Source organism: Phoenix dactylifera, chromosome 4 (genome assembly GCF_051530095.1).
Source record: "Phoenix dactylifera cultivar Ajwa chromosome 4, Ajwa_hap1_PhDact_Kaust_v1.1, whole genome shotgun sequence".
Taxonomy (NCBI): Eukaryota; Viridiplantae; Streptophyta; class Magnoliopsida; order Arecales; family Arecaceae; genus Phoenix; species Phoenix dactylifera.
The window spans coordinates 1209978-1352767 of record NC_143193.1 but is presented as its reverse complement, the minus strand read 5'-3'; the positions used below and the strand labels follow the sequence as shown (position 1 = coordinate 1352767).

General features: G+C 40.3%; 9 protein-coding genes across 25 annotated transcripts; 5 read left to right on the top strand and 4 right to left on the bottom strand.

Moving 5' to 3' along the window:
• Window positions 1-9404: 9404 nt before the first annotated feature.
• On the top strand, window positions 9405-13434 carry LOC103708062 (serine carboxypeptidase-like 45). 2 transcript variants are annotated; one of them, XM_088719479.1, is made up of 11 exons: window positions 9405-9784; window positions 10009-10454; window positions 10641-10742; window positions 10855-10950; window positions 11529-11621; window positions 11714-11793; window positions 11904-12185; window positions 12291-12415; window positions 12625-12717; window positions 12852-12969; window positions 13057-13434. In XM_088719479.1, exons 2-11 carry the CDS (start codon window positions 10202-10204, stop codon window positions 13204-13206), a joined length of 1392 nt encoding a protein of 463 aa, XP_088575605.1. In that variant the 5' UTR covers window positions 9405-9784; window positions 10009-10201; the 3' UTR covers window positions 13207-13434. The 2 variants fall into 2 exon arrangements, with proteins under 2 accessions (XP_088575605.1, XP_008791047.3); XM_008792825.5 differs by lacking the exon at window positions 9405-9784 and having other exon boundaries at window positions 9999-10454; window positions 13057-13227; window positions 13308-13434.
• A 1393-nt stretch (window positions 13435-14827) lies between these two features.
• Window positions 14828-24799, bottom strand: CLPC1 (CLPC homolog 1). The gene is made up of 10 exons (XM_008792823.5): window positions 24592-24799; window positions 22617-23229; window positions 20293-20408; window positions 20056-20178; window positions 19786-19971; window positions 19287-19502; window positions 18803-19020; window positions 16673-16748; window positions 16505-16594; window positions 14828-16277 (listed from the first exon to the last, which is right to left on the bottom strand). The coding sequence occupies exons 2-10, from the start codon at window positions 23179-23181 to the stop codon at window positions 15105-15107; spliced, it is 2763 nt and encodes a 920-aa protein (XP_008791045.1). The 5' UTR covers window positions 23182-23229; window positions 24592-24799; the 3' UTR covers window positions 14828-15104.
• A 24790-nt stretch (window positions 24800-49589) lies between these two features.
• On the bottom strand, window positions 49590-54807 carry LOC103708060 (uncharacterized). The gene is made up of 3 exons (XM_039133435.2): window positions 54676-54807; window positions 54335-54412; window positions 49590-50949 (listed from the first exon to the last, which is right to left on the bottom strand). Exon 3 carries the CDS (start codon window positions 50941-50943, stop codon window positions 49864-49866), a length of 1080 nt encoding a protein of 359 aa, XP_038989363.2. The 5' UTR covers window positions 50944-50949; window positions 54335-54412; window positions 54676-54807; the 3' UTR covers window positions 49590-49863.
• Window positions 54808-72003: 17196 nt separating this feature from the next.
• ICE1 (basic helix-loop-helix (bHLH) DNA-binding superfamily protein) lies at window positions 72004-75786 on the top strand. Its single transcript, XM_039133436.3, has 4 exons — window positions 72004-73359; window positions 74566-74796; window positions 75021-75191; window positions 75353-75786. Exons 1-4 carry the CDS (start codon window positions 72157-72159, stop codon window positions 75434-75436), a joined length of 1689 nt encoding a protein of 562 aa, XP_038989364.2. The 5' UTR covers window positions 72004-72156; the 3' UTR covers window positions 75437-75786.
• A 3329-nt stretch (window positions 75787-79115) lies between these two features.
• On the bottom strand, window positions 79116-86822 carry LOC103708057 (auxin response factor 23-like). 7 transcript variants are annotated; one of them, XR_015976953.1, is made up of 16 exons: window positions 86296-86822; window positions 86084-86196; window positions 85792-85887; window positions 85653-85706; window positions 85379-85534; window positions 85179-85263; window positions 84496-84586; window positions 84247-84411; window positions 83947-84066; window positions 83755-83830; window positions 83510-83678; window positions 82472-83424; window positions 81353-81543; window positions 81061-81257; window positions 80542-80630; window positions 79116-79369 (listed from the first exon to the last, which is right to left on the bottom strand). XR_015976953.1 is itself a non-coding variant. In XM_008792817.5 (15 exons), the coding sequence occupies exons 1-14, from the start codon at window positions 86435-86437 to the stop codon at window positions 81077-81079; spliced, it is 2592 nt and encodes an 863-aa protein (XP_008791039.2). In that variant the 5' UTR covers window positions 86438-86822; the 3' UTR covers window positions 80300-80630; window positions 81061-81076. The 7 variants fall into 7 exon arrangements, 5 of the variants coding, with proteins under 5 accessions (XP_008791039.2, XP_008791040.2, XP_088575604.1 ...); XR_015976952.1 differs by having other exon boundaries at window positions 84247-84586; window positions 86296-86809; XM_008792817.5 differs by lacking the exon at window positions 79116-79369 and having other exon boundaries at window positions 80300-80630.
• Window positions 86823-99508: 12686 nt separating this feature from the next.
• On the bottom strand, window positions 99509-100920 carry LOC103708055 (light-regulated protein, chloroplastic). The gene is made up of 3 exons (XM_008792816.6): window positions 100695-100920; window positions 99841-99999; window positions 99509-99755 (listed from the first exon to the last, which is right to left on the bottom strand). Exons 1-3 carry the CDS (start codon window positions 100856-100858, stop codon window positions 99662-99664), a joined length of 417 nt encoding a protein of 138 aa, XP_008791038.3. The 5' UTR covers window positions 100859-100920; the 3' UTR covers window positions 99509-99661.
• A 1128-nt stretch (window positions 100921-102048) lies between these two features.
• On the top strand, window positions 102049-109884 carry CRL (crumpled leaf). Of its 10 annotated transcripts, XR_015976950.1 has the most exons (11): window positions 102049-102576; window positions 102692-102741; window positions 103512-103572; window positions 103674-103709; window positions 106378-106428; window positions 106684-106776; window positions 108761-108910; window positions 108989-109081; window positions 109215-109401; window positions 109493-109536; window positions 109638-109884. XR_015976950.1 is itself a non-coding variant. In XM_088719472.1 (10 exons), exons 1-9 carry the CDS (start codon window positions 102412-102414, stop codon window positions 109356-109358), a joined length of 843 nt encoding a protein of 280 aa, XP_088575598.1. In that variant the 5' UTR covers window positions 102049-102411; the 3' UTR covers window positions 109359-109401; window positions 109493-109884. The 10 variants fall into 10 exon arrangements, 7 of the variants coding, with proteins under 7 accessions (XP_088575598.1, XP_008791036.3, XP_017698548.3 ...); XR_015976951.1 differs by having other exon boundaries at window positions 108761-108865; window positions 109215-109536; XR_001879508.4 differs by having other exon boundaries at window positions 109215-109536.
• Window positions 109885-113131: 3247 nt separating this feature from the next.
• LOC103708119 (obtusifoliol 14-alpha demethylase-like) lies at window positions 113132-119768 on the top strand. The gene is made up of 4 exons (XM_008792899.5): window positions 113132-113418; window positions 113520-113586; window positions 114265-114768; window positions 118547-119768. Exons 3-4 carry the CDS (start codon window positions 114298-114300, stop codon window positions 119546-119548), a joined length of 1473 nt encoding a protein of 490 aa, XP_008791121.2. The 5' UTR covers window positions 113132-113418; window positions 113520-113586; window positions 114265-114297; the 3' UTR covers window positions 119549-119768.
• A 3163-nt stretch (window positions 119769-122931) lies between these two features.
• On the top strand, window positions 122932-142540 carry LOC103708053 (Glycosyl hydrolase family 38 protein). Its single transcript, XM_008792813.5, has 29 exons — window positions 122932-123340; window positions 123426-123509; window positions 123615-123703; window positions 123963-124137; window positions 125155-125274; window positions 125453-125539; window positions 125617-125688; window positions 127115-127228; window positions 127829-127929; window positions 128018-128111; window positions 128239-128406; window positions 128504-128593; window positions 129380-129445; window positions 129535-129591; window positions 130715-130934; window positions 131028-131161; window positions 131508-131576; window positions 131676-131735; window positions 138577-138648; window positions 138752-138799; window positions 138979-139098; window positions 139346-139411; window positions 139636-139748; window positions 139874-139958; window positions 140418-140528; window positions 140607-140699; window positions 141881-141928; window positions 142073-142141; window positions 142208-142540. The coding sequence occupies exons 1-29, from the start codon at window positions 123116-123118 to the stop codon at window positions 142430-142432; spliced, it is 3075 nt and encodes a 1024-aa protein (XP_008791035.3). The 5' UTR covers window positions 122932-123115; the 3' UTR covers window positions 142433-142540.
• Window positions 142541-142790: the final 250 nt, after the last annotated feature.

The window sequence follows — 142790 nt, the reverse complement described above, 5'->3', positions numbered from 1 at the left end:
CGACTAAAGCAACTAATTATTGCGCTCTCTGGTATTATTGTGTTTGTCGTTATGGTGCTTAGGGCTAGCCGGTTATCGGCGGCAATAGACTCAAATTGAGAAATAATAATAAAACAAAAGTTAGTGAGAGAGTGGGGAAAATTCCAACAGAAGCAAGCTGCCTCTTTAGCCTTTATTCATGGAACAATGGAAGGTGGGCACTGGCTGTTTGTGAGCCAGAGACGACACACTGACACGGGCTGCCCATTAACTGCAGCACTGTGGACCTGACCATTGGTGTCTTGTGCACACTTTGGGCTTCGTGTTCTATTATTTGCCTTTTAAATTATTAACCTGGCGTTAAATGCTGGTGTCCTTGTAACTGGCTTCATATAGCTTGGTGGAATGTCCACATTTCATTCTTCTTGGGAGGAATCATATGGAACATTTAAAAAGAATCCAAACAAGAAAATAAAGAGCACAAAAAGTTTACTCTAAGACTGTCCCTTTAATTGCAAACTTGGTTGTCTCTCAATATTATTAGTCCTAGATGAAGAAGATAATTGTGATTTCTTAAAGAACAAACAAAAGGAAATATTTGACTCATAGTAGCCATAATTGGACTAGTGAAAGCACTCTCCCTTTACCACAAAATTAAGCCTAGAGGAAGAAGATAATTAATCATGATAGATGTTGTCTCATATTACCCATAACTGCAATAGTGATAGTTTTCCTCTTGGAGTCCTTGAGTAAGCTGTATCATCTAAAGCAAAGAAGAGGAAGTAGGAGAAGAAGAAATTCTATTTGCAGATCAAGATTAGAACATCACTAGTAGAAGAATACCAGAACATAAGGGACAAAGCACACCCTAATAGACCTTGGCTGCTCCATCTTATTAACAGATTTAAATGGTGCCTTACACTGTACACCAATTTATCAAATAAATTAAGTTTTAAATAACCTGATCCATCCTGTGTGGAGCAATGGATTAACATTTATATTAACTTCACATTTCTCATGCAACTATAATATCGTTAGAGAGTTCAGCTTCTTTTTTTTTTGCCCCTGCCTTTTTTATAGGACCACAAGGAATATGGGCATGGTTATAAGGCAAACAAGGCACTGTATGACCCTCTCTTTTTCTGTCCTCTGGACTAGTTTCTCATCATGTCTCTGTATAAAAATCAGAAGAAAAAAAATCAGAAAAGAGATCAAGGAGCCTGTATTATCTCATGCATAAATATCATACCACAATTAATAATAATAATATAATATTATAGTGATAAGTATATTGTGAGTGAGCAATGTGACTTTATATATATTACTTTTATAAATTATAAGCAGAACTTCATAGTTAAAAAAAAATGGTGCCCTTTTTGCTCCATAAAATAATAGATTACTGAGAGAGTGAGACTCCCACCAGACTACACATGTATACCGGAAGGCGAACGATGCAGCAGACTGGATGGCTTCCTTTGCAGCTCACCAACTTGGAGGCTTTACCTAAGCAGACTACGGGTCTGTGCCCGAGCTCTTATATGGTATTTTGTTTTTTGACTTTGTTGGCCGTATTCATATCTGTCATGTGTGATCCGTCGATGTAAAAATAAAAATAAAAAAAAAAGAACAGCAGCAGACGCAGGCCCATAGGGATCATTGGAGGCCCAAGGTTTGTTACATCAGATTGTGGGTAGATTGATGGCTTGGTGAGCCCAGACTTCTGTGGGCCCACCCGGAAGGGACTGTGGGGTCCACTGAAAAGTGAGTCCAAGCGAAAAGTCCACGGCGCCAGGGTTTGCCACGTCGTCAAGTCCATGTTCCCGCACGCCTTGTCCAACTTTTTTTTTTTCACCCCGGGACCCCTCCTCTAGAAATCATTACCGGCCTGACAAAATTATCAGAGGGTCCAAAAAGTAAAAAGGAGGCTGAGAGAAGAAAAAAATAACCCACACCTTATCTTCTCCTCACATGCTTTTGCCTCTCATCATAGGAAAATGTGAGATGTTTAACCTTGTCACAGAATAATATTCATTAACATTCCAATATGATGATGATCTTCCAACTATGTTGTGCGATCTTAAAATTGGCACCAATTCACCGTTAACCCTGCCCGAAATCTTTTTATTTAGTTAAACATCTTAATTTCTTGGAGTCGCCCTAGGGTTAGCTTTGTTGATGCAAAAGGGTATTATTCTAGTGTAGCTGTAGAATCGCTTTGATTGAACTAGATGCTTGAATTTTTTTTTTTCTATTTGAATTGAAAGAAAATGGAAGAACAGATTTGGTTTGTATCCGAACAAGATATCCCATTTTAATAAAGTTTAATATAGAATTTATCTTGTTTACTAATTAAAGGTGGTAGACCGACAACTTCATCATTTTGTAGAATATGAAATATATATATATATATATATATATATATATATATATATATAAAAGACCTGCTTCAGAAAATGATTAAAACAAGTTTAAAAAGCAAGCTAGGGTTTTGATCTTTGAAAATAAAGATAAAGTGCCTATTATTGCATTAGATAAATATTTTTATATTTGTCAATATAATGGCCTCTAATAGAAAAAATATCTTCAAACATTAACTATTGCATGAGAGGTATATATATATATATATATATATATATATATATATATATATATATATATATATATATATATATATATATATATATATATATATATATATATATATATATATGAAACTTTTGTTCAAATAATGATTTCAATTTTTTCCCTATTTGATCTCTTCTACATTATGATTAAATTCTTTATCTTGATTATTAAGTTTCACTGTTATTTATTTATCATAATAAAACCGTGAATGCTTGTATATTTTTAATGATAAGTGGCCAAGGCTAAAAGTCCACAAGCTCCACTACCAGCATCACGAATCCAAAAGCTACAAAAAGCGACATCCATACAAAGACTAAAGAAAGATTTAGCCACGCCTATTTGATTCCATCATATAAGAGCCACAAATAAAGATCTCAACCAACCAATTCAAATCATACAAGTGACTCAAAGATACTTTTGATCAAATTACCACTACAATAGAGAAGATCTATAGAGCTAAAAGGTGTACTAATGGTTGGTGTACTATAAGTAATAGGTGGCATCGTTAAAAGTTATTTTTGTAGTTTAGACGGTCATGGATATATGTAACTCTATTATGGCTGTCCTAAGCTATCCTATAGTAATAATTTCAATTGTTGGTATAGCTTATTGCAACAGTCACCATTGTCACTATATTAAAGTGTCATAGTAATGAACATTTTTTCTGGTAATGATTAGATAATTGCAAGTATTGTGGTTATATAGTGATAGCTACAACTTTGCTACAAATTTATTTTTCATGACAATTGTGACTGTTGCTATAAACAATTTATAAACTATAAGTAAACAAAATTCATTTTCAAGACTAATAGCTGCAAATAACTACTATTGCCATTGTATCATGATATTCACAACCACCACTACAACTTATAGCAATGATTTTAACCATTGCTATAAGTTCTGAATATATCGTCGAACACAATTTATGCTATAATGATGGTTAGAAACCGCTAGTATTACTTTTATATAGTAATCGTTAGAATTCGCATTATAACTTTAACTTGTTGCAAACGATATTTTGATTGCCACTGTGAGTAATGGAGTGTCGCTAAATAATATTCACATTGTACAGTAATGATCGGGGAAAGCCATCGCTAATTGAACTTAGTCCAACATCCTTGACCGCAAGTACATGTATTTTACTTGCATCATCGAACATTGCTAACTTATAAATAAATACATATCCACCATTAAGAGTTAAAAATCGATGCATCAACAAGGTCATGCCCATATATGGATAGCAATTTTTTACAATGTTGAATTATTGATCAGGTGATCTGCAAAACACTCAAGCATTGGCACATTGTAGTGTCACTAAAATAATCCCTCTTCATCAACCAATGCACCATAAAGGGTTAGAAGCAGTAGCCAAGGCCCATTCTGGTTGTTTATGGGGACAAGGGGGGCAATTGTCAGAATAAAAACTATGGTGGATGTCACTAAATAATATAAAAGCTAATGAGCTTTTTCTTATCTAACAAAAATAATACCATGGAGACTCGCACCCAGAAAAGCAGTAGGGAGGCAAAGGGGAAAAGCGACGCAAAAGCTTTCTTCTTTGCTTTCCCCACAAGGCTCCAAAGAAGAAGAGCACGAGAGCATTCCAACGTCCACGCCGGCTACTTTCACATAAATAACTAGTAGCTTGGGCCTATGCTTGCTTGGCTAAATATCATATGATATTGTAAAGGGTGGAGTGGTTGATATAGATAAGAGTGGGCACATATGGGGTCATACTTGAGCTTGCAATTCCCAAGGTTACAGAAGGGTAAAGAAATATATCAGGTCGAGGATGCTGTAAACCAGTGGTCTCGCTGTTTTGTTGTCTTCATTACCCTCTCCCATTTGCCTCTCTTTTACTCTAAATCATAAACTAAAATCTGTGGATTTGGAAGACTGTCCATGGGAATGGATGGATGCCATAGTCACTGAATTGACAGATATATATAAAGGCAGTGAATGGACAAAGAAAATGAAATTGAAGGCTTCAAGGGTCAGGGATGTGGATGTGGTCCGAATTTATGCTTGGTCAAGGAGAATGTGTGATTAGGTAGAATTGTAGGCTTTTCTTTAATTCATGAGCTGAATGCCATGCATTGTTGATTGATGTACTCCATGTCTAATTTGACTGTTGCAAACCACATAACTCAATGTTAGATAAATTGCCATTAATTGGCAATTTATACCATGACCATCTTCATAATTGTTGATTTTTTTTTTTTTTTTGCTAAAAATATCTTCTTAGTTGTTCCTGCTTTTTCCATATATATATCAAGAACTAGATCTTATCGCCTACAAAGAAAAAATTATTGTTTGGACCAAGTCTACCAACTCATCAACAGTGGATTAGTCCAACCAGAACCTATACGCATGTCTATATCGACCTGTTTTCTCTTCTCTTTTTTTTTTCTTGGTTTGTGTGTTGGTTTATTGTTGGACTAGTTCACTGCTAAGCTGATAGATCTGGTCCAACTTTTTTTTTTTTATTAAGGACTAACCTAGAGATTGATGCAATTGTTAGATTGTTGTATTGAACTCTATGAATCTTTTATTTTCAATAATAATAATAATAATAATAATAATAAACCTATAGTTCATGCATCGATCACCTACTAGTTTTTGTTGAGGAAGATCCATGTTAATATATATCTCTATTAATTCAGCTGCAAATATGTTCGATTTAGTGCATAGAAGACAAATTAGATTCACATATACAACGGGCCCTCTCTCTCTCTCTCTCTCTCTCTCTCTCTCTCTGGGCTGTTTTTTTTTGTTTTGAGCTTCCCTCAACTGCGTGCAGAATACTATTCACATGCAAGGATTGGATTTACTTCTCAAACACTTCTCATTTGCTCAAGATGCCTTTGGACTCGAGCATGGTGCTGCAAACAATCTAAAGAAACGACGCCTTCAACTGCGTGCATAGTACTATTCACATGCAAGGATTGGATTTACTCCTCAAACACTTCTCATTTCGTCAAGATGCCTCTGGACTTGAGCACGGTGCTACAAACAATCTAAAGAAACGATCACTTTCATGAGAAGCATAGCATTGTTCATTAACATAAACCCTTTAAACTTTGAGCTACAACTCTCCATAGTCTATGTGCTTCCACTATTATATTTTCCGATAAAATGGAATGGAAATCATGATCAATCCTTGACAGGGACAAGCCAAGCAATGGTGCCATACGTAGAGCAAGCATGGATTCAGCGTACAACGCAGCAAGAAAGCGAAGGGTCATCGAAGAAACTGCTGCACGTACACTGCACGTACAACGCAGCTTGGGTGATTCTGAGAAGCTACATGGGATTACTGTGCATCACTTCACGTGAGCTGTGAAAGATCCCGGGGACACTGCATGCAATGCCGGAGATATTCCTCCCTGCCCAAGGAGTTGTCTCTTTCCCTCAGAAGCAGCTGGCCTTTGCCTAGGGTGGCAGCGGAGCAACATCCATACAAACGATTTGGAGTAACTGAGCTCTCTAGTCCTGTTCCCATCCACAGTCCCTCGACGACAGTGCACATTAGCACTATTCTCTCCTTTCTCTCTCTCCCTCTCTTAGCCTGAAATATTAATGGCTTTTCATTGACTACCTCATGTCAATTCGAAAAAAAAAAAAAGTAAAGTGTAAACAGTGATATACTCGGATGATAATGCTATTTCACTGTACCTGGCTATCTATTGCTGCTTGCAACAATGGTGCCTAAAAATGAGTTCTGTTCTAACGGTCATTATATTATGTTCAAAAAATTGAGTCCAGAATTGAGATATTGGTGTTACTGAAGCATATGGATGTCTCTTCTCCCTTTCGTATGAGATAAATAATTTCGATAATAGTTTTGTCACTCTAGTATTGGCATGATATAGATTGGTATGTCCAAGCCTCGTTTCGTGTTTGCAATTTTCATGGGAAGTTTTGGAAACTTTGCGTTTCGATTGAAGTACTAACCAGTGATCGACAAATATAATCTTGGCTGTAAAAATTAATGTTTATATCGGTGTTATTAGAGCATAAAATGCAAGGGGATCATAGGATTGTGCAAATAGACTAATGGAGTGTGAGGACCCATGCGATACATTTAGTCCCTTATCGATTATTTGCTGGATAGATCTTAGATATTTATATAAGATCGAAGAACCCAAATAATATATTCTGACTAGCTATTTTGGATGAGGTCCTGATTTATTACGTATGGCATTTTAGTAATGAGAGTAAAGACAACCATATGGATATCCTGATCAATAGATTGTAGATCACATTCAAAGGTTTGAATGCCTTGGGCAATCATTGTTTTTTCGAAAAAGAATACAAATTATTAAGAGTGGTTGGCATTTACAAAGCATTATATTCATTTTAGCAAATACATAGCATTACATTACCACCTTAAAAATATGCTGAAGCATTATTCACAAGAGATTTTTTTTTAAAAAAGAAAAAAACACTGAAGTGGGATCCTTTACTAGTAGAAAAACAAATTTGAAAGTTTAATTGAATCTATATTTGAATGTGCACATCCCCACATAACAATGATAACCCAAATACCAAACTCCCAGTAAATCTAAGAAGTATCATTATAGCAGAAGTTATGGGTCTTGTTCAACCAATGAACCATAGACTGAATTTTTCTTGAAATAAAGTTATGGACGACGGTCGATAATGGCTATGATCACAGCTATTATAATGAAAGAATTTTTCCTATTTAACATTTGCGTAGGCTAAGGGTCTCACTTACAAAGTTCACAAGCCAAATTGAAACATGGGAGGAACATATGATAAAGGCTATATATGCCCCTCACCCTCTTTGAGGATTTCTTTTAATCCCTGTATTCTTTTTCTATTTTATTAAGTTTTGGGAACAACAACAATGTCATTCTAATCATTCAGACACTGCAGTCTATAGACCTGTGAGCTTCCCTATAAGAAACGGCTAAAGACTACTACCATATGAGCTCAAACTAAAGGCATCTTCCCCTCCTCACAGTCTCAGCAGGACCCAGATGAGATTAGGACCAGATGGCTTGGAATTCCCAAAGCCCAATGTTTCACATGTGTGCATGGCCCTTGTCAGGATTCCTAGGGGGGGAGGGGGTGTGGGGAGAGCCAAAAAAAACTTTTCCCAAATGCCTTGTGCTACCACCTTTGCAGGCCATTTCCCATCTTCAGAGAAAAGGAGAAGAAGGGAACACAGGTGGGAGGAGGAGGAGAAAAAAAAAAAAAAAAAAGAAAAGGAGAAGAAGGGAACAGAGGTGAGAGGAGAAGGAATGGGAGGGTGGAGGGAATGGTGATCACTCCCTGATGGCATTTCCAAGCAAAAACAAAACAAGTGCCACAGAAATCCTTGCTCCAGTCCTGTCCATAGATATGCTGAAAGGATAGGTGATTGTAGCCCCCACCAAAATAAAAGATGATGAGGATTTTTCTGCCTTTTTTTTTGTCACCTCTCAGGAACTTGGAATCTTTGCAGCTAAAACTTTGGACTATTTAGTACCATGACAGTGACAAATTTCAGCCATCAAAAAAAAATCACAAAATATGAGTATTTCTTTTCTTTCTTTATTAAAAAAACATGATATAGCAGCTCATTAGTCCTAAAAATAAAATTTGATCCTCATAAATTTACCACTCCTTCTAAACTAGAGAGAGAGAGAAGGGCGAGGGGATACATGTCTTGACAATACTACTTTGAGGCACTTATAAAGTATACACAAAAAATTTATTAGGTTCGCAATTGCCGGTTTGGCAACTCTATAATCAACTAAGGCTGCAAATGAATGACACATGACCCGATCCAATCCGATCCATTTTGGAGAACCCGTGGGGCTGGATTGGATCCTAAAATTAGACTCATTTAATTTTTTAGGTTGGATATGGATTTACTGAATTTAGACCAGATCCGATCCGATCCGACTCATTTAAAATTTGGATAATTTTGGTTTTTCAATCCTACGTCGGATCCAACCCCATCCAAATCTCTAAAATTATTTGGATCCGCCGGCTGCAGCCCGCGGAGGTGCAAACACAAGTTCTGAAGCCATTGATGGGTTGACCTGAACTAGATCTGACCCGGACCCGAATTGAATTCGAATTTTTTGGGTTGGGTCCAGATTATACATGGACCTAACCCAATCCGAATGACCCGTTGGGTCAAAAATTATAGCGGTAGAACCGATCCAACCCGATTTTCTATCGGGTTGGGTCTGTATCTAAAATTAGATCCAAACAAAAAATCGAATTGGATCGGGATCACTCTTGATCCGATCCGACTCATTTGCACCCCTATAGACCCACTGGTGCACCAATTCCTCCTTGCCACTTGGAAGGAGGTCACTCTGCGTGTACGCATTCCTCCTTGCCACTTGGAAGGAGGTCATTCTTCATGTACGCATTACTCCTAAATTATGTCACCCTGAATATAGTTGATACGATATCCTTCAAGAGCACAACTTTAAGCATCTTCCCAAACCTAGGGGTCCCAGGCTATAAATCAATGTTTGAAATGCTTAGTTATCAACTCATCTCCTTGATATTTCCAATAAGCTGGTTAAAAACAGCAGTAGGATGGAGGAATTTAAATTAGAACATGGTTGTTCTTGGGGGACACCGTATCTTCTATTCTCTTTGGGGGCAAGGCACAATGGTGGCATCTTTTTAGATTACCTTTCGTAGACTTTCATAAGAAAAAGGGGCCTTCTTTCTTGGAAGGTATTATCAACAATAGTTACAAGCTCTTGTATTGGAAAGGGAATGGATGGATACACATATATACTCATTCCATCTGATAGAAGCATCCCTTTGCCTCTCTTTTTACATCATTACCTACAGAGAAAAAGAACAAAAGAAGAATGCATAAAAAATAAAATATTATACCTGTGAATCTCTTTGGAGATTGGATAATAAGAGAATTTCTTGATATTTGGATGATCATAATTCTCTCCAATCTTAGAATAGGCTTAGAATAGGCTTGGCACTCTCATCAGCCATCAATCAGTCAATAGCTCTAAATTTTTTGGGTGCTAGACAAGACCCATATGAGGGGAAGGGTTTATTCCTGACAACTGCCTCTTGCCTTGGGTTATTTGCCTGCAAATCTGCACTGGTGCATGCTCCACCCATTCTCTGAACAACTGGAGAAAAGGAAACAGATGCAGGAAAGCCAACTTTCCAATTAGACAAGGTTTTCTCCTTCTATACAATCATGTGACCCTGAAGTTATTTATTTATTTATTTTTGTATACTTGTTAAATGGTTTTCCTACTTTATAAGAATTGGACCATCAGATCAGATACAACAAAACTTGTGACTGCTACTCTCCCAAGCTCCCATTAGAGTACCTTTATTTTTATTTTTTCATTTTTTCTATACCATCCACATTATTACTCAACTTAGGCAGAAGCACAGGTGCACAGCCTCCAGTCTTTCATTCAGCCCAAGGGCTGGTCCAGAAAGAAAAGAGGACTAAAATACAGAGCCAAAGGCACCAAGTAAATTAAAGAAAAAAGATCCCACAAGAGCTCTTGCTATTTAATGCCTCCCTTGGCCTCAAGTTAGCACCAATCTCTCTGGCTCTCTGGCTCTCTCTAGCTCTGGAAACATGCACACTCTGGCATGGAAGGCCATGGTAATGGCTGCAACTCTCCTCCAGCTATGCTCCTCTAAGGAGTTAGAAACCAATCTCTCCCTCCAAGATAAGATCACCAAGCTCCCTGGCCAACCACAGGTCAGCTTCCAGCAGTTCTCAGGCTACATCACAGTGGATGACAGGAAGCAAAGGGCGCTCTTCTACTACTTTGCTGAAGCTGAGTTAGATCCATCCACAAAGCCTCTGGTCCTCTGGTTGAATGGAGGTAATGCTAACTGCAAGCTCACTTTGGCTTTCATGATATCCAAATTTCAGTTTTTGGCTGAGCAAAGGAAGGAAAGAAATTTCCTCTTGGTTTCTGAATGTGACCGGTATAAAAGCAAAAGAGAGATGGGAAAAAGTTCAAAGTTCCTTCTTTTCAGCTACTTGTGTTTTTGTGTTCTCTTTACAGGTCCTGGTTGTTCTTCTGTTGGGGTTGGGGCATTCTCTGAGAATGGTCCTTTTAGGCCAAGTGGGCAGTTGCTGGTGAGAAATGAGTATAGCTGGAACAAAGGTATCAAACTGTAACATCATGGTCTTTCTTATTTCTTGTAATTACTTGAGTATGTTTTGGGTGCGGTTCAAGGACTGGGGAGTAAAGGAAGAACTCTTACTGTGATTTGCAGAGGCCAATATGTTGTATTTGGAGACCCCAGCAGGAGTTGGCTTCTCTTATGCCACTGATTCTTCCTACTATGAGGGTGTGAATGATAAGATGACAGGTTTGTTTGTTTTTACTCATCTATGACCCCTACCATTTCATTTTTCTCAATATATATCTCTATCTGCTTAGCTTTGAACAAAATGTAGCTATGGATCCATAGAGAAAAACTCTATGCAGGTAAAATAGAGATATGAACAAACTCTATCCTACTTTTTGAGAAAAACTAGAAAAACAATGCCAATTAGATTACCAATATGGCACTCGCTACACCATACGGCATTAACTGCGAACATATGGAGCAGCTTCTGCAGAATTGAAGAGCATCAGAGGCTTTTTTTTTTTGGCTTTTTAAGTTACTGTGATGTTTATAATTTTTGCTGGTTCATTCATAATAGATGTTGCTCTTTTTTTTTCGATCCTCCACAAATAACTCTTTCTTTGTAGCCTAATGAAAAGAAGGTAGATGCGTCTGCCCCATCGTTTACTGATAAAAGAAAAAAAAAAGGTTTAGTAATTTAGCTTTCAGCTCACAGATCTGTGAAGCAGAGTCCTGAATTGGTCTTTTATCTATAGTGTGACAGAAAGAATTGAAGAGCATGGGATCTCTGAAACTATTGCTTGTTTTGGTTCCTGAAGCCAGGGATAATCTAGTGTTCCTGCTGCGCTGGTTCACCAAGTTCCCACAGTACAAGGACAGGGATCTCTACATCACAGGAGAAAGCTATGCAGGTAAAATAACATCATAAGTCTCTGCTCTCTCCCTTGTGATGGCTTTTGGTAATCTTGATAAAGCCATAACTCCATATGCTATTATTCATCAGGTCATTATGTTCCTCAACTCGCGGAGCTCATGGTTCTATTCAACAAGAAGAATAATGTCTTCAATCTCAAAGGAATTGCTGTAAGGGCAGTTGATTCATTTGTTTCAGAAAAGATAACTGAATGCCCTTCTATATCATTTGCTATGCTTTAAAATGAAACCAACTCTCATTTTCTCACTGTATTTGGCAGCTGGGCAATCCAGTTCTCGAGTTCGCCACTGACTTTAATTCAAGAGCAGAATTCTTCTGGTCCCATGGATTGATATCAGACTCAACATATAGAATCTTCACATCTGCTTGTAACTACTCTCGGTATGTAAGCGAGTACTACAGAGGCTCATTGAGCCCAGTTTGTGCAAGAGTGATGGGCCAAGTGACCAGAGAAACAAGTAGATTTGTTGACAAATATGATGTCACCCTTGATGTCTGTATATCATCAGTTCTGTCACAATCCAAGGTTCTAAGTCCTCAAGTAAGTTCAAAACCTCGTGCACACCGATAAGATCAGTGCAAGTCATGGTTTCTCATCTTTGTCACTTGTTCTTTGCTCAAGCTGCCTTTTGTAAATCTAATGCAGCAAGTTGCCGAGCGTATCGATGTTTGTGTGGAGGATGAAACAGTGAACTATCTCAACCGAAAAGATGTTCAAGATGCCCTGCATGCTCGCCTTACTGGGGTTCCAAAATGGACAGTTTGCAGCAGGTACTGATGGCTAAATCTTTCACCTTCCCTAAGAATTCTATCTAGATGAGCTAACTTAATCTGCAATATATTTGAGTTAATTAGGTTATTACCAGATGTAGTGCTGATCGTATCATTCCATCTGTGTGAAGTGATGCAATTCATTACCTTGCTTAATTCATGTCTTTACAGAATATTAGTTCTTAATGATGCTTTTGGTGCTTTTTCAGTGTTCTTGAGTATGAGCTGCTTAACTTGGAAAACCCCACAATTTCAGTTGTAGGCTCACTTGTCAGCTCTGGAATCCCAGTATTGGTTTACAGGTAACTAATAAAATGCCCAAATACATAAAAAGTGAACATGGATTATGAGCTACAACCTCTTCTTCTTCTTCTTCTTCGAAGATTTAGGCTTTCAACGAGGTAGAAATCTTACGCTATGTTTCTTTCCATTACAGCGGAGATCAAGATTCTGTCATTCCTTTGACGGGGAGTCGAACACTTGTGCAAAGATTGGCGAATGAACTAAAACTGAAAACAACGGTTCCTTACAGAGTTTGGTTTGAGGGGAAACAGGTGCACACAAACTATCTATAGTTGTTTCTCAAGAGAAATCAGATTCCTAAGATTTCACATTCTGAAATTTTTGGATGCCTCCGGCAGGTTGGTGGATGGACTCAAGTGTATGGGGATATCCTGGCCTTTGCAACCATCAGAGGAGCTTCTCATGAAGCTCCATTCTCTCAGCCTGAGAGGTCTCTTGTGCTGTTCAGAGCTTTTCTACAACGCAGACCGCTACCAGAGACATTCTGACATACCTCTCTCCCTCACCAGGTTTTTTTCAGTAGTTTAAACAGTGTTTGTGTGCATGCAAGTGAGATTAACATTCATTCCTGGTTTGTCGAATGTGTCAGAGCTGGGAGTTGGAGGAGATTGTGTAAGGAACACCACGCAAAATGTGTGTTTTTGTTCAGCTACCAGCTTCAAATGCATAGCAGTAATGCCTCGATGAAAATCCGATAATCCATTCATGGCTACCAATTTAGAATCAAAATTATCCTTCTGAATCTGATTCTTTGAAGACACATGAGTGGCGAACTCCAATTACAGTGAGAAGTTTTCATCATTAATTGATGTTTTGTGAGGTCATCCAAGTTAGGAAGCTCATTTTCCTTTGCAGGTGTAACTGCATTGGAGGTTAGCAAATCATGAATGTTACAAAGATATATCCAACTTTGAGACAATTTTCTAACCAATGCCTCTAACGAAAGGAAAACATCCAACTTGGACAATAGAATCAACTTGGGACAGATCTCTTGCAGCTTTCACCATGCTTATGAGTGCAGAAAATCTTAACTTGCTACTGCAACTTGCCAGCAGAATAAATCAATACACATAAATAAATATCAACAAAATAGTGTGTGTCTGTGTGTGTTTTTGTTTAGTAGATTGGTTTATTTCAAAGGAACAGGCCGCTGCTGATGGGGCAACAAAACTTTTCCAATTCCAGCATGTTATTCCCATCTTGTTAGCTTGCGTAGGCAACAAGGATTTATCATCAAAGACAGATTTATAAGAGAAGAATGATGGCGAACAAGTCACTTCTCATCATTCTAGGGAAAGAAGCACTACACCAACAAATACGAAAACTTTGTTATATATTTTTCTTTTTCTTATTGGTATCGGTACTAATGAGAATGATTGGAACAACAAACATTCATCTCGTTCGTACTCCAAATTTGCTTAGAGGGTTGCCGCATCAACTTGGACTTCAAATTTTCCGGTCTTCATCTTTGGTCTATTAATTGTTTTACTGTGCATAGCCTGAATTATTTCATGAATCCTCATTTCTGGAGAAAAACCCCAATATAAGCAGATGCGAGGATCTTCACAAGCAAGGAGCCTAGACCTGTTAGGCAAAATGATGTCTTTCAAGCAACAGGAAACTAACTGGTTAGCCAAAATAAAAAAAAGAGGAGGAAAAAAAGGACAGCCGCTGACTAAAATTTTTTTAGAGACAAGGAGTTCGGTAATGCAGTGTAATGGACCGATACTGACAAATTTCTCTTGTAGCAGAAAGCAGTACTGGTTTTTCACAGTATACTGGCACCAAACCATGACACTGTGCATAGCTGGAGTGAGTGAAAAGAGCCTGTTAGTCTAAAGAGTTTAAACTAAGGGCCAAGGGTATGGGATGGGCTCCAGCCCTCACACAGCCCTAAACCCCATAATAATGGAAGAATGATTGGCTGTGTAGTTCAAATAGAAATGTCCCACACTCAAGACACCATAGGTTGGGCATCCCTCCTAAGATTTCAAGTGATCAAGGACAAATTTCACTAGTGACACGTATAGGCAATTGATTCACATCTAGTCTGCATAAAATCCAGCCAGTTTGTACAGAGAATCAAAAGAGCAGGAAAACAATACCCAATTTTGATATAGAACGTGGAAATACCTCGATTTCATTCTGCCATTCTTGACTTACATGAGTAGAACTAGTTGCTCTTCTTGGTACACATTAACCTCACTGTCATTACTCAAGACTGTATTCATGGAACTGTATGTTTTAAGTTGTTAACAAACTTAGAAGGGCAGCAAATAAGATGATTGGGCGGCTGCTGCTGCTGCTGCATCGTCGAAGCCTTTAGAAAGACTGAATATTAACATCAAACTGCTCAACATTTAAACGGCACATTGATTATTACACTTTACACAGGAATAGCTGGGGGCTCTGGTACACCAGTTGCACCACTAAGAACTGTAACATTCCCATCAGAATCGATATCCACGATGGCTGAGTCTCCCTCTTTGATCTCTCCAGCAAGCATCTTCTCCGCCAAGCTGTCCTCCAAGAGCCTCATTATTGCCCTCCTCAAAGGCCTTGCCCCATAGCTTGGGCTATAACCTTCCTCCACCACCCTGTCTCTAAATCTCTCTGTAACTTGAAGCTCTATGTCCTTAGCCTTCAGCCTCTCAAAGACCTCTTTCAGCATTATGTCAGCAATTTCCTTCACCTCAAGCTTTGTCAGCTGCCGGAACACGATCATTTCATCTAACCTATTCAAGAACTCAGGCCTGAAATACTGCTTCAACTCCTCTGTAACCAGACTCTTGATTCGGTTATAGCTGCTGTCCTTCTCATCGTAATCGAGATCAAATCCAATTCTACGCCCTCCCTTTTCGATCACACTACTGCCAACATTGGACGTCATAATTAGCAGGGTGTTCTTGAAATCCACAGTTCGTCCCTTGCTGTCTGTCAACCTCCCATCCTCCAAAATTTGAAGCATCATGTTGAAGACATCAGGATGAGCCTTCTCTATCTCATCAAAGAGGACAACGGTGTACGGGCGACGGCGAACTGCTTCAGTTAGCTGACCACCCTCAGTGTAACCAACATAACCAGGAGGTGAGCCGATGAGTTTGGAGACTGTATGTCTCTCCATGAACTCACTCATGTCCAGTCTGATCATAGCTTCCTCGGAGCCAAAGTAGTAGGCAGCCAGTGCCTTTGCCAGCTCTGATTTTCCCACACCAGTTGGACCAGAAAATATGAAGCTGGCAATTGGCCGGTTGGGATTCTTGAGCCCAACACGGGCTCGGCGGATGGCACGACTTATGGCTTTGACAGCCTCATCCTGGCCAATAACACGCTTGTGAAGGGTCTCTTCCATCTTAAGGAGGCGATCTGACTCATCGCTTGAGACTTTCTCCACTGGGATTCCAGTCCAAGAAGACACAATGTGTTGTATGTCTGCTTCTGTGACAAGTGGGCCCGAATCACCTGCCTCACTCTCTGCTTTGCTCCTTTCTTTACCCTTGTCAACTAGGGCTGATATCTGTGCCTTCAGTTCCATCTCCCTATCACGCAGCTCCCCAGCCTGTCAAAACAAATATTTTAATCCAACAATATTAGATGTATATTAGGTGGGATAAGGCTGGCTGATTAAGGTGAAACAACTGTATAGCCTAAAAAAGAAGTCAGTTCAAACAAACATTGTTTGAAAAGCAGCATCTATCTCACAAGTTCATTGTCAGCTGCCAAAATGTTTGATGTTAATAATTAAACTTGATGTGATAATTAAAAAATTGATAGTTAATCAAGTACCTTCTCAAAATCTTGGCTACGGACAGCTTCATTTTTCTCCTTGGTAATCTGCCTGAGCTCTTTGTCAAGTTCTCTGGCCTCCTCAGGAAGCTGCCAAGGACAGGTCTTGCTTATACACAGTAACTGCAAAGAAACATGCTCTTTAAATGGGAAAACAGAAGACCATACCTGTGCATGGCGCAGCCTAACACGAGAACCAGCTTCATCAATCAAGTCAATTGCTTTATCAGGAAGGAAGCGGTCACTGAAGGAACACAAAAATGTATAAGAAAAAATTCAATAGAAAGCAAGGGGAAAAAATAAATTGAGCATTGAAAATCTGCTGTGCACAGAGACCTGATTTTATGTTAGAAAAACCCTTTTAAAGGAATATTTTCAAGCCATTATGTAAACTAGGGGGAAAAAACACTCCATGGTTGTCAGTTATTAGTCCAAGATGAAAAGGAATCCAACATACTAAAAAGTTGATCTCTTAGGGCCTGTTTGGAAAATCCAGCAGGACTGGGTTGGATTTCCCATTGGATCATGAATTACACAGTTTATTTAAATAAAGCCCATATCAACGCAACCCCTCGCCAGTCCAAATCCTATGGGTGAAAAAAAAAGGCACAAGTCCTTTTTTTTTTCATCATGCAGTCCAACAGGCCCATAGATGGGATTTAAGCCAAGCCTAGGATGGGCCTTTAGAGAAAAAAAGGGCTGAGCAGGCTAACAGGCCCGATTCCTATAGAAAATTCAGCCCAATCCTGCTGAATTTCCGAACAGGCCCTTAATAGTAGAATGAACCTGGGGGTCAAAAGTGTGCCCCTTAAGCCTCTTTTTGGTTGCACGAAGAGAGAATTATTAAACAAGAGGCTGAGTTAATGTAAGTCATCCTTAGTAGCTTTCCCCCATGTTTTATGTGCACCTTTCACTTTCTACAGAGGTCAGATGAACCAAATTTGTAGTTTGTTTTACAAGGAAAGCTCATAAAATACTAACTATTTAGGTAATTGTTTAACTGTCGCATGATTTGCCATAAAAACTTCCTAAAATCTGCACCTACAAATTGTAAATGAAACATAGGGCACATATTATCCTATCCTGCAACTCTTGGGATGTAAGCTTTTGCAAGTGGAAATGCAAAAGATGTCATTCGTCATCCCATTCTACATCCTATGAAAACAGAGGATCAGTACCACATACCCAGAACAATGTGCTAATTTACTAATATACCATTTATATTTGAAAAAAAAAAAAGTTGAAGCCTTTCAAAGGAATATCTGCCCTCTTAACTCCATATTTGAAGTAGAAAATACAGGAAAGTGACAGCAAATGCAACTTCTTGAAAAGAAAATTTAGAATTTCGTTTCTGTAATAGAAATTTGAGTAAATTACAAAAACCCTCCTAAGATTAGAGATAAATAACACCAAGGACCACCCTCTTTATATGATACAGCAAAGCTTCCTAACTTGGACAGCATTTTTCAGGTTTTTGCAATGTCGACAATTTCAACCACCATTTATCATAGGTTTTGTTACTTGGACTTTGAAGTGTCCTGCTTGTGTCAGCAACAAGCATCTAATACTAGGTTTTTTTTCTTTTTTCTTTTTTTGGTCATGAAGAAGACTCTTTGTTTCTACTATTTGACTCTTAAAGCTACGTGCAATTAACAACATCTATAATACAAAGTAGTAACTAATTATTAACTTAAGTACCTTTAAACAACTTAATTAACCTTAAATTTAACAAAGAAATAACTTAAACAACTTAAAATCATCAACTAGAATACAACTAAGGACTCCCTAATATTATGAATATTTATATACACATACATATGTATATATAAATTTCTGTATGTCTGTCTCCACACTATGTCTGTGTTTACATACCACACTATGTACGTACATGCCCATGTATATAGACAAATATAAATGTACTTGTGTATTTAGATACATGTAAAAAATATACATATAATCTAGGAGACACTTGGCACCTATGCCAAGTGTCCAAGTAACGCTGCCATATAGCCTCACCTATGAGCCTCAAGAAGTTTTTTGGCGAGCCCCACCTTAAAGTGGGGGGGCAAAATGAGCTTTAAGCACGTGTTTTTATACAATATTAGGTAATATTTTACTAGTGAAGAAAAAAAGGCACACATCAAACCTGCCACCACCACTTACAGTTCACCCAAGATTGGTAACAGCATATAACAAATGACAGCATTTATGAGGAACCTATGCCCTGATTCTGCTTATTAAAAGAAAAGATTAACATACAAAACCTTATGCATTGAAACTGGGTTTTGTGTCACAAACCTAATGTATTGGTATGATAATTGAGCAGCAGCAACTAAAGCTTCATCTGTATAACGAAGTTTGTGGTGAATCTCATAGCGTTCACGAAGCCCTTTGAGAATCTGTATTGTTTCATCAACTGTTGGCTCTGGTACTCTTACTGGTTGAAATCGTCTTTCCAAAGCAGGATCCTTCTCAATGTGCTTCCTATACTCATCGAGTGTTGTGGCTCCAATACACTGAACAAAATGAACAGAACTTGGCTTACTGTGGCCAGTTACTAGCATCTTGGAACTCCAATTACAATTTATGAAGCAGAAACTAATGTGAAATTGTAATGTTTCAAAAAAAATCAAAGGCTTAATTAAATGCTTTTCCAGTGTTAAAGAGAGCAAGAAGAAAGAGCACTCCAAAACTTCAATGAAAATAACCAACCTAAAATATAGAAACGACGACAATTATGGGCAGAAGGTAAAGAAAAAATTTACATGAAATCTATTAATACCTGTAGTTCACCTCTTGCAAGAGCTGGTTTTAAGATATTAGCAGCATCTATTGCACCCTCTGCTGCTCCTGCTCCAATTAATGTGTGTACCTCATCAATAAAGAGTATTATCTCATCACTTTGCTTTATTTCATCCATCAACTTTTTTAATCTTTCTTCAAACTCTCCACGATATTTTGTACCAGCAACAAGGAGTCCCATATCAAGGGTAATGACCTGGATTTTTCAAAAGAAAAAAAGATAATAGATAAGTCACAAATTAGCATAGTCAAAAGTCAATTATTATAATTGTGAACCAAAAAGAGTGATAAGAAGGAATCAAAAAATCAGAAAGAGCCCCAACATTGTCAGATGTTGCACCCAAAAAATCAAAAACAAAGTTCAAATACATGAGTGACTGACATCAGGCAAAAGACAAGTAAATCCAAAAATTACTAAAGAAACAGAAGCAACTGAAACCAGTATATGATAATTAATTGAATACAATAGTCAAACAAACCTTCTTTCCTTCAATTGTTTCTGGAACATCCCCATTTGATATGCGTTGAGCAAGTCCTTCTGCAATGGCTGTCTTCCCAACACCAGGCTCTCCAATCAGGCAGGGATTGTTCTTTGTTCGCCTTCCCAGAATTTGAGTGACACGCTCTATTTGGTCCTGCCTGCCAACAACTGGATCTAGTTTGCCCTGTAACATCATGTGGTTAGATCTCGATGTTTCAATGACAAGTACTAGCATGCACTGTAAAGGAGCAAAATATGAGAAAATTACCTCCTCTGCTAACTTTGTCAAATTAGTTCCATACTCCTCGAGCGTGGGCATCTTATTGCCACTGCTTCCACCTCCAACCCCAGCACCAACTGCTTCCGTGCTTTCACCAACCATCCTAATAACCTACTTAAACACCAGAAGCTTATAGTCCTCATAATCATTAAGCTTATAGTCCTCATAATCATTAGAAGTGCCAAACAATATATATCACAATCCGGATTAAAATTTAAAACATGCCTGCGTACGGATGTTGCTTGGATCAGCTCCGAGACTCTCAAGCACACGAGCAGCCACACCCTCACCCTCACGCAACAAACCAAGAAGCAAGTGCTCAGATCCTATATAGTTATGACCTGAATAATAAACAAGTTCACACTTAAGAACTTAAAGATAAACAAACAAATATATGCATGCACATGAGCGCGATATGAGGCCAGTCCCCCATTCCATTGCATTTGGTCCCCATTCTTTCTCCCCATTCTGTTAAACATGCTCATTGATTTGAGATTCAGCAAATCGTAAATATAAATAGAAGCTTTGAGAGAAACAAAACTAGACCACTGATTAGGTAGATTCCATAGATCCCATCATCCTTTTTTTGATGGGGGTGGGGGGGATCAATCCAAGTGATCCCATTTTCTTTCTCAATTTAGTCACCTAAGAAAGATCAATAAATTGAAAGAAACATATTTAATTTTTTCCCATTTAGGTTAATAAAGAACATCTATGCCATTGACTATAATCATACGGAAACAATTTTGGTTATAATAACTTTTTATGAAAGAGAGAACTTTTATATTGCTTTTTGGGAAGGAAAAAAGGAAAAAAAGCTAAATATATACTTAAAAAACTTCGGAACCTGTACCATGAAACAGTGAAGGTATATTTCTTCTTCTCTATATACATGTTTCATTCTTTTCACACCTCTTTTAAGATTTTATATTTCCAACCTTTTTTAGATCCATTAAACTTTGATATACACACATCAAGTGTTCTACTTTCTAACTACGAGTTGTTAGAATTTTGTTGCATATGCATATGAATAAGATCTTTGAAACAAACCATACCGGGCATACCATACCATACCGAAACCGAACTAGTATGCAATATAGGGATATACTTAGTATCAGTATGCCGAACTGATTTCATACTGAGCATACTGATATTGTAACAAGATGGTACCGGTACAGGATCTGGTACCGATATTGCAAACCTTGCTTGTTGCTTTATATCCTTGGGCCTCTTTATATGCGATATTGTAAATTTGTAGTTTGCCCTTACATATCCATTTTGTGTTTCCCCTACTGAAGGGATCTATTTCTTTTGCTAGTGAATGAAGCATGGTAGCCAACAACCATTAACTAAGTTGGTAAGGGCTTGCCCTTAGGGGGTCCAGGGTTAGAATCCTAGATATTGATCAAAAAAAAAAAAGAGAACAAAGGATGGTAGAATATTCCAATTCCTTTATTCCTCACAATTTTTTTTAGAAAAATCAAGTTATAAGGATAGCAATTTTTAATGAAGAATACATCCAGATTAATTTCTATAGCTCCTTTAAAAAAATATTCCAAGCAACTTTAATATACATATGTATGTAATAAAAAAAACTTTATTGGTAAACTTTGGTAACTTTAAAACTCTATATTGGCTCCCCCAATATGGCTGGAAAAGACAACAACAATCCATGAGATACCACAAAGCACCCTTAAAAAAGCCAGACAAGTTTTATAGATCCATGAGGTTCAAGACTCCTAACACAACAAAAGACTAACACCAAAATATCTCTGCCAGCACATGCATGGGCTAGATGTGATGCTAAGGTCATACTATCCTTGTATAGCATGTCAAGAGATTAAACACTTCACACATACACGAAAATATTGTACAATATCACAATACATTACATCAATATAATAAGTTGACAAAATAATGTGCACTATTCAAGTAGAAAAAACTTTAAGATCCCTAAATTTCTGTGCTAAATGCTTAAACTAACCATACCACATGCACTTTCCTCGCATACATAACTTTGTTTACACATGCACGATACATTCATACAAGTGAGGATAATTCCAATAATTCCAAGTTTGCACTAGCTCTAAACATTATTTAAAGAAACTTAAGACAGAAAAATCTCACTTGATTTTATAAGATACTCTGTTACAGAAACACACAAGCTACATATTTAGAAGTAACAGCACAATCACTAGTAAAAACAAGCGGACAAAAGGGACAGCAGCAAACTGCATGAAATGTCAAATAACAGAAAACCAAAGATAAGAATCAAATATGTTTTATAGTGGTGATATTTAAATTTCACCACATAATTCAATCTGACAAGCATGACTTAAAATGTTATGTATGTATTGGAAACAGGACAATAACTAGTAAGAACAAACAGAGAGAAGGGACAACAGCAAACTGGAAGAAATGTCAAATAACTGTAAACTAAAGATTGCAATCAAACATTGTCAACAGAATGATATTTACATTTCATAACATACAAAGCTTGCAAAGTTATGCAAGGATTGGCAGATTTTATCTAAAGAACAGGTTAGTACCAAGTTGGCGGGCTTCCTCTAGCGAGAGTTCCAAAACACGCTTTGCACGCGGTGTAAATGGTATTTCAACAGCGACAAAACCACTGCCCCTTCCAATAATCTTTTCCACTTCCACACGGGCATCTTTAAGATTTATACCCATTGATTTTAAAACTTTTGCAGCGATACCAGTCCCTTCACCAATAAGACCCAACAATATTTGTTCAGTCCCAACAAAATTGTGGCCTAGCCGCCTTGCTTCTTCTTGTGCAAGCATGATAACTTTGATTGCCTTCTCTGTGAAGCGTTCAAACATGGCTACAGGGACTCCTCGACAAGCCTTGGCCTGTGGAGCAGAGATATAAGCTGATACCACAGAATGAAAATCCCGTCTAGACCTGGACAGCAAATCCAAATTATTTGACCCCCTCAAGCCTGCAAAGCCTTGCAATCTGAGAGGGTGCAATCGCATGTTACACATCATTTTGGCAGCTTCCCTAGCCTTCCCAGAGCCTTTCAGCTGTCCACGGTTTCTGCTCAAAACTTGAGCAGGAAGAATAGCTGACTGAAACAAAGCACCAGCCATATCTTCTTCTAATAAGAAACAGCTGTATGGGATGTATATTAACAAAACCTGCAGGAAGAAGCAATCAAACATAGCCATTAGCTTATATATTCCCATATATTACTAATTTTGAACAGAAGATATTTCTTTGAGTGAGTCAGAAATGATTAATTACTTGATCACATAAAACCTATCAGAGTGGACGAGCAATTTGTATAGGAATAAAAGGTACAAGAAGTCAAACAGAGTGAGCAAACATATAACAATAAAAGTCACAATGATCTCTATTGCAATATAGCTAACAATGTATCCGACTAATGCAACATCCAACTCGACCCACCTGCCTTGTTCTCCACAACAGTTCAAGAAAAATGGGAAGAAAATCCAAACTATGGAATGAACGGCAAGTAGCACAAGAAGAACTGGATAGTAATGATATTAACAAGGGCGAACGGTAGCATCTTAAGAGATTTCTTTTGCCTCATATTATCATTTAAAAAAAAAGGAAAATATTTGCATGCAACAAGGATGACGACCGAGAGATTCATACATACAGGCAAATATTAAAAGGAGCCCAACTACTGACAAACTCACATTCCTGATAAGGATATTTACTTCTTTTGTAACTAGAAATGAACAACAGAAGCAGACAGAAGAAACCCTGACCCTTAGCTAATTCACAGCTCAAGAGAACTAATCCTTCTAAACTTTGATAGCAACAAATTCACACAAGTAAGTTTCAAAGATTCACCACCAAAATAACCTACATAAGACAATCAGAAACCAGATCACAAAAAAGTAACCAATCTTAGAATTCTAACCCATCCCGCAAACCAAAAAATCAGCAACAATTTCGAGGACGAATAACAACTTAACCAGTATATAATTCTCAAAAAGTCAACTGCAAATCAACAAAAAAAAGCAAAGAAAGAAGCCATTCCGAATTTATAACTCAACAAAACCTAATCTTTCAAACCCCTTCTATAATCAAAGAATCAAACAAAGAAGTCTCAAGAGTTCACCGCCACATTTAACTATAGAACAGAAACAGAAACCAAAATTCCAAATTCCAGCCCACAAAGACCTAACTTTTCACACTTTCCGCAAAAATCCAAAAAAAAAAAAAAAAAGTTTGACCCAACCTCATAAACTCCCACACCCATCAACAAAGAAATAAGAACACGCTAGAGTATCAGTAAAAGCCCTAAAAAAAGGGCAATCACCAAGGATTATGCGCAGAACGTGCCAATCCGAAGAACAGACGGAGATCCCCCAAACTTAAACCAAATCCAAAGCTCACGGAGCCAAAATAGTTCGAAAACTTCCACAAAAACACTATCCCAGGTAAGAAATTTCATCATTTATGGACAAAATCGTGCGGGGAAAGAAGCAGCAAAAACCCCAAAAAGAGGAACGGGCAGTATCGCGTACCTTGAGCTGAATCTAGGGCAACAGGCCGAGCCCTAGATTGGAGGAGGGGAGAGGAGGGGTGCGGAGGGCGGAGAGAAGAAGCGCTCGCATCGCCTTTTATATTAAGATGGTGTCCGGCGAGAGGATATTGGGGCCACGTGGACGACGATGAGCCATGATGGGGTTGTCTGCTTCCCAACGCCACCCCGATTTTTATTCCTAATCAGGCAGGGGTTTCAGATGATCACCGTCCAAATTTATTTTTATATTTAAATTTATTTTTATATTTAAATTTATTTTCATTTAAATATAAATAAAAATTTAAGCATCTGATTAATATATTTATTAAAAATAAATAAATATAAATCCACACTTATCTAACCTATATTTGAATATTTAATTTTATTTATAGTTGTTTTTAATTTTATATAACATTCACCAAAAAAAATATCTATATTAACAATTATTAACTTAATTTACCATCCACTTAATAATACCTTTAATTCTATGATCATAAATTTTAATCATCTAATTTGCATCCGCGTATATATATATATATATATATATATATATATATATATATATATATATATATATATATATATATATATATATATATATATATATTCAGTATCTAATTTATATTCATACATGTATAAAATAAATATAGATATAAATTTTTTGCCTCCGACTAAAATCTATATTTATATCTATATTCGTTAAATAAAATAAATATGGATATAATCCGATCCGATTTTAGCCATAGAACTAGGAGGAGGTGAGCCAGATCATATCGATAAATAGTGGAGACCCGAACTGGATTCTCGACTTATTAGATTAACAATTATCCCTTGCCTCTTACTTACAAATTTTCCAATAATGGATCCTATTAGCTATTCTGATTTCTTTCATTTTCTTTTCACCATATATTTTTCGTATGACACTTCAATGTACAGTAAAATAATCACATTGCATCAATGTTGTCCATTACTTTTCATCATTTTAATAGCTTATGATAAATATTACCATTCAAAGGTTGGATTATTGGAAAATTATAGTCATTATTTCCAATACCAGCATGAAAATGGTATCTAAGAAGTGTCTTATGATTTCGAACCCATACATATTTTTGTAGGTTTTACTGTAACAGATTTGTATCCTTAATGAAATCAGAGCAGACCACCAGCAAACACGTCGATTATTTGATATGGCCATACATATTACCATCTACAGATTTCTATTTTCGAATTACACTAATGATCTAGGACACTAAATAAATCTAGATCAAAATTAATAAATCTAAATATTGACACAAGAAAAGACTTCGATTCATTTGACCTATACTATTTTCATCCATGTTTTTTGGGTATTGCCCACCTTATTTTTATTATCCTTCAACCCATGCTAAAGACTTTTTCTAATAAGTGAGGCTTATGTCTTGCTTAGAAATCATCAAACCATCTGTATCTTTTCTCTAGCACTTACTTTTCCCCCATGATGCCACTTCCAGCGAGTAATGTTTTCTCTAATTCACTTGGTTGTAGGATGAGGCTCTACAGTATGGTGGCCACACTTCTAATCTTATGAACTTTCATGGTTTTACCTGTCTTGATATCCTGGTTTTTATAATGAAGTTGCCTTTCGACACAAGTTCGGTTTAAGTGTTAATTGTTTTCGCACATTTCACCCCAGAGATGCATCTCTATTTCATCCACTGGCCTTAATTTTATTAATGATGCTTCTAGTTTACATTTATATTTGATTATCAAATGCTTACAGAGTCGTCAGCCACCATTGCATCCTTGAATCCTATCCATTACCTGTGCTAGCTTTGCTTGCTTGTAACCCTCAAATGAAGCTGAGTACTTCACTAATTTGACTAGTGGCTTTGATCAGGCCGTCAATGGTGGTCTTAGGGTTGGAAAAGTGAACGAGAAGAAGAATTAGAGATCAATACCTCAGCTTCGGTGATAGATCAATGGTGGCACAATGAAGTTTTCTAGCAAAAAAATGAATGGAACATGTGAAGAAAACTCGAAATAAGCGGCAATGGAGGATAGATTTGATAGTGGGATGTCTAAGGTGAAAAGGGTTACTTGTTCTTACAGAGGAGCCCTAGGGCTCCACTCAAATCAAGCAGCCCTAAGGTTCCCTACACTCATAGGAAAGGGGGAAGAAGAAGACTCCTATTGGGAGTCTTCCTCCCCGCCGTACATGCAAGGCACATAGGGTGGCCCAATGATCGATCCAGACCAACCTAGGTCGAACGAGGCCCAAAATAAAAAATATGAGTTCTCGCATGGTTATGTCACGTGATCGACCTAGGTGATAGGTTCGGGGTGCGACACTAATGCACCTTAAGATGGATCAATCTCATATGCAAGGTGAAATTGGTTCAGGAATCTGATAATAAGTTCAAAAGAAAACTAGTGTTTGCTCAACTAGTTGGCACCCTGCTCTCTAAATGAGATGGCTGAGTGGTGCCCAAGCAATATTATAATTCAATCATTGCAGTGATCATTGTAGCAGACTTCAGGTGTTCCTTCAGATGGACTTTTGAACCTTTAATGCATGCATTCCATTAAAAAACTTTACCACCAACCTAAAAGCTTACCTGCAGTGCAAATCACCAAGGGCATAAACAAGCAGTGCGGTTATATCAACCAAAGACCAAGAAAACAATATAATCTAAAAAGTTACTTTAATTCACAGTATTTTGATGGTCCTGGATCAGATTGATCCAAATGTACTTTACAGTTAATGAGAGTGCTGCAGAAAAAAGGTTTATAAAGGCAGAATGAAAGATGTGAGAACATTATAAAATACTACAATAAAACATGGAAATTTGAGGGATACAGTATATTCCAGATACTCAACTTCCAACTAAGAATAAAGTATCGCTCGACTCATCCAATTTAAGGGCACAAAGAATGCATTGCAATTGGAAACTTAGGTCATCAGGAGGAAGTTTTTGCATGGCTTTTTTTCTCCTAAATGTTAAAGAAAAATATTCCAGCAGCTAGGCACAGCGATGGAGGTATTACTTCAACCCAACATGCCATGGGACTCCTGGAAGGATAGAGAACACAAATACTGGATCAGCCTCCTATGGCACAGCCTCCTACAGCACCATGAGTTATACTGTATCTCAAACGTCATCTGTTAGATTGATAAGAATGATGCACAACTAAGAGTCATAAGCACTATGTATGCACATATGGTATCTGAAAATTTTCAGCAAAAGAACCATGAATTAAAGCACCAAATCATGCTCTAATTAAACATCGAAGAGGAAGTTAAAACAGGTTATGTGACATATAAGTGCATAAAAATAAATTAATATAAAATATAAGGAAAGAAAGGCCTATTCAGATGCTGATTGAGATGAAAACCCTATATATTGTCGTTCTACCACCGGCTATTGTTTCTTGCTTGGTTCCTCTCTTATCTCTTGAAAAAGCAAGAAACATACGGTAGTCTCTTGTTTTAGTACGAAGGCTAAGTATCGTGCACTGGCAAATACTATCCCTGAGCTTTTATGGCTTCGATGACTACTACATGACATGGGTATTCATTTGACTAGCAGTTCCTCTCTTCATTGTGATAATATAAATGCCATACAAATTGCTCATAATGATGTGTTTCATGAGCGAACGAAGCATATTGAGATAGATTGTCATTTTATTTGGCATCATATCAGACAAGGCACTATTCAATTGATACATATTCCTTATGCGGATCAGCTTGCGGATATTTTTGCGAAGGCCCATCCACCAGGGCGTCATCGTGAGTTGGTAAGCAAGCTCAAGTTAGCATTTTCGCTATCATCTTGACTTTGAGGAAGGATAGTGGCGTATAGGAACCATCAATTGACACAGTCAACTGATTATTTACCATTCTTGTATGGCCACCGTCAATTAACACCATCAATTATAAATAGGTGGGCTCTCTTGTACTTGTTGAAATATACATAAATATTCCCAAAAATTCTTCTCTCCTTCCTCTCTACGTTTTTACAAATTTGATCAAATAGAAACTTCAGTTATCATGTAAACCTGCATTACCATCTGTGTATGATGTATCTATCTCTTGATGCAACACAAACTTCCTTTACGTTATTATTGTCAGACCCTTCTCTTCCAAATGAAGGTTTCATCTGATTCTATCAGGCAGAAAGGCCCCTTCGCACACTGCTCACCACACTCGAGGGATGGCAATGTTTTTTTCCTGAAGATAAGGGACTCGAATGAAATGTGTCGCAAAAACAGGGACTCCTTGTTAATTTTTCACGTGCAAGTCCCTATATAGTTCAAATATTTTTACTCGTAAATTAAATACAGGCCTCTGCTTTAAGTAACATTTAATCTCAGATCCTAGTTTCTTTCAACTGGTCCCTTTTGATTTCTCCGTACGTCACGTTGGAACTAGTTCCGGCAATCCAATGACCGGGACTGGTTGAAATATTGTCTGCTACGTATTATTTAACAACACTTAGACACAGGTTATTGATTTTTTTTTTTAAATTTTTCCTGACATCTGCTCCTTTGACTACTGAGAACTTAACTCTAGACCAGTTACGCAAAAAAAGAAAAAAAAAATCACATTTACTTGAACTTACGAATATTAATAATTTTTACTTTTAGTAACTCATAATTTTATGATTTCCAAGCGAAATTGAGCCATGAACTAGCTAAAGCAGCCAACCTCACTTAAACTTAATTGATGGCTAGTGAGACAAACTTGAGCCTAGCGAGCTAGCAAGGGCATGAGAAACTAAAGCCAACTCTCAACTCTCATTGCAACTATTCAGAGATCATGAAATCCTCCAAATGCTTGTAGGCTAATTTAATTATCAATGATCCATAACTTATAGTTATTTTTGTGTAAAATTTCTACTTGCTTTAGTTATTGCTCATGGATTTGCAATTGTGTTCCATAAAAAATTGGGCCTAGGAATTCCATTATCATACCCAGCACACTACATCAAAGTAGAACCTACCCACTTGATTGAAATCTTTGCAATCCAGACATCTGATCAAAGCTAACCTGATGGCCTCAAGCATAATTCCAAATACTTCCAGGTATTTTTGGAGTTCTGTGGCCATGTCAGGAAAGAGGTGATACATAGAAAATGTGACGAAAAGACTGCCCACTGACGCTGTTGCCGAGGAGGAGAAGCTTTTTCCGAGAAGTTTGCAGAGCAGCAAGTGGCTTTACAGTCAGGACGGCAGCAAGCAGAACTCAGCATGCAGGCATGAAAACCGCATCATGTTGAGCCCACAGATTTTAAAAGCAAGATGTCATGATGGTTTTCAGATTCTGTTTCCTTGTGGAAAATCTGCATCCTAAAAAATCCATTTGATGTACAAGAGGAAGAAGAAGGAACTCCAACGAAACTATAGTTTGCAACATGAACAAATCCCTGCTCTTGGAGTTGGTCACTGAGCATTGGTTAACACAATTTTGCCAACCATAATCCCTGAAAGTCGCCAAATTCTAGTTTTGGATTTTTAAATGCCAACACTATGAAGCACCAGAACACATTAACAAACAAAGCACAAAAATGGTGGACAAAACGAAAGCAGACAGTAATTGTTTCTTAATCCATTAGTAAGAAAATAAGTAGCCATCAGCAAAGCAAGGTGAGCAACATAAGGTTCTTTAAAAGTACCCAACCACAAGGGCGTAGATGATAACAGAGATGCAATTCTGCCAGCACCCACTCATAAGCCATGCAATTTGGTCGTACGTGGAGAAAAATAGAACTGTGATGGAGTTTCCTTGTAATAAACCTGGATAAGGACCGCATTTTGTGAAGGTAGAAAGGAAAAAGAAAAGTAGTAGTAAGGGGGAAAAAAAAAATCTCAATGATGAGAACCAGTATGTTGCCCCGTTTCTTAATTAAGAGATGCTGAAACTAAATTTCATATTGGACGAGGGACTGCAAAGGGGATTAGTTTCATTTTCTTCAATGACAGAAAAATTTGTACAAGATTTTAACACCTTCATGGTAAATATGAGATGCAGGAAACCGAGGTGCAGAACCACCATTTCAGTCGTTATTTATTGCTTGGTACTTAAACTGTGGTGCTCTTTTGATATTATATACCTTATATAATATAGATCAGAATTTTAGAGTTTAGAGGTTATTTTACACTCAGCAAGTACATCAACTTCGAGATAAACGAATCACCATGACATATTCTAATAGTAATAAATTTTTGAAACTAATTTGTGTACGTGTGTGAGTGAGTAGTGCGTGTGTGCGTGCGTGTGTGTGTGTGTGTGTGTGTGTGTGTGTGTGAGAGAGAGAGAGAGAGAGAGAGAGAGACCATTACAAGGAATAAAGAACCATCCTGAACTCAGAACTTGATGTGTTCGATGTTCATAGCAAGCTGGAATCTGAAGGTATAATATGAACACACAGCAGTTAAGTTTAGCTCTCACACAAGAAGGTTATGTTGCTAAGAAATATGACATCGACCATAGTTTGAGCATTTAGCATCCATTATCACTTCATTCAGACAACAACCAAACAGCACAAGTTGGAAAATGGCTGCAAGATTCTACATTAAATAAGAGTATTTTAGGTGCCAGAAGTGAATTCATTGTTAGAACCTAAAAGGAGTGATGAGTTTCATAGGAAAGGACATTTTAGATATAAGATACATAAAACTTGTTAGCATAATTTTAGATATCACGTAATAACCTGCATCACCCATAATATTTTTTTTTATTAACGTGATTCTATATCAATCTATATTATTTTTTTTTAGTAGCATAATTTTGTTAGAGTGATTTTAGAAATCATATAATAACTTGTATCGGTCAGTAATATTTTTTATTGTTAGTATGATCATGACGTATATTATTTTTCTTATATGGAGTCTGTATACGAGTACATATCTAATGAGACATATCGGATACGACTGAACAAAAAAATAGAATTATTTTTTTCTTTTTTCTCTTGTTTTTTTTAAATATTTTAACAAAACTAAATAATTTTCACAGAGAATAAAAGAGCAAATGACACTACAATTTTTTGATAACTGCCATTATTTTGTCGCCCCCTCTTTTTCTTAATGAAGCTTCTGAATATTTTTGGTTTTTGCCATTAGGAGATTATTCTTTTTAAAAATAAAGCATCCGGCTAGAATTACAGCAAGCTAACATGCGAGAGGAAAAGTTTAATATATGTATATATATATATTGTTGGGGGAAAAACCCCAAGTCATCGCCACGGAGGCGCTCGGCTAGGGAGCGCCGACCGGAAAGGCGCTCGGCCAAAGAGCGCCGACCGGAAAGGCGCTCGGCCAAAGAGCGCCGACCAGAGAAAGCGCCAAGAGGCGCCCAACCGAAATAACCAAGTAGGGATGCTCGGCTAGAAAGAGCCGACCAGCGGGCGCCGACCAAAGAAGCGCTCAAGTAGAAAGCGCTGACCAGAGACAGCGCCAAGTAGAGGCGCTCGGCTAGGAGGTGCTCGCCCAGAAGGCGCCGACCAGGAGTACTCAAGCAACCCCGCCACAGGGTGCCCCATGGGGCGACCAGCTCGGCTCGGCACCCTTGCCGAGCCGATGCCTTTACCAAATAATTCAACTCTCGCTTGACCTTCTAAGGGACCTGACAACTCCACTATAACCTGCCGCTATCTTCAAGCCATCAAGGCATAAGATCTCCGCAGGTATTCAGCACGACCTGCCATTAATGCACGAGGCTCCCTCAAGTCTCCGATGCACTTAGTCATTTAATGAACACGGCCCAAGACGATCTCCAGATCACTGAACCATCAGAGCGTATGGCTCTCCCTGACCGCCGGTTCATTCGGTAATAAATGCACTTACCATTCACGGACCCCAGGCCCACCACGGCCGGCGGTTCAACCACTTCAACAGGTCCGATCGACCGTGACAACTCCCTGATTCCGGTCTGATCCGGTCCCGTTCTCCATCACGCCATTAATGGGCCAAATCGTGCCCAATTATTACAGAACGGGACAAACCTACTGTCACCTCCCAGGTAACCGAATCCTCCTATAAAAGGAAACCTGGGGGGAAGGGGACTGGGGGGGGGACTGGACTCTGAGGACTCTCAGGACCCTTGGGACTGAACCCTCTTGGACAGCACAGATACAATGGATGACATCATCTTCTTCATCTTCTTGATCTAATCAAAATATTCTGGCTGTCTTCTCCACATACGGGCTTCCCTGCTCTCTCCACATATTGGCCCCCTCTGACTTAGGCATCGGAGGGCCGGCGCCGGGGAGCCCGGCCACCGGTTCTTCCTGCAGGACTCGCACCCCACAGTGGAGGACGCCACCAGTCGGCGCACCGTCGACCACCCTCCCAGCGGCGGAGCTCAGCCCCTCCAGGAGGACGCCACCAGCCGGCGCACCGTCGACCACCCTTCCAGCGGCGGAGCTCTGCCCCTCCAGGAGGACGCCACCAGCCGGCGCACCGTCGACCACCCTCCCGGCGGCGGAGCTCAGCCCCTCCAGGAGGACGCCACCAGTCGGCACGCCGTCGATCGCCGCCCCTGCGGCGGAAGCCCCTCCTTCCCCGGCTTCGCGGCGGCCCCCGGGTCCAATTTCCAGCAACAGTTGGCGCTAGAGGAAGGGCCCGAGTTCGCTGCCATGAAGCTAAGAAGCAAAGGGGCTTCCAATGCCTCTCGACGTCCTCCACCTAGCCCGGAGCGTTCCGTCCGAAACCCATCACCTCCGACCGAGTCAGTTCATCAAGTTCGGCCGGAGCAGTTCGATGCCCTGGTACAACAGGTGCAGGCCCTGGCTACCGCTGTCAAAAGCCTGCAGCCCAGGGGCATCCCAACGGCACCGCCTCCTCCGGCTCCAGTTCAACCGGAGCCTCCCACAAGCGGACTTCACCTTCGAGGTCAGGACTCCCAAGTCCAGGCCTCCCTTTGGAGAGAGCACCCAGCCGGAGGCCACGGAGGCTGGCCACAGCCTTCAGAAGCTGAATCGGTTCCAGGGCAACCTGCGCTCGAACGAACCGCTGCAGCGATCCTCCAGAACGATGAACTCGACCGGAAGGTCGAGAGGCTGGAACGTCAAATCCAGGCACTCCACGGGAGGAAGTCAGGACATAACGGCGACTTCGAGTTCAATACGAAGTCGCCCTTCTCCCAGAAAATTGAAGATGAACCGGTCCCGTTACGGTTCAAGATGCCCCAGGTGGAGCCCTACAACGGCAAGGCTGATCCCCTGGACCACCTGGAAAGCTACCGGGTCTTAATGGCCCTACAAGGAGCTTCGGAGGCCATGATGTGCAAAGCTTTCCCGGTGACACTCCGAGGACCAGCCCGGCTGTGGTTTACCGGGCTAAAGCCGAGTACTGTCTCCTCCTTTGAGCAGCTCGGCAGACAGTTTGCTGGCAATTTCGCCGCCAGCCAGCCCCAGCGGCGGACATCCGACTCCCTCCTTGATATCAAACAAAAGGAGGGAGAATCCCTCAAGGAGTATTTGGACCGGTTCACCGCCGCAACATGGGAGGTCCGGGAGCTTGACCAGTCAATCGCCATGTCAGCGCTGAAGACTGGAGCCCGGTCCTACAGATTTCTCTTCTCAATTGAGAAGAATTTTTCCGCGGACCTCACCGAGATGTTCGCTCGGGCGCGGAAGTACGCCAAGGCCGAAGAAGCCGTGGCCGTCAGGCGGGGCGGGACCGAGCAGAACCTCAAGAAAAGACGCCGCGAGGAGCGTGGCCAGCCCAGAGGCCCGTCTCCGCGACGAGCCAAGAATCCGCCCCGCCCGAAGAGTCCACCCCGGCTGAGGGGACCGCCACAGCAGAGGTCACCACTCCGCCCGAGGTTCCCACTGCAAGCCCCTGCACCCGAAGGGAGGTATGAAAGATATACTCCCCTCAACGCTCCTCGGGCTGAAATCCTCATGGAGATCGAGAGTCGGGATCGCATCCGGCTCCCACCTCCGAAGCCAGACACCCGAACCCGGCGTGACAACCGGAAGTATTGCCGTTTCCATCGGGATAAAGGCCATGATACCGAGGAGTGTTACCAGCTCCGAAATGAGATCGAAGCACTCATCCGCCGAGGGGTGCTCGATCGGTTTGTGCAAGGCCGGCGTGAAGAAAAGCAGCCAGCCGAAAGAGCCGCGCAGCCTGAAGGTTCAAATGCCAACAGGCCCATCGCTGGCATCATCAACACCATTTGAGGCGGAGCCTCGGCAGGAGGAGCTTCAGGGGAAGAAACCTCCCCGAAACGCTTGCGCGCCTCCGAAGCTATCTCCTTTTCAGACGATGATCTAGAGGGGGTCGAAACCCCCCATGATGATGCCGTGGTCATCTCCATGATCATAAATAGATTTGATGTAAAACGCATCTTAGTTGATAATGGAAGCTCGGCGAATGTTTTGTACTTTGATGCATATTGTAAAATGGGGATGACCAAAGAACAGCTGCGGAGGATGAATGCTCCGTTGGTTGGGTTCACTGGGGATTCAGTCCCAGTAGAGGGCGAGATCGACCTTTTGGTCACAGCCGGGCTCGCCCCCCGTGAAAGTACCGTGGGGATGAACTTCCTCGTGATACGCCTTCCCTCGGTCTATAATGCCATCCTCGGAAGGCCAGGCCTCAACGCCCTCCGAGCGGTGGTCTCCACTCATCACCTGCTCATGCGATTCCCCACCAGCCAGGGGGTCGGCGAAGTCCGAGGGGACCAAATGGTGGCAAGGAGATGCTACCTGGCGACCCACGAGGCAAAGCGACCCGCCGAGGTGCCTGCCCCAGCAACTGACCAGCCCTCAACTGAGGTCATGGAGGCACGGGTCGACCCTCAGAAAGAGCGGGTACAGCCTGGTGAGTTACTAATCCAAGTTCCCTTATGAGAGAGCTTTCCTGAGCTAACCGTGCAGGTCGGCTCTGGCCTCGATGAGCATGAGAGGAGTCGTCTCGTCAATTTCCTGCGAGACAACATGGATGTCTTCGCATGGTCGCCTGCAGACATGCCGGGGATAGATCCAGAGGTCATGGTCCACCGGCTCCAAGTAAAGCCAACCAGCAAGCCTGTGCGGCAGAAGAAGCGAGGTGCCGCCCCTGAGCGCCAGCGAGCAGCAGCCGAGGAGGTCAGTAAGCTCCTTGGAGCTGGCTTCATCCGGGAGATAGCCTACCCGGAGTGGCACGCCAATGTGGTCCTCGTCAAGAAGGCCAACGGGAAGTGGCGTATGTGTGTGGACTACACCGACCTGAATAAAGCCTGCCCAAAGGACAGCTTTCCACTCCCCAGCATCGATCAGCTCGTAGACTCCACCTCGGGTCACGAGCTGCTGGCATTCATGGACGCCTTCTCCGGATACAACCAGATCCGCATGACGCCGGAAGACGAGGAAAAGACCGCCTTCATCACCGACGGAGGAACTTACTGCTACAAGGTGATGCCATTCAGCTTGAAAAATGCCGGGGCAACTTATCAAAGGCTGGTCAGCCGGATCTTCAAAGACCAGATAGGCCGGAATATGGAGGTCTATGTGGACGATATGCTGGTAAAAAGCAAGGTGGCACAAGATCATGTAGCCGACCTCGATGAAGCATTCTCCACGCTCCGAAAATACCAGATGAAGCTCAATCCAGCCAAATGTGCATTCGGGGTCACCTCCGGCAAATTCCTCGGCTTCATCATTACACAACGAGGAATTGAGGCCAATCCAGAGAAGATCCGGGCTCTCCAAGAGATGACGCCTCCCAGGACGGTCAAGGAGGTACAACGGCTCACAGGCCGAGTTGCAGCTCTCGGGAGATTCATCTCCCGCTCGGCTGAGCGCTGCCTTCCATTCTTCGCAGCCCTCAAGAAGCCGAAGAATTTTTTGTGGTCGGACAAGTGCCAGCAATCTTTTGAAGAGCTCAAGCACCTCCTGGCTTCCCCTCCCCTGCTCACAAAGCCTCACCAGGGCGAGCTTCTCTACCTGTATCTGGCCGTCTCCCCTGTGACAGTAAGCTCGGTCCTGGTCCGAGAGGAGGGCAAACTTCAGAAGCCAGTATATTACACCAGCCGGGTCTTGAGGGACGCCGAGACCCGATACACCAAGCTTGAGAAGACTGCCTATGCCCTGGTCATCTCAGCTCGGAGGCTCCGACCCTACTTCCAAGCCCACACAGTGGCTGTGCTGACCGACCAGCCGGTCAAGCAGATCCTGCAGAAATCAGATCGCGCGGGACGGATCGCCAAATGGGCCATCGAGCTCGGGGAATTCGACATCGAGTACCGATCCAGACCGGCGATCAAAGCACAAGCGCTCGCAGACTTTATTGTCGAGTGCACTATACTGGATGAGATCGAGCCCGAACCTGAACCACCAGTGGAGCAGACCCCGAGTTTGACATGGACTCTGCATGTCGATGGCTCTTCAAACTCGGGGGGTAGCGGAGCAGGGCTCATCCTCACCAGCCCAGAAGGGGTGGTCGCCGAGCAAGCCTTGCGCCTCGAGTTCCCTGCTTCCAATAATATGGCGGAGTACGAAGCGCTCGTCGTCGGGCTCAAGCTAGCCAAAGAGCTAGGAGTGAAGGACTTGAAGGCCTTCAGTGATTCTCAGCTCGTCGTCAACCAAATTGTGGGCGACTTCGAAGCCAGAGACCCGACCATGCAGAAGTATCTTCAGAAGGTACGGGATCTCGCCTCGACCCTGGACTCTTTTCACATTCAACATGTTGCCAGGTCGGAGAACCTCAGGGCCGACCAGCTATCAAAGCTGGCGTCCTCTCGCATGAGCGAGCTTCCCAAGGAGGCAGTACTGGAGTATCTCCAAAAGCCTAGTACAGATGAGCCCGAGCAGACCCTCTGCACTGAGTTCGAGCCAAGCTGGATGGACGAACTCATCGGCTACCTGCAAGACGAAGTCCTCCCCACCGACGAACAAGAGGCTCGCCGGATCAAACGCCTCGCTACCCGGTACATATTGTACGAGGGAAAGCTCTATCGGAGATCCTTCACCTCTCCCCTCCTCAGATGCCTCCGCCCAACGGAGGCTGATTATGCCCTACGTGAAGTCCACGAAGGGATTTGCGGGAACCATTTGGGAGGGCGAGCATTGGCCCATAAAATTCTGCGCCAAGGATATTATTGGCCGACACTCCAGAAGGATGCTATGGACTTCGTCCAAAGATGTGACCGGTGCCAAAGGAACGCCAATGTTCAGCGCCGGCCTTCGGCCCCTTTGACTTCTATCAGCTCCCCTTGGCCCTTTGCCTAGTGGGGAATTGACATCCTAGGGCCATTTCCACTGGCCACCGGGCAAAGAAAATTGCTGGTCGTCTCCATCGACTACTTCACCAAGTGGGTGGAAGCCGAGCCTCTTGCCCGGATCACCGAGCAGAAGATGCGGGATTTTGTTTGGAAGTCCATTATCTGCAGATTCGGGCTTCCCCGCATCCTCATCTCTGACAACGGTCGCCAATTCGACAACATTCACTTCAGAGAGTTCTGCTCCGAGCTTGGCATTGACCACCGCTTCACCTCGGTCGCGCATCCTCAAACGAATGGAGAAACCGAGGTAACAAATCGTACTATTTTGCAGGGTCTCAAAGCCAGGCTCGACAAATCCAAAGGACAATGGGTCGAAGACCTATATAATGTCCTGTGGGCTTACCGGACCACGTTCCGTGTCCCCACCGGTGAGACTCCCTTCAACCTAACATATGGAATGGAGGCCGTCATCCCACTGGAAGTTGGGCTTCCCTCTCCAAGAGTCGAGCATCATGATGCCGGCTCCAACTCTTCGCAGCTCAGAAGCAACCTCGACTTGATCGAGGAAACAAGGGAGGCCGCCCGAGTTCGTATGGCGAGGTACCAGCAAAAGACAGCTCAGTACTACAACGCCAGGGTCAAAATCAAATCTTTCAGACCAGGAGACCTTGTCCTCAGGAGAGCTGAAGTCTTCCGACCAACTGAGCAAGGGAAGCTGGCCCCAAACTGGGAAGGACCATACCGAGTCACGCGCATCCGCCGACCCGGGACTTATCAGCTAGAGTCTCTAGATGGGACTCTCATTCCGCGGAGCTAGAGCTCTGAAAATCTCCGCGTGTACCATCAGTAGAACCCTAAGGGGTTCCCCATTATTCAATTATTGAATTTCATTTTATGAATTCCATTTCATAACAAACTTATGATCCGCATACTCATTTTGAGCTCACCGATTCTCCTGATTATCTCATGGTGTCAGGTTTATTTCTCCTACCCTGACCACGGTCGGGATGCCCTGCCACAACGGGATGCCCCGATCCGTCGGGATGGCCCGAGACGCCGGGATATGAGTTAGCGGTCCTCTCTGACCGGACGAGCTCGGCTCGTGCTCCATCGGCTATGAGTTAGCGGTCCTCTCTGACCGGACGAGCTCGGCTCGTGCTCCTACCCTGAGACGTCAGGATGCCCCAATATATTGGGATGCCCTGCCACAACGGGATGCCCCGATCCGTCGGGATGGCCCGAGACGTCGGGATATGAGTTAGCGGTCCTCTCTGACCGGACGAGCTCGGCTCGTGCTCCATCGGCTATGAGTTAGCGGTCCTCTCTGACCGGACGAGCTCGGCTCGTGCTCCTACCCTGACCATGGTCAGGATGCCCCGAGACGTCGGGATGCCCCGGCTATAGGGACGCCCGAGACGTCGGGATATGAGTTAGCGGTCCTCTCTGACCGGACGAGCTCGGCTCGTGCTCCATCGGCTATGAGTTAGCGGTCCTCTCTGACCGGACGAGCTCGGCTCGTGCTCCATCGGCTATGAGTTAGCGGTCCTCTCTGACCGGACGAGCTCGGCTCGTGCTCCATCGGCTATAAGTTAGCGGTCCTCTCTGACCGAACGAGCTCGGCTCGTGCTCCTACCCTGACCACGGTCAGGATGCCCCGAGACGTCGGGATGCCCCGGCTATAGGGATGCTCGAGACATCGAGATGAGTAGCAGTCCTCTCTGACCGGACGAGCTCGGCTCGTGCTCCATCGTCTTCAGCCAACGAGCTCAGCCCGCTCTTCTATTTTTGGATTTCTCTGCCGACGTCCCCAAAGAACGGAGTCCGAGCAGAAAAGCGTCTTCAGTCGCCTCGGCGCAAGGACGCACACGGTACAAGGTACCCATTTACTTAATGTTTCTACATTAATCTCTATATTGTCTATTCTATTTTTGGATTTCTCTGCCGACGTCCCCAAAGAACGGAGTCCGAGCAGAGAAGCGTCTTCAGTCGCCTCGGCGCAAGGACGCACACGGTACAAGGTACCCATTTATTTAATGTTTCTACATTATCTATTCTGTTCTCGGATTTCTCCCTGTCGATGTCCTCCAAGAATGGACACCGAGCAGAAGAGCGCCTTCGATCGCCTCGGCGAAGAAGTGCTCATGACACCAGCACAATATTATGCTAAGTCCGGCGAATCCCCGTCACGAGCTGATGGGCATTCGACCCATTCGTTGGAAACGAATCTGGTCCGCCCCGGCAACGCGAGGATCGAAACTCGCTAACTTCGCTGAAGTTCAAGTCCTGGTGACCGCCTTAGGGCTCGGTCGAGTCCTGGACTAGGCTCGGAAAAACTCTCCGAGCCCAAATCCTTGGTATAAGCACAAGCGTTGCTATACCACTGATTGAAGGACCAAGCAATGGAGCTCGGCAAGCTAAACTTAAACTCAAACCCTGTGGCGGGAAAAGCTGAGGCCCTAGAGCCCATATCCTCGGAACCTAAAGCGAATCCGAGTAGGAAAACTAGAACTACGACAGACGAGTTTCCAAAAAAGAAATGTATATTCATTTCAAAAAGGCCCGTAGGCTAAGTACAAAATTCGGGTTTGGCCCTTACAAGTACGGGAGGCCATCCCGACTTTACAAAACGAAACAAAAATTACACTAAGGCCCGCTCCCGACCACTTCGGCTTCGGCAGTGTCGGGAGCGGCGGGCTCAGCAGTCGGGACCTCCTCGGCCTCGGCAGCAATGGGAGTAGCCTCGGGGGCGGCTTCGGTCGCCTCGGCCTCCGGAGTCTCTGCCTCCGCATCCGGCCTTTCGACCCCTGCTCCCGGTTGGAGCAGGTTCACATCAAAATCCGGGAGAAGCCGCCGCAACTGGTTACGGAAGTCCCGGAAGCCTTGGATTAGCCCGTTCACGCCCTCCTCTTCTAGGAGGTCGCGGAACTCCGCCGATTCGCGAAAGAGCGCCACCGCGCTCTGAGCTTGCTCCCGAGCCTCGAGCTCCCGAGCCTCGTGGTAGGTGGCCTTCTTCTCGAGGGTTTTTATTTTCCGCTCAAGCTCCGAATGTCGGAGGCGGGCATTCTCCACCTCCTGCTCGCGGGAGGCCAGCGCTTGCTCGACTTCGGCCAATCGAGCCTCAGCGGCGCGCAGCTCGGACCTCACCAACGCATGCGCGCCCTTTTCCTCATCGAGCTCGGCGGTAAGAGCTCGAATCCTTCCCTCAGATGCTCCGACCTTTTCTTGGAGCACCTGTCGTTCGGCCTCAGAGGCCTGGTACTTCGCTTCGGAGGCCTGGTACTTCGCCTCGGCGGCCGTGTACCTCGTCTGGGCCTCGTCGTACCCGCGCTGGCACCTCTGGGCCTTCTCCCGGTATTCTTGAACAAGGTGCATCAGCATCTCCGTCTCGTGCAAATGCTGTAAAAGAGACGAAAAGAAAAACATAAGACACCACAAATAAAAAATCTATACAGATTACACAGGTGGGAAATTTTACTTACCCGGACGGCGTTGCAGCGGGTATAGTCCATGAAAGCATTATAGCTCATGGACCGTATCATTGCCCGGTCGGCTGGGAGCAGCGCGACCCGGAATATCTCCAGCGCTGCTCGAGGGTTCTCGAGGGCTGAATCATCCTCGAACACCGACCAGGTGGGTGCAAGGGGCACCCGTCCTTCCGAGCCCGATGGGCCCGGAAGGCCAGCATCGGCTGGCCTAGGTAGAGCCGACCCCGAGGCTCCCTGACGGCTCCCCGGTTCGGAGCTAGGGGGCTGGGGTCGGACGAGCGGCCGGTCTGACCGCCGCACAACTATAGCGGGGCGTGCAAGCACGGGACCCGCTGAACTCCTCCCCTGGTCGGCAACTGGAGCGTCCTGCCGACCAGGAATCTGCGCCAAGGGCGCCGGACATAGGGGCGCCATCGAGGCTCCTCTGGAGCCCGAGCCCCCGGAATCCGCGCCCTCCCTCCGACCAGCTTCGGGGCGCGCGGGCTGAGAAGGACCCGCCTCGGAGCGAGCGGGGCGAGAAGGACCCGCCTCGGAGTGAGCGGGCCGGGAAGGACCCTCCTCGGTCACTGCTGTCGCTGGGGCCTTGGAGGTCGCCGAGACCTTTTGCTTTTTTCTCGGCTCGGTCGGCTCGCCCGAGAGCTCGGCTGCCCTCTTTTGGAAGCGGGCATAGAGGACTTCACTTTTCGTCACCATCTTTGCGATATCTGCAAAGGCAAAAAGGATTAGAACATTAGAACAATAAGGAAATAAATACACCTTGAAATTACCCTTACCATGGGGACGCGTCGAGCTCAAGCCCACGTTTACCAAAGCGTCCTCGCATATGAGGCCGTTCAGTAAGATGCCGTTCCCGAGGCTGCGGACGGCGTCGAAGATCCCCTGCTCACGCTGAGAAAGTCTGGGGGGTTTGTTGATGGCCTTGAGCTGAGCCGGTCCCCACCTGGGGTCAAACCCCCAGGACTGTGCAGAACCAAGGAAGAAGAATTTCTCCTTCCAGCCATGAATGGATGAGGGGGCGCCATGACAAAGTGGCCGACCCACCCGAAGGGCGATGTACAGCCACTCTCCGTCTCCCGGATTCGACTTAAAGATAAAAAGTCGCCGGAAGACGCTGACGGAGGTCGGAATCCCCTGCAGTAAACACAGGGACAGAAAACCGACCACCGTCCTCCAGGCGTTCGGAGTAAGCTGCGCCGGGACCAACTGGCACGTCGTTAGCAGCTCATTCACAAAGCCGTGAAGAGGAAATCGGAGGCCGGCCCAGAGCGACTCCAGATGCACTCCGATCCGGCCTACCGGAGGATCGGTTATCCGATCCCTCCGCCTGGCGGGCTCCAAACGGAACCCGTGAAGAGGGAAGAACCACTCTTCGGTCATCTCGACCTCCAGGACACTCATGGTGGACTCAACTTCGTTAGGGACAGAACCCATTGCAAGAGAAAAAGAAATCAAAAGAGGAGGGGAACCTGGGGAAGACGCCGGAGAAAAGGGACTTCGGTCTGAGGAAGACTGGAAGAATAAAAAGCTGGAAGCAGAAGGCAATAGAAAGAGGATAGAGGGCCAGGGGAGAGTTTAAATAGACCTCCCCAACGGCCCGGATCAGCGAGAAAAATGCTGCATCCGGTTTAGATGGCGACGCGTGTCGGTCCAAAAGACAAAGCGACGCATCTAATTAGGGCTAGCGCTTCGGACGCCGAAACGCCCCATCGGATCGTGCGACCCCATCATGAGCCCACGACGCGAGGACGCTTCGCAAGAAGTGTCCCAATAATGAGACTCCTCGGGTAAGGAGAGACGCCGCCTATTAAAGGCATCTCGAAGCGCTCGATAATTCAAAACGCGCGACAAATTAAAATTTTCGGAATCCGTAATGCCCCAACTAAAGCTACTTCCCGCGCTCCAGCTGGTAGCCAACTGGAACTCGGAAGTCGGGGGTAGTGTTGGGGGAAAAACCCCAAGTCATCGCCACGGAGGCGCTCGGCTAGGGAGCGCCGACCGGAAAGGCGCTCGGCCAAAGAGCGCCGACCAGAGAAAGCGCCAAGAGGCGCCCAACCGAAATAACCAAGTAGGGATGCTCGGCTAGAAAGAGCCGACCAGCGGGCGCCGACCAAAGAAACGCTCAAGTAGAAAGCGCTGACCAGAGACAGCGCCAAGTAGAGGCGCTCGGCTAGGAGGTGCTCGCCCAGAAGGCGCCGACCAGGAGTACTCAAGCAACCCCGCCACAGGGTGCCCCATGGGGCGACCAGCTCGGCTCGGCACCCTTGCCGAGCCGATGCCTTTACCAAATAATTCAACTCTCGCTTGACCCTCTAAGGGACCTGACAACTCCACTATAACCTGCCGCTATCTTCAAGCCATCAAGGCATAAGATCTCCGCAGGTATTCAGCACGACCTGCCATTAATGCACGAGGCTCCCTCAAGTCTCCGATGCACTCAGTCATTTAATGAACACGGCCCAAGACGATCTCCGGATCACTGAACCATCAAAGCGTATGGCTCTCCCTGACCGCCGGTTCATTCGGTAATAAATGCACTTACCATCCACGGACCCCAGGCCCACCACGGCCGGCGGTTCAACCACTTCAACAGGTCCGATCGACCGTGACAACTCCCTGATTCCGGTCTGATCCGGTCCCGTTCTCCATCACGCCATTAATGGGCCAAATCGTGCCCAATTATTACAGAATGGGACAAACCTACTGTCACCTCCCAGGTAACCGAATCCTCCTATAAAAGGGAACCTGGGGGGAAGGGGACGGGGGGGGGGGGGACTGGACTCTGAGGACTCTCAGGACCCTTGGGACTGAACCCTCTTGGACAGCACAGATACAATGGATGACATCATCTTCTTCATCTTCTTGATCTAATCAAAATATTCTGGCTGTCTTCTCCACATACGGGCTTCCCTGCTCTCTCCACATATTGGCCCCCTCTGACTTAGGCATCGGAGGGCCGGCGCCGGGGAGCCCGGCCACCGGTTCTTCCTGCAGGACTCGCACTCCACAGTGGAGGACGCCACCAGTCGGCGCACCGTCGACCACCCTCCCCGCGGCGGAGTTCAGCCCCTCCAGGAGGACGCCACCAGCCGGCGCACCGTCGACCACCCTTCCAGCGGCGGAGCTCTGCCCCTCCAGGAGGACGCCACCAGCCGGCGCACCGTCGACCACCCTCCCGGCGGCGGAGCTCTGCCCCTCTAGGAGGACGCCACCAGCCGGCGCACCGTCGACCACCCTCCCAGCGGCGGAGCTCAGCCCCTCCAGGAGGACGCCACCAGTCGGCACGCCGTCGATCGCCGCCCCTGCGGCGGAAACCCCTCCTTCCCCGGCTTCGCGGCGGCCCCCGGGTCCAATTTCCAGCAACATATATATATATATATATATGTGTGTGTGTGTGTGTGTGTGTGTGTGTGTCTATATAGTACGATAGCTACTCACATACGACGGGTATGAGTTCCACGCATAAGAAGCCACTTTAATATATTTTGACTAGCTTATGCTATATACATGTAGAACATGACATCATAAGTGATTTTGATTTTTTTTGACTACTAATAATAATTCTAACTCATGGTTTATAAGGATTTATTAGATGAGCTCGAGGAAGAAAAAATGATTACAATATAATGTTATAATAAATATAAATATTTACAATCTATCCTTTATTTTTTTTCATTTGAGAAAACTTATATGCCTGTTGTTATTTTGTTTTTATGTTCTCTTGAACAACATTGATATCGCATCCACACGAGTTGGATTTAAAAAAGAGCAAAAAGAGATGGATTTTTTTGCATAAACACTCTTTTAAATATCGAATTTTGCATGAATATTCTTTCAAAATTAATATTTGCGTGTATAGCTTGTAAAATACTTATTTTGCTATTCTACCTTTTTTATCCTTATTTTTATATATGTATCCACGTCATCTAATACTGTTAAAAAATTAACAATTTCAAATTAAAATAACTAATTTTTTTTAAATGGGTAGATATGTAAAAGAAAATATTTATAACACAATTGCGATGAAAGACAAAAAATTAATTTCAAATTTTTATTTTATTTTTAATAAAATAACAAGAACCGTTATATTAGGAGGCATTGGTGCAAAACAGCATTTTATGAGGATATAGAAATAAATATAAAATTTAAACAAATATTCAGACAAATTTAAATTTTTAAAAGAATATTCATGCAAAAAAAAACCCAGAAGAGACCTTTAGACACGTTGGAAAAAAGAAAGGTGAGGAGAGTGAGAGAGCCTGTGATTTTTTTTTTCATTGGAATTTTGTAATTTTACATATTTTTAGTCGAGAGAATATTTTTTAAAAAATATCTCTGAACCAAGTTCTAGTTCTTGAAAACAAATTTTCTAACTGCATCTTTCTTTACCAACCCCCTGTCCATCCTCCTTCATTCCTCGCTCCTGACTTGGCCACCATCATGGATTGCTAACCCCATCCTTCTGCTCTTCGTAGTGGTGGCTGATTTCGTTGGTGCTGCAGCTCTTAGAAATAATTGATATCGAATGAAACAATAATTCTAAAAATTAATAATAAGATAAATATTAAAAATAAATAAAATAGATGTGTAGTTGGACTGAGGATACTATTTTAAGAATAAATTTTATTTCTTTATGTAGTTCACAGCACAATCATCCCTAAGGTACAACAAAGCAAGCTCAGCTCGAAGCCTCCTACCATGAGGATGATCGCATGGAGGCCTGTCCATCCTTTAAGTTACCCAATAAGAGGAACATGAAGGCTTAGAGAAATCTAAAAAAAAATAGAGCAAAAAATCAAAGCAAGAGAGGCTAATGAAGCTGCGGAATGGGTGGCTACCTATGTAGCCAATCACTCCGGAGGCACCATGTGGGCTAGAGAGGGAGAATTGCCCCGGGCACTCTGCGACCTTTTGTTTTTTGACGTTATTAGGTGTATTCGTACTCATAATGTATGAAATGCATGTTTTAGCAAAAAAAAAAAAAATCAAAGCAAGAACGGAAAGCTATTTTCCTTGGAGTGGTAGCAAAAAGCTTGTTAAGTCAGTTGTGTTGTACTCAAGACCCAAGACGTGGAGCTATTTTATAGGCTCGATCCAGATGACCGTCGGAGAGGCCCATAAAGATCTCAACAACTCTCTCTCAATAAAGACCTTAATGGCTTACTAGCGCTGTGTCGCATGATAGCCGGACAGCATGTGTGCAAAAGATCCACAACATATACATTACGATGCACAGGTTAGCCGAGAGCCAGCCATTTTAAATTTCCAATTCAAATTTAAAATTAAATCAATTCATAACACTTACTATACGATTGCGAAGTCAAATACAAATTAAATTTTGATCTATATCACTTGCATTACAAATTGTAATCAAATTTCAGTTCCAAATCAAATTTAAACCGAATGGATGCATGACGTGCTCTGGCCAAGTTGGGCCGACCAATCGGGTGCAGTCACTAACCCACTATTGCTAAAGCCCAACTATGTTGGAAAAAACCGAATAGCAATAAATGCAAGTGCACTTAAATTTAAGAATCTAACGTAGGACTATTAAGAATGAGATTTATAGATTTGAACCTCATCTAGTATTGATTATATTTATATGAGAGAACCGTAGTAGATTAAATCATGAACTAGATCTTTTATCTTAGAATACTTTTTTATATTATATACAGTACAGATCAATAGAATCTCTATACGGTCAGCACATATCAAAGATTTTGTGCTTAGTACTTTAATTTTTTATTAGAAATATCCAGGTTAACCTAAAATCCTAATCGTGGCCTATACAACGATTCTCATATTAGTGACTCCTCCAAGGTTTTTTTCTGTGCATGACATATTTCAAAAAAATTATACTGATCTTTTTGCGTTGCCTTATGTATTTGTAACAAAGTCAGATATGCTGATTTTTTTTATTGGTACTCTTTTCATCTGTTAGTTCTGTTGCAGCTTTATTGCCGTAATGAATTGATATGGCCAGATATATACTTTTTAATCCACTCTGCCTCTACATAAATAGTATCCATTGCAATCAACTCTGCAAGATCCACAAGCTATGGCAGCACCACCGAGAAAACATATAATCGATGGTTAGTTTAAAACCTAAAGAATTAGTAATCTAATTTGCATTACTATAACACCCAACCACCTCAAGGTTCCAATGTATAGCAGAGAAGGATTAAGGGTATTCCTAAAAAATCGGAATACTTTTTCTAGGGCAGTCCAATGAGATTGGTTAGGATTTGATTTTATCTATTTATAATGCAGGCAATAACAGATCTTGTTTTGTTTGCCACATATAGGAAAGATCCAATAATCTGAGAGCATCTAGTTTGATCAAGAGGTTCACTTGAGTTCTTTTTAAAACGAAAACTAGGACCATATGCAGTGGATACATGTTTTTGATCAGATAAAAAATTTCTCAATCATTTTTTCAATGGAGTGAGTAAGAGAGAGCTGTTTCACTCAGAAATACATCAGCTTCACCAAGATCATTCATCTTAAAGTTGCTTGACAAAAATGATTTGATTTTGGATATAATCTCAAGAGATGTTCTAAATATTAAAATATCATCAATATAAAAGCAAAAGATTATGCAATCATCATCATGGAATTTTGAATAGTCATATCTATCGTAATCATTGATTATGAAACCAAAGGATAGGATAGTTTTACCAAACTTTTCATGCCGTTATTTAAAAGCTTGCTTTAGGCCACATAAAGACTTGACAAGTTTGCATATCTTGTTTGTTTCTCTCTTTACAACAAAGCCTCAAGGCTGCTCCATGTAAATCTCTTCTTCTATAGCAAGAAGGGTTCTAAGGACTGTGATTCTAGCTACCAGTAAAAATGTAACAAAAAAATCCTCTCTTTTTTTTTTGTAATTTTAACCCTTAGCTATTAGTCTAGCCTTATATTTTTCTATGGATCTATCAGATCTAAGTTTTTTTTTTTTCCGAATATCCACTTACAACCTAATGACTTACTACCTTGAGTTAGTTGTTCGCTGATAATTTGTTAAGGTTCCCACAGTTTTATCAGCCATAATCCAAAGTCATCAAATTCTAGTTTTAGATTTTTAATATCCCCACTATGAAGCATCAGAATACATTTACAAACAAATTAGAATTGCCAACAAGACCTAAAAAGCACAATAATGGCGAGCAAGACAAAAGCAGTCAGAAAATATTTCTTCATCCATAAATAGAAGATAATTAACCATAGCAAAGCAAAATAAGCAACACAGGTAATCGTGAGTACTCACCCTAGCGCAATGCATGATACCAGAGATGCGATTCTATCAAACATCCGTTCAAAAGCCATTCAATTTGCTCGTGCATGGAGAAAAATAGAACTATGATTGAGTAATAAATTTTGATAATGACGGCATAATGTGACACAGAATGGAAAAAGAAAACTTAAGAAAGGAAAAAATAACAAGGACAAAAAAAAATTCCCGTGTCTCGTAAGAGATGCTGAAAATAGATTTCAAATTGGATGAAAGGATTAGTTTCAATTTCTTCAATGACAGAAAATTTCGTAAAAAATTTCAACACCTTCATGGAAAATATGAGACGTAGGAAACCAAATTGCAGAACCTCCATTTCGGTCTTCATCCATTGCTTCGTACTTACAGATGTGATGACTTTTGTGATACTATATACCCTACTATAAATCACAATTTTAGAGTCAGCAAGTCCATCAACATTGAGAAAACAATCCACAATGAGAGAATTGAGTAAAACAATCCTGAAGTCGAATACTAAACAAAGGAACGATATGAACAGAGTCACACAGAGCAGCTTAAGTTCAGTTCTCGCACAGGAAGGTTATGTTTCTAAGAAATGTGACACAGACAAATTAGAGCATTTAACATGCATCATCACCTCATTACAACAGTAATCAAACAGCACAAGTTGGAAAATTGTTGCAAGATTCGACATTAAATAAGAGAATTCTATGTTTCAGTGGTGAATTCTTTGCTGCATTGCTCCTCCCATTGTGAGAATCCGAAAGCAGTGGCAAGTTCCATGGAAAAGAACAATTTAAATGCAGGATACGTTGGAACTAAACAACTTTTCACAGGGAAAACTACAGGATGCCTGCATCAGCCAAAAGATTAGGCCAATAATAAAATCTGTAGATGATCATGATGGTCATGAATAAGGAAGACAACTTACAGAGAGAAATTTCTTCACTAAAACTATATCAGTTTCAGTATATGAGGGTTTCAAGTAACATACCATCACAAGGGAAGATATGAATCATGTCAAGTAGCATATGCACAGCAAAAACTGTAAGCAATGAAAGCATTAGAGCAATTACAGATGAATGCAACAACATGGAAAAACTACACTAGCTTCAGTCTGACTATCCAAGAGTACAAATATGCCTTAACTTATCCAACAACATGAACAAACATATGGCAATGGGTGTTTCAGAAAAACCTGATAACAAAGTTTAAGCCAGCTGCAAGTCAAATTGCAATCAAAACTCCTAACTCAAGCTAAATGTCACAAGATTACCTATATCCCCAAATTTTTCCTTTTTTTTTTTTTGGTGGAATCTAACCAGGTGATTCTCTGGATACGATGGCCGGATTTTAGCAGATGACATTCCAACGACCGCTACGGCCGCCGTCAATCTCATCTTCGGTCTCCTTGCAGGCCACAGCTTGATGGGAGAACCTCAAAAGCTCCTTCCTTGACAACGTTTTGACGAGCTCAAAGCCTTCCACGACCTGTCTCTGGAACACGGCGTCCGATCCTTCCACCCAGCTCAAAGCAGCCACCGTGACCCCTTCGTCCACGGTGAATCCCGAGACGACCTCCACCAGCCTAAACACGAGATTCTTCTTCCCCTTGTCCCACCGCTGGTACACCGCCCAAACCTCGCCCTTGCGGGGGAAAATCTTGTAGAACTTGTCCGAGCTGCCAGGTTCCCCCGAGGATTCTTCCTCCTCGACGACCATCCTGTGAGAGAAGGCGGCGAGCGCCACCAAGATCGACGACTTGCCCGGCCGGAACATCCCGCAGGCCGCCGGCACGCCCTCCTCGACCCAACGCCTCTCGTCGTCCGAGACGGGGTGGGGCACCAGCAGCGTCACCTCCGCCGTCCCCTTGTCGGCGTCGATCTTTTCGACCCTCGCGTAAACGCGGGGGTGGCCGTCGGATTCGTCGGGGAGGGCCCAGATCTGGCCCGGCTCCGGGGTCTCAGGCGCGGGATTAAGCAGCTCCTGGGAGGAAGTCTCCCCGTTTCCGACGGCTTCCTTCTCGACGGGGGCCGAAACCCTAATCTTAGGGCTCTTCCTCTCCTTCTTGGCGGTGGCGGAGGAGGAGGAGGAGGAGGGCTTGGATGCCCTAGCCCCAGCCCCAGCGCGAGGGGTCTTCTTCTCCTTCTTAACCCTAACCCCGGAGGAGGGTTTGGAGGCACGGTTGCGGTCGAGGGTAGCGAGGTAGAGGATCTGATGCTTGCGGCAGTAGCGATGGTCGCGGAGGCGGCGTTCGAAGCACCGCCACCGCTTCCCGTCGGTTCTGGTGCAGCGCTCTTCGTCGGCGGGGGGCTCGCGGCGGCGCTTCGCCATGGATTCCGGCGCGCGGAGGGCTTTCAGTTCCCGCCAAAACAAGTGGCGAGAGAAGGCGAGGAAGGGCGAGGTGGAGGGAGGCGCTGAGCTGGGGTCCATTTTTATCTGTGGGGACAACGCCGTCAGTGTTCCGTTACAAATGCCTTTTCGTTCGTTCCGTTTTTGTTTTTTTTGACAACTGCCGTTATTTGTCCGTTCCCAGCTTTCTTTCTTTCTTTCTTTCTTTCTTTTTGGGAATAAAACATTTCGGAATATTTAGGTAAAAATATTTTTGGCCTTTTGCCATTACCATTGGAGATTATTTTTTTAAAAAAAATAAAGCATATGCTTAGAATTGCAGCAAACTAGCCTGTGCGTGGAGAAGTTTTAGTATATTTTGACAAACTTATAATGTATAAGTAATTTTGATTTTTTGACTGCTAATCACCATTCTTACTCATGCTTTATATGAATTTTTTGGATGACATAGAGAAAAAACATGATTACAATTTAATATTATAAATGAATATGAATATCCGACAAAGTAGATTTAAGGTAAATAAGATGATGTATATTTATTTTTGTTGGTATATGTTGCTGCTGGAAATCGATTTGACCTAACCACCAAACAGACAGAGGATGTTGGAGGACTCAATGAGGAGTTGCTCGGGTTGTACAAAGCTGCAATCTGTTTGGAGTCTCCTTGAAAAACTATAATTGCGTCTGAGATTCTAGTTCGTAACGGTGCTCTAATTTGAAATAACAAAAACGAAAAAAAATTTATCGGAGAGCGCCTAGACTCTCCGGTATCAGAACGATACTTAGAAGAAATTTTTTAGAAGTGACAGTATATATTTTATTCTTTTATTTTTTTATAGAAAAAAATATCTACTTCAAGAATCATGTATGAAGGATGGATGCTAGCCTAGCATGCCACGTAGATGATGCATAGACTTGAGATTTTGTGACTTAAATGTTTTGCTACAGCATTACCAATGTCAAGGCCATTGCTGCTTAAGAGCAATATGAGCAAATTGGCCACCACAATTAATATAAAAAGAGTGAGAAAAATATGACTACCTATAAGCACTTGTATATTTTATATTTTTATTTTTGGGAAAAAGAAAAGTTCATGCGTTTGGGCGTGGGGTTCGAATCTAGTATGCAAGTTGGTGCAAGTACACAATAGGAAACTGTTGCTGCTATGTATTTCTATGCAAAAGACTATATCTCTTAAGATTTTGTCTTAAGATTCATGAACCTCAATTTAGTATTTTTAAATAAGATTTTAATATGGTTCTTGAATTCCATAAAAAGAGAACCAAACGGACCACATCCAAAAAGATTAACAATGAATTCATGAACCTCAATTCATTATTCTTAAATAGGATCTTAACTTTTGGTCCTACAAGGGCCAATCTCTCTTAATCTTGAACGGTTCTTATCCAAATGAGGCCAGTAAAATGGAAAGTTTCCTCCAATCTTAGCACCACCCTAAGACTTGCAACATAGAGCAATAGAAATTCACCTAATGAATTGATAAAAACTTTTATGTTTGATGCGAAACATTATGATCTTTAGTCACTCTTCTTGAATTGGAACAAGTAAACACAAGTTGTTCCCTCAGATTTGTATGGTACAAAGATATGCATTTGACACCCTCATGGCCAAATCTCAAACATATTACACTAAACCACTTCAGCAGGCATAGGTAAGTTAAGGTGCTTGAAGGTAGTGAACCCTCCATCAACCACCAGATTGTGGCCTGTAACATACTTGGCATCATCTGATGCTAGATAGACGGCCGCCTTGGCGACATCGATCTCCTCGCATTTAGCTCCCTTGAGCACCCCTAAACTATCAATTATCTCTATGATCCTTTCCCTTTCTAGTCCTTTGTATATCTCTGAGAATTGATGCACAACTAATGGTGTAGGAATTGCAAAGGGTGAGATGCAGTTCAGCCGGATTCCGCGGCGGCACAATTCGCTGGCCGCCGACTTCACAATTCCGACGACCGAGAACTTAGAGATAGCGTATGGGTGCGTGCCAAGCCCACCCATGAGACCACTTATGCTTGCGGTGCAAATGATTGAGCCCGAGCCAACCGGACCCATGACACGGGCGGCATGCTTGATTCCGGCTAGGGTTCCGCGGACATTAACATTCATGACCCTGTCAAACTGGTCTAGATCGAGCTGGGAAATATCAGACTTATCCAATGGCCCGACGATGCCGGCGCTGCTGTACATTATGTCGAGCCGGCCATGGCAGGTCACAGTGAAGTCCACTGCATCAGCCACCGCTTGCTCGATGGTCACATCGCATGGGACAAATTGGGCTTGTGGGCCGAGCTCTTCAGCTGCTTGGGGGCCCAATCGTGAGTCTATGTCGGCAAGAATGACGGCGGCCCCCTCTTTAATGTATTCATGGGCCGTGGCTTTTCCCAGCCCACTTGCTCCACCAGTTATCAGAGCAATCCTTCCCTGTAGCCTGCCACAAAAACATCTAAAATTATATGAATAGCAATGATCAAATTAGTCAATTGCATGCTGCTTGCTTGTTCATGAGCCTCGAATTAGTCAATTGCCATGAAGTTGTCGATCGGCATTTTCTGTATCATTCCAGTTTCATCAGAACTCTCCAAGGAGATCATGAAACCTAGAATCGAAGAAGTCATTCTTCAAAGTCTGAAGTTAGCATCAAATGCTCAGCACCAAAACCAAGGTGACCAATCTAAAAATAAAAATTATACATGCGTATCCTTCGCAAGTCTAAATGTTTAGTCCCATATTGATTATTTGCTGGATACATCTTGGATACTTATACATGATCAAAAAACTCAAATAATAACTTCTAGCTAGTTTTTTTGGATGAGATTCTGAATTGTTACAAATGGCATCAGAGCGAAACCAGCTCATAACTTATGTAGACTGGAAAACACTGAAGCACGGATCTACTGAGGCTGACCATGGGTCGATCGTAGTACTTGTGATTAGATTTCAATAGATTTAAATTCTTAACCTGACGAGAACGTCAAGGTTTAAATAATACTTATACAGGATCAAAAAAACCAAATAATACCTTAATCTGCCACATTGCCATTTTTTCCATCTATGCGACACATATATTAAGGAATGGGTTAGGTGCAACTTAAAAAGAAGCAACATGATGCTGGATGCATGCTATTTGACACTATTCACCTACTGTGGCCCAGGCCTACCTTATATCAAGATAATCATATCAAGATATATAACAATTATATCAGGATCATTCTAGGAACTCTAAAATTGCTAAACTCTTATATTTTACATCGAAATAAAAATGTAATTCAGAGATATTATTATTAATAGCAAATATTTCACTGTTAAATTAGTGGTGGCAATCTCAACAAAATATATATATTCCACAAAATATTTCGGAAAGTTATATGAAGTGGCTTTGCGCTTTATATATATGCTGACGAGTATCCCGTCACCCCAAGAAACCAAATAAGGAGACGGAGACTCACCTCCCCCTCCACGACGCCGTCGACGAGAATCCGACCCGTCCCTCCCGGCAGCCACCGGCTCTTGCTGTCACCACCCTCCTGCTCCCACCATTCAGTAAAAACCATAATAATTCAACCAAAAAAACCCGTAATAAAGAGAAAATATTAAAGAAAGACTTGGATACATATGTTTCACTCAATAATCCCATCAATTACACCCATTTCATACTCCTTGCCGTGACATCAGGAGGAGAAGTGAGAACTTATCCTCCGAAGGCCAAGGATCATTCATGATGCTTGGAAGCGTAAGAAACAGCGGGTGAAAATATCACAAGATAAAGGAAAGAGAAGCCTTCCGATACCTGGCGATGAGTCGAAGCATCGTCCGCAACCGGCGAGGGGAGGAGACAGAGGCAGAGGCGGAGTCCCAGATCCCGGAGGCGGAGGCGGAGTCCCAGATCCCGGAGGCGGAGGAGCCGATACGTGGGGCGCCTCTATCGGCAGGCCGCCATTATATATAAAAACGGCCGCGCTCGCATCTCCATATAATATTTTATCCGATAATTTTATTTACATAAATACCCTTCTAACATTAAATTTTGCATAAATATATTTTTCATAAATACCATTTCAAAATTAATATTTACATACATATCCTCATAAATAATTGTTTTACTATTTTATTATTATTATTGTTTTGCATATGCACCCACGATATTAAATTAAAATAAGTAAAATATCTTTAATGGATCAATGTATAAATATATACATATATTTTATAAAGCGATTTCGATAGAAAGCAAAGAAGTAATTTCAAAATTTTATCTTATTTTTAATTAAATAAATATAATTTTTATTAATAGTATTAGAAGAACCGTTACAGGTATTCGTGTAAAAAATAGTATTTTTATGGGGATACATATATAAATATAAATTTTAGAAGATATTCATACAAATTTCAATTTTTAAAAGAGTATTGGTTAAAAAAATCTTATTTTATTTTAACATAAAAACAATACAATGTAAGTTTAATAATAAAAATAATATAATAATTAGAGCTAATGGACATGGAAATTGGAAAAAATAAAGGGTTTTCGATACTCCATATGCACGCAAGCTCGGTGTCAGACCAGCCGGTCTTTCCTTTTTATATGATAAATGTGCTGTAGGAGAGCGAGTTGTGAGCCAATAACTTTCCGCCACGTATCTTCGGACCGCGACTTTTATAGCGCGGCCTCAGGCGGCTAGGTCAAAACCGGACTTCCCGGATGGGTGGGGTACAAGTGGGTCTCATCGCTAGGTCCGAGTGCAAGATAAGTCTTGCAAAGGGTTTCTTTATGCACCAGTTGCACTGAAAAAGACGTGCCCCTACTTCAAAGGACAGATGTCGAGCGGGCGATATGCAGTGTAATGTGTCGTGATGCAAGTATTCGTGGAGGGGATCCGGAGGGGAGGTGTATATCGTGTGGAACACGCATGACAGAGCATGGAGGGTTGTCGTGGGCGGGGTTTCTGGGTGTGAGTCCATCACACGCAAGAGATCTGTGTGTGCAGTCACGACTGGTCTCAATCGGCCAGACCTGACGTAACGTTAACAGGGGGCTTTGATACAAAGTTTGATAGGTGTGGTGGCGTTTTTGTCGCAGTTGCTGCTTTGGGAAAAAGGAGGTGGGACTTTTCAAAAAAAAAAAAAAAAAAGAGGTGGGACTGTGCATGGGAGGTGATGGGTAGGAAATCATACTCCGTTTGCCAGAATTTACTAAATTTTAAGCAATGCATGTAGGAACCCGTGCGAGCGTGTATTTAGTCCCATATCGGTTATTCGCTAGGTAGATCTTGGATACTTATATATGATCAAGGAACCCAAATAATACCTTCCGGCTAGCTATTTTGGGTGAGGTCCTGGGTTGTTACAAAATGGTATCAGAGCGGACGTGTGTTTAGTTCCACATCGGTTATTCGCTGGGTAGATCTTGGGTCCTTATACAGGATCAAGAAGCTCAAATAATACCTTCCGGCTAGCTATTTTGGATGAGGTCTTGGGTTGTTACAATGCAGGCAAAAGCCATGGAGCCAAAGATATAGCCTTGTGAATAAGTGTACCTTCTACCAGATCATTCATGTTTACATAGAGGTAAACAGTATTGTGAATTGGGTGGCAGCCTATGCGGCTCGATATTCTAAAAAATTTATTTAAGAGAACTACGTGTCTATTCCGTCTTCCTTACATTATTTTTTTTTATTTTATAGATTATACTTATATCCGTTGTGTGTAAGTCGTCGATGTATAAAATAATAATAATAATAATAATAAAACATGCACATTCTATGGCACAATGGGTTCTTTTTTTGTTTCTAGTTTAGTTAGATGCATACCGTCCCCATAAAGCATTTGAAATTCTTCCCTAGGCTGCTTGTTTCTTTCTGTAAGTGTTCTATTGGATGTTCCCATGAGTAATTATGGTTTAATTTCAAAGGTAGACTTATTTATATCATTTTTTGCACGAATTAATCATTGGAACGCCATGCTATCATTCATCCAACTGCATAGATCTTGAAGTGATCGATGATCCAATAATGGATTTGTGCAAAAGAAGATGAATCTCTCTTTCGCGTGAAAAGAACACCCTCGGCCCATTTGTGCATGCCATCCTAGTGCAAGCAATGTATCGGTATTCTCTTTGATTTTTCTCTAAATTTTGTTGAGTTTCACCCTAAAAAGAGATGAACTAAATATTTTATCTTTTTCGATGATGATTAGGCCCAAGACGCATGCATTTTCAGAAGTAAACTATTTTTTCAAATAAAATTCTTGTTATTTGTTTAATTGGATGACCAGGTTATTTATGATGATTATTATCTTGATTTCTAGCTTTTTAATTAATTAGTAATTTTATGCTTATAAGGTTTGCAAGAATTTAAAACACAAATTTAAGGTTTTGTTACTATGTGAAAAAAATTAAATCAATCTTTTTTTTTAAAAAAAAGGCAGGCTCACTAAAAGAGCTGCATAAATTCTCCAACATGATATATCTTCTATTATTGAGGTTTGGTGGGCAACAAGGGCTATGTGAGCCCTCAACTGGTAGGAAAGTTGAGATGAAGTGATTATTTTATCCTATGATAAAATTTTCCATCAAAAATATCAATTGGTCTCTTAAAATGAAAAATTAGATTTTTTTTCTTTCTCAATCTATATTTTTTGGGAATTAATTATGCTTTTAACTCAAGCTGATTTTTTTTTCCTTGAGTTTGCATGGGGTGGAGTACTGACCAAAGAAATTCTCTAACTTGAATACTATGGTGTCTACAACACAATTTGTATTTCAATTGCCCTCATCATGAATGCAAGAATGTCTTGCTAGGGGAATCTTGAGTAGGTTGCTTAGGTCCAATAGAGGAAGAATAGCTGTAATGAAGCTATTAATTGTGTGAAAGAACTGCCAACGGTTCAGGTTCAGTGCATTTTATGAGTTAAATTTTTGAGCTGGCAATGAGCTGCTTTCATTTCAATGCACCTCTACTATTCTGTTCTTGTTTATTGTAGAGAAAAGAGAGAATTCTACAAGAATTGACATCAGTTAGTCACATATCAATTTATGATATTTGTTATATAAACCATAAACTAGTGATTCCAATCACATACAAATACCTAATATTTGTTAGTGAACACCCCTTAAGGCAATTTCTCTTTATGAATAGAAGGAGCAATAGAAAACAATCTTGGCAAAGAGAGAAAGGCTACATTGATGTATAAAGAAATCTATATAAGACTAACAGGATCCATGAGGAGGATCCTGTTGCTGCTGGAGAAATTATACACTATACTGCATGCACCATGCCAACCACGATCATCTTGTCTTATTTTTATGGACCGTATTTATCATATGCTCGTCATGCAGATCGGCTCAATAGGAAAGAGGCATGCACATTGGCGCGGTACAAAGCCACATTGATGTAGCTATGCACATATAACATGCCTATACTAAATTCTAAGTTACAAGCCCATCTTCTTACTTCTAATCTTTTTTTATACTCCTTTGTAATCATTGATGGAGTTCTCATGTCGTCTTCACTCTTAGAGTTCGAGGGGACACCCTAGGGATAGCTTTGGTGTCCCCAAGCTGGCATCCCTGTAGAACTAGCTAGGTCTATCTTAAGATTATATTAGTAGGTATGGTTTTATTTAATAGCGCACGTTTCTTTGCTTCAATGATCATGGTCTTGCCGAGCAATGATTAGGGTAAGCTGGAGTCGCACGATATCGATCGGATGGTTGGGGTCGGAACATTGCACTTGTTTTGGCTTGTACTTTGTTTAGTTAGAACTTAGAAGTATGCATCATTGCCGGCCCTAATAAACTACTTAGCTTCCATGTTTAAACCAAGGTTTTGGTTGAACCATATTAGAAGTTGGAAACTATGAGCTAATATATTCCTAGTAGCTCATGTGGGTGATTGAGTGGAAGGTGAATTGGCTCCACAAGAAAGAAAAAATGAAGGTTAAAAAGGAGCACTTCGGATTGAAATAATGCAATCTAGAAGTACAAAAATGAAATAAAAATTCTTAGAAGTACAAGCTAGCCTAGGAATAAGTGCACAACGTCCAGTTAACTACGACAAAATTTGGGTTTAGCTACAAGTTCATGCCTCGTGGAAATTTCGTTTTGAAAAATGACACGTGGGCATCCACCCAATAGGCCGGCTAATGGAAGACAACGGTACCCTGCACCAAATTTTTTTTATCTTCGATGGGGCCCTTTCGTGGTTGCCTCTCACAGCTCTTGCTTCCTTTCCTTGCTTTATGGTAATTAAAGAAGAACTTCATTTGTTTAATTCATGCTATGCCAATTATGAATCTGTAATAATTCGGAACCTTCCCCAAAAAGGCTAGCCGAAAAAAGTTATTTGGATTCCTTGGTCTTGTATATGTATCAAATATCTACCCAGTACATAGTTGATGTGGGACTAAATGCATGCCCGTATGAATTCTCACATACTCTTTCTAGTTAAGCCATAGCATCCTTGCCAGGTTAAGTATTCAAATTCATATAAATTCAATCATAAATATCACAATTGGCCCATGGTCGGCCCTAACAGACTCATGCTGCAATGTCCCCTAGACTACAAGGGTTGCAGACCAAATCCGCTCTAATATCTCTTTTTTGTAACCGCCTAGGACCTCGCCGAAAAAAGCAAGTTGAAATGTATTATTTGGGTTTTTTTTACTTCTGTATAAATATCCAAGATCTACTTAGTGCATAGCCGAGTAGGACTAAACACACGTCCGTACGGGTCCTCACATAAAAAAGGATCTTTTCTTGGTCGATTTTGGTCAATTTGTCAGTGAAATCTGGCGAGCAAAAAATCCTATCACTAAATAAAAAGAAGAGAAAGGGGAATCGGAGCTTACCTTGGGTTTTCGCATTGTTTATCGCTCGATTTTCCAGCGGGCATGGAAATAGAAAATGGCGAACTCAAGAGGGAAGAAGAAGTGATGCCCATGGTAGAGGGCTACAGAGCAAGGGAAGGGCATTTTATAGAGCTTCCTAAAGTTTCTGTCCGAGTTCGCCAACCCTAGGAGTTCACTTTCTTTCCAGACTCATCAGAGAAAATGACTCCATGTTCCCCTTTTTCTAGGTCTTTTTCTTCTTGTTTTCTCATCGGCCGGTCATCATCACCGACAATCCACTGCCTCTGGCTGTCGACCATTCCTTCTAGCAAGACCTTTGATGATCTCGATCTCTCCTTTCTCTTCTCTCTCTTCTCCCTCTTTCTCTCTAAACAGACTCATAAACCCCAGTGAAGGGTTTTGTCTTTCTTTGCTACGAATCCAAGTTGACCCAGTGAGGAGACCCTGAACGACCATATTACCCAGGCGACATACCGACCCATTACCTCAGCCCTTGCCGAGTATCTCTAGAAATCAATTGCCAGTGACTTTTAATGAGTAACCTAAATCATAGCTGATCTTGATCGGTTGAGTTCATCTTGTTCGAATCAACCTGGGCAATCGAGCACTGCCGCCTAGTTGACCTTGTCCTTCCTAGTTCGGGTATAAAGCCATACACCCCGCAATATTCAAAATTAGATCGTTTGGCCTATTTTAATTCGTTCTTAGTTTTCTTGAGTTTCGAAGTTGTTGATGATGGATTTTAATGGCTTTGAATAGATTCGGGTGATTCACATAGTTAAACTTTGAAGGTTTCAAAGTGGGAAAAAATAAGTAAACCCGACACTCCTTACTAATTTTTGAATGATTTGTTATTTTCTATGTTTAAGACTTTATAAAAATATAAAAGAATATTTGATATTGATGACTCTGTGTTGTTTAAAAAAATTAAGGATTGAGCATATAATATTATACAAATCCTATATTGCCATAAAAAGTATAGTTTCATAAATATTTTAATGTTACTAGCTTGTTTATTAATTATGAACTTCATATTTATAAAATCTATATTTTTATTATGAAAAGATCGTTTATATGATTGTTTTTCTATTAATGATTTATTTATAGACTATGAACTCTATAAAAGCCATTTAATATTTTTTAAAATTATTTATTTATTTTTAATATAAGAATATATGCTTTAAGAAAATATAATATGACTAAAAGCTCTCAGATAGCTATGTATGTTCCTTGCCAGCGGGTTACTATTCTTGCTGTGATCCAGACACTATTTACAATACAAGGGGACATTGAAATTTATAGTAGTTGAGCCCCAGTATCTAACCTACATTATTTGGTAGATACAAGCTGAAGCAGTGACTGTTCTTGCTATGATCCAGACACTATTTACAATACAAGGGGATGTTGAAATTTATAGTAGTTGAGCCCCAGTATCCAACCTACATTATTTGGTAGATAAAAGCTGAAGCAGTGACTGTTCTTGCTATGATCCAGATACTATTTACAACACAAGGGGATGTTGGTTGCTTAATCGTGCCTGAGACCCTCTTCTAAGCTGATTTTTTTTCTGCTAGAAGAAGCTGATGTCGATCGCCAGCATGATTAAGCAATCGATGTTTACAACAATAATCTTTTAACCTTGAGAGCATGTGAATATTATATGAAAGGCTCTTAGGCCATGCTCTTGACTTGTTTATTAATCCAGCCTTGGTCATTTAGAGAGAAAGAATGAAATTCTAGTACCTGCTGTTAAATTTATTTTATGGTTTCCTTGGGTCACAATCCATTAGGTTACCTAAGAAGGGCCCTGCTTAGGTCCACCATGCAGCAAATACTTTATTAATTTGACTTCAAAGATGAGTGCAACTAATGCAGAGTCTTTCTGAGACTCATACTGGATTGGAAACATGCTTTACTAAATTTCTCACAATAAAAATGATCATACTCTACACCCATCAAAATGTTATCAAATATTGGCTGTTTTAGTCTTTGACCTTCTGCAGATTCGCAACTAAGATCACCTACTAATTAGAAAGATCACAGAGTGGATAACACATTCAACTTTCGACCGATTTTATCATGAGGCTTATGCTTTGCAACAATGTGATTTCATCTATTGTGACAAGACTTTGTCAAAAGGATGAAATTAGGAGCCCCATTGTTTATAGCAATCACAAAACATTCATCAACCACACAGGCAGATTGCATGTTCCAAACCTATGATCATCGAACTAGATCCGATGAGAGAAGGTAGGTGGCATAGGAAGAGAGAGGGATTAGGGAGATGGTGTTTAGAGAGGGGTGAAGTGGAGAGAGATGGTTTAGGGACTTGGGAGGGCATGGAAGAGAGGGATTATTTCCCTCTCTAAGTCCAAAGATTACATATCCATCATATTATATTAACAAATTCTTCTGGCAATCAAGGGCCCAAGTCCGCAAAATGTACTCCCGATCTCTGTGATTCTCATGGTTCACCGTCTCGGTACCAAACACTGGTATCCTCCAGGAACAGTGTCGGTGTGCTTAGTATAGGGATTGGTTTTGGCATACCGATACTCAGTATACCTATGTACAGCATCTCGGTTCGATACCGACCTATATACCATGCCATCACTGTTACCATCTCAATTTGTAAATATCATTGTTCTGTTGAATGATACATAGTGGCAACCAGGAGAAGTATCGAAACAGTTGTCAAAAGGTCAGGAAAATTTTGTCATGTCATACTTTTCCACTGAACCAGTCAAGATAAGCAATCACCTCGCAAATAAGAAACAGTTGAGGCATGAGATGTTCAGCAGTTGGAGAGGAAACAGCTGAACAAAGAAAATGAGGTTGATTTCAACCCGAAATGTCCGCAAAGTAGAAGGAAGAATCACCTTTTTCTGTCTTCTCTGATTCTAACCAAAGAATGCTTATCATTCTCCACAGTGGGAGAAAAAAAAAAACCATATTGTGTGTTTAGAAAGAAAAGAAACACCATTCAATCTCATCCCTTGCATGATGAGAACTAAATACTAAAGTAAACCCAAGACATAAATATTTATTGCTTCATAGGCCATCCTATTACTAAAATAATAATATGAGGAACTTCTAAGTAAGAAATTATGAGAATCTTAGTAGATATTACCAGTTAGCTTGTGGGGTGCTAAATCTCCCAAATTTTCTCATGCAAAATGTGTTGAACATGGAGCTCAAATAGCTCTGCAATCAGATCCTTTGCATGGAAAATTTATCCTCAAATTTTTAAAGCATAAGTTGCATCCAGAATCACCTTTAGCTAACTCAAATTTGAAGACCAATCCAATAACTATTCTTGCTGTACAATGCTACTTAGAATATTACCTTCGACTTGATTAACTTGATGATGTTTTACTGACGGTGGATTTCTGTTAGCCTATGCATATTTTCTGCTCAGGTGAAGGAAAAGTGGATTTGATGGATAATGATTCATCCGTATCCTCATAGAAGAAACTACTTTGTAATCATAATAGCTTCCATATGGATGGCAATATAATGAAGGACAGCAATATAATGAATAAGTTAAATGCATGAGTCAACCTTTTTTTGATAGAAATGCATGAATTAACCTTACAGTAATCCATATTTTTCACAGGTTCGAGAGTTGGCGGCTTGGCGTATATCTGATTCACTTCTTAAATGATACGAAAAATATTCTGATTTATGCATGTTTATGTAAACATTTCCAACAAAAAAAATCCATAAAGGGCAGGAAAATGTCAAGAATTAACTGAAACAACATGAAGTAAGAGAAATAAGGATCTCTCAAATAAGATTACAGTAAGGCATAAGAAGAAAAGATGCACCACTTGAGTGCAATGCAATTATTTCATATAATCAGGACTTGCAGAAATAGTCATGGCTGTGGCGCGATGTGAATTGCACATGAGCATGCATGAGAAATTGAGTATAGCTAAGGTTACAATATATCAATTGATAGGTAAACATATACTAACAAAGTTTTTTAAAAAAAAGGTGCTAAAGCCTGAATGTACAAAAGATGAAGTTAGGAACATCACATTGTGGCCAAATAATGCTCTTAATAAGAAGAGTGTGTGAGGACTCGTGTATGCGTGTGTTTAGTCCTATATTAGTTATTCGCCGAGAAGATATTGGGTACTTATATAGGACTAAGAAACTCGAAAAAATATCTTCTGGCTAGCATTTTTAAGTGAGATCTTGGGTTGTGACAAATGATATCAAAAGCGAACTTGGTCCATAGCCTATGTGGACTATGGGACATTGCAGCACGAGTTCATGAAGGCTGATCACAGGCCGATTATGGTGCTTGTAATTAGATTTGAATGGATTTGAATCTTTAACCCGACGAGAACGTCAAGGCTTGAACGGAGGAAGTATGTGAGGACTCGTGCAAGCATGTACTTAGTCCATACCGGTAATTCACCGAGAAGATCTTGAGTACTTATATAGGACTAAAAAAAACTCAAAAAATATCTTCCGACCGCCTTTTTGAGTGAGGTCCTAAGTTGTGACAGAGTGGTCTTTAGGCTGAAGGGTCTCAAAAGATAGAAACATAAAAATGTTTGATATTGTAGCAGTAAAAAGGGATGTTAAAACACTTTCCAGCCTTGATCCTGGATAAAAGCCTAATGGTACAATATTCCATGAGCTGACTCCAAATCGATAACAAGACTTGTTAATGTTTTTGTCTATGCACCATGAACGGCTTGCATTGCAGAAATAAAACACATCTCAATAAACATCCAGCTACCGATAATAGATAAATATTCCAAACTTCAGAAATAAAATGGTATAAGATTATTAGAGATACGAAATACCTTTGTCATGATTATACATAATACATAATACATCTAGTTCATTAATTTGTAGAATCTGAAACTATAATTATATATGTAATTAAGTGCAGTGGAGAGAGAGCATATGAGGGTCATTATATATTTTTAGGAAGAAAAAAAATCTAGTCCCATTTACTGCGATATTATGATGCCTCATCACTCTTGTTATTTTTTTAAAAAAAATGGAAAATAAATATTTTCCAATCAATGTTCCTCTCAATCCTTTATCCCAGCATCTCTATCGTTCCAATTATTCGATGGAGCTAGTACGCATGTTATGTCCTCTAGCATACTTTTTTTTGTTTCATCAGTGTCTTATTGGTGATTGGAATGTCTTTAAAAATATTCATTTTTAAAAAAAAAACTTTATGGCTGGTGGTTATAAAGATAAACATGAGGTAAAGAAATTAAGAAATAAGGAACCATCATGAGATTAAATTAAGATGGCCGGGTAGTATAAAGCATCAATAAAAATAAAATAGTTCAATATTTACTTCACATGATTATTAGAATTTTATACCTTCGAATTTTTCAAAAGTAAATTGAAAGAAAACAAAATATTTTTTCTTGAAAAAAAATGAAAGAAAATAAAGTTCTCCAAAACTTTTGATGATATATTAGAAGAAAAGAAAATATTTTTCTTAAATTTAATTGAAAGTATTATTTGAGACTCGATAAGCTTACGCAATCGTGTATTATTTATTTTTCTCAATGCAATACATTATGTATTGACCTTATTATTTCTTTTATCTTTTGGAGTCAATTTATGATAAATTTCCTTCCATTCGAAAATAAAGTTCCATACTCCAAATCCTATGATCTTCTTTCAACCCATGTTGGAGTTAAAATGAATTAATATTATAGCTTTGTATTTTATCTATAGGATCAAGGCCACTACTAAGCTACTTTTGTTCTTTTAATAGTTTTTATATTCACTAGGAATACTTATATGCTCCAAGAGTTTTGGTTTCACTCAATATTTCTCAAAAAATCTAATGCTACTACAAAGTATAATTTAAAAGCAAGTCATTCATTAAAAAAATAAGGAAGATTTATGGAAAGGTAATTGTTGTAAGATCTAAATATTTGATGTTATATTACAAGAATATGGTGATTAGTAAATTTTATTACTTTATAAAAATAGAAAGGTCAATGCAAAAACTATTAGAGGAATCATGCTAGTGAAATCATATATATGGAGCAATAAAGCACATTACTTTTGCACGAGTATTTTGTAAACACAAAGTTGGACAATGACATATTTTTATGTGTTTTACACAAAAGAACATCATTTATGAAATGAAATGATGACCCTTCTCCATTGAGATAGAGAGTTTTTACCGTCACCGATAATTCTTGGCTCATACTTTGCAAGGCATTTCTTAATCATCTCCTTCACAAAGTGCATGGTGGCATGGCCGATCGATCTCCTTTTGTTTCGCTAGCATATTGATTTCGTTACTAGCTGTGGTCATCGCCACCTTCAGCAATCTTATTAATGTTGGTTGTTCTTGTGCCATTTAGAATGATGATATAAGTAGTCTTGATATACTTTTCTATGGTAAACATGTTGATTAGATTTCTCTTGTGTGGATGTCACTGTTTATGGTCATGCTTTCCCTTTTAGTTTTGTCAGGGAGGAGGGTGGTGAAGGGGAGATGCCTTTTGTTCTCTTGGTGGGCGAGGGGATACTTTGATGTTTTTTTTTTTTGCTTGCTTTTTTCCCCTTTCTTTTGGTCTTGTATCATTTCATCTTTAATAAAACTGATGGTTATATGTTATCACCTTTTCTCAAAAAAATAATTTGTCAATATTGATTTTCTTAGAACGGTATATAGCTCATGTGGGATCAGTAACATAATACATAAGATTTGGTTGAATATTAAGTTGCCATCTGAAAGAATTTTTTATGTGCATCAAACTTGGACTCTCCAAATCATTTTTCTCTCAAATCACCAAAATCAGCGCCACAGAAAAAGTTGAGCCAGCTTTATCTGTTTCTAATAGCAGGCTCATTCAAACTTACCATGTTAGAAAAATCAACGCAATCTCAAATAACCTAAAACTAAGGATGGCGACCGGGTCGGATGAGATCAGATATGGATCAGATTGAAAACAGGATAGATAAAAAATCTGTCAATTTGAATTTAATCTATTTATTAATGGATCAAAAATGGATATCGGTGGCTACATGCGAAGAAAAGGCGAATTATTCTTTCACATGAAAGATACAACTCTTACTCATCAAAAACTTAATCCAAATCTCAATCTACAGTAGGTTGAAACAAGTTGGATAGATTAAATGATTAGTATCAGCATCCATATATACCAAAAACTCAATTTAGCTCACATTTATGCTGATAAACTGAAATGAAGCAGTAGAATCCCACATGAGAAACAAATCTCATCTACATGCAACGAATCAACAATAAATACTGCCCCTAGTTGCTGTCGGGTGCTTCACACATTTTGAAGCTCCATCGTACAAAACTGAGCATGCTTACAAGCAATCTGAAACTCTGATATGAAAGAAAGATATGCAGAAAACTTCAAAAGGAAAAAAAAAAAAAAAAAAAGAACGCAGGGCGGAGACATCCGGGTTTGGACGTAACTCTCAGCGGGGGGCCGGCGTGAGGGAAGAACAGAAACCATCGTCCTCTAAATCAAAAAGTTTAGAGGTGTGTGGAATCGCCTTTAGGTGCGGTGAGCAGAGAAATCACGGGATGCTTGGGTTTCCTCTCTCTCTCTCTCTCTCTCTCTCTCTCTCTCTCGCTTTCTCTCTCCAATTTATTCTCACCACTCTCTCTCTTTCCCTCTCTATCCTTCGTCTTCTATCTCCGCTGCCATAAATAAGGCTTGCTTATGACCTCATCCAGTAGCAAAAAAAAAAGAAAAAAGGAAGGACCTCTCTCTTTCTCTTTCCTTCCGTAATCTTCTTAAGTGACTGCCCCATTGAACCGGGAGAACCGCAGCAGTACGTTGCTTTCTTTCCTTTTGGAATAACGGATACGGGCTTGCATGAAGACATCATTGCCCTCCGCTCCCTCAAAGTCTCTTCCTCTCCCGTTTCCTACGTTTTTTCTTTTTCTTCAGATATACTTCTCTTTTTATTTACGTTGCATGGAGGGGACCTTAAAATTTGGATTGTTGCGAGGCTGTGCAAATGGACAGAGATCGAGGAGGACGAGGTTTTCTTGTGTCTCAGTTGAATCATATGGAATCAGCTTACATGTTCTGGTGGTCAGACTACAAGCCAAAAAGAAGACGCCAAATTCTGCCTTGTGTCTGGCAATATTAACCAACATCCTACTTTGGCAAAGCTATGGTTTGATCTACTAATATCTTTTTAGGCTGGATTAGCTGTAGGATAACTTGGGGATAAGTGATGGAATAAAAAGCTATTCATGAGCCAAAGAGCTTAACTTTTTTACCATATGAATTTATTCAGGTTAACAAGGGTTAAACCTCTTTAATCTGATACAACTTTATATACCTAGGATCAAGTAATTTATCCCATGAAAATAAGAAAAAACAATAGATTATTTCTTCTATTTAATAATTTATTCTTTTTTAACCATTCATTCCAGCTAAATAACATCTCTGGATGCTCTGCAATATTTGCATGATTGGTATACTCCAATCAAATAACATTTAAATTTAACCTATAAGTAGCAGCACTTAGAAAGAGATGTTGGGAAATAGAAATAGAGCCATTCCGCCTTTCCTTATTATAAAACTAAATGCAATCGAGGGGTGGTAATTTATTATCTGATCTCCCAATCTGACCCGCAACAAATCCGCTTTAAATAATTTAGGAATGATATAAATAAATTCTGATTATAATTAGTTTTTCACTGCATATAATTGGTGCAATTTTTGAAAAACCTAAATCACCCTTCTGCTTAGGTTGCTTCACTAGGCAACAAGACTTACTTAACCCAGTTAAATTGATTTGACCAATTTATTGAATGGGTTATGTTGATCAGATTGGGTTATCTGTTTATAAAAAGATTGGATTTAGGTTTGGAATTTTAACTTATTTAATAAACAGATCCAATTTGGGTTAATATTTTATTTTTAAAATAAACCTCGTATCCAATCTGACCTAACTCAATTGCCACATCTAATGCAACCTTAGCTTCAACCACTAACAAACTTTACAAAAGAAGCTAGATAACATTTCCAACACTTCGACTAGAATTTGAGAGCAGCCAAGCATCCATTTTCGTGAGTTCATAAGCTAGGAGTTTTAGCCTATATAGTTGCTCTTAATTCATGGGTTAAATAGTTTCAAATTTTTTCATCAATTTAAGCATAAAACCAAGTTAAATCAACGGAGATGATACACCATGATAAAGAATTAGATCATGTCATTCAAGATAGTAAGATTGTACATGGAAAACTTACATTTGTTAACTAGAGCTTGATTTTATAAATATCAGTTTACACTAAAGGTTTGTTTGGTTAAAGTATATCAGATTATGGAGTAATCTGATGATTCTTGAAAATCATTTATCTAAAAAAATGACTGCAGAGAAAAGTAAATTTTACCATGTTTGGTTGGTGGAAGAATTACTCAAAAAAATAGCATTGGAAAAAAATCACTAGATTTAGTTGGAGGTAATCTTATATAAAAATATTACCAAATTTCCAACAATGCTCTTAAATAAACAATTCATATAATAATATTTTTTTTCTCAGTCCATTTGTTGGCATTGTCAATAGTGGCTATTTCGAAAACTGAAATATATTTACATTAGTTAATAAATATTTTTAAATTAATTATACATATATTAGAAAATATATTTCTTATTAGAATAAATTTTAGTATATTTTGGTATATAAATAAATATATTAACTATTAGTAAATCCTATATTAGAGTTATTGATAATTAATAAATAAATGCCAATTATTTATTAATAATTACTATTTATTAATAAATGTATTAATATATTATTAATTGATATATTCATAATATATTAATAAAATACTAATATAATATACATTAATATATCTGTTATTAATTATATTAACATAATTAATATAATATTAATACAATATAAGTGAGGTTATTTTTGTCAAGAAATGATATTTTTATATTACCGCCACTCGATAAATCAGCATGAGAAAATAAATATCATCTTCTGGTGGTATTTGTTTTATCTTCTCTTTCAGAAAAAAATAAATATAAAGCCTATCATTTATTTTACCATCATTTCATCCACTTTTCGTACCAAATATAGAATCTGATATGGGATTTATCTTCCTATACCAACCAAAACAGACCTTTGAATTTGAAAACACATTTAGAATTTTAAGAAGAAAAATCCAAAGGATGATGGTTTTTAATGAAACTTTTAAAATAATGGTATTTCCTATAAAATTGGTGTCTATCATTGACTTAGGACATCCATTTCCCAACACTACACATGCAAGGGGCTTCTATCTTTAAACTTTCCAACCTAGTTGCTGGTTCATCTTATGTTCCCTTGACTCCACATACCACACACGACGAAAAAAATCCTACATACTCCTCCACATGATCATGACTCAGCTATATTAATTACCTTTCTATAGTATGGACCACTCCCCAATCTGGAACTAGCTATCTTCTCACTCTATGGATCTTTATTTTCTCATCTATCTTCTTGCACTCCTTTGAATGGAATAATAGCTATCTTATCTACTCCTATGGCTTGAGTTCATGAGCTCCCAAAATAAAAATACCATATTGACCACAATGAGAGTACACTTGTAGAAGGGATGGAAGTGCAGTAAATTTACCAAAGTTCATTCATAGCATGACAGCAACTTAAAAGAGAGAAGCTGATAATAATAAACTAATCAACGTGCAGTGCATGTTCATGCAAAGGAGAGGCAACAAGTACAATAAAAATAAAAGATCAACTGTCTACATTTATGTTTAATTTTATTATCCTTCTTTACTCTCCAGTTCTTGGCACTGCTTCAGATCTGTATACACTGAAATATATCTAATCCTGAATTTATGAAGAATTAAAAGAGAATCTCTTCTCTCACGCAGAAAGCCCATGCTCTTTTTTATCTGATGACTGGTGCCAAAGCAGGTTAACTGCCCCATGATGACACAGTAAAAAGTACTCAGAGCTCACGCTTTCTCTTATGCCTCCTTTTCTCCTCCTTCAGGCCGTTACTCGAGTTCCCAAGAGTTAATTCCCGAAGAACCATAGCAGAGCGCAGCAGACTATATATAAACCCACATATTCTCTGCAGTAGACCAAATACTGAGTGCAAACCGTGAGCAGAAAAGATATAGCCTCCATGTTTCTAAGTTTTTTACAAAGATGTTATCTAAAGATGAAAAAAACGTAGCAAAATGTTATAATCCACAGAAATAGCCATTATTACAATTAACCAAGCTAACAAGAACAAGAAAAAATAGGAAATGTTAGAGACTGTAAATGAGCAAGCTCTTCGATATATCTGCAGCTTGATCTCTAGGCTGCTTATATACATCAGGTTCGAATATTGGCTTGCTCGCCGAAATGAATTAGCTCGGTTTCAGAATTAGTTTATTTATGTGTGCCATCATTCGAGCTTATATGACTAAGATGAGTCTGAATAATCCAAAGATTGATTTAGGTTAGGTCGCAAAGAGTTTAGGTGATTAGCTGGTATAAATCTCTATAACATAACAAGTGATAGAAATATAGGATGCTTTATATCACTGGTATTATATTAATCTTCATTCACACTATACTTATGAAATAGGTGTGAAAGTGGATCGGATAATATCCATCCAGATCCATTTTCGTATTCGAAACCATCCGGATATGACTGAAAATTTGAGCATCCAACTAATATTCATATCTACATTCATATCCGTCAAAGAAAAATAGATATGAATATGAATAGATGGCCATCCAATCTGTATCTAAATTTTTGATTCTATTTGTAACCCTATTTAATTTTATATATCATTCAGAAACTTTTAAAAAAAATAAAGAACAATGTAAACATATTATTAATTTAATTTATCATCAACTTAGTAATATCTTTGATTATGTGGTCCGATTTATATCCGTATTTATATCTATATTTTTTATATCTAATTTATATCTGTATCTATTTAAAATTACCATAGATATAAATTTTTATATTCGACTAATATTTGTATCTACGTTTGTATTCATCAAATAAAATAGTATAGATATAAATATATTAGTATTCCATTTATATCCTATTCATTTTAGCATGTAAAAAATATTAAAAGAGTCAAATTTTAAATAATTATCAGTATAAATAATTAATTAGGGGAAAAAAGTTACCAGTGTAAATTCTACAGGGTCATTTTGGGACTTTCCATGGTGCAATAATAACTAGTGACAGAAGGCAGTGTAGATAGACAGCCACACGTCTACCTCCACAGCAGGACGTTCAAAACGCCCTTTCCTTCCTATTCTCTCTCTTTCTCTCTCTTATTGCCTTCCCTCTGCTTCTTCTTCTTCTTTCTCTCTCTTATTGCCTTCCCTCTGCTTCTTCTTCTTCTTCTTCTTCTTCTTCTTCTCTCGTGAGCTCTCCTCCTTAGAAACAGGGGTAGAACAGAGCACAAGATGCTCTCCCGGGTTAACGGCATCGTCTGGATGGAGGACGGCGTCGGCGCAGGAGGCGACGACGAGGACGCCGCCTCCTGGCCGCGGCCCAACCCCGGTCGAGCCGACGGCGCCGCCGAGAACAAGGACGAGGTGGGCCTCGCCGGCTTCAAGTCCTTGCTCGACGACGACTGGTACATCGGCGGCGGGGCCGCCAGCACCGACCCCGGCCCATCCACCCATGAGGGCTTCGATGGCCTCCCGACCCATCATGACCTCAAAGGCGTCGCCTTTTCTTCGAACGCCTCGCCGGCGGAGGCTCTGCTTCTCCCTCCCGTGGAATCCTCCTCCTGTTCCCCCTCCTCTGTCTTCCACCTCGACCCCTCCCTGCCCTTCTTCCCGCCAAAGTCCGCCCTCTCCTCTCTTCTCAGCTCGGTTTGCTCGAATCCTTTGGACGCCGCGTTTGATCTTGGCAGCGACGCGCCGGGGTTTCTCCCGGTGTCGAGTTCCCCTGTTCTGGCGAGCAGGGCAGGCGCCGGAGGGGTGCTGGGATTCGCCGGATTGGGGCCCGGAGGGCAGATGGGTTGCCCCGATCTGAGCTCCGGCGCCCAGTTCCCAGGCGGCGCTCGAATGCTGCTGCCACCCGAGAATTGCTCGGGTTCAAGCTCCGGTGCCGCTTTCAACCCTTTCGAAAGCTTCGAGAACGCTCCATTCCTCAGCCGGAGCAAGACGTTGAGGCCTCTGGAGATATTCCCTCCGGTGGGAGCGCAGCCAACTCTATTCCAGAAGCGGGCAGCGGCTCTGCGCCAGAATTCGGTCGTGGCTGGGCAGAAAGGTGGCAGCTTGGCATTCTGGGGGTCGGAAGGAGGGGGGCTCGGAAGCCATGGGAGGAGTGGAGTGGAGGAGGAACATGAGAAGAATAGGAAGGGGAGTGAGGAGGATGAGATGGATGAGGCGAGCTTCGATGCCTCGGGTTTGAATTATGATACAGATGATGCTGCGGGGGAGAATGTGAAGGGTGATGAGAACGCTAAGAGTGGTGGTGGTGGTGGTGGTGGTGGTGGTAGCAATTCGAATGCCAACAGCATGGTGATGGGCGGCGGAGACCAGAAGGGGAAGAAGAAGGGGATGCCAGCGAAGAATCTGATGGCCGAGAGGCGGAGGAGGAAAAAGCTCAATGACCGGCTTTACATGCTCAGATCTGTAGTTCCAAAGATCAGCAAGGTAAAAGTTCATGCTTTCCATTAACTTTACATGGTTGCTTTTTTTGAAAGTAATGGTGTATTATTGATTAGTGTGCAAAAAGTTCGTACAAGAAGTAGGAAAAAAAAAACATTTGTGCTTATAGAAGTGATGACTTTGATCTGCAGTTAATGAGATTGCTTGGTTATACTTTTTTCTTCTTTTTGATGATTAGCAGTTTGTGTTACTGAAATTGTCTAGTGAGACCATATCAGCCTAGTAAACAATGCTATTTAGAAGATGTAGCTGGCTAGAAGTCATGATTTGGTGAATTCATTGCTTAAATTTTACCATTGTGTAAATATTTTGATATGTTATCATTATGGTCTTGTGATTGTTACTTGTGTCTGCCATCACTTGTGAGCATGCATCATCCTTGTTTGGTTATATATTCTTTCTTATCTGCAATTATTTGACACCCTCTTCTTCTCTGCATGCATAGTTTCGCAGCCGTGGCCAACTACGTTGTTGCAGGTTCCTTCCCTTTACCATTTTATCATTTGATTATGGTATTCTTTTTTTGTATCTTGATAATGGTGTTGAACAGCACTAACTTTGCTTAGTTGATTATTTTTGTTGGAAATGATTTAATGGATGTGTTCTATTGGGTAGATTTTTCTGAATCTCTATCTGACAATGTGGGGAACTCATTAGTCACCTTATATAGTAACACTCCTACATGGCTGTTAATAATCCAATATCTTGCTTCTTCTTTATATCCAAATGACTGATGGAGTTACTAAAATATAACCCTTTATGGCCACCCTCTCCCTTTGTGTTCGCCTTACCGGTGGCCAGAACTAGTTCTTGCATGCGGCCAAGAACTGTCGGTTCGATTAGTTAGCATCTCTTCTCTAAAGGCTTACCCTTGTTGGAGTTGCAGGGTTTACATCCTGCATGTTGCTCACAAAAGGGGGGGGGGGGGAGAGAGAGAGGTGGTCTTGTATGCAGAAAGTTACTCCTATGCACAAGGCTGAATGTGTTTGTTTATATGCAAATCACTATGTACTTGCATACATGTTTACATTTAGAAGAAGTCTTAAGATATCCAAATGGCATCTATAACAACTCTTTAATAGCTTTTCAGAGTGATGTTTTGATCCTAAAGATTTTTTTTTCCTTGAGAATTTTTGCTAAAGACTATGTATGTCTCATTGAATCTTAGTATTTAACGACTCGTGTCAATAGATGGACAGGGCTTCAATTCTAGGCGATGCGATTGATTACTTGAAGGAACTATTGCAGAAGATCAATGATCTTCACAATGAACTTGAGTCGGCACCTTCCAGTTCTTCATTGCCTTCTGCAGCTACTGCAAGCTTTCATCCTGTGACGCCTACACTTCCAACCCTACCATGCCGTGTGAAGGAGGAGCTCTGCCCAAGTTCATTACCAAGCCCAAACAGTCAGCCGGCTAGGGTTAGTCTATCAATTTAAGCTCATTTGCTAATATGTAGCTCTTTCTTTTTTAAGAATATATATATATATATATATATATATATATATATATATATATATATATAGTCAACCTGCAAGGGTTAAACTTTAGCATGGATTGAAAGATACTTATGTCAAAAAATGATGGTAATTTATGGCTATTGTCATATGGCCAACCAACCCTTGCATCATCGACGGATGCTTAGGTTGAAGTCAGGGTAAGGGAAGGCCGAGCCGTCAACATCCATATGTTTAGTGCCCGTAGACCTGGTCTCTTGCTATCCACAATGAGGGCACTTGATGGTCTTGGGCTGGACATTCAACAGGCAGTCATCAGCTGTTTCAATGGGTTTGCCCTAGATGTTTTCCGAGCTGAGGTAAGCTTGTGTCTCATCCCTTGTTATTACAGTGCAAAGGGTGTTGATCTTCCTCTCTAATCTTCACCATCTTGGTTCTTGTCACCTTAGCTAAGCTTAGCCTCATTTTGTTTTTTGTTGAAAACAATTAGCTAAATATGCTTACTTGGCTTGTTTGTCAGCAATGCAAGGATGGCCCCGGTGTTCTGCCAGAAGAAATCAAGGCAGTGCTCTTGCACTCTGCAGGCTTCCAAAGTACGATGTAGCGTGCCATCATAGATGAGTTCCAATTGCACTGATGGCTGTTCATCCTTATGAGGAGCTGGAAGGCTTCACTGATTCTGTGTAGTAATCAATGCTTTCAAGCCAAATATAAACAGTTCGACCATTCCTTGTGTCTGTAAAATGTGGGGATGATGCCTAGTAGGGCCAATTCCTTGAAGCTGGCTTGGCAGCAAGGAAATACTTTCTCGCTCTTTTTCCATTTTAGAACAAAACTTCTCAGTTGAATTATCAAATGGTATGATATGTGGTTATGTTCTTCATTTAATCTTTTAAGTTGTAAACATGTGCTTCACAATTTAGCATGAGAGTAAGCAGCTCGTCATTTTTTTAATTCGGGATCCTTACAAGTGTTTTCCTTGATATTCTAGTTATCGATCTTTTATCGAAAATAAAATGGTGGCTTCATGGATTCTGTTATGCGCTTAAACTGGTTAGTACGACTTCACAAGAGAGAGCAGGCCATATCTCCTGTGTTTCTTGTTGCTTTTACGCTTCTACTTAACCATTACTCCATGCACCATATGGAAAAGGAAGTTTCATTCCATCTGGAAATCTTTTTTAACTTCAGACATTGCTTGCATGATTGGATCAGTTTTTTTTCCATCTGAAAACCAACCTGAATGGGAGGAAAATGGTTTTATGTGTCTGATTCTTGCTTTCTGCCATGCCTTCTCCGGTGTGGAGTCTTAATAAATGCTATTGCGTTAGAGCTTCTGTAGCTTGGCAGTCGTGGATCTGATGTCCCATATTCTTGTTTTAATGATCAATGGCGCCCTCATTAAATTCTTTCACTGAACTCATGTGTTCGTATGCTCTTCTTCGTTGTCTTATCTGCTCTGTCCTGCTGATGATATATAGACTGTTAACGATGACAGCTGACAAGATTCTCCTACCCCATCACCATCCTTCGCCAACGGGCATGTCGACCTCTCTGAGATTCTCCATTGTTACTGCCAGTCAGTGATCTCGCAGTGCCATCATGATCATCCAATGAGATATCTCCTCTTTCATCAAGATATGGTCTAAGTTTCAGTATCTAACACAGCATGATTACTATGAGGCAGAAACTAATGATGATATTAAATTTGCATGCTATGTGATTCTCTTCCTGCACCCGGAGATAATTCTTATGGAGTTGCATTGCATCCAGGTCTCTGAACTGAGAGAGAGACAAAGAACTCTAGATTGTTATCAAAATCAAATATTGTGGATATTGATTTTGAGGTGGACAAGTGATCATGATCTAATTTTATGTGTAAAATATGTTGCACTTTTGTTTGCAGGACCGCATGGTATCATTTTTCTTTATGTCAGCTTTCCATTTGATCTCGTGTCCTCATGCAATAAGATACATTCTGGGGAACCAAAAGCTAATAACTAAATTGAAACAAAGGAAGAAGGTAATCATCTCGATCATGCAACATTTTATGGGCTACGTGTGTTGTGTCTTGTCAACTTGTCCATCTCTTTAAATCATTTGAAGTGAGAGAATTTATCTTTTGAGTTGACTAAGTTGTGGGACAAAGTTTCTCCAGACTCCCACATCCTTGCGCTGGCTTTTATTACTTCTCTCTTATTAATTGTGGATTACCAAACCCTTTAACAGAATCTTTACTATTGTGCTTGATTCAAATTTATTATTGTGGAATACTATAAACAATGATATTACACATCTTTCGATTGATACATGTTCCTCCAAAGCTTTTAAGTAACCCTCACCAGTGATAATATTTTATCTATTTGGCCTTTTTGCCCTTGGATGCATTCAGAATAGAAGTTATACAATAGAATAAGTTAATGAACTTAATTATGAGTAATTTCCTTGCAGAGCATGTTTTTGACTGGTTCTAGGATCAAGATTATTTTTTTTATTATTATATTAATGCAGTCATTTGCACAATTGGACACTTTCTGACGCAAACCTATTGGAGCACCAGAGCTCTGTCCTAGTCCAGACTTTATTTCTTAACATTATTATAGTGGGTGGGGTTGGGTCAAGATTCTTTTGGGGTGTTTGTTTTTCTTTAATCAAAGAATTGCAGTTGTACTTATGTCTGACTCGATTTGATTTTGATGTCCAATCAATTTGACATGAGCACTTGCATGGGGATTCCGGAAGGCACCCTGCTAAAGCTGAAAGATAGGTCCCCTTTTTCATCCATTTTTTTTTTCATCAAAAAATTGAAGGGGAAGGGAGAACCAGCCCACCTGCATAGCAGCCCTACGACTGGACTCCTCTTCCACCAAAAAATATTCGATACAGGTCGTAAGTTTCACATGCCTTCTCCGACCCGTGGGCTCATCCCACTGGGCTCACCGTCTCATGTGGGGTATGTCATCCCAGCGCCACCTCGGTACAGATGAAAGGAAAGCATATCCGCTAACGAGCCGTCCGGACGTGAGGCATCCGGTTCTCTAATTTAATCGACATCCGCACGTTTCGAACCTAAACAACTCTAGTGGAATTATCAACCCCTTATTTTTCATCACTTTATTGAGCTCCATTACCAGACTATTAATGCTCGGTCAGACATCATAAGCTAGAGAAGAGCACCAAGTGTAGGGAAGTATGGCTAATAGTCGGCTCCATAGCAAGGTATGATTCAGCCCCTATCTCTTGCATTCTCATTTCCAATTTTAAGGTTTTTTTGAGAAAAATGAACGAACTTATATTTGGTCTAGTTTCTGTACTAGCCAATCCAAATTAGACCAGTAAGTGATTTAATATTTTCCCAATCCAACTCACTTTACCCAATATCCTTAAGTTTATAATTCCAATCCAAATTGTATCAAGTCAGCTCCACTGACACTGGATTAGGTGGAGCTCAATTGACTTGAGTGCTTAAGACCTATGAAGGTTTCATATATATATATATATATATATATATATATATATATATATATATATATATATATATATATATATATATATATAAATACAATATCTATACATAATAATATTTGATAATTATAATATAAATAAATATAGTATATATATTATTGATTAATTGATTAATTATTAATTTAACTTGTATTTCGAGTTTGTCTTGAGCAAGGCAAGTCTAGCATTATCAAAGTTGTTAGGTAATGAAGCAAGTTGAATTCGAATAGGTATTTTCTCCGGTTGAGTAAAAAGAGTAGACGTCACCGTGCACCATTAACAGGGACCGGCCTACAAATTTCTGCCTTCACCAAAGCTTGGGGGATTATGGGTATTTAAAGGTGGACAAGTCTCGATTCTGTAGACCATTACCTAGATACTTGCTTGACCAAAATTAAAGAAAAAGATTTAAGATCTCATCAGAGGCACCTGATACCATGAATCTTTGGTCGGCAAAGTTTAGACAGCTAAAACCATCTGTTCTCACAATCACCATTACAAAGACCTGCAAATTGGTAGTATTCAAAGGTGATAGCATCATGGAAGCATCAGCAAAATGGTGGAATCCTACTGATTAGAAAAGTCAGGCATAGGTTCTTGGACAGAATATGCTTTAACCAAAGGCCTATGTTACTAAAATCTCTGAAAGAAGATTATGTCGCTGGAGTTTATGCACTTCCAACGGACACAAGAAGCTCAGCAGATTACTAATATCATACTTTCTGAAAGCTGAACATGATGGTGGCTTCCACCAAACTGAAAAATGGTCACCTGAATAATTTCTGATTCGAATTAGGTCACCGTGACAACTTTCATAGATGAGGGAAAAAGCTGGTATAACTTTTTATCAAAAAATTCCACATACTGAAATGAGGTAAGACCGTAAGAAAAATCTATTTTACAGCGGAGGCAGACAGCAACAATCTGCCTATCCCAAACATCCGTGCATGATTGATTTGATCCCAGCTTTCACATGAAGCTATCCATCCACCTTAATCACAGAGCTGCGATGATGGACAGTAGAATACAGATCCTGCAACAAGAGACGTAATCATCTCAGAAAACATATTTATTCCAAGTTTACCGTTCTGCAGTTACAAATGGTAAAAAATAGATTCAGAAAGACCATATCAAACCTAATGGGAACATGAACCTGCCAAACTTTCACCTGTCTTTGGGATGTCCGGAAGTAGCATCACAGGAGTTTTATCATTCTAGTAAAAACCCACCCAGAAAGACCTGATCTCATAAGAGTCAATACAGCCATCACAAACATAATCCAACAGCCAACCACACGAAACACTTTCAGAAGCCATCAAGCTCCACTTCTTGAATCTCTGCACCCTACTCCACACCTACCGATCTCTCTTATCAAACCTCTCCTCGTTAAACCTCCATCCATCACCATAGTTCTTTGCCCTCCAATTAAATAGAACAAGAGTAATACTGGGATACAAGACATAGCAAGGGGAGAAAATGCGTAGAGGGTTGCCTAAATTAGTTTTCATTGGTTTGGTAACATAACAAGTTCAACAAGCAACAGAACAGACCTAATACTTCATAATTATTGGAAATGTACAGAAATATGCACATCATCTCCTTAAGCCTGTATTTTGAAGTCTCCCGATATGCATAGCTTTGTATCCTGCAAGTGGTGACCTGACCTCACAAAAACATCAGGCTCCCAAACTGTAGACAATTTGACTAGTAGAGATATAAGAATTGGCTAATAGCTGATCATAATGAGTCCCCATGGTCAAGCATTCTAAGCTTTCTAAAATTACTGTACAAATGGCTCCATGATAAAATTTTCAGTTAAATGGCATGATTTATCAATAGAGCGCAGCTATATATGATTTTACACCAGTTCACCACAATGTGCTTGAACAGGTCAGAGCTCAAAATATGTTACCAGGTTCACCAATAACAAAAGCTCAAGTGACACTGCATGGCTCAAATGAGGTAAAAAAAGCCAGCTTGGGATGACTTAACATTGATAATATGATAGGCTGAGAACAGATATTTACAAATGTTGTGGAAGAGCAAGGTCTCCCTCGCCTTTCTTCAGGATATACATGTGATAAGAGGCACAGACAAATTTTGTGAGCAAAAATCACAATACAACCAAAACTGTAGTAATTAAAGCAGTTCCCTTGCCCCAGCCTCCAGAGCAAGTGCCACCAATGGCAATAAGATGGGTCTTACCATTCACAACCTATACTCCAATACCCCCCAGCCTGGCCCCGCCTATCAAACGTTGGTCCCAACCATGGCCTTTCCTCCATCAAAAAGACCTGCATAAGACCACAGGCGGACAAGATGAATTCCTTCTTTCAATATTTTCTAAATGAAAACAGATTAGAATGCACCATATTCAAGGAACAGAACCATCTGTTCCCATGTACTTAACATCATGATCCTCATGAATAGAGAATAATCTGTAATGGAATTTTTGGAAAAAAAAAATCTACAAATAGGATAGCCTGCCAGCACCAATTTATATATCATAACTAAAACAAAAGCAACTTATCTCTGACCCACCAATTCCTCAAAAAGGGAACTCAAGCAAGGACGCTTATTTAGATAAGCAGAGATGATACAAAATCATGGCTCTGTTTTGGTAGATGTTTAGCTATCAACATAGCTCTGCATTGATGACTTCTAGTGAAAAAGAGAGCTACTAAAGCAGTCACTCTATGCATTCAGAGAAGCAAAGCCACTCACCGTGCCAATTCTAGAGCTAGCAGGTCTCTGGATGAGCTGAAGATATAGGAACCAGACCCTTTCTTCCTTTAGCAGCTGTTCTTTCCTCGGAAGAAGCTGGGCTCTCTTCAACTCTGGAGCTCAGCGTTCCAGGATTCATCCTCTGGACCTCCTCACGCGTGTAGATGAAAATTTTACGAACCATGCTGCAGAATTCACTGTTTGCACACCAAAATGTAAGTCAACTCAATAGGCAAATTTACAGCAAATGCACAGACAAAGCTAAGAACAGTAATGGAGCATAAGTACTTACTGCCAAGGATCATCTCCAACAAGCATCATATCACCTTCATTATCAGTATACACAACCAGCCAATTTTTGTTGGGAGCCATCAATTCACCCTCAAATTCAAACATGTGATCTAACTCGGCTAACAGTTCATGGTAGCTATTGAACTTTGTAAGGTCCACAGATCTTCCAAGAGCAATTCCTTGCTTATGCACCTGAAACAAAAATACAATTGTCACAAGCTTTGCTCGCCCCAACAGTTCAGTCTATACAGTGAAGCTCAAAGTTAGCATGAATTTTAAATTACATGGTTATACACAATTCATCGGACATTCTATGGGATGTCAACGAGTAGGGAGAAGGAAGAACAAAAGTAAAAAACAGTCACAGCAATACCTTCTAGCATGAATTTCAGATTACATGGTTATACACATATGACGTTCAATTGGATGTCAACAAGTAGGGAGAAAGGAGGAAGAATGAAAGAAAAAACATAGTCACAACAATACCTTTTCCACTATCGGCCAAAACGCATTAAAGGATTTTGACTACTGAAAATATATATATTTTTTTGGTCATGAGCTGGCCAAATTTGCAAAGTTGTTTCAGTAAGCAGCCATTTAGGGTTAAATCAAAGTTTGCTTCGCAAAAATTGCTCAAAATAACCAACAAAAGCAATTCAAAGCTGGTCAGAATCAGTTAAGCCTTCAAAACAGCAAGTTACTAAACATGCCTATTTCAGATGAAACTGGCCACAACGCATTCAAGGATTTTGACTACTAAAAGGATAATTTTTTGGTCATGAGTTGTTCCACTTAAAACAGTCATTTATGGTCAAATCAAAATTTGCTTCGGCAAAATTGCTCAAAATAATCAACAAAAGCAATACAAAGCTGGTCAGAATCAGTTCTGCCTTGAAAACTGAGAATTTCAATTTATCAGAAGTAGCATTTAACTATTGAGACATATTACAAAAATGCTAGCAATTCTAGAGTCACAATGTGAAATTTTCTGAATTGCAGGTGCAATCAATTTAACTAATACTTAATCAAACAGCAACGAAGGGATATAGCAGTGAAACTAAAAGAAACCACAAACCCAACAAGCATGCATAACAAATGACAGCAGAGAAAAAAAGAGCACCTTTGTGCAACTTCTTGTTGAACCATTTTGTTTTCTCTGCAAGTCTTTAGAAGTCTGCGGGCAAGGCTGAAGATTTCTCTCTGGCTCGCTGCCTACTGGAGTAGGATCAGCTGACTTCATAACTTTTGCTGGTTCAGAATGTTTGTCAGCCTCTATAGCCTGTGGCTGCTTTGATGATGCAGCCGCATAACTGTGTGCCTCTGGCTCATGGGTTGAAGCATTCATTTGTTGTGATGCTACTACGTCAGATGCTGTCGTGTTGCTGTTAAGATGAAATCCGAAGAGCTTACAGTTGCCACCGGCTTTGGGTTTTTTGTCATTTTGTGATGCAATCAAGGATTGAGGCTTCACCGCCCTTGACTGTGAGGGGTTCTCCATTCGTGAAGTTGGCAGCAAATGCGTCAACCAGTTTGGAGAGTGTTGTTCAATTCCTAGTCCCTGCAATGCAGAATAGCCTACCTTCCCGGCACACCTCATACTTCCAGCTTTCTGATAAGAATGCTCGCCAGGTTGTGCAGTAATCTTGAAGTTAAGCTCATGTGAAGCAAAAGAAGAATTTGGAGGCATTAAAGACCATTGGCCCGGAAGCATGTTGTGTCTGCCTTCTGTGTCTTGAAAGTGATTCTTCAAGAGATATGCTTCTCCAGGATTCTGTTCGAATAATGTTGAGCTAAATCCATGCGAATCATGAGGCCGATATCCTGACAGCAGATCCGCATAAGTTGGTTCAGGCCGCACCATTTGCATCCACCTTTTTTCTGATCCCAATCTTCTCTGCACAGAAGCATCAGTTTTCTCTTCATCATGCGACGAAGACCACATAATGGGCTTCTGTGCATTTTCGGACTCTTTATCATCCGCAAAACTGCTTCTCAAGGTCATCAGTTCTTGACCTTGCAAGACCCTTGTAGTTCCATGTGAATGTGAAGGGTCTACATTGACTTTAGAAGCAGCTGACAAAAACAATGTCAAAGCTGAACTCAGCATGAAAGAGATCGAGATATCTGAAACCCTTTGACCTACATATCGAGACAATACCTTCTTTCGTAAGAATTGATGAATCAGGTGAGCATGGCATAACATTCGATCGGGGCCTCTTGGGTCTAGGCACCGGCGGGGGGTTCATCGGAGGAGACAAAGCAGGTTCAATTTTCCAAGGAGAAACTCTCTCTGGACGAGGAACTGAAGAGGTCTCATCCCATCGCACCTAAAACAGAAAACCCAGATGCCAACTATATTGAGGAGAAAAACTGAAAGAAGAGGTAAAATTTGAGTGATGTTACCTTAAGACATCTCCATTTTGATCCAGGCCACCTGTTTGGATCAGCATCTCCTATGCCAACTATTGTTCCAGTGAACCTGACATAAGTTCAAGGGCCACAGATGAGAAGATGTATAATTTCCGTAACTAATTGGGCTTGGGATTGGTAGAAATCATTTGCCTTAATTGACAGGGGAGGGAAAACTGCTAATACCTCTGCTCTGGGGTTTCTTCACCTTCAAATCTCATTTTGAATCTCATACCTATGGAATGGTTGCTCTTGAGGGACTCCATATATTGATTATATGGAACAATGAATTCAGAAGGGCTTGTCCTGTTAAAAAAATCAACTCAAAATTAATAAACCATTATGAATAAAAATGCCTGGCACAAGCCATGTGAACCCTGCCCTGTACAAGTACTTTCAGTCCTTAAAAGAAAGGCATAGATACAACAGGCTTGCTATCTTTTTCATATGTCATTACGCGTGAACTACAGAGCATCAATCACAGACCTTGGTTTGTAGTAGACTGTGAACATAGTCCCTGTGTTGACAGCATGCCATGCAGTTGCAAGGATACCAAGGTGCATACTGTGACTGGATATGACTGAAGACGGAATATTTGTTTGCTGTCTCAATGCACGTCTCACTCCAACACGTAGTTCACCATTCTCACCTCTAACAGCCACAAAACACTTGGTGTCATGCATGAAAAAGGAAGCTAATATTAGCACAAGACCAGATGCAGTGGAGATTACAGACCTTAGGAAAATAAAAGCATCCCCAGCAACAAGCCTTTTGGAACTAACAAAAACACTCCAACCACTCTGAAGCAAGTGTCTCCTTGGTTGACCTAGAGTTTCAAAATCCAATTAGCGGATCACAACATGTGCATCTAAATGCATCTATGCTCATGGTGTCAAGTACAATCCCTTAATGCTAACAACAAACATATTTATGCAGAATAGAGAACCATCACGTCCATGAAGAAATTACTTCAGTATCAGGTGAGAGGTTCCGAAAATAAAGCAAAATCAGCATACCACCAATCTATGGCACTTAGTGGATCTAGCATAAAACACTTGGAGAGGATTCATAATGCATTATCATCATCAAATGTCACTTGAAAGGAAGCTAGATGATTGTCCCATGCACAAATTTAGCATTAGATCATTAATTAGCTCGACTCAATCTCTACAACAAAGTACCAAGCAAGAACGGTACCACTAGACTGGTGAAGCCCACAGAAAACAAAACATTGCACAGAACGATTGGAAGAAATCACCAGTGATTCATAAAAAAGGAACAAAATTGCAAAGTGTATGACCATAGCCTTGCAATAATCCATAAGGATTGCTAAGCTGCCTTAGGAACAGTACACGATTGAAGAAATTCCATCTTTCACAGGACATTGAGATCAATAATAAAGTACTAGCATGGATTACCACGAAAGATGTGACGGAAGCGCCACTCGACCCCATGCAAATCCTTTGCTGCCAGCTCTTGAGATGGTGGCTGCCGGCACATATCCTGATCATAGGAACAAGAATCTAAATAAGCACCCCCACCCTCCAAAATCCAAAACCTCCATCCATAAGTAGCTGAAATCCAGCATAATAAAAGCAACGAGGATAGAAACCTGTACCAGGGGAGGGAGGCACTCGTCGGCGTGCCTTCTCAGCACCGAGAACCCACCGTGGGTGCTCGTATCCGATGCTGTAAGCGTCTTACAGAAAGAGTGAACATGAGGCCGGGGCGGTGTGGGTGGGAGCGTCTCTTTCTCCACAGCGTTCTCATCTTGCTGATACCATATATTAATGGAAAAAAACGCGAAAATCACTTAGTTTCTTCTCAAAAATTCACCAATAGGCAACTCAAAAGTAAAGAGAGAGGGCACTTGAACTTTTCCGAAGCAGTACCTTCTCGGGGAGCAAAGTCACTTGGGCAAACACCTCATCTGTGTCCGGCTCGGCCTATCAAATGAGAGGAACCATGCGATAATGACGTGAAGTTAAAAAACCAAAAATTTTCTTAAAGCGAGAACTTTGAAGGGAATACCTTCAACTGCACGTTGATCACCCGGCAAAGGATCTTGGACGGAAGGTTGTAGACGGGCATCTGCTGTTCCGCCACTTGATTCGTCGAAGCCTCCACCTAGATCACCGAAAACAAAAACAGCAAAATCTCAGATTTGAGAGAATTTTGGGGGGAAAAAAAACACTCTACGGAACAAAATCAAGTAGACGAGTCGCACCAGGACGAGAGGAAAAACCGTAAAATCCTCAATTTGGAGAGGGAAATCGAGAAATTCGAGAGGAAAAGAACTTCTTCAAGAGTTGAAAAGGCTTACTTGTTCTATATGCCCCTGGGGGAAGTAGAAGACCCTCTCCCCCGCGCGGGGAACCGTCACCAGAGGCCCGGCGCACGCAAGCCAGAGTTCGGTATACAGCGCGTCCTCCGAATCTGAAACAAAAACCAAGCCAAGAATCAGTACAAAAGCCCAGACGAGCACCAACCCCCAGCTTCCTCCGGCCACCTCCGGAGATCCGGCCTGTTCCCCACCTTTCCCGGCCGCCGGTACCGCTGCGAACCCCCGGCCGGCCTCCGCCACACCGCCTCCAGCGCCGTCCTCGTTAAACTCGCTGCACCCGGACGAGAAGCTCCCATTACTCCCTTTCACGGCCGACACCTCCGACGACGCCATCAAAAACCTCCGCCTACCCCCAGATCTCTCATCCACCACCGATCCACCCAAATCCCCAGATCAAAGCCTCAAATCCAAATCCGACCCGCCTCCAGAACCCCCAAATCCACCAAGATCGAAGCCGAAACACAGCACTAACTCCAAGAAATCGCTTCGAACTATTCACACAAGCCCTGGAATTCTCTCCGGTCGCTCTTAAACGCCTCCGAATTGCCTCAATTTATCCACCGCCTCCTCCTTATCTCTCTCTCTCGCTCGCTCTCTCGGCTTTTCCTTTTGGGAGGGAAAGAGAGGAGAGTTTCCTGTGAGCAAAGCACGAGAGCTGGGGGGCGAGGGGGCAAGCCGTCTAGCTGCCAGCGCTGGGCGTCGTACAAGTCGTCGGACCGGGGATGGGCAGGGATTTAACCCGGGTCAAAACCCCCATGCAATCATTTAAGCTACGGTCAATCCTGGCCCGACCGGTTGCCGTTACCGTTATCCACGCCGGGCAAACTTTCTGTCAGCCTTTTAAGGTTACACAACGGCCGTTCTCATGTCAAACGTCGCTCATCCTTTTTTTCCTTTTTTTATAAAAATAATCAATAATGAGCATCAAGATAGCAACCATTTCCTATTCCTAATCGAATTGCAGAAAAGAAAAAAATAAATAAAAGTAACTATTTCTATTCTAATACGAAATAATAATATCAAAAAGGTCCATACTATTGAAACCAAGATGCTTGATATTTGAATTCTCTGTACTATTGGTTTTCTTTCACAATCAAAAAATAGTACTTATAATATAACGACATAATTTTCTTTTTTTTTTGGGGGGGCGGGGGGAGGGGGGTTAATAGTGAGATTTTTTTGACTTCCAGAAATAGAGTAATGATGAAATTTTTTTTAGAATAATGGCATGCTTATGATGAGGTGATATAGGGTTATAGTTTAAATATACTAAAGGGCTGAATGTATCCTCCTCAAAAGAGACTCAGTCACAGTGATTGAGTAAATAAGGAATTGAGGACGGAGAAGAGATGAGAATTTTCTGCTCCACGACATTCTTTGGTTGTTGGAAAATTATAGAGCCTTTCTGACAGTGTATATATATTGGAAGGCGAATAGGGCCGCTGATTGAATCGTCTTCTTTATTGTCCAACATTCTAAAAAGATTCTCTAGTTATATCAGGTAGGGGTGGCACAATATGACCCGACCCGCCAACCCGACCCGTGTTCGACCCGCCATAAACAGGTTTGGGTTTGGCCTAAATAGGTTCGGGTCGTAAACAGGTTGACCCGTTTAACCTGTTTATTAATTGGATCGGATACAGGTTTTAAATGTCTGACCCGTTTAACCTGTTTAACTATTGGGCTGATAGATGAGAGTCATAACCCACAAGATAAAGTCCAGAACCGGCCCAACTCTCCGCCTAGGCCCGATTTCACTCCATAGCCCGATTTCACTGTCTAGGCCCGATTCACTCAGCCCGATTCAGCCCGATTTTAGAATTAGGATTTAGGGTTTGTGAAACATTGAAATGGCGCCGCCGAGCTCTATTCCCTCAGCCCCTCCCCGAGTCTGCTCTCCTCCAAACCTCAAGTCCACCTCCCCATGGCTATTCTCTCGTCCTCTTCTCGCCCTTCTCCTCTTCCTTCTCCTCCACCCTTTCTCCTCCTCTTCCAAATCGGCAGTTCTCGCCCTTCTCCTCCTCCTTCTCCTCCACCCTTCCTCCTCCTCCTCCAAATCGACGGTTCTCGCCCTTCTCCTCCTCCTCCCTCTCCTCCACCCTTCTTCCTCCTCCTCCAAATCGACGGCTCCGAAGAAGCTTTATTCCAGATCCAACGGGATCGAGGTCGTCGGAGACGCGGCAAGGCGGACTCCGCGGCGACGCGGCAAGGCAGAGTCCGCGGGTGGTGCAGGGTGTTGGCTCGAGTGCAGCGGGGACGCCATGGGCGGTGCGGGGTGGCAGCTCGGGCGCAGTCGTGGCGAGGGAGGCCGATCGGGGAAGAAGATGAGCAGTTATTTTTTTTCTCCTTTACCCTTCTGCCTCTCTCTCTCTCGGTCTCTCCTCTCTCTCTCTCTACTCTCTCCTCTTCCTCTCTCTCTCTCTCTCTCTCGTCTCTTCCCTCCCATCCTGCCGGCCCTCATCTTTTTTCTTTTCTTTTTTTCTTAAACGAATCTTAAATGGGTCGGGTCAGATGATCTGTTTATTAAACAGGTCGGATTCAGGTTGTAATTCCTGACCTGTTTAATAAACAGGTCTGTTTCAGGTTTATAATTTTTTGACCCAATTTGTATTTGACCCGACCTGTTTATGCCTGACCCGACCCGATTGCCGCCCCTAATATCAGGAGGCCGCCCCTTCACTACTTTATCATCTTTTTTTTCTTGATTCTGTTTGCTGCACTTACATTAGAGTAGTATGAACAACTGTCGTAAAACCCCTTGATTCGGGATATAGGGATGATGTGTGGAGTTGGGGTGGCCGTCAGGCCAACACATGTATTCAGAGAAGCCAATAGGGCGGCCGATTGGGTGGCTGCCTTTGCGGCTCATCATTCAGGGTACACCCTTTGAGTAGAGGAGGGGGAGCTGCCACCGGCACTTCGTGAGTTACTGTTTTTTGATTTTATTGGGTGTATTCGTACATGTGTTGTATGAAAACCGTTTCCAGCAAAAAAAAAAAAAAAAAAAAACTGTTGTAAAAAAAATAAAAATAAATAAAAATAAATCTATAGACACAAAGCCCAGAAACTGATATGACATTGCAACAACTGTTATTTCTCACCGTGCTCTCCGGACTGGAAGCAGTTAACGGCGTCAGTACCCATCCGTCTGTCTCTCGAAGACACATTGTCGCTCCATAAACAGGCAGGGCATTCCAAACCATTTTTTTATTCGTAAAATCGTAATTATTTAATTCTTTAGTAGCTAAGCATGGCTTCTTTCTCCTCCTGCACTCAAAATGCACAGGACACGCGTCAGAAGCCAAGTGGGAACTTGCTTGCGGGCCCCACCTTCCTCCTATTACCCACCCACCAGTCCATGGGGAAGGTAACCTCACGTGGAGGTGAACATAACCCGGGTTTTATGAGATCATATTCCGGACCCCCTAAACGGACTCATGATGAGGCCGTAACGCTCCTCCTCCACGTTGCGATGCATGATTCGTCCGAGGTAAACGCCCTTGTTTCTCTCGGCTGCGGGTTGGCTGTCGCACAGCAAGCAGCAAACGGAGTTTCTCGCGGACGTGTCAGTTTACGATTGGCTATATCGGACCCACGACTTCGGCATCGCCAATCCAGAGACAGCCACGTATTCACTAATAACTTTTTGCTGTGTTACCTAGACAGCTGATCGAAGCCCATTTCGCTCCAAGCGAGTAGCGCGTGCGACAACATGGGAGAACGCATGAGACATGCCTCCTCCCTGCTCCCACACGTGTGGAGAGGCACGTTCACGTAAAGTATCATGGGGCGGGGACCACGGTACATACAGGAATGGGCCGCGGGAAAAAGGGCAGCTCCTCTCTTTACCGTTGAACGCCGTGCGGATAAAACAAGACCATTGTAACGGAAACAGTGCTTTTTAACTGCCTTTTAATCATAACAAAATAACAGAGCCTTTCTCATCACACCATTAAGCAATAAAGTAATTCGGTTATTAAACATCCATCACAACAGAAATAACGGCAATTTGTTCAAACCCGTGGAATCTCTGAACCACTACGCCGACAGCTTTCCATTTTCAGCCCATACGGTACTATCCAGCGGCTATCTAATCCGCAGTCTTCATTAGCTTCATCGTAGATTAGCTTGGCTTGAAAGATCACTTCATCTTTTATTATGGTTTAGATGTCATAAAGAAGAGAATGATTGTTACCTATATTTTTCAAATTTTTATAGATTCATCTGATAACTGTGGCCGAGTTACTCTCGACGAGACGACGATCATATTTTCACAGGCCCGGTGGAAGGGGAGGCGAGGAGGGTTGGTAGGTGGGTGGGTGCACGAATGGGGGATAAATTTAAAAAAAAAAAAAAAAAAAAAGGCCGGGGTGCGGGTGCGTGTGGGACCGGGTAGATTGTGGCTCGAGATATCCGCTCCCGAGGGGGCGGGGCCCAGTGGTGTCCCCTTCCCAGGCGACAACTACCGCCCGGGAGTGCGGGCCCCGCTGGCTGCCCCCGGGCCATTGGACAAGCCCGGCCCGGGCGGACACAGACCCTGAACCACCCCCACTGACACCTCACCCGCAGACCAAAAGCACGTCCCAACCCGGTTAACTTCAACCCCCCCCCCCCCCCCCCCCCCCCCAATCCCACCCACGGACTCCAAACTTCATTCCATTCCACCTCACTCCCCCGTTCCGCCCAGCCCAGCAGATCTCGACTCGTGTCCTCCGTAGTCCCTCCGCGCCCTACACGTGGAAGATTCCGTAACGGGGGCCGGTCAGAGGCCTAACAGGACTGGCGACACGTCAACGGCTACAAAAGTGACGTCATACTCGGGGATTTTAAAAAAGGTAGCAAGAGGAAAAGAGGGAGGTCGCCATCGATGCTTGAGGGGAAGCAAACGGAGTCGGCGTGATGCCTCCGCCAAAACGGCTCCCAGTAATGATGCGATAATGATGGGAGATTAGCACGGGGATTAGTCCCCGGGACAAATTAATCCTGGCTCTGGAACCCATTTATCTAATCTTAATCTGATGGGATTGGGATAAGGGGCGTGGGATTAGTTTAATTGTAGTAAAGTAATGTTACCCCAACAGCAGAACTCTAAAGTCTAAAGACAAATAATTAGGAATTAATTTTGATTTAATTAGATAAAGTTAAGGGAGGGGGGGTGGGGGGACCAGGGGATATCGCCATCAGGATGGCACGTGATTGCACGTGTACGGGGGAAGGGCAGGGAAGTACGATGGACGGTGGGGATGGATCGGGATGCCCTATGGTGCAGGATAAGTGGGGTAGGGGTGCAGCGTAGGGGGACCACGGAGTTTGATCGTGGAATGTGCCGGCGACATAGCTTCGGGTGGGTGTCGTTGATGCTGCTGCTGCTGCTGATCCCGGACGGTGGCTTTCACTGTGAAGTGACATGCGATCGTCTCCTGTACTTCTGATCTTTCGCCGTCGCTGGGGTCGGATAATCAAAGGGACAACTTATCGCCATCCAAGAAGTCACAAGACCACTTGGGCTTAATGGTTATAGATAGGTCCAGTTCCATTTGTTATTAATTCGGATGATAGCGACAAAGCTTTCCACTGGTTGGGCTCAACTTGAACTGATTTTTTATTTTTATTTTTAATAATTTAAATTATAGAGTTCATGTAATCGAGTGGGTTCGCCCGGTTTCGGATCGATCGAGTCGGCATGGTCCTAATTTTAGCTAAGACCTAATTCGGCTCGAACCTGGGCTAACTCGATTTTCTGATGAAATCTCAGCGGTCCAATTAATCCAATCGAGGAAATAGTTGGCCAATCAGGGAGATCACGTTATCTTTAAAAGATCAGCTGCTGCCTGACACGTGACAGAGAGCAGGACAAATGATGGGGGGCGGTGGTCCGTGAACACGAAGGACGTACAAGTGGGTGGAGCAAAGGCACACTGAGTATTCCGTGGTCAAAAGCTAAAGCCACAATAATCCAACGGACCAGCTTCGTCCCCGGCGCCATGATATCACGATCAACCTCCATCAGAGCCATGACCCACAGATCAAGCGTTCCAACTAGAGGTTACACGGTGGGTCCCTTCTTGGTAGCCAATCATGGAATCCCACGTCGGCACATAATGCTGTCGCTGGAGGAGACGCGGGAGGGGATCCGCGGGACACCGGAGTGGGGCGCGGGGGGTCTAGTGGGAGGGGCGGACCACTGACAGGGGCAGCTGATTGGCTGGAAGCGCCGGGTCCCACCATCCAACGGTCTTGATCGGGTTGCTGCCAGATACCCATGTTCGGCGTCCTTTGGGCCGCAGATACCCAGCGAGGCTGTGGCTCTCCACTACCTGCACCCAGCACCAATACATATCCCACTGCTGCGACTCAGACTGGGAGGCTGGCTCGCTCTGCCAAAGGGGAGGGGAAGACCACTGACCACCTCCTCTGGCTCCCCTGCCCCATAGCTTGATCAATGCCCTTTTCTACAAGGGCAAATCTGGCCATGTCATTAGGGTTTTTTATTTGGGGATTGCTGCCATAGATCATCCGATCCACCTAGTGGATTGTAACATCAAGCTGCCAGCTCTATTACATTGTAACTTAGATAAGTATAGGGGATGATCTCCCACCTAACTTGTGAAATTGTCAATGATAAAGTTAGTAAGTTACTAAAAGTTTGATACCGATGGCTTGAATTCGAGTCTCATCTCGATAAAAAAAAAGGTGGGGTTTTGTGTCTGCCCGCAAAAGACTAGTGAATCAGACATGGTTAGTCTTCGCAATTTTAAAGAGGACAACCACATTATGTTATTAATGCAGTGGCATACAATAACTAAAGGTAGGGCTGCAAATAGGTCAGGTCGGGTCGGGTTCTGAGACCCCGATCCGATCTGGTTTCTTGTTCGGATCGTAATTTTAGACTCAGACCCGACCCGATTAAAAATCGGATCGGGTCGGATCGGGTCACGGGTCGACTTGACTCATTTACAACCCTAACTAAGGGTGGCAATTAGATCGGATTGGATCAGATATAAATCATGTCGGATGCTAGATTGATGAAAAATCGGTCAAATCGAATCCAATAACTTAGCCCGATCTATAATGGGTTGAATCAAGTTAGATGGGTTGAATGGTTAAGTATTGCCACTCCCTGCTTATAACTATCTAATTTGCTAGAAGTCACACATAGGCTCCACTATGTAGTGGACCGTGATCATCAGTGTAGTTGAATTTTGAGTTACGGTTGTGAGGTTGATTCTAGTGGCCTTTTTCATCAAGGGTTTTGGTAAGAAGATTGAGCTCCAATGTGAAGCCTAGAGTCATATTTGTATAGAGTTATATCGAGCTCCAAGTGGAGTGCATTGCACTCTTCGTCAGCTTATTTTGGCGTGGATGACTCTGTTGTCTTTGTTTGGACGAAACCTAGCTATGAATGCTGAGGTGTCATGCATTTGTTTGCTCATATCGTGGGCCCATGTGTTGCCTCAGATTGGAGCCATCTACTCTCAAACTTATACTATTGTATGTCTCATCTAAGTATTTGACATGGACCATGGATTCTAATGTTAGCTAATACCCTTTCTAAACGGAGACAACCAAATCACTCCGTGCTGCAGCGTTAGTCTTTTGCTTGTATTTTTCTCGATCCATAATTCTTAGATAAATCTAGCACGATAGAGAAGAATGTCAATAATCTATTCATACAATTGATTGATATGTAATTTTGATTCTAAAGTTCCATTGGATACTCTAGACATGGTGAATTGTAGAAAGAGCAATATGTGAGAGGGTTACTACGGCGCCCATCCAATATGATATGGTATAAGCCCCATCTTAGTCAGCCAGGATCCTCTGTGGCGGGCATTGTAGAGTGTTGTGCATTCCTGGATGGCCACGACCATCAAGCAACACGCATCATGCATGAAACAACAAGCGCTCGTGGACTGCCTTGTTTGATGGCTGTCCATCTCTGATTTGTCGTGCCGTGCACGCACCACCGAGAATCTACTCTTCATTATAGTAGCATATTAGGTTCAACTACTTCATAAAAATGCTAGTACTCAAAAAAGTAATCCATATAAATGCTAAGAGGACTATACATCCACCATGAAAGATTGCAAAGTGAGACCACATCCCTTGCTTCTTTTATGATGGCAGCTTTCCTTCCTTCCCTTTTTTTTTTTTTTTTTTTTGCTTTGCTCAATTGACTCAAGATTTGGGAAAATTTCCAAGCCATCCAATATATCCCTACTACAAATCGATCTGTAGTGGTAGCCAACACACTGGTTAAAGGTGGAAAAGGATGCTGCTAAAGTTACAACAGTAGCCAAGCTTTTGCTGCAATAAGTAGCACAGCTAAAGCTCTATAAAAGTTGGATGAACATGAAAGATCCACTGCTTGGCCAAACAGAATAGGTACAAGCATTTAAAAGCAACACCAAATTCCTAAGCATTTTACTATACTGAACATGGAGGAATTACTGAAAGAGGTGCATGGATTTTGTCATGCAAGCTATCTTGATAGAATTCTGTGCTTCCACTAATTTATGTTTCAGCCAAAGGTTTTTTCCTTTAATACTGAGGCGCCATTTCTGGTCGATACAATTCTGGGTCATCAAAAAGGATTTGTTCCACTGTTTTAGACTTTCATATGTTCAACTCTGTAGCATCTACCACATTCTTTTTGCACTTTCTGGTGCTCTGCATCTTCTCAGATAAATAAGCATAAAAAGACATGAAATACATTTATTTGTACACCTCTCATACTGCTGTTACAGAACATCACAGTAAGCTGCTTGTTTGCACTGCTTTCTTTGAGTTCTGATACATAGAACTACAAACAAAAAAGAGAAAAACATACATTGTAGAAACATACAGTAAGCATGTAGTCCTACATCACCTTGCTTGTTTGCCCTGTGACTAGGTTGTGGAAAGTAGCAAACAGGAATACACAGTCTCTCAAAGCTAGAGTTCAACATTGTTATGTAAATCCTTGGAAGAAAGGAACAGGAAGCATGAGGGCTATCATAGCCATAAGGGCAATCTCCCTTACCTATTCACATGTTGATACTTCAAAGTGAGGCATGATGAGGGATTGTCCAAGGTAACAAGTTCCTCTAAAAGAAACTATTATCCATATGATTTTCTAAATTTAACCCAACATTTTTAACTTGGTAAACGACTACGTAATAATTTGTTGGGATCCACTGTAAAAGATATTTGAAATTTGAAATAGGATTTAACTATGATAGCGACTAATTGTCGGAAAATGAAAAGTAAAAGCCATAAACATATTTTAGCCAAGCTGAATCTAACTGAAACTCTAAGATATGGTGAGCCATTGCAAGTACTTTGTCTACTTGAAAATGGGTTTAAATGCCCCAAGGCCTTACTGAAACCTAGCAACCACTTTGTACAAGTGAAGGATTGTGCACATAGATATCCTCTTCCCTTCCTTCCCAATCCCCTTAACCTTTCTCTCTCTTCACTGTAAATTTCTATACACTACTCATAGTAAATTCATTTTAAATCATCCTTCATAAAACAAGGGGAAGTTTCTCACTTCCTCCATATGGTATCAAAAAAGAACAATGGATGATATGATCAATGCATCATATGTCAGTCCTATAATAATATGGTCAGTAACTTTAGTCAATTTGCTTTTGGATTTTCAGCCCAACTAATCTTAGAGAATAATAATGAAGTCTGTTAGAAGGACCTGTAACATCAATCTTTCATTGACCACTTAGATAATGACAATAAGACTTGTTCAAAGAGATGGATTCAGTTTAACATTATAAAACCAAGTTTCAATACCAAACCATCACATGTACAAAGACATCAGTACGGTTGAACGGGGAAAGCTGAATTCTATATGTTTTGGAAATTAAGGATGGTGTATTCAGATTCACAAGGGAAAAAACTACTTCTAGATCTAAGCTTTTGGAACCATCATAAGACCATTTCTCCCCATGAATAAATTAGATCCATGGAAGAGAGCCATGGAAGCTCTCTCTCTCTCTCTCTCTCTCAAAACAGAGAGGAGAGAGTGGCTGAGCAGCTACCATGGTCGAATAGTGGCAGCCCATGGCAGTGACTGGTTGTGGCAATATCCGACAGTGGTGGCCGGCCGACGAAGGAGAAAAAGGAAGAAGAGAAAACATGGGACAATGGCTCCTCACACAACCTGTTGGGGAGAAAACAATGGTGATGACCACATCACCGGCTAGAAAGCTGGACTCCATTAGAGTAGCTGTTGGATCAAAAAGTGCTCTTGCTTCATCCAAACAATCACATTTCAAATAGAAATCCAATATCAAGTTGTTCACAAACACCCGAGAAGGTGAATTGCGATGGCGTCAACCCCAAGTCCTGCATCTCACTAAAGAGCTCACAACTCGGAGTAGAACTCCCCCTTCAAGTAGCTAACCAAAGCACTATAAGTGACTAAAACTTCTAGACAATCACATGCACTTAGAACTGTAGCTAACGCAACACGCTCAAGTTTGACTCCCGTGCTGGATGATATGGGTCGATTTCGCCGTCACTAAAATCTTGCCTGAAAGTTCTGCCCACCAACCAGATAACAACACATATCCAACAAAATAGCCAATTAAATCTTCGAGCAATTAGCACGATCGGTTACAGCTCGGCATAATCTCAACATGCCAACCAAAAAAAAATATCATAACCGACCAATAAGTAAGGAAAGCACTCGATCACGGTATACCTAAAAAAAAAATATCCTAACCACCCCAATCAATGGGTGTGGAAAGAGCTTAACTGCTCGTCCGTGAATTGTGCAATCCTAATAATGCAAATTCGCATCTACTCTTCTATTAGGAACGAGGATTCTTAAATACGGAGAGAAATCTAAATACTATATTCTCATACTTCTATTTCTCTTTCATCTCTTCTATTTCCTCTCGAAACTCTACTTGACTTGAGCATCGAAGAGTCTTCAGCCAGATACATTCCGACGACTCTTTGATCGTTTTTTGTGGCATCAGAACAGCTCCAGTGCTGTGCTGTACTCCTCTAACTCAACCAAGCAAAGCGCCTCATCCACCCACTAAGTCAGGTTTTGAGCAGCAATACTTAATATCAAACAGAGGAGCAAGAATGCTTTCATGATGATCGACATGATGTAAACGCGGCTTTCAGTTTAACGAAACAGGCGAACCAAGTGTTGAATTCGCTTGACTTGGCTAGAGATCATATGGTTGAGTTGAATATGTTTCTAACAGGCATTTCGTTGAAAAGTTGGCGCTCCTTGGATAGTTCTCCATTGTTGAAGTGGGGCTCCAGGAGGTTGTTTGTCTAGTGACAAGTATGGAGATCAAAGCTGATTTTGATGATTTGGTGGCGTCCACATGGTTCTTTGGATGCATGTTGAAGTATCATAGATGTCGAATGTACCCAAATGCATTGTTGCGGGCCTTCCGACCCGACAACAGCACAGTTCCAACCAACTGACGACAGAGAACGGTCCGCATCCCCCACGAGGTATTGTCCGCTCTGGGACTCCGGCCCGCGCGTCCAGTGCTACGGGGGGAATTTTTTCCGGCTCGCGCGTCCAGCACTGACGGGGGGATATCCGCACGGTTTTGCCCGACAAAAGGCGCCTCGTGAGGAAAGAGGTTTCCCCTCCTTATAAGGCACAGATCTTTCCGCTTATGGGACTAAATTCGGGCCCTTCCCACAATACAGCCCTCCCAGCGGGAAGGTCCTGGGCCGGCCTGAGCCGACGCAGCCCCCCAGGCCCAGGGAGAGTTTCTATGTGCGGGCAGGCCCTCCTTCTAGCACCATCTATTGCAGGCCTTCCGACCCGACAATAGCACAGTCCCAACCAACTGACGACAGAGAACGACCCGCGTCCCCCACGGGGTACCAGCGCTGACGGAGGGATACCCGCACGGTTTTGCCCCACAAAAGGCGCCTCGTGAGGAAAGAAGTTTTCCCTCCTTATAAGGCACAAATCTTTTCGCCGCCTAGTTGGTATAGGACTAAATTCGGGCCCTTCCCACAACATGCATCATGCTTAAAAACAGTGTGTGGCACACAAATTGTATATAATCTACTTAGATTGAAAGAAAATTACTAGAGAACAAATGTGGTATCTGGTATAAACTTCATAATTTACATGTCACTCCAACTCACAAACCTAGTTTCAGACTTGGATCCAGGCCGCTCCGATCTAGTCCCAACTCCAATCTATCAATGAATGGATTAGGTATGGGTCCAAAGTCACATCATTAAAAATTTTGGGTTGTGTAGAGGTTTGTTTTTCTTTTTTTAAAAAAAAATAACTTGATTTGAAAATGGACCTGGCTCATTACTTGTTTATTTATATATAATATTAGTTTTATTTATCTAACTTCAATTTCTGAGCTCTTTGCATAAAACTTTATTCTATACTTTAACATGATAAAAAAAAGTAAAAATAGTCGCATATTACAAATATTTGGATACATATATTTCACTTTAAATTAAGTATATCTTTTCAACTTGTGTCAATTCTTGTTATATAATTAACTATCAAGTGCTCGTTAGTGGTAACTTTATTTTTGGTGCACAAATACTTTTGGTTTAATTGTTTGTCTAAGATATACAGTTTGGTACCTGATAGGAACCCAACTCCTAAGTCTTTTAAGTTTTATGGTTTAATGGGCTGGTTATGGACCTAGGTTTATTAAAACCTAGAGCAACCTGACTCCATAACATCCCTAATATTTAGTGTTACATCCATTTTTCTGCTAATATTTTATTTATTTTCTTTAACTAAAACATATAACATGCAGTGCATATAGAAATAGCTATGCTTTCTTAATCTATTCATTTTTTATTTTTATATATGACAAATATTTTTTTTTGCATCGCTTTGAAATAAAATGTTATTTTAAAGAGGGTACATTAATTTAAGATGGAAGTAGAATGATATGCTGGATTGAATACTTTGTTAATGGTTTGGCACCAAAAACTTGGATTTAATATAAGAGTAGATTGATGAGTTGTAAGTCCCTCAGTAGAAATTCAGTTATTTACAAGTAACTAGTTTTCAAGTTCAATTATTCCTCTCTCTCAATTCACCACTTTGTCTGAGACCAAAACCTGAGCAGGGCTGGTAAAAACCAGTACTTAGTTATTATCAACCATGATGTCTTATTTACTGCTGGAGCCTGAGGCATCCACAAAAGACTGATTGGTGGAAATTGTATCCTTCTTCTTCTGTTTATAAACAAATTCAGGCCTCATGGCCAAAATCTTCTTAACACAGTCTTAACTTTATTCGTTATCTTAATGAATTTTGTAGATTGGGTTTGTCCTTTATTTCTTAAAGAAAAAAAAGAGAGGAAGCTGTTGCCATTTCATTATCCTTCTCCTTCGAACTCTTCCTCATCTTCGTTCAAAGGCAGCCGCGACATGTGTCTATCATTGACATGAAAACATCAAAGTTCAAGCTTTATTAATCTCTGGCATTTAAGAAATATACACAGCTCTACATAAGTATGCTGAGTGCTTTTATTTCATCCACTGTTTCTAGTATTGACCATTTACAACAAGCTAGAACCCAAGTGCACCCCTTGGTTAAGCTAGGGCCTCCTCTCTGTAAACCCCCATCTGGTACTCAGCTTCACAGAACTCTCCTCCAAGATCATCACATGCCTCACCAGGAAATACCCTGCGAAAAATGCATCAACTAGTTATAAATCTTGTACTACTATAGATCTCTCCATGCAATTGATCCTAGGCTGCTGAAATCTTACGTTTTGGGCTCGTTATACTCGATATAGTCCCTGTCGATCTCCTGCAAAGCCGCTGTAGATTTTGCGCCGCTCGATGACACTGCAAGCTTTGCTTCAGGGAACATCTTAGCATTACATGCCTCACCACCAATTATATCACAGGCCTCCATAGGGAATACACTGCAAGTTTACAGTGAGCATGTTAAATTGTCCGCTGAAATGTCCTCAATCATTGTTCTGCTATAAGTTCAATCCTTCTTCTTTTTGTTTGTTTTTTGGAGGATGGAAGGAGAGATACACACTCCCACCAAGTAAAGCTAATCAAAAATAAAGGAATGAACAGGAGAGGGGTAAAAAGAAAACAGAAGCAAAACTAGAAAAGCCAAGAAAGAAACTGAAAAAATGTTACAGAAACGAAGAAGAGAACTGCTGTAAATATTCTATCATGGAAGACTCGCGTATCTTCGAGAAACTGAAACGATAATTCTAACTTTATTCGAGGATCACAGTTAATGCTCATAGTTTTTCATGTGGAATCTAGCTTCTTCATTGTTTGATAACTAAACACCAGCTGAAAGCAATGGACAACTATTTGTTGCATATGTTAGCTTTCATAATGACGCAGTCGCGGAGGGGGGGGCAAGGATCCAAACTCGACGTACGTCTATCATGACTCGGGCTCATACTCCTGCATCACATAATCACTCTAAAGTAACACATATCTCTAAAACAAAAAGATAACTGATCTAATGAACCATTTCTACCATTGTTTATATCTTAGAAAATGGCCTGTAGTTTGTGCTGTTGGACATGGATGTCATGGCTTTGATCAATGAAATGTATCAAGTTGAAGGGAACGGATGAAGAAGGCATACGAGATCGAGGAGCTGTAGTCTATAGTTGATGTTTCGAAGGTGGTAACGGCCACAGCCCTTGGGCTGATGAGGGTCCTGAGTGGCTTAGATGACCTCCTTGGGACCAAGGTCTTGGTGCCTTTAACTGGCAATGGCCCTGTGAAGCACACAGCTGCAGCCTGCATCCTTGATATCTTTTATTTCCTTCGCTCAATGTGAAATAAGGTTTCTTTGATCTGTTTTTCTGTGCTCGATTTGATAACTATTTATAGCTGGGAATGCAGGGGGAATGGATTGGATTCCAACACCATTCAGTGGCTCCCAGTGATGGGGAATTAGACGCAATCACCTTGTAGATATTTGTTTCCTTCTTCCTTGTATCATCCTGAAGATTTTTTTTCCTCCTAGATATTTTTCCACTTCATTGGATCACGTATAGATTTTTCCACAGGTATGGGACAAGTGTCTGATGTAATGTTAGTTCTTTTGGCTGCTTTAGGTGCATTAGAAAAGTCGCATTCCATCAACAGGAGGTTAAGGTGACTCAAGCCTAATCACCATACTCATCTAGTAGATCTTGGGTGAAACCTACTAGAATATCATGGATATTATCAGATGGTTGGTCACTCTTTTGGTGCAAGGCTGCTTGCTCATGTAACAACCCAAAGGAGCACAGTGCCAAAACCCTTTAGCTTTGTTGAAGTGGCTTCAACACCTTCTTCTTCTTCTTCTTTTGAATGAAAATATCATGCATAACGTGTAAAGATACCACCAGAAAGCACTGGGCACCTCCGTCTCTCTCACCCATAGATGATCTCTTGAATAGTTTGCGACAAAGGAAGGAGGTGTCAAACAGCTGGCAACCCCAGCAACAATCATCCTAGAGTACGGGTCTCTGACAACAAAGCCCATACCATCCCTCTCTCCACCTTGCAGGACGCAACCAACAAAGTTGAACTTGAGGAAACTCAGAGGTAGGAGCTTCGACATCCTTTGGATGCCCTTTGGTATCAATTAAATTAGACTTTTATGCAACTAAATGGGCTCTTAGCCTAACTCTTATTTTGGATCAAATCAACATTGAGTCTTTTAGGATAAATTATAGTACCTATATTACACTTATGTTCAATAATTTATGAAATCTATATTTATGCGGTGCCAACGAAATTATTTATTTTTCGTGAAAAATTAAAATTATACTTAAGTGAAAAGGAGGGCACCATTCGTCTTCTTATGTTCCTGTATTTTTTTTATATATATTTGGATGTCATTTAGAGTTGATGGTTGGACTAATATTTTATTAAATTATGGGTTAAAATTTTAGATAAAAATAAATTTTATGGGGATAAATGTAGGTTTTACAAGGTAATTTTGTAGGGATTTCTGTAACTCACCCTTCTTTTAATTAGCCGAACCCAAAGCAAGCCTAACCATCCCTCTCCCCAACTTTAGCTTCCCATCTCACGGGAGCCGCGGCTGCACCAAGCTAGCGGTCGGACGATTTCGAAGCCAGAGAAAAGAAGATAGACTCTTCCCCTCTCCTCCCATCCACTTCTCTTCTACTCTAATTTCAACGAATTCATCTCTGAATTATTAGTAGAGTTGGATTCCTTCTTGGTTTCTTCGGATTACTCTCTTGGTTGGTAGCAGTGGATCCAAGGTGGGATTTTTGTTTTCTTTTTCGGTTGGTTTCTTGTGCAGTTGATTCGATTTCGAGGAGAGAGGGCCGAGGGGAGAGATGGGAACGGATTCGGACTCGGGCGGTGGAGGGGGCCGAGCACGGGGATGGGTCCTCAAGGCGCTGGTCCTCTTCGGCGGGGCGCTTCTATTGAAGAGGCTGAGGAAGTCCACCACCAGGTGGGACCACGCCCGCGCCGTCGCCGAAGCCCTCTCCGGCGAGAAGGTAAGCCCCCCTTTTCGTGGATTCCACTGTTTTAGCTTCATGTAGTTTGATTTAGAGTTCGTTACGTTAGTAGTCTGATGCTCTTCCTATTTTTTGGTGGATTGGGGTTTGGAAGTTTTCTCGAGAGCAAGCTCGTAGAGACCCTGACAATTATTTCAATATAAGGTGAGCATTTTCCTTTGGATATTGAGTATTCGTGAACTCCCATAACATATTGAATTGGTTGGTTTTTGTCCACTTTTCCATATCAAGTTTAAATTTTGGGAGGTGGGCAGTGGTCCATGCTTTGTTTTCAATATGGATGTCGTTTGATGTTTTGGTTGTTTTGTTGCTGGACTTAGGTGTTATTAACTTGTAGCTGGAATTGGTTTAGCCCCTATGTCTACTACTTCCATATGAAAGTTTGGCAGTGTTTAAGTAAAAAAGAAATTATAGGTTTCTTCAATACTGGAATGAAATTCATTAGCTGTGACGGGATTTTCTTTTACTGTCTTTGAGGTTATCTTGTTTTGATGCCTTGGTGCTCTAATTCAAATTCTACTGAGCTGTAACCTAGAAGGGGAACAAGTAGATAACTTTGACTAGCAAAGATAACATAAATGAAGATACTTATAACTTTGGCAATGATAACTGTAAGCATATTGACGAAATCTTCTTGCAACTATCTATTCAAAGATTTATTGACTTAATGGAAGAGGTTTTGTGGTTTTGTTCTGTATGCTGAGTTATACAAGTAGACCAGCTCATTGCTAGAATAGAATTCTAGATGGCCTTTTCTCATTGCATAATGGTCAAAATCTTGGTACATATCTTGATCTATGCCTTAAATAAAACTTTTCCTCACTCATGCCTACTGTTTTTATACAATGTTTTTGCCTCCTTAAATAAATAAATAAATTTACATATCCGATAGTTGTTATTCTTTCTGTCTGCAGAATGCTTATGTGTCCAGCAACAGAGATGGTTGATGACTCGAGAGTACTATACTTTGAGCAAGTATGTGCAGCTACATGACCTTTCATTACCATTTAGTTATTTTATTCTATTTTATTTTCTTGTTTGTACAATATCTGCAAATAGCTCTTCTTTTATGGCAGGCATTCTGGAGAACTCCACAGAAACCTTTTCGACAAGTATGATTACTTCTTACTTGGCCCTAGCATCTAAACTCATTCATGCGCATGCTTCTATACTTAACCAACTACTGATATGTTGGTCTTTCATGATCAATCTCTCTTGTCTGTTACTCAAATTATCTCTTTTCCTATTTTTTTCTACTTAAACTGAACATATAAAATACAAAGAGATGCAAAACTTTGGATGCTGAATGTGAGCAGTCTGAAATAGTTGTTTTGAGATGAAAACAAACTAAATGGTTTCCAAAGAGACAATTGAAGAAGATACTAGATGTTTTGCCATGAAGTAATAGGAAAAATCATTGAACCCCAAAAAATAGAAGAGAAGTAAAATAACTCAAAGGAGGCTTTTGCCTACCATATCAAGGCGACAAGGTAGAGATGCATCCAAACAAAGAAATGGGAATCAGGAAAAAGAAAGTAAACACAACTACCTCATTACTTCAATAGGGTATCACGAAGAAAGAGACTCTCCCTCTTCTCCAACTAGTTGTCATTGTGGCTATGTTCTTCTGGAACCCGGTCAAGGTCCAAGAATTCAATCATCGTAATTTGTTCTTCCAAAACGTCCTTCCACATTGCACATGATAGAGTACTGGAAAAGTCCAGCCTTTTCTCTGTTATTTGCTGGAGTTTGTCGATGACTACATATCTTATACTAATGGTGTAGGATGGTTTGCTAGGCCAAAAATCTGGTTCCATGGTGACAAAAGGGCACAATAAATGTGGAGATCTGAATTGCCTCTTTTACAAACTTTGCCTTGAAGTACATCCATTCCAAGGCCTGGATCTTATGTGAAGCTTAAAGAATTCTATGTGTTATTTGATTTTGTCCAGTTATAAAGCATAGCAGTCCCTGAACATAATTGGTGTATCATCTATGCCAGTAATCACTTTGATTATGGCAATCAAACAGAGAGAAATGCAACCTGATTTTCTCATCCCATAATTCACTTCTAAAATTAGGATTTGGGACCACACTTCAGCTTCTCTCTCAGCTATATCTAAAGAATATTTATTTTAGTATGCTTCAGAAAGCTGGAGGAACAAAATGCCAAGATGCTTCCAATACCATGTAACATTTCAGAATCTGATCACCAGTCTATGCTGTCATCCTAATTGCCACATTTTTTAAAAGAAACCTGTATTTCTGTAAATTCGAATTGCAAGAACCTAGTTTTTTAGTGCCAATCCTTAGTGCATAGCCTCCTAACCCACTTTTCTGGAGGAGCCTACTTTATTAAATTAAATTTGATCCTCAAGCTTTTAGATGTGAATTTGATCCGAGTACTTTCGAGATTAAGTTGAGTAGTTATTGGCTATGTTACATGGACTTGGGTATGATGATTGGGTGTGGGTGCATGTCAAGTGTGAGATTGTTGAAAAATCTCTAAAAAAAGTTCTTCTTCTGGACCAATACCAAAGTGTTGTACCATATCTATTTGAGGTGGCAGGTGCGGGCTATGAGGTAAACCAAGGGTCCGGGTAACTTAGATTCCTTGGTTAGTTAGCTGCTTTAATCTGTTTGCATCATTAATCATGAGGCTAATCTGCTTCAACAATATATGATCAACTTGTTCAGCATCATAGCCATAACTCTACTCTGTCCTCCTACATCTGTATTTTTGACAACAGCCCTCTTGCTTTTTTTTGTCCTTAAGCTTCCTAACTGACCAAAATAATATGATGATGCTAATGCCGACATGTTTTTTGTGGTTGTCATAATAATAGCAAGAGGATACTGTCAATACATCGAAGATAACAAAATGGTACAAGGAGATGTCGCCTTTACATGCTCTTTCCCTCAACAAAGTCCTTTTCTTGTCTTATATTTGGGAAATGTATAACAAATTTCCACCACAAAAGATTAAAAGAAGAGGGAAGATGGGGTGCTGTTTGACCTTGTCTGAGATGCTAAGACCCTAGCTATATCCAGAATAAACCACACAACCATTCTATCTCTTTCGTTATATCCATCATATCCCATAACATTACCCAAGAACTGCCATGATCTCAGACTTTTCTTGGCATCTTTACAAGTATTATTGACTCTTTATTTATTATGTTGATTATAACGTGTTTTTAGTCCAATAGAGCTCTTCTGATACACATGTCCATTAACTGTTGCACTTGAATTAGCCATTTTCCTTTTTGTTTCATTGTCTGAACTCATGCTTGAGCTCGTGATCTTAAAGGTCATATTCAGAAAACTTAAGGGTCTATAGTCCTTTATTTCCACAATCTTCCTTTTGGAATGAGATAGGTAAAATTGGCATTAAGATATCTTTATCCATACCTTTATATGCAAAAGATGCTTGTAAAACCCTGATTACATTTTGGATGAGAACGTTCCAGTGCCTTCTTATCAAATATGTATTTGGTCTATACTAAATAGATAAGATAAGGCCTGCAGATTCTAACACTGATTATTCTTACTCCTGATCATTGAATAGAAGTATTAACTGTAGAAAAGTAAGTCAAATAGGAGCCAAAAGATTACACAGTTGGCATCTCAATTTTTTTTTTTTGTGGTTGCGACAATTTATACATTTCTTTGTCATATCACACTTAATTTTATTCACTATCTCTGCTTTTGAATTAAGATGCTAATCATTCTGCTCCATATTGTAAGCGAAGCTGACTGTCCATGACTTTGTTACTACAGAGGTTTTATATGGTGAAGCCTTGCCCGAAGGAAAAAAAATGTGATGTTGAGGTGAGATCAGTTCTTGATTCACAGGTTGAGTCTTCTGAAACATATCGTTGTATTTACCTGTATGTCCTTGCATAAGACACTGATTTATCTCAACTTACAAGAAATGTATTAAGTAAGAAGAGATAAATGTGCTTTGGAAACTGTAACTTCCCTGAATCACTAGAAATCTTTATACTTGTCAATAACACTTCAATAGACAAACTTGGAGCTGGCCTTGTTTTTCTGGGCACCCTAATTCTATGACATCAATGACAGTTAAGTTCATATGCCATAAGGGATGTGGAAGAGTACAAAAACTTTTGTGACCGTCCAAAGGACCAGCGACCACAGCCTGAAGAAGTTATTGGGGTATGGCTTATAACATATGAGAACCTGTATTAGTTTGCATTCTTCAATTTGTTCTCCAGGTTAATAATTCTGGTTTCCTATCTAATTGTAGTACAATTGTTTTGCAACATGAGATGAGAACATTTTCTGATGCATATATTATGGTGCTCAACACGGGTTCCCCATTGTGTTTGGAAAGTATTGAATTATCAGTGATTAGCAGCTGATGTCTTATAATATGTGATTCAGATTAAAATTGCATTTTCTCATTTCATGGTAAAACTCCAAACACGACCAGGTATGCTCAGAAAGTTTGTAACATACATTTTTTTATGTTATAAACACTCATTTTTATTAAGAATTAGCAAATAATCCTATGAAAGTTAAATATGACCCAATTAGAAAAAATAATAAGCTCATGGATTGACAAAGGTAGAAATATATTTGCCAAGTTATACTCTTAAACAGAATGTGGTGTGTTGCTGGTGCAGCTACGAACATACAATAGATTATTCAAACGTGTTGTTACATTATATGAAGAATGCTACCATGCTTCGGAAGTTCAGATTACCATAATGGTGCTGATTTCTTACCAAGTTAATAGAGATATCTTGAAGAAGAATTTTGAGATTCAGTTGTCATGGAACTTAATTTTTTTATTAAATAATTCTGAAAGTTTTGACTGTGTTACTTAACCAATAGATAGCTCAACTTTACTGAATATACTTTTTGTCATTATAATACGACCTGTCATTCACATTCTTTTGACTGAAAATTTTTCAGCTTTGAATTTAAAAGATAGGGCGTTTAGGGCATTTCACTTTTAATATTCCTGCCTGAACTCCTTGAGCAATGACCATTCAGGTATATTCATCACCTTCTCGGCGTCCATGATAGAAACCATATCAGCACAATATTCCTTTGTTTTGATTAGAGGTTAGAATCTAATGATTAAAAGGACAGAAACAGAAGAAGTGGGGAAATAACAAACATGTCACATAATATTCCGACAATTTCCTGAATACAAGATCTTGACTTTGAAGCATGCATTTCCATGCTCATTACTCAGAATAAAGCATGAAGCTACCCAGTAAAACTGAGGACATTCTTCTTGATTCCTAAGCAGCCCGTTTTAGTGCTCTGTTCTGCCCTAATGTCTGTTTGTCTTCCTAACTATATTTTGTTCTCATCATGTCTTCCCATATTTTTCTTCTGTCTTTTTTTTTCCTACAAGTTGAGTATGATTCAGAAATAAGAATAAGTGGAATAGCACTAGCTTTGCCTATTCGTAAAGTTGTGTCACAATTTTTTTTGGCTGGCATAACCTATCCTCGTGTGTGCCTGTGTTTTGAAGGTTGTTTGGCAGACATAATCCAAGCCTGATGTTTGCTTTATTCCTGAATCAAACACAGCCATAGTGCAACATGAAGCACCCATGCAAATTTGGGCATCCCATATACTGCAGGCTGAATGAGATGGCGGATCTTGGCAGGCAGAACCATCCAAGGTTATTGGTTTCTGTTATGTAGATGTGAAAGGATTTATGTGAGGAGTATGATAAAAAGTGAGAAATGTAAAAAAATGAAGAAAAAATTATATTCTTATTTATAAAAACTTGTAGTTCACATCACTTCCATGATTCTGATGGATGCTGATCTTTTCTCTCGAGGGTGTATTAGCATTTGCCAGCACTTGAATGTTTTCGGGCAGTTTGAACTCATTCTCATACCATTTGTTTACATCACCCAACTATATTCGATTTCCATGCATTATTTGTTTTTTCTGGCTTGGCTGGTAGTTACTTTCCGTGTCAAATTCCTGAAATAGTTCTTCTGTTGCCCAGTGACTAATAATATCAATTAAAATTTTAGCTCCTTATGCGCTTCGTTCACATTATCACTGACCAGTATATGTCTCAGTTTTTAGTTTTATTAAGGTGGAACTTCCCAGTGTTGCAAGTCAGCAAGATTATAGTCCATAAATTGAAGTGTGATGTTGTGCTCAGGATATTGCAGAACATTTAACAACCGTACACCTTTCGTGCTGTGAACGTGGAAAGCGCTGCTTATATGAAGGCTCAAGTCCACCTGGTGGCTTCCCTAATTCCTGGGTACCCTTCTGTATACTTTCTCCTGCAGTTTCCTTTGGGCTTCTGGTGAATGAACTGATTTGCCTTAACTCATTAACTATTCCTATAGAAGCGAGCTGTTTCTTACCAAATATTTATCAACAGAATGGAGCGACATATTGCACGTCGGAGCTTGCAATTCACAAATATGGTGAAGTACATACTTGGGATAGGGGCTATGATGATGAAGGAAATCAGGTTTTGTAGTGTCTTGAGCATAAAAATCTTATATTCCCTCAATTGATTGTCGTCTTTCTTTGAAAGAACAAAATTATTGATTGTTTAGCAAAAAAAGGGGAAAAAAGTACTGATTGTGTTATGATATCATCAGGTCTGGGGAGCGAGGGGAGGTCCATATGAGTTCAAACCTGCACCATCATCTAGTGACGATGACATGTTTTCACCTCTAAATTTTGCCCCGACATTGTCTCTAGAGAAGAAGATGGAGGGATCTTTTGTGGTTGATGAGCAATAAATTCACTATGTAAATTCTACAGCTAGAAAATTGAAATAGATGTATATACTGCATCCCTTTTCTTTTGTTGCATTTCTTTGTTTGTTTTGGTCGACTGCTGCCAACTCGAGCTCAATGGCTTCCTTTGTCCCGGTGTTATCAATTTCCTCTGCAGGACGCACAAATTTCCATGTTCAAGGTATGAGGCACTTGACACTTCTTACTAGAGAAGGCAGAATAAACATTCTTTTGGGTTTTTAGTCCTTTTCCTTTTTCCACCTCAAGCTGTTAGATTCACAGGGTCCAAACAGAGTTGGCTGAATCAGGGCAGATATTTCAGCCATAGGATCAACAATCCAAATTACCATAAGAGGCCCCTACTAGGGAGTGGTTGTTTTGCAATATAGCACAATGGTTCAAATCCAATCAACCCTTGGATTACATCTGTAATAATTTATGTACAGAGTATTTAGTGAAAAAGCTGTAAGTTAATATGCATAATCTCGAAATTCAAATAGTTTGTGCATGCATCAGTTATTTTGGAATATTTTGGGGAATTTTTTGACTGATGAATGGTTGATGAAAAATGTTGAGGATCTACTGACTGACTTGTATAGTCATTCTATTTTTCTGCATATATGTTAGAATGACCAGGGGAATACTCAATTCATATTGTAATCATACTTTGTCAAAAGCCTTCTTTTCCAAATGTGGTTAGATGAGAGTATCCTATAATTAGTTTTCCTTGCTCTATCTTGATTGCCTATATATACTCATTGCTTGTATGATAATAGCTCAAATCCGGCAGTGGAAGCTAGATGACAGCATTCAAGAGAGTATCTTGTGGTCAGTAACAAATGCTAGGGTTCTGTCGAACAGTTCTACAAACGCTACTGAGTGCTGCATTTTTTAAGACTTTCTCTTATGTATGATACGAGCTGTTGACTGTAATTCTGGTCACTGGTTATCTACCAAAACCTTTACCCCTTCAAATGCACATGCTTCCAACTGCACATTGGTAAGATAAACAGGTCAAGTGTCAAATAATAAGTTATTTTTCTTTTTTTTGAGGTATTATAATAGTAATAATAACTTATTTTCCAAAAGGTCTGAAGTTCTGTTGTTGAGACTTATGGTTCCAAAATCCTCTCGTACCTTTCTCTTGAATCTATCCTTTCTTATGTGTTTTTCTTCACTTTATATGACCTTGTTTTTCACTTCATCCCATGCACCCTTGGTTATATTGGTAATTGGCACATGCAACAAAGGCATTTGTAGCTGTGAAGAGCTACCAGTAATGGATCAGTTTCTCTTCCCTTTCCCAAGTGTAACATGCAAAAATTGTAATCTTTATCTCTATTATGTAATGGGAAATTTGTGTATGATTGAGATTTTGCTTTGTAGCTGGACTTTTTTTTTCGGAAATCTTTTCGAATACAAGGAGCCTTCAATCTTGAAGGTATATGAGATATGAGGACTAGAGCTGGCAATCTATCTAAAATCTAGCAAATATCTAAAATCTAATACCAACCAAAGATAAAAAGGTTTGAAACCATCCACTGTATGCTGACAGGCAATGACTCATGCCAAATCTTGTTCAATTTCTAATAAACGGAGTCAACTTTGGTCCAAATGTCCAGCCGGCAGAAGTTCTTCATATTTTATAGAATAGTTAGTGGATGTATGTTGAATTTTCGCATTTTGTTGCTATTTGGAGTCTGCTTAAATATGTGTAGTATATACCACTAAAGTTCAGATACATATTGCATACAAAATCTAGACTTCGAGTCGCATTTTTGGATCCGAGATACCAGTTTTGGCTCTCAGCCAATTGCAAGTCCTAGTCCATTAAATTAAGAGTTAACTAAAATCTCTGGCTTGAAAGTGAAGAAAGAACCAACACAGATGCATGGCACAAATTGATTGTATATAGATAGAATTTATTCAAAGACAGTTTGGTGCCTTCCATCTCAAATCAATACTACCAATGAACTAGTAAAACAATAATCTTCACATTGATAGGATATGAATCCTCTCTAGTCCTGATTTGAACCGGAGATAGCTTGTCTTCCAATTAAGGCCACGATCGCCGTGATTAGATGGAGTCTACTAATGATGCATGGGACGGTGCATTGGCGGATGCCATCCAATCACAGCCATTATATTGATCATGGACTATCATGCCATGATTGAAACATAGGCCCTCCCAATTCCCCTCCTATTGTGGGTTGGATTTATCTACTTCTATAAGATTACCAAAGAGTAATAAAATTACTACCATCAAATATTTGTAGAGAAGCTAATAGTACTATAAAATATACTCTATGAGATTGCTTATTTTATTTTTAAACTCTCATGGTATATCTACTATTGTCTAATTTAATTTATCAAGAGAGAAAAAAAAAAAAAAAAAAAAAAAAAGCCAAGCCTGGTTCGGAGGGGATTCTAAGCATCGGAGATGAGCTCCTTTTTGCCGTTCATCCAAAATTATGTACGTGAATCTCACCTACCAACAGAAAGGACAATCCTCTCGCTACCTTCGGAGAATCCAAGTGGGTTTGTTTAAGTTATGTAATCGGGGGACCCACCGTGCCAGAAAAGGACACGTGTCCACTCTGCCCAAGGTCTTGACAAGTCTCGAGTTTCGAGGAACAGCCCTCGAAAAACGTGCGCCTCCCAGTGGGCTAGCAATTAAATATCCAAGAGTTGGAATATATAAATTGCCAAATCCCATATCACGTGGTCTCGAAAACTGACAATTTGCACGAGATCCTGTGTCCCATTACGTGGGGAACATTATTGGTACGGATTAGAAACTTGTCGCGAGGGCATTTGTTCCTAATGGGGTTGGTTTCGCTGGCAAATTGCAATCCGGACACTTGAATGATTGATGTGGATCACAAAATATCCATCAAAATTTATTTTTGATTTAAATTTATTTAAATATAAATAAAAATTTAAGCATTCAATTAATATGGATTCCAATAGATAACTACCAAATTTTTATAATACTTATAATTTTTTTTAAAAAATAAATGACCATATTAATCCATCATTAATTTAATTTGTCATTTATCTAGTAATATCCTTGATTTCGCTGCCATAAAGTTTAATCATCTAATTTATATCCATATTTATATCTATATTTTTAGTATTCGATTTGTATTCTTATCCATTTAAAATAAATATGGATATAAATTTTTTACATTCGACTAATATCGGAATAAAATAAATATGGATGTGGATATGGATATACTAGTATTTAATTCATTTTCAACCTAATTTCAGACCTAGATGTGGGACATATGTGCACCTTGGGCTTTTATAAAATAATTTTATTTTATTTATGTTTCTTGAGTGCTCATATTGTTTGTAAAAAAAAATCAAAAGGTATATATTTAGATAATTATATTATTATTATTATTATTATTTCTTGAGTATCATATTTATTATTATTTTTATTATTATTATTACTACTACTACTAATACTACATTATTATTACAATTGCTGTAGCTATTATTATTATTGCTACTGTTACTACTATTATTATTACTGATGCTACTATTATTTTTGTTATTACCGTTATTATTATTATTATTATTATTATTATTATTATTATTATTATTATTATTATTATTATTATTTATTGTTGTTATTATTATTATTTTTATTACTATTACTATTATTATTACTATTATTATTATTATTATTGTTACTACTACTATTATTATTTTTTATTATTATTATTTTTCTTCTTATTATTATTAATATTATTCTTACTACTGCTACTACTATTATTAGCCCCATTAGTGGTGTGTGGTGGTGGGTTGGATTCGACTCTTGTTAGATTATCGTGATCTTGATGCTGCCGGCGGAGAGAAACGAATGGATCCCTGATACGGGCTTCCCTTCCCCTGTTTCCGCCCCCTGATCTCCTCTGCCTCCCCCTTTAAAAATCAATTCCAATCCCTCGTGGGAACAAGATTCTTTTTTCCCCCACCCTCTTCTCCTTTTTAAATCTCCCTCCCCCCCCCCCCTTCCATTTGTCCAAATCCTTTGGATCTCTCACTAGGGTTTGAGGTGATCCCAAACCGATACCCAAACCCTCTCTCGTTGTTCTCTTGCGTTCCTTCTTCTTCTTCTTGTTGTTGTGAGCTCGATTTCTTTTTTTTTTCTTGCAGGTCTCGTCGTCATCGGCCGTAGGGTTCTTCGTCCGCCGGTGCTGGGGGAGTGTTTTCTTCGATCGAGGTCTGCTCTCAGCGAGCGATCTGAACTGAGCTCTTCTGTGTTTAACTGCCTTTTTTTTCATTTTTTTTTCCCCTCTCTTCTTTTGTGATTTGGACTCGGATGGCATCGATTCCTAAGGATTTTTGGTTTAAGATCTGTTTTCCTGATTGTTTGCCTAATTTACTTGAATTTTGCTGCTCCTTTTTCCTCCTAGATTTTTGCCGATCGTTACATGATCTGAGACGAGCTCTTCTATCTGTTGCACTTCACCTTTTTCTCTCTCGGGATTTGAACTCGCTGTCATCAGAACAGAGACATTTCTTTTTAAGATTTTTTTACACGAGTATTTTCTGCTCTTTTTCTTCCAGATTCCGTGATCGATAGACGATCCGAAGTATGCTCCTCTTGCCACTGCATTTCGCTTTTTTTTGTGCCGTTTTCTGGGGATTTGAACTCGTTATCATCGAAAAGGAGGAATTCTCCTTAATATTTTCTGGTTTTTTTACATTTTTTCTACGAATTCTGCTGCCTTTTTCTCCTCCACATTATGCTGATCCAGGCTGAGCTATGTTTTCCAATGACCATTTTTGCCCATTTCTGGAGTTTTGAACTCGTTTTCATAATATCTGAGGAATTTCTCATCTATTTGATCTGATAGTCTGCATTTTTTTCAACGAATTTTCCTGTTTTTTCCACCAGATTCCGCTGATCGTGCAGAAGATTTACGTTACAATGATGGATCTGAAGGAAAACAATAAATTTCTGAGCGCTGGGCTTCTACTTCTGGCGACCGTTGTCTTTGTGAAGCTTGTTTGTGCCGCTCTTGCGCCCAGGTCCAAGAAACGGCTGCCACCGACTGTGAAGGCGCTGCCAGTCATCGGAGGGCTGCTCCGGTTCATGAAAGGCCCCATTGTGATGATCAGAGAGGAGTACAAGAAGCTCGGGTGTGTCTTCACAGTGAATGTGCTGAACAGGCGCATCACCTTCTTCATTGGCCCTGAGGTCTCGGCGCATTTCTTCAAGGCCCCAGAGGTGGAGCTCAGCCAGCAGGAGGTTTACCAGTTCAATGTGCCTACTTTCGGGCCTGGGGTTGTCTTTGATGTGGATTATTCAATCAGGCAGGAGCAGTTCCGGTTTTTCACCGAGGCGCTGAGGGTGACCAAATTGAGGAGCTATGTGGATCAGATGGTTGTGGAAGCTGAGGTAATATAAAGGATGGCTCTTTTTTATGTTGCAATTTGCACTGGTTATACATCGATGACCTGATCACACACACACACACAATCTCTCTCTCTCGCTATGTTCTTTTGTTGCTCAAAGTTTAAGGTGCATAGTTTGACATGTTCTATCTGATTAAAAATGGTTATCTGGATGAAATGAACAAGATATTGATGAAGTTAATCTGCAAGAACTTTTCAGATTGATATGAGCATTCATATATTAACAATCTATCTATATCTACCCTGTGCTTTTAATGCTACGGTGCTTAAAGCCAAATCTGAAATCTGATACTCATATTTGGAGCTAATCTCTGTAGCTTTTAATTTTGTCTGGATTCAACATAAGGGAGTGAAAAGGTAAGATCCATGTTCATCATATGAGTACTATTTTTTTCTAATGTGTGTTACAGAATTAAATTGTCAGTTCCAGATGGATATCGATATGACCAGTCAGTTTCAGTGTCAATTGTTCCTTGTTGCTGTCTTTTAAGCAAAACAAACCCATAAGGTTCAAGAGGTTGGAGTTATTGTCAAATGTTTGATTTCATATTCAACCAAAAAAAAAACCTGAAGTATGCACAAATTATTTCATATATTTAGAAATAAAATTACAGGATTGAATTAGTCTCAATGCTTCAGATTGTTCTTTCTTTTTTAGTTCCCAAAAAGGTTCATATTTTTGCCTCTCTTCTATTTTGTAAGTGTGAATATGCTCTCCTGAACAATTTTATTTCCCTTGCCTACCAATAATTAATACTTTGTCACCATTGAAGGATATTTAGGTTGTTTCCTGCTGTTACACGTTTCTCAAGCAACAACGATGAACTGCTTGGAGTAGCTATATTTGATCTAGCTATCGTTTGCATAAAGAAAATTAGTCTATATTCCACCTAGAAACTCATGTTAGATGGTTTATAGAGAATGTTTTGTCTAAGGCGCAGTTTGTTCCTGTGGTACATTACTTGGGGCATTTAGTGTTAACAGAAAACTGGTCCGGCTAGTGAAATATTGGGCAGATTGATTAAGAACAAAGTCATGGGTAGTGACTTGCCCACCATATGATGTCACTGCTAAGATTATTGCTTTGTTCTTTGTACTTTTCATGCTTTTGTATTTGTTGAACTTTCAGCACCTTGTTCTGGCTTGGTTTATGCTGAGGCTTCCTTTCTTGGGGAATACAACCTGTTAACTATCTCTGTTAGATTGTCCTGCTTCAATTTTGTGGTCCAATATGGTTTGAAATTTATAGTAATAATTTGTTTGACTACTTTTTACAATTTGACCACTCTTTCTGATATGAGACTTTCTTTCTTAGAAAAGTTTATATAATGATTTATCTTGAGGCTTTCTTTCTTAGAAGATACAATGCCTTAACTGTCTCTGCTAGACTATCCTGATTCATTTTTGTGGTCTGATATCTGTAATAAATAACTTGTTCGCTCTTCATTCAGTGTGTGCGCATGCATGCATGTGCGTGTTTGCTTGTGTGTGTGACTGCTGCAGTCTTTTCACGCTTGGTAACATGTGAACTTTTTCAAGTTTTCATCATTTTCATGCAGTCATATTAATAAAGAAGTTCAAACTGCAGTGACATATGAACCTCCCTTCTCATAGTTGAGGTGTTCCCTGGTTTCCTAATTACTAGGACACCTGGGATCATGAGTGTTTCAACATTCCACAAAAGCAATTACACTAATTGTTAACCAAATAAACCATGCTTGCTAGGTCCCGTATGGCCCTGTAATCTTTAGCTCATATACTGGCACCTTCTGCAAGTGAACATCTTTGAATCTTCAACAAGTTATGCTTTGACTTCTCATAAGTTTCCAACCTCCAGCTCCCTAAATTGTTTATCATAAATGCCGACTGACTATTGATACTACGCAAGGTCTGTCGTACCGATGTACTGGTAGGCGCCGGTACCGGTGCGGTACCGTACCGTATCCAACCGAACCGGTACCGTACCGGTCTGGCTGGTTCGGGCCAAGAGCCAAAAAAAATTTAGGGCCGGTCGGTTCGGGCCGGTACCGGTTCAGTACGAGTCGGTATAGATTCGGTACGGGTCGGTATAGGTTCGGTATGGGTTGCGAATGGTCGGAACCGAAAAATGTAGCTGTACCGTACCGGTTCTGTCCGATACCGGTACGTACCGGCCCGTACTGACCGGTATGGCAGACCATGATGCTACCAGTTCTCTGCTTGCTGCCCTCATTCCAAAATGCACGACTTTTTTCTTAGAATGTTCTGTCAATGTTGAATGAACTGATATAGGTGAATTTCCCATGAAGGAATTAGTTCATTAAAAACAAAGAAAAGGAGTAAGTTTCTTGAGGCACCTTGTCCTTCAAAATACTAAACAAGGACTAATATAATGGGCTAATTGATCAAATATATTTATGGCCCAAAATAAATGCTTTTAGAAACCCCTACCATCTTCTTCTTCCAACTTTGGTTTCAGGATATCTAAAAGTAAGTATTGTGGAGCTTTTCCAATCACTCCAATTTAAGCTGGTTCAATTAGTCTCTTCAATTATCGGAAAACTAAGCTTGCAACTGAAAAGTTCAAAAGATCTGGAATTGGTTCGTCTGTGCAAGTCAAGCTAGATGCAACAACTATGTTGGCTGATTTTCTCCTTTGAATTTTCGCAACATGGTAAGCTAATGTTGACTGTCCCTGAGTGGGACTAACACCTAGCATGAACCCTTCAACTGCTTGCTGAATTATGCATTAATTATTGGCCCTTTGACTAATCCTTGCCTATCTATTCATTTTAAAAGGAGGAAACTAATTCTAGAAACTTTCATTTATTGTGTTCTCTATTTCTATACCTAATTTATTGTTTCCATTATACTATAGTCCGAGATTCCAGTCCTCTTTATTTTCGCTATGGATATGCTTTTGAATCTTTTCAATATTTTTAGGTCTTCTAGTGGGTCTTGTAAGCGAGATTACCATTTGCATGCTGATGGATGTCACAGGTCTGTTTCTGAAAGTGTAGATTTATTTTCTCTGACATGCCAGCCCCTATAGAATTTGGATTGCCTTTGAAAATGAGGTAACTCCCTATGGGAGCATGAGGCTTGAACTAAAGTTATGCAGCAAGAGTGTTTGTGGAAATGGAGCTGGATGTGGGGATGTGGGGTGGGAGTGAGTTTCCAAGGAGATTCTGAAGCGGGTGCAGCACCCTGCATTGAAATTTCCAGCTATTGGGAGCTAGATAGTGGGGAAGTGTACCTTGGTTGGGCAAAGTGATTATTGCCTTCATACATTTGGCATTTGAATTCAAATAGGAAATAATTGCCTAGAACCAAAAGAATATCGTTTTTAAAATCTCTTTTTTCAAAGTTTATTTGATTAGTACTGGTGTTAGTTAGAGAAGATATTCTTAATATCTAATTAAACGCAGTGATCCTAATGACATTTCATAGTGAACAAATAAATTTTGTAGTTTCTTCAACCTCATTTGAGATAGCTGTTCTTGGCTTCTTTGCTCCCCCCTTGTCCCTCTGAATTTCTAAGTATTAACAGTGGATGATAAATTTATTAATTCCAAGGTTTCAATAGCAAGATGTCAAAAAGGTCTTACCAGTCAGTGCAGAATATTTTTGAAGTCATCATTATTATTGAGAAAAAATATTCGAGACATTGTAGTGCTGGTATATGAGCTTGTTATCCGTATCACTGAGGCTCATTGCTTGGCATTGTACAAGTTGCTTTTCATAAAGTTTTATTGTTACTACAACTTGCATATGGTTTGCAGGATTATTTCTCAAAGTGGGGAGAAAGCGGCACAGTGGATTTAAAGTATGAGCTTGAGCATCTCATCATTTTGACAGCAAGTCGATGCCTCTTGGGGAGGGAGGTTAGGGACAAGCTCTTTGATGACGTCTCCGCACTCTTCCACGATCTCGACAATGGCATGCGCCCGATCAGCGTCATCTTCCCCTACCTTCCAATTCCTGCCCACCGTCGTCGTGACCGTGCTCGTGCTAGGATTGCTGAAATCTTTTCCACCATCATAAACTCCCGCAAGGGATCTGGCCGCTCGGAGGATGACATGCTGCAGTGCTTCATTGACTCAAAATACAAGGATGGCCGCCCGACCACCGAGGGTGAAATCACTGGACTACTCATTGCTGCCCTCTTTGCTGGTCAGCACACCAGTTCCATCACCTCTACCTGGACTGGAGCTTACCTCCTCCGCCATAAGCAATATCTCTCAGCAGCTTTGGAAGAGCAGAAGGATATTTTGAGGCGGCACGGGAATAAGATCGACCATGATATCCTATCGGAGATGGATGCGCTCCACCGCTGCATCAAGGAAGCATTGAGGCTTCATCCTCCACTGATAATGCTGCTCCGCTACTCACACAGCGACTTCACTGTGAAGACAAAGGAGGGGAAAGAGTACGATATTCCGAAGGGCCACATCGTGGCTACTTCCCCGGCGTTTGCCAACCGGCTACCTCATATCTACAAGGACCCAGACAGGTATGATCCTGATAGATTTGCTCCTGGAAGGGAGGAAGACAAGGCTGCAGGCCCATTCTCGTATGTTTCTTTTGGGGGCGGCAGGCATGGGTGCCTTGGGGAGCCCTTTGCCTACTTGCAGATAAAGGCAATATGGAGCCATTTGTTGAGGAACTTTGAGTTTGAGCTGATTTCTCCTTTCCCTGAGAATGACTGGAACGCCATGGTGGTAGGGGTCAAGGGGGACGTGATGGTGCGTTACAAGCGGAGGAAGCTGTCTGTCGACACCTGACCGTTGCCGACTGACCGGATGTTCGATCATCAGTAATAATGATGGCTTGCTTCTTCTCTTCAACAACTTGGGACTTTGTGCTTCATAATTTAGTTTTGCTGGGGGCTAGCCCCTTGCTTTCAGAACATGCTTGTCTGTAGCTCTTTCTATTTCATGTAGTGAATGCTTTGATACTGTGATCTATGTGCTATGGCTGGCTCATGGAGCTATTAGCGCCCAAGACTTTCTGATGCTTTGTAGTGGTCTCCTTGCTGCTTTCCTTTTGGGACATATTTTGGGTACTCATTAGGCCAACATTTCTAGTCTCCTGCCACTATTGTGAACTTCTTGATCTCAAAATAGTATATTAAATTAATAACATTAGTAAATTCATTTATTTCATGTAAAAAATCAAAATTGTAATTTTTTTTTTATATCTTTGGATAACTGTTATATCACATAAGGTTATCTTGGTTATTTTTTTTTTTTTTTTGACGTGGTAGTTGGTTTTTGTTTAAAATAATGGTTTGAGTAATGCTCTGTTGAGTTATGAATTAAAGTATTGAAATAGAATTTTAATACTATTGAGTATAATGTAATTTATTTCTAATCTGAAGAAAATTTTTGTAATTACTTATTCTTTTATCTACTAAATGTGGAGAATTATTTTACTCTTGCTCATTAAAAATACTTGTTGATGCATTTTGGCCGTCATGGGCTATATTCTTATTAGATGAGTAGATATTATTATAATGCCAGGGTAAAATTTATTTTTTAAAATATGATAAAATATGTACTGTTCAATCTTCTAATGTACAGTTCAACTTAAACTGGACCAGTGTTGACTTTAGGTTTAAGAATTAGATCATATGGATCATTTGCTGAGTCAAGTTAGGTTTATTTCTCAATCAAGAGAAAATTGAGTTACTTCACGTCTTGTATATGGTAGCTATCACCCCACTCCTTATGGGAACTGGGTTTGACCATACTTTTATTCCAAGACCATTTATCATGATTCTCCCAGCCCTATCCTGTATGAATTAGGATTAATCCTGCATTCCTTCCACCAACGAGCATGGCACAACATGTAGTGTAGTCTAAGAAGCCATAACATTCTCCTCTCCTTTATTAATAAAAACTTCTTTTCCTAAGGAAACTAAATGAAGTCATCCATCATAACATCCTTCGAAGCAAAATTTATGTTTTGATCAACTTTAAAATATATTAACCCACTAGAATTCTATGGATTTGCCAAATGATTTCCAACCAAAGTATTCCTCCATAGTGGAACTGAGAAGACCGAGAAATTGCAAAGTTTGATGTAGAATTAGAGTAGAAATTTTGAGTTTTCTTGTCCTTAATTTGCCTCGAGCATACTCCATTATTATTAACCGTTGAGCTAATTGCTATAGTTGAAGCTATTGCAATAGCTTTGCTATGCTTTTGGAACCCCATAATTTTAGACCAGATCAAAACCGCGCGAACTTAGGCTCCCTTGGCAATTCAATTAGATGATTACATATCAATTTTTCTCTTAGAAGGGTTAACTTCAAGATCTAACAAGTTAGAAGGCTACAAGTCAGCTCCCCTACTAGGAGAATCAACTCTCTTGTGAGTTATCCCTCCTAGAGCTTCCCTCCCTATGACCTGTAGTATTTCTTGACAAATCTTTTATAAGTCTTCTCCATTCGCTGTTAAACTCATGTAAGCCTCTCAGCCTAATTTCTTTACTCGATATTAGATTTCAACTCATATTGCAAAAGACCCTTGATTGATTTGCAGACCTAAACTTTAACTTTAAATTTGACACATCCAATAGTCTCCAACAAATATAAGAAAGATCTGGTAATTTGATCCAAACATGGTAATTTAGATTATCAAAAATTCCACTAAGATGCATGCTCTATGAGCTAACAATAAAATCAACTCCACTAATAGGGAAAATACTCAAATCTGCAATATCTCAAATGATTTTATTATCTTCTTCTTTTTATCGAGAACTATAAATTCACTAAATTATCAAGAAATAAAGTGACTAGTCTGCTTCAACTCGGAAGAACCAGAAACATTAAATAAAGAAGAAAATACTCATGTATTTTTTTTTTGAAAATTTTATCCCTCTCAGTAACAGTCTGGCTTTTTTTCCCCCCGATTGGTTGATAAAATTGAATCTACAGTAGCCATTTCCCAATTTGACAAAATAAACTATATTTTCATCTCTTTTCTTAAGTCAAATCTGTCTCAATCCACTGAGTTCCATCCACCTGCCACCTTCTTGATGGCGGGTGCTCGTTCGGACTAACCTTGATCCCAACCTTCTCTATTGATCTCCACATCGTCTGCACCGATTCACTGCTCGCTTAGATCTCAAAGCTCACCATCCTTTGTTATTCATCCACCCGAACAGCTCTCAAAACACTCCGTCCTCTGTCATTCATTCATCTGCACAAATCTAAAAATGTTCCATCTTCTATTATTCATTCATCTGCATAGATTTCAGAGTGCTCTATCCTTTATCATTCATCCATCTGCCTACACAGATCTCAGAGCACTTCATCATCTGTTATTCATCTGGCTGTACAAATCTCAAAGTATTTCATCCTTTATCATTCATCCATCTGCCTGCACAAATTTTAAAGTATTTTATACTTTGTTATTCATATGTATAGATCTCAAAGCAATTATTGGATGATCCTAGTAGATGCCCTAGTTTTTTTTGTCATTCTTTTATTTTTTTCAATCATCTTCCTCTTTTCTTTAATTCCCGCCAAAACAAGAATTCTCCTCCTAAATTAGTGAAAAGGTTATTACCAAAATTTTATGAATATTTTGTTATTATGTGTCAATCATGTGATAATAATTTATAATAAAAATGAATGGATTGATTATATTGTAGCGAAAATTAAGTTTTGGTTGTTTACCGAAAAATTTAATAATTTAGGGTGAAAGTGAAACATGCCGGAAGTTAAAAAGAGATGCCCGTAGGACGACCCAGATGATGATTGACTTGCAGTGGGTACATGTGTTCAGAGAGACGAACTGGGCAGCAGACTGGGTTACCTCCTTTGTCGCTTGGCATTCCCGCGGTTTTTTTTTGTTTATATCAGACGTTCCTCCACATTTATACTTTTTACTTTTCTATGATCTGGATAGCTGTACTCATATTCGATCTACATGAGATGAGTAGCTGCTTTTATCAAAAAAAAAAAAGAAAAAAAGAAAAAAGAAAAAGATGCCTCTATAATTTTTAAATAAATTTAAGAACACCATGTGCCTCGTCTTATCCAAACAATTGCCATGCATCGAGCATGACTCCAGAACAACCTAACTTCCGTACTACGTTATACGTGGCAACTTTAAACTAAAACGTACAGACAAATCAGGCGGGGTCCACGTGCACTGCTATCTTACTCCCTAGGAATACCAGAACTCAGCTTGAAGTCGCCACTCTCCGTCCCCTGCCGAGAAGTAGAGGCCAAGTTATAAGACTCTCACCATCGAAAGCATCGCTCTCTCTCTCTCTCTCTCTGGCCCTTCTCCTCCTTCCGCTGCCGCCGCGGCCGTCCGCCTCCATCTTGAGCGGAATCCATGGCGATCGACCCCATTCGCCGACGTCCTCCTCTCCTCCTCTTGTTCCTCTTTCTCTTCGTCGGAATCTGGGCGCCGGTGGAGTCCGAGTACATCGCATACAACACCACACAAAGGATCGTCCCCGATAAGCTCAACGTCCACCTCGTCGCCCACACCCACGACGACGTCGGCTGGCTCAAGACCGTCGATCAGTACTACGTCGGCTCCAACAACTCCATCCAGGTTACCTGCACCCAACTCCGTTCACCATTTTTTCCGAAATTTTTTTACTGATTTTTTTTTTGTTGTTGTTATTTTTGGGTACTAGGGGGCTTGTGTGCAGAATGTTTTGGATTCGATGGTGACGGCGCTGCTGGCGGATGAGAATCGGAGGTTCATCTATGTGGAGACGGTCTGTCTGGAGTTCTGTTCTTTGATTTGGGTTTGGTGGGGGAGTGTTCGATTTTGAGTTGGAGTTGTTGGTTGGGATTAGGGTTTTGATTTCAAGTGATTGCAGGCATTCTTCCAGCGATGGTGGAGGCAGCAGAACAATGCTATCAAGAAGATAGTGAAGGAGCTAGTCAGCTCTGGTCAATTAGAATTCATGTAAATTCTCACTTACTTTATAGTAATTATATCATCGAACATTAATTGCGGTTAATTATTCTCACAATAAAATGCTCCATAATATCAGTGTTCTTGTTGACCTTATTTTTTTTGTAATCATTTTCTTTTCTGAATTTTTCAAGCGAACTGCATTATATGAGCATGGAGATTTTTGGTTATTTGCGTATCCCTTTTTTTTTGCAAATAAAGATTTTCTTTTTTAAAAAAATAACCTTTGGTGTAATTTTCGGGATTGAAGAAATGGGGGCATGTGCATGCACGATGAGGCAGCGGTGCATTACATTGATATGATCGACCAGACAACACTTGGGCACCGATTCCTCAAGCAAGAGTTTGGTCAGACTCCAAGGATCGGTTGGCAGATAGATCCATTTGGACATTCATCAGTGCAAGCTTACTTACTTAGTGCAGAGGTGTTGCCTTTGATTCCTCCTCTCTCCTTCTCAAGCTCTTACTTTTTATTTCTTAAATACACTCCACATCAGGCTGTGGGTTAGTGATGGGTGTTAGGATGTAATTTCTAATGAATTGGTTTCTGGTTTATGTTATAAAGCTCAACATTCAATGCTAAAGACCAGGTTGACTTGATATTCGTGCACAGCATCCGTCAAGAGAATTATCACTGCCCAACACTTGCCTTATCTGCAATAGATTTTAATATTGCCTATTAATTAATCTTTTGACTAGTCTTCCTTTTCTTAATACCTGATCTTCTTTGTATCTTGATCTTAGTTTGTGATCCATAGCATGCGATGCTGATCTATACAACTGTCACTTTCCACTCTAATGGAGGAAAAAATGCTGCTTTTGGTAATTAATAATGCCCACTGGACTGATCATTATTGAAGAAAATTAGCTGATAAATCAATGCCCTTGGCTTTAAATGTTTGATCTGTAAGTTGAACAAAAACATTCTTACACTGTGTCAGAAAGGCACATGAGCAGGTATTCATGTTTCTTTGCTCATTTTCTCTGTTTATTAGTTGAATTGATCTTTGTTCATCTCCCCCTGATTGCTTTGATCCACTTAGTGTTATCTTCCATTTCATTTATTTCTATCACTTCTATCAAATTACTACATTCACCTCTCCATCCATCTAATCAATGGTAACATCCTTCCATTGCATCTCTTTAGTTGAACAACTGAGAACCAGCACTCTTTCACATTCAGTGATGCAATTATTGCATCCTTTCAGTCTGAAAATGTATTTGCTTATTTGTTTTCTATATTTCAGAATATGCATCTTTTCTTCCAACTTTTATGGATTCATGTTCATAGGATGGGACTCTAGTTTTAACCTACCACAACCCTTTTCCTTTATCTGGGCTTAGGACCGGCTATGTACAAAACATAGGTGGAGGACCTCCTTTATCCTCCTTTCTTCCCACTACACATGGGTGGGTTGCTGAAATCTTCTTACAATCTGCAGGTTGGATTTGATGCTCTTTATTTCTCACGTATCGATTACCAAGACCGGGAAAAGAGGAAAGACCTGAAAAGTCTGGAGGTTGTCTGGCGGGGTTCCAAGACCCTTGGCTCATCTGCAGATGTGAGCATCCTGTTATACACAATCTCTTGGCACTTGTCTTATAGAAGATACATCAGTTCGGAACCTGATTATTGTTGGCACTATTCTATTAGTATGTCACTTGATTTGTTGAATCACTGTAACTTTTTTTGCATTACACTGTCTAAAGTATTTTGTAATGTTTATTCTTTCATTTTAGATTTTCACTGGCATATTTCCCAAGAACTATGAACCTCCCCCTGGTGATTTTTATTTTGAAGTTAATGCTGAGTCTCCTGTTATTCAGGTGATTCTACTGACAAGTTCCTTAAATGTTTTGGATATATGCTTAGGAATTGACCTTTGTGTTCCTTTTTGGTGTAGGATGATGTACTTTTGTTTGATTATAATGTTGAAGAACGAGTGAATGATTTTGTAGCTGCAGCTATAGCACAGGTAGGCTGATTTTTAGCTTGATTTCAGTCCATATCCCCATTTTCTTTTCGCACTTGGATTCCTGAGTTCCTTGAGTTCCAAAGTTCATTAAAAATTTAAAATGCTTGTACAAGACAAACTATTTGGGTATTCTCTGTGGAATCTTATTAGTCTATCTTGAGACGTGTAAAAGAACATGGTTTCTTTAGAAGTTCATGCGAAGCTTAAGCATAAATTCTGGTATATTTCTGCAAAATTGTATGAAATAAGTGAAAGTTCCAGGATGATGCCATTTGGTGTGGGTACGACAAGTTGCATGGAATCTTGTGTACGGTGAGAACCGAAGTTATGTGGACACTTTACAACTTTCACAGTGTCAATGCCTTTTGAAGCTGGAAACAACACCACATTCCTCGGCTTTATGACCATGGAGTGTTATGCCCACTTGCACAATTCTTGTTGATTCTCATGGACACTCAACTGCAAGAAACATTGTCGGAATTCTACACCATTTCAGTTATTATAACCTAACATGACGTTACGCTGCATTCTTACAGTTGGAATTTGAGTTCAAAATTGTGGCGGTGGAAGATACATGTTGGGTTACAAAATTGTGAATCCACATTTAATCAAGACCTACAACATCTAAAATGATTACATAACCAAAATTCCAATGTTTTAGATATTTCTTTTCTCTAGACTGAGTGTTCATAAATGTATGGCGAGATATGTAAACTTAGAATCCATATAGTTGTTGATAATTTCACATTGTAAATTACTTTGGATTCAAATACTTTCAATCCATGAACTGAATCAACTATTTAATTTGTGCATCTTAATCACTAGGATTGTCCATTTCTCTGCCAACCAGATATATAGGCAAGAAATACCTAAAACATTAGATTTTCGATTTTGTAGGTAATTTAGATGTTTAGGTCATGATCCTTATTGCTGATGTGCAATGTATTTTGCAGCTGCATCTTACTTTCTTTCTTTCTTTCCTTTTTTTCTTACTTCTATTTTTTTTGGAGAACTATGGTGGGAGTGCCACCTTGTGATTTCACATCAGGACCTCTCCCTAGTGCTAGCCTGGATGAGAGGGGTGCCAACGGGAACATCCTAGTTTTGTTAGTTGCAGTGATACAATTTAGGTTGATACTCTATGCATGCATATACACATATACATGTATGCATGCATCCATGTGCATTTGCATATATGAAAGTGCTGGTGTTCTGGGACTTCAGAGGCTGAAGTTTTGGCTACTCCAAGACTCCTTGTCGCTTTTTCTGCATGTCATGTTTTGAGGTAAACTAGGTAAATATTGCTTTTGAGTGCAACATGTATAGTTTCTACTTTCTATAGTTGGTCTAGGCTCCCTGAAATTGTTTTATTATAACATGCTTCTGGTATATGAGAAATTTTGTAAGAAGTTGCATTTCTTTGCAGGCAAATGTGACGAGAACAAATCATATCATGTTTACCATGGGGACAGATTTTAAGTACCAATATGCGACTTCATGGTTCAGGCAGTTAGATAAATTCATTCATTATGTCAATAAGGTAATTTTTTTCTGCTGGCACATTTTCCAAATACTACCAATTCATTATTGTATGTTTGAGGCTTTGAACAAAAGAGTATCATGTTTGAAAACATGTCTCTCTTTTTTACCCTTCACTAGCAAATTTTTCCTTATTGTTTGTGAAATACTGTGGTCCGAAGCCCTATAATTGTCTCAGAATTTCCTGTAATAGGAAGGATGGCTTGTATGTTTGAACTGATTTTAAGTGAACTTGTCAAAAACCTGTATCTATGGACTGCTTATTTGGAATGTTCCTTTGAGCACATCTGCACCTGTCTCTAATAGCAAAAGTCAACTTCATTCCCTTAGTAGTTAGTAGGTGACTTCCACAGTACCTTTGACTGCTTGTCTCTGTCCTTTCGGTCTTATCTTCCAACTTTCCAATGGCTTCGAAAATGAGCACTCTCTAATGTGTGGTCAGTTGAAAGGAGGGACATACAGTCATTGCCAGGAATGTTACTTTAATTTGATTATCAGGCTAACGAGCTTGAATTTGTGAGTTTTCACAGTTATATCCATTTTCTCTGTAAAATCTGGGATTTGTTATCTCCTTCTGAAGTACTGTTTCCCTGCACTTAAGGATGGGCGGGTCAATGCCTTGTATTCAACACCATCCATTTACACTGATGCAAAGTATGCAGCAAATGAGTCGTGGCCTCTGAAGACTGATGACTTCTTCCCGTAAGTTAAATATTTAATATGTGTAACCACTATCAATTATCTAGAATTCTGTTGCATCTGTACAGAGAATTAATGTTTATATTTTCAGATATGCAGATAATCCAAATGCATATTGGACAGGGTACTTCACAAGCAGGCCTGCCCTAAAAGGCTACGTAAGAACAATGAGTGCTTACTATCTGGTAGGTTATCATTCACTTCTGTACCTATTAAATATTAAAATTTTAAGGTTGTTTGCAGTTTTTATATTTCTAAATGTATGTGTTTATTGTTTATCATTTGTCTTTATGAAATGTTGTATAAGTTCAGGCAGCTCGGCAATTGGAATTTCTCATAGGAAGAAAGAACTCAGGCCCCACAAGTGACAGTCTGGCTGATGCTTTAGCTATATCTCAACATCATGATGCAGTTAGTGGAACAGAAAAGCAGCATGTAGCAAATGATTATGCCAAACGATTATCAATTGGCTATGCAGAGGTGATAAATTAAATTTAAGCATATTATAGTCTTATGTTTCTTCCACGTCTCCCTTCTAAGATAAAAAACCACTTCGATACTTTGATATTATTTGCAGGCTGAGAAGTTAGTTGAATCTTCACTTGCTTGCTTGACAAGTTCAGACTCAAAATCAGGGTGTTACAAACCAGCGATGAAGTTTGAACAGGTAACAAATAAATAGTTATTTCTGTTCATATGTTAGAGCTTCTAATATTTCATGCAATTATCTGTCTACATCATACTGCTGACTTTGTGACATGATCACTTATAGCAAAATGCTGCTAAAGTGAATGGCAGTTAAAGTATCAATGGATGTCTGGAGATGGTTTTCTTGGACCAATACCATGTTTTTCCACCTCTCAAGGATCTATTTATTGAACTATTAAAGATATGTGCTACTTGGATTATTGTTAAGGTCAGAGTTTGCATGTGCAGTGATACAGTGTGTTTCTGTGAATGTGGAACCACACCTTACGAAATTACCTGTTATGCTAACTGCAGCCATGCAAACTGCTGCATTTTTTGACTTTGCTAGATGTATTCTACTGACTTTAACTTTTGAGAAAATAGATCATATAAGCATATTAGTGTGTAACTGCTGCAATTACTACGGTAATATTAGATGGTGTCTTTTCTAAACAATACCTAAATAATGCCTTTTTTGAAATTATAAACTCAGATTATATTTACTAAGTAAATAAATGCACATGCTAATTTGCTGGAGATGAAACATATTTTTGAAATACAGTATAGTTGTATTTTTCTAAAAGATTTTCCTCGTTTCTTTTACACAAGATTTAGGTTTCTGTTTTCCCATTTCTTGCATAACTTGTGGGACTTTGTAATTATATATTTCTGATCTGTACTCTCTATTTTATGGATAAAACTTGAGTAAGAATTTTGTCTCTCAATTTCTTGAATCTTAATATGAGTTTTTTTCCCCAATTTGCAGTGTCCTCTTCTCAACATAAGTTACTGTCCTCCATCTGAACTAGACTTATCTACTGGAAGAAACTTGGTAAGACTTAGTTCGACATTTCATAGTTCGTTTCTTCTAATGACTTACCTGTTTGGGGTTCATGCACGTATTCTGTTTAAAAATTTCAGGTTGTTCTTCTCTACAATTCTCTTGGGTGGAAACGGGAGGATGTCATCCACATACCTGTATGTACATTGATTGTGTGACTCATCCTGATTCTTATTAATATCATTTTTATGTTATTTTGATTTGTCTTCTTATGTGAATGTACTGTATGCTTATAAAGAGCTAAAGTCCTATATTGATTGCATTATCTCTTCCGTCAGTGTTCAATGATATGATCTTGCCTGGTCAAATTCGAATAATGCATCTGCTTGATCTGCATATGGTAAGAAAGAAACGATTGCCTTATAATATCACCTCCTCCCGTAGCTTTATAGGATATCAAATTTATTCCAATCTTACATCTAAAATATTCCAATCTTACATCTAAAATGTTTTCTATCTGGTAAATAACACACTCCCCTATGGTCAGATCTGGCAATCTGGCATATAAGAAGTTCTTAATATGGTGTACAATGCATTATTTTCCCCTCTTAATGCCTTTTAACCTTGCAATTCATCCCAGCTTTATGGTCTTTTTGTTGATCATTGCATTCTCAATCGAATTTTGCAAAAATTTTACACAACTGGCTCCTATTCAAAAAGATCTACATGAATCAGTCCCAAATTCATGGTGAAGCAAGGTCCGCCGTACCGACCGTAACGACGTACCTGTGGGCGCCGGTACCGGTACGGGCCGGTACCGACTGATACAAGGTGGTATCGGTTTTTAAGACCAAACTGGATCGGTCAGAGCCGGTACCGGTTCGGTACGGGCTGAACCGGCAGGTATGGGCCGATTCAGTATTCCTTGTTGTGAAGGCAACTTTGGGCTGGAGAGGAGTTTTTCTTAACAATTTAAGGCATCCAATTGATCATAAGGGGAACCTGGTTGACTAAGCAGTTTAAGCTCATCAATCAAGGAGCAATACTCCAAGATTCCACTACTTGGATCCCTTGATAGAGTCCGGTTATAGATAAAGAGAGAAGAAGTGATAAGAAGAGTAAATTTAATGAAAAGCACCATATCCTCTTCATGGCACTAATATTTTGCTCTTTCATTTCCCCGAATATATATTAACCACTTGCCTTTTTCATTAGTGAAATAAAATTGTGTTTATATTGGGATTATGCAATTGCTTTCTTTTCTTTCATTTTTTTTAGAAAAGTTCATTCTCAACTGATTTTTTATCAAACATGCTACAGGTTATCAGCGAATCTGTTGTTGTTCATGATTCTGAAGGAAGAGAAATTGAGTCGCAGCTTTTACCTTTGGCCGATGCTTCAGTCTATATAAGAAACCACTATGTCAAGGCATACTTAGGCATATCCCCAAGTGTTAAACCTAAATTTTGGCTTGCATTTCCAGTATCTGTACCACCTCTTGGTTTCAACACTTACTTTGTTTCAAATTCAAAGCAGCCAGGTGAAACTTGTCTATTTGCTAGATTGTTGTTTGTATGATAATTTTTGGAGTAAAAGAAATGGTTTCTTTGCTGATGAATAAGTGCCACTGCAGGGGCCGCCATGTCGTCACTGTACTCATCACAAGGAAGTAAGAGTAGCAGTATAGAAGTTGGGCAAGGACATTTAAAGCTTCTGTATAATGCAGATGAGCGAAAACTATCTCACTATTTTAATACCAGAAACTTGGTATGCATTTAAATAGGCACTTTTAGGTGTCATGTTAGGACTTGTAATATTTATTCTTTTATTTATTTAAAACTGCTTCCTTCCTACCATGATACCATCTTTAGGTTTCTATTCTCTCTGTGTATCCCATAGTCGAAAACTGCTTTATAAGATTTGGTAATTTCAAAATCTAAATGGTGAAACTACAAGTTATCTCTGCCAGTTTGTGGTCTTCTATCCGCTGAGAAATTATTTTAGGGAACTGTTATTATTATTACCATTATTTTATTTTATCTTTTTTGGGGAGGGGGGATCAGGGTGGTTCTAAACCTCATTTATGTCTAAAATAATTTTGTCTTTCTCCAAGGTGAAAGCAAATGTTGAGCAATCATATAGCTTTTATGCTGGCTATGATAAAAATGGCACCGACCTTCAGGTATATTCCCTTGTTTTAAGTGATAAATTTACTAAATCTTGCACTATGTTTCTCCAATATATATAAGCTAGCACTAAAAGATTGTTTTGCTTGTTGAAGGCATCTGGAGCATATATATTTCGCCCAAATGGTTCATTTCCCATAAAACCTGAAGGACAGGTATCTAATGCTTTCTAAAACAATTGATTTATTGGAAGAAAGGACCTATTCATGATGATTTCTTAAAAAAAAGTCATGGAATTTTTCATTTGGTTTTTTTACATATCACACCCAATATTTTGTTGATATTACATATAAAACTTCTCATGATCATTATTTACAAATCGACTCAAATAATTTTCAGCTATTTTGCCGCAAGTACCTTGGGTTAGGTTTACTCTAGATTATGGACGAGTGCTTGTTTAGGTGTTTAGGTGAGATAATTGTAAGTTAGGAGATGAACTTACCCCTGTCCCCTCTTCTTCTCCTTCCATTTTCTCCTTCCACTCCTTTCTTCTTCTTCTTCTTCTTCTTCAAAACAATGGTGTCTTCTGTTCCAATACAAAACCATTTAATACCCTCTTCTTTGCCACTCCTTCTCCCACAAAACCCCACATGTAACCTTCCATTCCCCATTCCCCAACAGGACCACCCCCATGAAAACACCCTCCGCCAAGCTCCAATTCTTTGAGCTTATGGGCAGCTGCGACCTCTACAATGGCAAGCTCCAGTGCCCTGCTGAAGAGACCCATCTCCAAACCCTTAACCCTAATTTGACGGGTTCCCTTCTCTGTCTCCCCTCGTCCTTCAAGAAGCCTTTGAGAAGGAGCTACTCGACTTCATCGACTGCCTCTCATAGCTAGAAGGGACTCAAAAGATTCGCTGAAGAAAACCGATCGAGCGCTGCGCAAGAGGAATCAAGGATTGTGTTATCGAGCTCGAAGATGAAGTCAGCGGGGTTGCTGTTGTTGTTGCTGGGGATGATCATGACCGTGAAGAACCCCAAGAACTCATTCTACATGTACTGCAGGATCATTCAAATGGTCAAGAATGGAAGGTCATGTTTTTATTTAAGAGTAGGAATGAGGACGTGCTCATCATTTTCTTGCTCGATGAGATCAAGCGAAGGGAGAAGGGGCCTCCCATGGTGAATCCTAAGTCTGCTAATACAAGTAACGGACGTGGGGATCTGATACCCAAAAGGAGGGGAAGGAGAGCAAAAGCGGGGAGTTCAAATACCATTGGCAACCCCATCATCTCAGGTGAACCATCCTCTATTCGAAGAAGGGGAGGATGACAAGTAGGAGGAAACTCTTGGATCTGAATGTGTTACCGTTAATATAGCTATGGCGAGCTCAGAGACTGGTAAGAGAGAGGTTGATGTGTCGACTCATAAGGTGGATGATCTCACTAATGATATGATCGAGCTCGAAGTGGAAGGGGTGGTGCAATAGTAGATGAGCTTGCTGGGCGATGGGTGGGGTGGGGGGGCTACACTGGATGACATAAGGTGGGCTTTGGCGCCATGAGAAGAGGTGAAGGGGAACCAATGGGTGAGGATGGTGTCCTTGATGGTGACAGAGGAGGGATGAGTTTTGTGGGGGCAGGTACGACTTCAACAACAAGAGGGAGGAGTGTAAGTGAGATTGAGAGTCATTCATATGGCTCTTGGTTTGGGTCCGTGGACGAAAGCCAAGCACTTCTTCTAGATGGCCTTTGTAACATGGCCTACAAGATTCCCGAGATCAATCTACCACTATGTTTCCTTCTCTTATCATGGTTTTTTGCTTCCCTTTCTAAAGAAATTCAAGATGAGAGTTGAGGGAAAGAAATTTTTGTTTTCTCTTAATTTTACATTCATCATGTCTATAGATTTATATAAGTATAGCCTATTTGAAATTCAAATTTGAATGAATTTGAAATTCAAATTTATAGCTGTTATGACAGCTAAGAATTCCCCTTTTGGTGAGTCCAAATTTGACAACTGTTGTGACAGCTAGGAATTCCTCTTCTGGTGAGTCCAAATTTGAATGAATTTGAAATTCAAATTTACAGCTATTGTGGCAGCTACGAATTTCTGGGATTGGGCTTCTTCTTCACTTGCGCAGAAGACTCGGACTCTTCTGGTGAGTCCGTTCTAACACGTCCTCGCAATCGAATGGGCAGTTATTGCACATGAAGATTGACTCGAAGAAGCGTAAACCTCACAATCGATAGAGGTTTTGTGAGTAAATTGGTTATCAGATCTTTTGACGATAAAAATGACACTTTCAGTTGTTTCTTCATCACCTGTTCTCGCACAGTATGGAAACTGATTTCAATATACTTCGTTCTAACGTAGAAGACTGGATTGGAGGAGAGGTAGGTAGTACCTATGTTGTCATACCACAATGTAGGAGTTTTCTGTAAGGGCAAATGAAGATCATTAAGTATAGATTGCAACCATTGAAGCTCAGTAGCGGTGTTGGACAGGGATTTGTATTCTGATTCAGTGCTACTTCTCGCAACTGTTTGCTGTTGTTTGCAGCTCCAACTAACTAGGTTTGCACCATGGAAAACACAATAAGCATCAACACTTCTTCTGTCATCATAGTCCCCGGCCCAATCAGTGTCGGTGTAACCATGCAGAGTGTGATGCGAATGAAAGGATAAGTGGAGACCATAGGAAATTGTGTTTTTGAGATACCTTAGTATTCTTTTAACAGCTTGCCAGTGAGGTATCCGAGGTTGATGCATATATTTGCTGACTCTGTGGACTGCGAATGCGGCATCTGGTCTGGTAACGCCCAAATAGTGTAAGGCGCCAACAATACTTCAATGGAGATGGGGATCATCAAATTTTTGACCTTCAAATTTTGATAACTGGCAGGAAGTAGACATCGGGGTGCTGCAAGGTTTAACTTTGTTTAGAGAAACATTTTGTAAAAGATCAACTATATACTTTTGTTGAGTGAGAAAGAGACCAGAGGGCGTCCATAAGGCTTCCACTCCAAGGAAAAAACTTAAGTTGCCGAGGTCTTTGACAGAAAATTCTTGGTCGAGTAGGTTGATGATTTTGGTGACTTCATGAGTATCGGATCCAGTGATAATTATATCATCAACATAAATGAGAAAGTAGATATGAAGCTGACCTCGATGCAAGGTGTACAAAGAACTGTCCACTTTGGAGCCAATGAAGCCATAACTTTGCAGCTTATCTGTTAAGCATGAGAACCAGGCCCGGGGAGCTTGACGTAGTCCATAAAGCTTTTATGAAGCTTACAAACATGGTGAGAAAAGTCTGGATGTGTGAAGCTAGATGGTTGGCTCATATACACGTCTTCTTGCAACACACCGTGTAGAAAAGCATTTTGGATATCGCTTTGATGAAGGCACTAGTTTCTGGGCATTTCAATGGACAAAATAAGCATGATAGTTGCCGGTTTGACAACCGGGCTGAAGGTGTCAGTAAAATCGACTCCTTGTTGCTAGTGGTACCCTTTTGCTACAAGGCGGATTTTGAACCGCTCTATTGTGCCATCAGCTTTCTTCTTAATTCTTTATACCCACTTGTAGCCAACCAAGTTGGCATATGTTGGAGGTGGTAGCAAGGTCCAAGTACCATTGCGCATCAAGGCATCAAATTTTTGATTCATAGCCTCCCTCCAATGCGCATATTTGGAAGCTTCTGTGTATGATATGTGTTCTGTAAGTTTAGGCAATGATTCTGCAAGAAGAGCTTTTGGCAATGGATATTTTATCTTGCCAACAAATGGTTGTTTCGGTTTAAGAGAGTTTGTCTGAGATCGTGTGGTCATGTGATGAATTGATTGTTGTGGCAGCGGAATAGTGTGTTGGTCGGTCTATGCAACAGCAGCATTTGAGCTGGGGTCGATATCCCTTGCTGGAGTTCGATCAACTTCTATTTCTATATTCCCATGTTGAGTGTCAGAGATTTGATTATATTCAAGTGGCATGGTCACAGGAGAAGACTGAATGGTACCTGCATGGTTAGTTGATAAACTCGAGAAACTAGGAGATATATTGATCATGGAGGGCAAAGGTATGACATCAGGATTTGATGGACTCTTATCTAGAGTGTGGGAGGCAGAAGGAAATACGTTTTCATTGAAGACTACGTGTCTGGACACAGATTTTTCCAGTAGACAGATCGAGGCATTTGTAGCCTTGGTGGCAGAGACTATAGCCAATAAAGACCCATGTTTTTGAGCGAAAATCAATTTTATGTTTGTTGTATGCTCTCAAATTTGGCCAACAGGCACATCCAAAGATACACATGAATTGATAGTCAAGTTTCTTGTTATAAGCCATTTCGAAAGGCAATTTTTGTTGGAGAATTTTTACGGGCAATCGATTGATAATATAGGTAGCTGTTAAAAATGCATCTTCCCAGTATAATTGTGGGAGATTGGAGTGAGCTAACAAAGCTAAACCCATTTCAACGATTTGCCTATAATGCCTTTCAATGGAGCCCATTTGTTCATGTGTGTAAGGACATGCTAATCGATGATGAATCCCATATGTTTTAAAAAATTGATTAAGGCAATGATATTCGCCTCCCCAATCAGTTTGTATAGCCTTTATCTTAGCGTTAAAGTGGAGTTCTACATATTTTTGGAGCTGAAGAAAAATTGATTCAGCATCTCATTTTTGTTTAATTGGAAAGAGCCAAATGAATTTGGTGAAAGCATCAGGGAAACAAACATAGTAACGTGATCCATAACTTGAAATGACCGAACTTGGTCCCCAGACATCAGAATATAGTAATTCTAAAGGTTTTGAAGCTTGAAAAGTTTGTATCAAAAAAAAGTTTGGAAAGTAGAAGCATGAAAAGGTAAACTATGGCTTTTAGGCATCTGACACTCAGGGCAAACATGTTGCCTCTTATTCATACCAACTGGGAGTTTAGTTGCTGAGATAACATGATTAACAGTGGGAAAGGACACATGTCCCAACTTACGATGCCAATCAGTTATGGAGACTCAAACACCAACAAAGGCTGAAGGAGATTGTTGTTGAAATGGCTTCGAAAAACAATATGAACCATCTTGTAGATGGCCTTTATGCTGGATGCTCCTCGAGTAATCCTTTATCAGGAAAAAGTTGTCATGAAATTCAAAGTAAACGTGATTGTCATGAGCAAACTTATGAACAGAAAGAAGGTTCTTTTTAATTTGAGGGATAACAAGAACTTGATCTAATATGAAGGAATGAGAGGGAGTAGATAGTTCAGCGGTACCAAATTGAGAAATGTTCAAACCTGTGCCATCGCCAACTTGAATTTGATCAGATCTATTATACTCATCGCTGCGAATATTGAGGTTATTAAGATTGGAAGTCAGATGATGAGTGGCTCTAGTGTCGGGATGCTAATCATTCTCAGAGTTTTGCTGATTGGAAGCGACCATGGCTTGTGGATTCTTTTGTTGAGGTGGGTGGAGATAGGTGATATCAAAACGATAGAAGCACTTGTGGACTGTGTCCGGGCTTTCACATAATTGACGCCAAAGTGAGGAGTTATTGTTACCATAGGAATTGCGGTTTGAGATGGGATTGTTTTCTTGACTATTACCTCTACCAGCATTATATTGCTCATGCCGCCGTCCTCGATAATTATTGGAATTGCCGCGGCCTTGGCTCGAGGTGTTGTTTTGTTGCCTTGTTGCAACGTTGGCATAACCTCCTGGTAAGGGTAGGGGCTGGTTGTTGTGGATGATGCGAGGCTCACTAGTGAAGAGTAGGGAGTATACCTCTTTCAGTTGTATTGAGTCCTGGCAGGAGTTAATCATTGCAACTATGGAGTCGTACTCGGGGCCAAGACCCGCAAGTATGTAGGTTATGATGTCATCACAGATCATCGGTTGACCAGCTATGGCAAATTCATCGATGAGTCTCTTGATATGCATGAAATAATCAGTGGCCGACATGTTACCTTTTCAAGCTGTTGCGAGTTGAGACCACACTTGGATGGCTTTGGCTCTAGATTAAGCAAAAAAGGCAGTTTCAAGGGCATACTAGACATCTCTGGAAGTTGTACAGTGGACAACTTGAGCGAGCACTTCATCAGTGAGTGAGGAGTTGATTACACTAAGAATGAGGTTGTCTTGTCTATCCCATACAGCATAATCGGGATTTGGAGAGGTAGAGCCGTCATGTGCAGTGAGCTTGGTAGGAGGTTTTTTTTGCAGTGCCATCAATGTACCCGAACACTTATTATCCTTGAGGTATGGCAACATCTGTGCTCTCCATATGGGGTAGTTGTTGCAGGTGAGTTTGGAGATATTGGGAGTGGAATTGGGATTGAAAATGGGAAGAGAGGTTGTTGTGTTATTGGAGGTAGAAGATTAAGGAGAAAACATATTGAGTGACGTTTGTCTTAGGGCTCTGATACCATAAAGAAATTCAAGATGAGAGTTGAGAAAAAGAAATTTTCATTTTCACTTAATTTTACATTCATCATGTTTACAGATTTATATAAGTATAGTATATTTGAAATTCAAATTTGAATGAATTTGAAATTTAAATTTATAGCTGTTATGATAGATAAGAATTCCTCTTCTGGTGAGTCTAAATTTGACAGCTGTTGTGATGGCTAAGAATTCCTCTTCTGGTGAGTCCAAATTTGAATGAATTAGAAATTCAAATTTGAATGAATTTGAAATTCAAATTTGAATGAATTTGAAATTCAAATTCAAATTTATAGCTGTTGTGGTAGCTACAAATTCCTGGTATTGGGCTCTCCTTCATTTGCGCAGAAGACTCGGACTCTTCTAGTGAGTCCGTTCCAACACTTTCATTACGGACCCAGTCTAGACTAACCAAGTGTCAAGTGGTCATTTACTACGCTTTGTTAACTGAGCCAGGGACCATGGTTCATTGCAATGAAGATAGGCCATTTTGCAATTTAAATTGATATATTCTGGGTTGATTTATAAATAGTGATAGATAAAATATTGGGTGCGATATGCAAAAAAACTTGTTCGTTTAAGTTGTCGTATGCTAATGTTATCTGCCGTAATAGGCGCCTTTGACGATTCTACGAGGACCTATATTAGATGAAGTGCATCAACAGATCAATCCATGGATATACCAGGTGATCTCATTTCTAAGAAGAATTAGTTTTTTGCCTATATATTATCAAGACATTATAGTTTGGTAATCCAGTCATGTTCATATGATTGTTATTGGATGTGCAGGTTACCAGAGTTTACAAGAGGAAGGAGCATACAGAAGTCGAGTTTATAGTTAGCACATTCTCAATTTAATATATGATGCTAATATCTTTTTTCTTGCATGAAGTTGGGGCATGATTAGGTCTCCATGCTCCAGTTTCTTTAGTGTTTCTGTTGTTTATTGACCTAAATGCTTATTCCCTAGAACGTTCATGATGAAGACAGTAATGATATGATATACTCAACTCTAGGTAGGACCTATACCCGTCGATGATGGAATTGGGAAAGAAGTAGCCACTCAAGTTACAACTACCATGATGACCAACAAGACATTCTATACAGATTCCAATGGGCGTGATTTTATTAAAAGGGTATGCTTCATTGCATCCTACTTTCTGAATTGATAATTAACCAAGGCAATATCCCAATATGTTGTCAATAGCTAGAAACTGAAGTCATTTGTTCATTTTTCATATGCCTCATAAGGTTCATGACATTATAATTTGCATTTAATGATTATATTTGGTTGAATTATTATGCACTGGTACAGGGGTTATATTGTGCATGTGCATGACAAAAGCCTCCTTTTAATTGCATAATATATTACAACATTTGCAGATTCGAGATTATAGATCAGACTGGAAATTACAAGTTAACCAACCTGTTGCCGGGAATTACTATCCTGTAAGTTTGCAATTGTAAGTGAAATTCCATAGATGCATTTCTGAAAGTAGCTGAGGTTCACATTGGCAAAATGGCCAAGCTCATGCTTATATAACCTGAGCTGAAATACATGTAAGAAATCAGACACTTTTCATTGTTCCCATTAGATGAACTGCCTAACTTTTGGGAGTCTGACTTAGCTAATGCCTAGAAAAATGCAAATAAGACTTGTTATGTTATTTCAGATTAATCTCGGAATTTACATGGAGGATAATGGCACGGAACTTTCAATTCTGGTAGACCGCTCAGTGGGGGGCTCCAGCGTACTGGATGGACAAATAGAGTTGATGCTCCATAGGTACATTCATCCAATTACTTTGATTCTTTCATAAATGTAGGTTTTACCTTATATATAAAATTCTTATTTCTTTTATATGACATTGATCTGGAATGTCATTGGCTTCATTTCTTCTGATGGTATAGGAGGTTGCTCCATGATGATGGTCGAGGAGTTGGAGAGGCACTTAATGAAACAGTTTGTATCAATGATAAGTGCGAAGGCCTAACGGTATGTATATGTTTTTGAGTCCTCAGAAAAACTCCTCCCCACTGGGGTTTACCCTTGTGGTGCTGAAATTATTTTAAGCTTACGTGTATGACCGTGGCACAAATATAGTTATCTACATGCAGTCTTAGGATGATGTTGCTTGAAAACAAAAGCCAGTTTTGAGAAGAAAAAAATGTCCAGAGGATGGAAAGCACATTAGGCTTCCTTGAGCATGGGTGCTCAAGGAGGCAAATTACAGTATTATTACACACATGAGTGCTAGTTTGAGAGTACATTTGTGTCATAACACATTATTTTTCTGACCAGTTCAGTAAGTGTTAGAAACTTCATCATTCTGTGATGAAAACACACAACACGTAAATCATCTTAACTGAGATATTTTTGCAAAGTCATTTTTTTGTAGGTAGTGCATGTGCAGTTCAATATTTTTTTTTTTTTTTTGCTTTTTCTTTTGAACAGGTTCAAGGAAAATTTTATCTTAGAATTGATCCATTGGGAGAGGGAGCTAAGTGGCGTCGGTCCTTTGGCCAGGAGATATATTCTCCTCTTCTTCTAGCATTCTCGGAACAGGTAAATTTGTGCCTGGTTATGAGTCTTTCTAATGTGTTCACTCTTACATGTGGTTTGCATTTGCATTTGCATTTTCAGGATGGAGGTAACTGGACAAGTTCTCACATCCCCAAATTCTCAGCAATGGACTCCTACAGCTTGCCAGATAATGTCGCATTGATTACCCTTCAGGTTTTTGTCTCTTTTCCACAGAGAGACCTTTCCAACACCATAGTTAACTCAATAGACCAACAGATCATATTGAGGAAACACATATATAAGCAATTGATCTAAGTTCTTTTGATCATGTAATTTTGACTTTATTTGCTTTTTCCGTTGCTCTTTAAAAACCATTAAGCCAACACAAGTAGTTGATGCAATTATATAACTTGAGTTTTTTTTTTTAAAGGTTTGTATTTGTTTGCCTTGACTTCCAACAAACTAGTGATGTCAGTGAAATCTAAGTCTCTGACATAACAAACTGCATAATACACCTGTCAAACCTAGGATATCTTGCAAATATGTCTTTCTTAAGAGGGGAGAGTTCTCCAGTCATGTAGATTGCTGAAGATTTTATTTTTGCATTTCACATCCATCCAACCACCAGAGATTTCTGACCTTTATTTTTCTTGACATGATCTCCTCAATTACTATTAGACTTCGGAGGAATATTGACCGGTAATGATTGCAGTTATGTAGCTTGCTGACCACTTCTCTGCAAATTGATCTAAAGTGGATACAAACATTTGAGTTTAGTTTAGTTATCAAGAAAAAAGAAAAATTATCCTACACTGCAAATATTGGAGCATTGCAAATCCTAAATCTTGAATCATCCAGTCTTATAATCTTGAAGAAACATGTTTTGAAACCTAACGTTTCCTACATCTGTAACCACATTGTTGGAAGCTAACTGTTAATATTAGCTTCTATGAGCTTGAAATGATTTATGAGAGCCAATGACTGGCTCTTTCAGAAATCTAAATTGCTAACGGTTGACTCAGACTGGATCTGAAAGGGCACTAACCTATTTTTCTCTATGGAACCAAGAAACGTGTGATGCAACTGAGATGGCAAAGAAAGCCTGTTTGTATTCAGATTGGAGTACCCTTGGAATTTGGAAACACATTATGTTATAATAGTACCACAATTAGTTTTATATGTAATTCACTTGTCACATGCCAAGAAACATGCATCTCAATCCCCTAGTCATGCTTGTTATAATTCAGGTGTCTTGTCATGAGCTCCAGGTCTTCAACATAAGGAGTGTAAATGTTACTGGGCCCTGTCATGTTTTGATTAATCACAGATGAAGTATGGTATTTATCCAAGTGTATTACACCTTTTCCTTACCATCTTTGCAAATTTACTGTCAGGCACTTGAAGATGGAAGTGTTCTCCTTCGTCTGGCTCACCTTTATGAGGTCTTATATTTCTTTCTATGTTTATCCAGATAACAGTTAAATGATGTGGCATCTCTTGCCAACTGAGCTTTGACAGAACTCGGAAATCAGTTTTTTTCATCTTTCCCATCTTTCCTAATCTTTTTTTTTCCCCGTGTTCTCAAGGTGGGAGAGGATAAAGATCTTTCAACCATGGCCTATGTGGAGCTCAAGAAAATGTTCCCTGACAAGAAGGTAAAACATGCAGCTGAACTGGTATTTTCAATAGAATTACCCTGACTTGTAATTGTAACAATTCAGGTCAGCAAGATCACAGAGATGAACTTATCTGCTAATCAAGAGAGGGATACAATGGAGAAGAAGAGATTAAAATGGAAAGCTGAGGGTTCTACAGGTTCAGGAACCGTGGTAAGGGGGGGTCCTGTTGATCCTACCAAGCTGGTGGTGGAGTTGGGTCCAATGGAAATCCGCACATTTCTTATCAATTTTGGGTATATTTTCTTCCCCAGAATGGGGCAACCTTGAATTAATGGTGACTCCCACCTTCATCACCAATGTTCTCTAGTGTATCCTAGTAATATTCCCACATTGTAACAATTGAAATTGTTATGAATAATGTCGAGTTGACTGTCATTTATGGTGGAGCAAGGACTTTCATATCTGAAGCTGATCAGGTATGGCTATCTGTTGATCATTTGATCTGTAAAAGCGCTAGTTTTCTTGTTTATGATGTCCTGAAAGTACAGCGATCGTATATATAGTAGGCGTTCAGGTTGTTAGAGGGTTTGAAATTGCCACAAGAAGCCCCCAATCATGGTGAAGTTCATATATAATCAGTCCATCACAGTTTGGTTTATGTAATTCTTGTTACATGTCAAGATAG

What these genes read in the sequence shown, in the direction of transcription:
- LOC103708062 (XM_088719479.1), top strand. Translation starts at nt 10,202, where the DNA reads ATGCACACTCTGGCATGGAAGGCCATGGTAATGGCTGCAACTCTCCTC. An exon ending in TGAGTATAGCTGGAACAAAG is followed by an intron (nt 10,743 to 10,854) that starts GTATCAAACTGT and finishes TGTGATTTGCAG; the next exon opens with AGGCCAATATGTTGTATTTG. An exon ending in ATCCCAGTATTGGTTTACAG is followed by an intron (nt 12,718 to 12,851) that starts GTAACTAATAAA and finishes TTTCCATTACAG; the next exon opens with CGGAGATCAAGATTCTGTCA.
- CLPC1 (XM_008792823.5), bottom strand. Translation starts at nt 23,181, where the DNA reads ATGGCTGGTGCTTTGTTTCAGTCAGCTATTCTTCCTGCTCAAGTTTTG. An exon ending in AGAGGAAGCCCGCCAACTTG is followed by an intron (nt 20,409 to 22,616) that starts GTACTAACCTGT and finishes TTTATTATTCAG; the next exon opens with GTCATAACTATATAGGATCT. An exon ending in AAACAATTGAAGGAAAGAAG is followed by an intron (nt 19,503 to 19,785) that starts GTTTGTTTGACT and finishes TGAAAAATCCAG; the next exon opens with GTCATTACCCTTGATATGGG.
- LOC103708060 (XM_039133435.2), bottom strand. Translation starts at nt 50,943, where the DNA reads ATGGACCCCAGCTCAGCGCCTCCCTCCACCTCGCCCTTCCTCGCCTTC.
- ICE1 (XM_039133436.3), top strand. Translation starts at nt 72,157, where the DNA reads ATGCTCTCCCGGGTTAACGGCATCGTCTGGATGGAGGACGGCGTCGGC. An exon ending in TAGTTCCAAAGATCAGCAAG is followed by an intron (nt 73,360 to 74,565) that starts GTAAAAGTTCAT and finishes TCGTGTCAATAG; the next exon opens with ATGGACAGGGCTTCAATTCT. An exon ending in TAGATGTTTTCCGAGCTGAG is followed by an intron (nt 75,192 to 75,352) that starts GTAAGCTTGTGT and finishes CTTGTTTGTCAG; the next exon opens with CAATGCAAGGATGGCCCCGG.
- LOC103708057 (XM_088719476.1), bottom strand. Translation starts at nt 86,437, where the DNA reads ATGGCGTCGTCGGAGGTGTCGGCCGTGAAAGGGAGTAATGGGAGCTTC. An exon ending in TGATCAACGTGCAGTTGAAG is followed by an intron (nt 85,707 to 85,791) that starts GTATTCCCTTCA and finishes CTCATTTGATAG; the next exon opens with GCCGAGCCGGACACAGATGA. An exon ending in GTTGGAGATGATCCTTGGCA is followed by an intron (nt 81,258 to 81,352) that starts GTAAGTACTTAT and finishes GTGTGCAAACAG; the next exon opens with TGAATTCTGCAGCATGGTTC.
- LOC103708055 (XM_008792816.6), bottom strand. Translation starts at nt 100,858, where the DNA reads ATGCAGGCTGCAGCTGTGTGCTTCACAGGGCCATTGCCAGTTAAAGGC. An exon ending in GACTACAGCTCCTCGATCTC is followed by an intron (nt 100,000 to 100,694) that starts GTATGCCTTCTT and finishes GTAAACTTGCAG; the next exon opens with TGTATTCCCTATGGAGGCCT. An exon ending in GAGTATAACGAGCCCAAAAC is followed by an intron (nt 99,756 to 99,840) that starts GTAAGATTTCAG and finishes CATTTTTCGCAG; the next exon opens with GGTATTTCCTGGTGAGGCAT.
- CRL (XM_088719472.1), top strand. Translation starts at nt 102,412, where the DNA reads ATGGGAACGGATTCGGACTCGGGCGGTGGAGGGGGCCGAGCACGGGGA. An exon ending in GACAATTATTTCAATATAAG is followed by an intron (nt 102,742 to 103,511) that starts GTGAGCATTTTC and finishes TTCTGTCTGCAG; the next exon opens with AATGCTTATGTGTCCAGCAA. An exon ending in GAGTACTATACTTTGAGCAA is followed by an intron (nt 103,573 to 103,673) that starts GTATGTGCAGCT and finishes CTTTTATGGCAG; the next exon opens with GCATTCTGGAGAACTCCACA.
- LOC103708119 (XM_008792899.5), top strand. Translation starts at nt 114,298, where the DNA reads ATGATGGATCTGAAGGAAAACAATAAATTTCTGAGCGCTGGGCTTCTA. An exon ending in AGATGGTTGTGGAAGCTGAG is followed by an intron (nt 114,769 to 118,546) that starts GTAATATAAAGG and finishes TATGGTTTGCAG; the next exon opens with GATTATTTCTCAAAGTGGGG.
- LOC103708053 (XM_008792813.5), top strand. Translation starts at nt 123,116, where the DNA reads ATGGCGATCGACCCCATTCGCCGACGTCCTCCTCTCCTCCTCTTGTTC. An exon ending in TCTGGTCAATTAGAATTCAT is followed by an intron (nt 123,704 to 123,962) that starts GTAAATTCTCAC and finishes TCGGGATTGAAG; the next exon opens with AAATGGGGGCATGTGCATGC. An exon ending in CCCTTGGCTCATCTGCAGAT is followed by an intron (nt 125,275 to 125,452) that starts GTGAGCATCCTG and finishes CTTTCATTTTAG; the next exon opens with ATTTTCACTGGCATATTTCC.